The sequence below is a fragment of the Dipodomys spectabilis genome, unplaced genomic scaffold (genome assembly GCF_019054845.1).
Source record: "Dipodomys spectabilis isolate Male_0828 unplaced genomic scaffold, ASM1905484v1 ptg000028l, whole genome shotgun sequence".
In the NCBI taxonomy this organism is placed as follows: Eukaryota; Metazoa; Chordata; class Mammalia; order Rodentia; family Heteromyidae; genus Dipodomys; species Dipodomys spectabilis.
The window spans coordinates 2,493,859-2,638,037 of NW_024870705.1; the positions used below are offsets into that span (position 1 = coordinate 2,493,859).

Here is a 144,179-nt window from a genome sequence, read left to right on the forward strand (position 1 = left end):
TATTAACTCTTCAGAGAAGTGTCTCTTGTGTCTTTAGCCCACTTATTTATCAGGCAGTTTTCTCTCTGAGGATTTGTGAATTTGTTATTGAAGAAATTTAATTTTGTGAGCTCTGTCACCCTTGCATTTTGTATAGTTAGAGTTCAATAGGTTGTCTCCCAAATGGTGGGTTTATTACGCATATTTCTCTTGCTACCTCTGAATATTGCCATGCAAAATCTCCAGTTGAACACAATCCCTTATATTCAGCCCTCCTTTGATTCGTTGTGACTGGATAGTTATGTAGTAAATTTTGACCTGATTATGCAGTTCAATAGGTCATCCCCTAATCCATACTATCCTATTTCATGATACATAAACCTACTTTAAGGCCTTTGTTTCATATAGACTTGGCTCCAACTTATGTTGAAATATAAAGTTCTACTTTAAATTATTCATACATGTATAGCTATTTTTATCTGCACCATATTGAGAAGAGTTTCCCTTTCCTCTATCTGATGCTTTTGGCACCTTTATCAAAATTTAGGTGCCTATGAATCTCTGGGATGATTTCTGTGTCTTTAATGCTATTCCATTGGTCTTTAGGCCTGTTTATGTGCCAATTCTCATTTTATATGTGTATGTATGTATATGTCTGTATACACACATCTGTGTATATATGTGCATATGTTTGCATATATCTGTATTGTATGTGTGTGAGTGAGTTTTTGTGTATTTTGAGGTTTTTCTCTGTGTTTAATAATAGAGTTTCCAGTGGAGTATTTGTATTCTTGCTATGAATTTCCTGTTAAAGGTTGCTTTCTGGTTCGTCTAAATTTCTATGTGACTTTTTTGATTACTTCTTCTCTTCCATTAAATTATGTTTTAGGGATGTTGACCAGTACTGCTTTGAATTTGGAGGTAGTAGCTTTTGAGAATTTCTCAAATTTCTCAATGTCAATATTTCAAATACAGGAGTGTGTAAGGTTTTCTCATGCTATTAAATATGCTTGAATTTCTATTTTCAGATGATTGATGCGTACTTCCCAAAGGTCCTTCACTTCCCTGCTTACGTGAAGTCGTAGGTATTTTTTTGGAGGCTATCACAAAAGTAGATTTTTGTGTGTGCTTTAAGCTTCATTCTTCTCATTTTGGGCATAGTGAAATGATTTATTTGAGTTCATTGTAAACTCTGTTACTTTGCCAAAAGATTAGAACAGCCAAAGGATTGTGATTGTAGTGTATAAGTCTTTCAATAGAGAATCAAATTACCTGCAAAGAAGTAGAGATTCATTTCTTCTTTCTCTATTTGGATCCCATTTTTTTTTCCTTTGATATATATATATATTCATATATAAACAAATAAATATGTATATATAGTGAAAATATCATAGAGAGGGGTTACAATTACATGAGAAAGCTAATGAGTACATTTCTTTTTTTTTTCTGTGATACATTTTTTTTATTTTATTTTAATTTTATTTGTGAACATACTGTACAGAGGAGTTACAGTTACATGGGCAGGATAATGTGTACATTTCTTACCAAGCATTGCAGCCTCCTCCTTTGTTTATGAGTACATTTCTTATCAAGCATTGTTGCGTCCTCCTTTGTTTCCCCTTACCATCCCTATCCTCCCATTCCTCCCACTCCCACTCAAATTTGTGAAGTAACTTTTCGAACATAATGTCTTATACATCTCATTGTTGCAATGGGTTTACCTGTATCTCGATTCGAATAATTTGTGTTTTTCCTTCCTCTCCCCAAATTATACCAGTATTAGTTCAGTTAGGAATTCCTATTGTATACTGAAAAGCTTTAGGAAGCAGGGATTCATTCTCTCATTCCTAATTCTGGACATGTATTTTCCTTTCACCATTAAGTGTAAGGGAACAGTCTGATTATCATAGAGAGTCTTTATTATACCAAGGAATATTTCATAGGTTTCTTTTTTCTCCATAATTGTCATAATAAGATTTAATGGGATCTTATCAAATGCCTTTTGACAGCATGATCCTGTGATTCATGTGCTTCTTCCTACAGATGTACTGGGGTGACTTGCATATGTTGAAGCAACTTCCCCCTCTGGTATGATTCCCCTTTGGTCAGAATTGTGGGTTATTTTTATTAGTTCTTCATGTCAGTTCTATAGAAATTTATTGAGAAAGTTTGCACTCATGTTCAAGCAGGGAATGTTTCTACAGTTCTATTACTGACGAATCCTTATGTGGTTTTTGGTTAAGCAGTATACTGGCATCATAGAGCAAGTTCATTGTGTAAGCTCACTGTCTGCTTCATGGAAGATTTTAAGAAGGACTTCCAGAAATGACCTGTAAATTCTTTTTGTCAACGGCTTTATTTTACTAGCTTTTCACAATATTCTCTTATCCTCTTCTGTATCTTGACTCTGTCATGAGGTTAAATATCTCATCTCTGGTTTGACTCATTTGGGTACATTCTCTCTCTGTGTCCCTCTTCTGTCAGACTCCCTCTGCTTTCAGATTTGCTAAGGGTTTATCAGATTTGTTAATTTTTTTCCACCTAACCTACTGCTGGCTTATTCAGTCCTTGTTATCATTTTAACGATTGTCATTTTTAAGTCCATTTTAATTACAAGCACTTGGGTCCATGTGTTCCCGTGGTGTATTTATTTCCTCTTCCACATCTATTTAGTTTAAACCAGAGAAGTTGAAGCGATAGAAACAAAGATCATTCTACGATTTATTTTGATGACTTGTCAGTAAACTTTATTATGTTTTGCTATTACATATAGTAAGCGAACATTCTACAGAAGAACTGTGGCCTTCCAAATATGCAGTCATTTCTTTTGCCATCACTCTGAATGGTGCTGCAATTGTCCAATTGATACATTAACTAATTGACAGATTTTTCTAAATTCACCATAGAGGAATTTCAAAATTGTTTGGTACTAGAAATACCTGGGATATATGATGTCATATTACAAAACAAGATATTCATATTTCTCCTTTGTAAAGGGTCTAGTTACTTCCATGAAGCATTACAATTTAGAAGGTCTCTGCAAATTGAAATAGAGTTCCATTGTCAACATTTTAACTTCTATGAATTCAAAATACACTCAATGTTTTTGATGAAACTGCTCTGTAATTAACCCAAATATAATGCTTGCAATTTCTCAATCAATCATGGGAAAAAAGAAAGATATAAACAGAATGGTGGCCTCAAACTGACAACTTCTCCTACCTAGGAGTACACATTCCCAATAAGGTTTCAGATTTTATTGGCTACTTTTCAATCGGTAACATTTTTTTCTCTTCTTGATGAAGGAGTAACATATTCTAGTCAAAAAAATTTAGGCTCAAAATTTTAGAAAACTAGAGTTTCATGAAACTATAAAAAGAATGCCATATATTTTTATATACATCAAAATGTGATATTATTTTTCTTTATTATTACATTTTAATATTACTTCAGAATAAGGCACTTCAGACAATAATATGCATTAATAACTCTAAAGAACGTTCACATCATTTCACATGAAAAAATATGATTTAGTATAACAGAGTACTGATCAATACACATTCAAGGATATAACTCCAAGATAAAAATTATAATGAGCAATAAAATGATATGTAGGTATTGAGAGCATACCTCGATGGATGCATAGTTGAAAAAAGGAATATATTCTATATATTAGTTCTTGAAGTAAATTAGGTCTTTATTGGCAAGAAGAATGACATATCTTCCGTGTGAAATATGTTAATAATAATATATGCTTCCTAAATTTCATCCAACTATTGTCATTTATATGTTGCCAGAATTTTTCTTTTTTCCCTTCTATTCCAGCCACAATAGAGAATTTGAGGAATTCAAGTATCATCCAGAGTACTTAAAACTTGAGACCCAATTGTTCTGTGTCACAGTTGGTTGGCAAGTGTCATGAAAAGACCAGTATTCCGATTTTCTGTCTCCACACACACTTTAGGATTCTAAACCATACTACTCAAGCTTATTTTTATTTTTTTGCTGTGATAAATGGTATAACAAAACTGTAAATTTTCCTCCTCTGATTTTATTTTTAGACAAAAAGTGGAAGAGAATAATGGGGTGTTACGTGTACATAGCAATAAATAATCCAAGGAAAGGTGTAATATCTGCTAGGAGAATCGTGGAAAATACAGAAAATTCAAACAAGGCACAAATCTCCTTAACATAGCATAGTTGCCATGAAAATCATTGAATAAAATAATAGTGACCATAACGTACACCTTGTCAGGTTGTTTTATGTTTCAGTTGACTGAAGCACAAGTTGATCTGAGAGTTCTATGGTCATCAAAAGGAAATCGCCAGTCTTTTCCATATCACAATGAAAAAGACAAAACTCAAGGACATAGTCAAAAAGGTTACAATTGGTTGTAAACCAGGCAATGAGGATGTTTTCTCCTTCTTCTGGGAGGATCCTGCTTTAATTTAGTTGATATCAACTAAAATGTATCATTTCCAAATATTATTTCTAAAGGTCATTTGGTTCTTGGTTGTCTCTACCTTAACAAATAATGATATTTTTCTTCTATTTCCACTTTCCCATGTGTGTTTTCATGGCAGTTTCTAAAAATTGCAGGTTTTGTCCTATATGTACAGCAACAACACAATGCTTCTGTTTCTATCAGTTTAGAAAATTGCCTTCTCAAACTCGTATAAATGGAAATGTCATGAATATTCATGTTATAGTTTTGAAAACAAGATGTTCATATGTCTTCTCTTGTGCAATTAAGTCACTTCATTTGCATATTAAGAAGTTTGTAACATTTAAAAGAACGTTCCAACAACAACTTTTGATGGTCAATATTCCCAAATTTTACTTTTCCTTCATTGAAGAATCTGCTTTAAGATATTCTTGTGTGATGAATGCCGGTGTCTCATGCCTGTAATTCTAGCTAAACAGGAGGATGAGATCTGAGGATCCTGGTACAAAATGAACTCGAGCAGGAAAGTCACTGAAGCTTTTATCTCCAATATACCACTCAGAAAAACGGAATTGGTGTAGTGGCTCAAGTGGTAGAGAGATAACCTTGAAGTGAAGAACTGAGGGACAGTTTTCAGGCCCAGACTTCAAGCCCATGACATACAAAAAAAAAAAGAAGTGTTGGGTAAAATTTTGTAGCTGAGTCCTGGTGGTCAATCCTCCAATCCTAGCTACTCAGGAGGATGGTTGGTTAAAGCCACTAAGGAAGGAGAGTCTTATTTCGAATGAAATACCAGATCACAGGAAGCATCACCTTGGTTCAAAACAATACAGTGTTGGACTTGAGTAAAAAGACCTTAGAGATATGAAAGGGCCTTGAGGTCAAGCGCAATGATCTATACAAGCCTATCTGTTATGTATCAGAATGTGCCAGTTGCAAAAAAAGGAAATTTCAAAAAATGACATTATTGCTAATGACTATTACACATCAGTAAACATTTTACAAATAGTTTCACACAATTTGAATATAATTGTGAATTGTTTTCTTCTTTCATTTGTTATCAAGAAAAGTTCCCAAAATATGAGCAATACATTCTAGGCCTGCCAAATTATAAGGACTAACTGCTACTATATAACTTTATTTGACAGCTATATTGAGTACTTCCCTCTCTCTTGCTCTTAGTCATCAGTAGTTTAGAGAAAACCCAGAGGATGGAGTGTTAGCATTACATCAGAACTTCGCATCACTTTGCCTTCACATTATTTCGTTAATTGTTTGAGAACATTTTAAATTAAAAGGTGTTATATCATATAACTCCATGTCACATTCTTTTTTCTTTCTTCCTTTTTTTTTTATTCGGGGGGCTTGAACTCTGGATACTGTCATTGCACTCTTCAGCTCAAAGCAAGTGCTTTATCACTTGAGCCTCAATACCACTTGTGGATTTTTACTGGTTTGTTGGAGATAAGTGTGTCACAAAATGTCCTGTCAGGACTGGCTTTGGACCTTGATCCTTAGATCTCAGCCTCCTTAGTAGCTAGGATTACAAGCATGAGCCACCAGGATCCAGTTCTATGTTACTTTTAAAGTTTTAGGATTTACATACTTTTTAAATATAATTAATTCTACATCATTCTATATCTTTCTTATACCTACATAATGTGACTCTGATTATTTTATAAACATTACACACTTCTTAAGGGAAACAAACTTCTTCTCTGTTTAAACACAGGGGCACATTATGCATGACAGGCCTTTTTCAATTATATTCAAGATTTTTTTATCATATCACTTGACAATTTTTTGTATATTGATATATGTCTTGAATCAATTAATTGTAGTCTCCTCATCATAGAATATAGTCTCCTCATCACACTGTGATTTGCAAGACTGTTTTTGTCAGTTGTGGTCTCAGCATTGTCCTTTAACTTTTCAGGCCAAGACTAGTCCCCTACTACTTCACTCACAGTACCACTTCTACATTTTTCTGCTTATGTGTTGCTGAGCAATCGAAACTAGGGCCTCATGCATGCAAGTCAAGAACTCTATCAATGTGGCACTTTCCAGGCCAAGACAACTGCTATTTTCAGAATTCTGGTATCTATATCAATCCCTATGAATATACATGCCTGTTATTTCTAGATTACAGAATGTATGTTAGAGTCTTTTGCACAGAAAATATATAAATGAGATCTTGTTACCAGTGAATAGTATTCTCCTATTCATGTATCGCTTTTTATTACCAAATAAATCACAAAATCTGATATTCTACAGAAATTTTAAAAGGATATATATGCTCCAAGCACAGGAATGTACCATGACAAGGGAACGAGAACTTTCAAGAAAACGTTTAGGCAAGAATTGACTACTGCCAGAGGTTTGGCAGAATCATTCTATCACAGGTGATCACTGAGTAAAATTATTAAAGTAGTATGAACTCGTAAGTTTGCAGTAGTTACTGCTATTGAAGAAGGACCTACAAAGAGAAAGAACACATGCTGAATATTTTAAGAATGTGATATATCAATTCATTAAACCCAGCAATATGTAAAATTATACAACGTGTTAATATGGTGAAATTCATAAGCTTTAAGAAATATTCCACAGCATGTTAAAACTATTGGCAAGTGACACCTACACATACACACATAAGCTCACACACACACACACACACACACACACACAAACACACACACACACACGACCACCCAAAAATGTTGTCCATATTATTCGTGCCTGGACAAGAGCCTAACACAAAATCAGAAAATGTAAACAGTAATAATTGTTCTGCTCAGCACAAACAAGCTTTCATTTTCGTGACCTGCCCACTTATGGAAATGCATACAAATTTATAGAAAATGATGTACTTCTTGGTTTGTATTGGCCACTGTCTGGAAGGGCAGAATTACTCAATCTGTTTATGTTCTCACATTTTGCAATTTTAATATGCCATGTGATAGTTCTCTCCTTTGTTGATTCCTTGAATCTTCCACAGCCTCTACACCATCCATTATGAATAGAAAATCCTTAGGGTTATCCATAGACTCTGGGCCTAGTCCTTGAATTCATGTCTGGGAAATGAATTCCCTGCCTGAGCTTTGAACTTGGCACCTAGGACTTCAATTTTCTGTCTGGCTTTGAATTTAGTATTAGGACTTGAACTTTCAGCATGGGACTTGAACTCACGGTGTGAACCTTGTACTCAGTGCCTGGGACTTGAATGGTCAACCTTAGCCTTTAACTCAGGACCAGATCCTTGAACTTTTGATCTGGTCCTTGAACTCACGGGCCAAGGTATGATCTCAGCACCTGGGAATTAAGTTGCAGCAAGAGCATTGAACTTGATACTTGGGCCTTAAACTATCAGCCTGGGTCTTGAATTTTGGCCTCGAATTTAAAGTCAATACCCTGACATTTAATTTGGGGCCTGAGCCTTGAAATTGGGACCTCAAATATGAATTTGAGCTTCGGAGTTGAATTAAGGCTTGAGGCTGGTACTAACAGACTGAGCCTTGAATTCACAACCTGGGACTTGAACTGGGGTCCTAGACTTTGTACTCAGTGTTGGGCCTTAATTCACAGGGTTCAATTTTGAAATGGGGCTAGGGATGTTAATACAGCCTGGAACATGAAGTTTGCCTGGAAGTTGTTCTTCAAATTTTGGAGTTGAACTCCAACTTGGGATTGGAACTGGTATGCTGAGTCTTGAACTCACAAACTGGGATTTGAAGTAGTCCCTGGACCTTGACCTTAGTGTCCAGGCCTTGAACTTACAGTGTGTAAGTTGAACATGGAGCCGGGGATATTAAAAAGCTTGGGATATGAACTTGGCCTGGGGTTTGAACTCAGGATTTGGGACTAAACCTCAAGGTTCAAGCTTAAATGCAGAGCCTGCTACTGGAACTCACAGCCTAGGGCTTGAACTCATGGAGTGATATGTGCAATGTTGCCCTGGACCTTGAAATCTGAGCATGGTGTTTGAATTCACAGCCTGGGCTTTGAATTCACAACTCAGGTCCTGAACTGAGTGCCTAGAACATCAAGTTGGAGCCTGGGAATAGAACTTTTATAACGGTCTAAACTTTGGGTCCGGGCCTTGAACTCACAAACTGGGCCTTGCATTCACACCCTGGGCCTTGAACTCACAGCCTGTGACTTAAATTACTGGCCTGGGCCTTCAACTCACAGCCAGGCATTAATCTTATTTCCCAGTTCTTGATCTGGGCCCCTGGACTTTGAACTAGACAAGAAGTGGGTACTGAGATTTCATTTTGGGGTCTAGGCTTTGAACTCATAGTCTGGGCCTTAATCTCATGGTCTAAGCCTTGAACTGAAAGCTTGGGATTTGATATCTGGGCCTGAGCCTTGAATTCAATACCTTGCCCTTCAATTTGTAACAGGGGCAATGAACTGTGTGTTTCAGCCTTGAATTGGGACGTGGAACTTGAACACATACTCTGGGCCTGAAGCACTGGGCATGGGTCTTCAACTCACAGAATAGTCCTTGAACTCACAGCTTGGACCTTAATCCCAAAATGTTGAACTACAGGAAGTAGGGTGGACCTGGATCTTCAACATGGGTACTAGGACTTAAACTCACAGCACCACCCTTAAACTTGCACATGGGCTTTCAAGTCCATGCCTTGGAATTTCATTGCAGCCTGAGCCTTGAACTTGGGGCCTGGGCCTTGAACTTTCATCTTCACACTGGAATTGGGTCATAGGCCTTGAACTCAGGGCCTGGGACATGAATTTGCAGCTTCTATTTTGAAGTCCTGGCCTGGGCTTTGAACTGTCAGACTGAGACTTGAATTTGGGGCCTCAAACTTGACCTCTCAGCATAGGTCTTCAATTCAAGGCTTGGAGCTTGAACTCAGTGCCTAGGAGTTGAACTGGTGGTTTGGGCATTGAATTATCACCCTGAGATTTTAATTCCGGGCTTAGGAATAGAACTGCTGTCTTTGGCATTTAACTCAGAACCTGGGCCCTGAACTCATGACCTGGAATTCAAACAGTCGGCCACGGACGTTCAACTCCAGGGCTGGCCCTTGAAATTAGGAACTGCGACATGAATTCTTAGTCTGGAATTTTACTCATGATCTGCTAGTTGAAATCTGGGATTTGAACTCCTGGGATTTGAACTCATTGCCTGTGACTTGAATTCATGACTTAAGCCTTGAACTCTGTACCTAGGCCTTAAGCTGTGTTCCTGGGACCTGAATTCATAATCTCATCCGAACATATTGGACTTGGGTATTCAACTCCTGGACTGTGCCTAAAACATACAACCTGGGCCTTGAATTCATGGACTGGTACTTGAACGGTGGCCCTGGATCTTGAACTCAGTGGAAGAAGGGGCACTGAGACTTCAAATTGTGGATGGGGCTTTTAGCTGATAAGCTGGACCTTAAACTCATAGGCCCTGGTATCAACTTCTGGGCCGGGAACTCAATGTTTGGGATTTAAATTCAGGGTCTGGGTATTGAACTTGTGTCCTGAGCCTTTAACTTGGGGCTTGGACCTTGAATTCAAACCCTAGAACTTAAACTCAGAAACTGAGCCATTAACTCTCAGCCTGGCATTTTTACGTGGGCCCTGGACCTAGAATTCAGGGCCTATGATGTAAACTCGGTGCTTGGAATTTGATCTCAAAACCCCGGCCTCGAACTGCTGTTTAGGCCTTGAACTGTTTTCCTGGAACTTGAAATAATAGCTGGGCCTGAAACTCTGGGCTTTAAGTCAACGCCTAGGCCTTGAACTCAAAGCATTGGGCCTGAACTCATGGGCTGGTAGTTTAACTGGGGCCCAGGATCTTGTAATAAGAGACTAAGGATTGAAATCATAGTCTGGGCCTTGATCTCAGGGCCTGCAACTTGATGTGTAGATCTGGCATTTTAACTCTGGAGTCCTAAGGTTCTTAGTTTGGGCAGGCTGCTCCTGGCACGGTGTTTGCTTATCCTGGGATCGTTTGTTCTGACAGTGCTGTTTATCCTACTACTGCACTCACAGCATCGGTATTGAGGGCTCTAAGTACAGTGTATGTGTACCCTGAAATGCTTGGGTTTGTTAGTACAAGTAAACCTGCTGACATGTAAGATATTCTGGATGCACATTCATGCCATTTAATCATATGCTCTTTTGCTATGACACACTATTGTCTGTCAAAATCAAAAGAAAAGAAATAACTATAAGTGAATAACAAACTTTCTTTTCTCCAAACCCATAAAATTTCCTCACTACAATGTAAGTTTTACACATGAGGCTCTCATTATAAGTCAATAAATTCAAGGATTTTTCTCAGCTTCATTTAGGGAATGAAGCCCCTCAAAATGAAATACTATAGAACATCATCCTTGAGGAAAATCATGGTTGGTCGTAGACCTCCAGTAGGCATGAAAGTTTGGTTCATACTAGCAAAAAATGCTATTAACACAGTATGTATAACAGAGAAAAGCCTGACACCGGTCATTTAGAAGCCTGTAGGAGGCTAATATCTGAGGATCAGGTTTCATGGCAGCACACCAGGTGCCTCTAGGAGATTCTCATCACTCATTCATCACCTCAGAATTTGAAGTGGAATTGTTGTTCAATTGGTAGATGATTCGCCTTGAGGGGAATAGGTCTGGGCTTGCACCCAAGCCCAGAGTTCAAGCCTAATGGCCATCACCACCAACAAGCAGAGAAACAAATGTAAAGCAATATTATTCAATAATGTCCCAAACTCACGGTATTACCAAAATGTGAATTATTTTCACCAAAAAAAAGACCATTTCAGTTTTATTTACTCTCTATTTGGACTACCTTGCATTTTCTCTTTGAAATTCAGAAAGTAATGTTTAATGGGGAGATAGTATTTCCTTAACTACCTCTGTAGCTAGAACTGAATATGATTCCATGGTAACATGAGTCCTGTTTCCTTATGCTTTATATATCTAAGAGAATCATATTTTTTCTGGCTTCTCAAAACTGGATCATACTAGAGAGGTTGAGAATTAATGAGAAAATCTGTGGCAATATAGGAGTCCATGTTACTGGCTTATTTTTCTCAAAGATTTAATCAACAATACTCTATCATTATATATATGTGAGAAGATTTGTACATGTAATCAGGTTTTTTTTGCCTTGTCCATTTGTAGATGCAAATCTTTGTGTGTATTTGTGTTCGTGTGTGTAGGTGTGTGTTTACAACTTGGAAGGTCACAATTATTCGCTCCTCTATTTCAGCACCTATAAAATGAAGGAGGGCAAATTATTAGAATTTTTGGAAATTAAAATGAGGAGATTTGGCCTGCCTACAATTCTTGATTTTATTCAATCATGATAAACATTAATCATAGTTTTTCCAGGGTATTTTTCTTATATTTCTTCCTTGGTAATGAAGATTGAAACCATGATTTCACCATTGGTTTCAACCTCTTACCCTGGCCTTGATCGCAGCCAAGTATTCCAAATATTGGTGTAAATCTGGCATAGAATTCCCTGTCAAACATATTTGAGAAAATAATCTTAACAAAGAAATGCTAATGGCAATCTTTTCTATATTCATAGCAAAGTCCAATATTTCCATGTTCATAGTGGCAGGTGACATGCATATATTCCTTAAATATTAATTAGTTGTCTGGCCTGATGAACATATTTACCTGACAACACTTCAAAATGTGATTGTTACTTCACAATGAAATTTGTTGTCTATAAAAAATTAATGAAAAAAGTTTTTTGTTTTAACCATAGCACATTGCTTTTAATAGTATGTGAAGGTTTTGGAAGGGTCCTGAGTTCAAGACAAATTACCTTTACATAAGCCTATCTGGTATATATCAGAAGATGCCAGTTGCAAAAAGAGAATTTGGGGGAAAAAAGTCATTATGGCTAGTGGCTATTACACATCAGTAAGCATTTCACAGTTTCAGACAATTTCAAATATGCATGAGAATTCTTTTCTTCTTTCAGCTGTTATCAAAAATTATGGGTAATACATTCTAGGCATGGAAATTTTAAGAACTAACTGACACTTTATATCTCTTTTTGTTTGATTTAATATAAAATAAACACCTATATTGAGGCCTTCCCTCTGTCTTGTTTTTACTCAGTAGTAGTTTGACAAAACCACAGGAAATTTAGGATTATATGAGAACATATCATTTTCCTTTCACAATCCTAAATTTCTCAGAATAGTTTTACACGTACAAGTATATCATATTCCTCGATGTCATAGTCTAAGGCACAGGTTTTACATACTTTTATACATGTTACACAGCATAAAATATTTCCTAACTAAAGACACATTTATTAAAATATATATGTATATATTCTAATTAAAGACATGCTTATTAAGATATATATATGTGTGTGTATATATATATATATATACACATATATATGTATATATATACTTACCAAGCAAGTAATTCATTCCTTGCTTCATAAATTTCATTAATAAGAAAATATTCTGCACTCCAGTCATCTTGTTTCAGGAGCTGAAATGTTACAATCCAGGTATTTTCACGAAGGTCTGGGAATATTTTTAGGAAAGAGAAATATTCTCTACAACAAACAAACCTTCGAAACAAGAGTGATATAAAGCAATTTTACCTAGGTATAAACACTATGATCCTGGTTCACATGAGTTAGAGGTGAAGAAAACAGCAGCAGCACCCTTCTGTGGAAGTATAGCAGAATTCCAGTGAATTTTATGATGAAAATCATAGTACTCAGTAGTGGCATCTTCCCTTCTGTCTTTGGTGCAGAAGGCAGCATTTCACTTGACATAGGCTGATTTGCTGATGAAAGACCTGAGACCATGAAAAGGAAAATGATTATATCAGAACAACAGTAATTAGCACTCCACATAGAGAAGACAGTGGATGTGAACAGTGCAAATAACATGTCTATTTGATGGAAGGGCATCCTGCTATATTTGCTGTGCCTATTTATATTTCACATACAACATTTTCTGGCAATCATGTGGGACATAAACTGGAAAACAAAAAAGTAGGACACAAGTCACAGTAATGAAGGAAAAATCAATTAGGGTTAAAACTGACTAAGGATTCACAATCACCTAATTTGTGAAAAACTACTTAATTAACAATAACAAAATAGTCATTGGCAATTCTGACAAAGGAAATATATTTCAAGTATAAACATGATATGAGAGACAACTCCCCATATAATTTTATAACTAAATATTGGAAAAGGAATGCCATTTTACATTACCTATATTATTTTTTGAATTGAGTTATTTATCCATTCAATTGATATCTTGTCTGGGAATGGGTAATGATTAACTATATGTTCTCCAGTAGGATCAACTTTTCATGCAGTCAATAGAAATTATATTCACATATTCTCTTTTTTGGTGTACACGTTATGTGCATCTGACCTAACAGGAACAAAAATATATGAGTGGATACAAAATCACCAGCTACTTTTATTTTCATATAAAGGTAAATTTAAACAGGGAAATTTATTCAAACTTGTAAGAGTTGTTTAATTTGAGGCAGCACCCCATTTGCTGAATCTGAAATAAAATATCTCTCAATTTCCTAGAGTGAAAATCCCCATAGGCTGTTTGCTTGGGGATCATATATATATTTCATAAAATTTTCCAAAGATAAACATAGGCAACACTATTTAATGTGACTCCATGATAATTCAAATATTTTACCTGCTGCCAAAAATAATTGGCAACTTAAATTTTGATTTTTTAGGGCAGAGGAAAACAATAGTCCAGATAGTTGTGTTGAGAGAACATGAGAAAATATAAAGACCAAATTAATGTTTTCTGTTTTTATCAAAAAAAATTTAAATCATTGATTTGCTTCTTTGTGATGAACTGTGTTAATGTGTATATATTCATTCCTTTCTGTTTTTGGGGGGTGTGAGGTCCAGTAGTGGGGCCTGAACTCTGGCCCCGTGCCCTGTCCCTCAGCTCTTCAGCTCAAGGCTAGTGCTCGACCATTTGAGCCACAGTGACAACTCCAGCTTTTTTCTTTTTGCTTATGTGGTGCTGAGAAATCGAACCCAGAGCCTCAGGCATACAAGGCAAGTGCTCTACCACTGAGCCAACTTCCCAGCCCCCTATAGGCAAACCTTTCTATGTGTCAGTTTCTTCATGTAATTCTCTCATGCATATTTCTGAAGAATTTGTTTGGACATGGTGCAATCTTGTTTCAACTTATGCCTCCTTGGTTGTAAAAACAAAATTTTTGTTACATTAATTTGGAAAAATGAATATTCCTGTTATTTTAATGTGATCAATCCAAAAGTATATATATGCAATTTGGCACCTTGCCATAAAGTTTAAAGTAAATCATTATTTGCATGACTTCTGCCTATACTTCTCACTTCTTATCATGCAATTAGAATAACTATTAATTTCATTAACACATAGAGAGCTTACACATATTGATATTTCCTTTCACCAGAGTTCTGATGATACAGGTAAGTTAAAAACAATTTTTAACAAGAGCCAGTCTTTGAAAACTCCTAGTGTTTCACTGTCCAATTGCAATACTCATATCGACAGATATTAATATATTTATGAAAATAAAACTAATTCTACACCGTTCTATCTCTCTCCCTATTATCACTATGTATGTGACATTAGTACTTTAAACATTTGCATGTTTCACATGTATAAAGATTAAACATAGGGGCATCGTTATGCATGACACATTTGTTGTTATTATGTTAAAGAATTTGAATCATATCACTTCACTTCAAAATTTTTTTAATATTGATATAATTCTTGATGAATTCATCTTAGTATTCTCATTCAAGTACACAGATTGCTTCACACTGGGATGTGCAAGAGCTTAGAAATGAGCAAATGAGTACAGTAGTCACATAAAATCATGAATAAAGTACTTCCAAAGCTAGTAAAGTTGTATTGTATTTCTTCATCACATCCTGATCTTTGAAAGACTGTAATACCTGAGAATACACTCGGTGTTATCAATGTGATATATTTCCAAAAGTTTTATAAAACTCTGTGGAGGCTTGTGTGTTCACCATGATGCTAGTGTTAAAAGTTAGACCTAAAACATTGAACTTATGCAATGACTACTGTGAAAATAATATTGTATGACAAATAAAAACGGGGGAATCCTGTGTAACAGCAATACTCACAAGATAATGTGTTGGATAGGATCTGTACAGTATTAGAGGTTAATGCGAAAGAGAGAGAAAAATGAGAAAGGGGGGTAACAATTTCAAAAAGGATTGGACTCATTACTTGTGTAACTATACCCCAACTTAGGTCACTATGACAATAAAATTTAAATAAGAAAGAAAAAAATCAATGTAAATAATAGAATTGATGGAAAGACTAGTGTTATATATCACATCTTCACACTTTGATACAGATGATCATAACTATATATATATATATCAGTTCTTTGAATTCTAATTTTGCAATTAGCTTCTTTTTGCATATACAAAATAAACAGAGGGGAGGTTCTGGGAAGATGGCTGAGGAGAAGCTGGAGTCTAAGTAAGCTCTCGCATTGAAAGCACTTTTAGAGTTCCAGTGAACAGTCATAAGCCAGAGAATTACACCAAGTGTGCCATCACAGTACAGAGAGTTAGGCCAGAGAGGGGAAACCCAGGCAAGGAGACACTTCTGAGCTCTTGCCAGCAGCCACTGCAGCGGCGGCAGCTGTGGCAGCGGTGGGTGAGCACAGGAGGCATACATGAGCAACAGAGAGTCCGGGAAAAAGGAGCCAGATGCAACAGGCGAGCGGATTCTACTCTACACCAGCAAGAACCAACAAGGATTGGGCATCTTCATCCTGCAGTTCGCAGACCAGAGACGACCCAGGAACCAAGACTCGGTGTGAGTAGAAGCCTGACGTCCTCACTCCTTCTCAGGGAGCAGAGGAGGGAAGGCCACCCATCCCCCCCCCCCCCAGCAACGGAGATATCCATCTTGGATAATGACAAAGCTTGGAGGAGCTGCTAGCTCCAACTCAGGCCTTGGAATAAAAGGAGTCATTTAGCAGGTCACAGGAACTTAACGGTACGTGACCTGCCAGACTCAGCTCCACCCAGGGAAAAGTCACCCAGTTCGGGCGCCAGCCCTATGGGTGGCTTTTTTCACTGGGTAATCAGAGTCAGAGGCTGCCCTCCCTCTAGCAGCCTTGTCAATCAATTGAAAATCAGTAAACAGAAACCCTGAGAATGGCTCTAGGCTGGACTCTGTGAGTTTTTCACAAACTAGCTCCTCGGGAAAAGCTATTGTCTGTTGAAAGGCCTCAACTCTACCCAGAACTTAGCCTTATCACTGCATCCCCCTCATTTGTGATACTCAAAGCAGATCTGCCTCCCAATGAACTAGCCTGGGAGGAGGATCGCCAAATCCTGGGTAAAGCAGAGCATTTTTCTGCCTGTTTGAACAAACTGACTTAAGAAACCAACAAAGCCACAGGACCACAAGCAGACCAGAGACTCCAACAAGAAGCTGGTTATGGACACAAGGGAGAAACAGGATTTTTCCCACTCGTCCCAAAAAAATCAAAGAACTTCTTTTGTTTTCCTTCTTTGTCTTCTTCTTCATTTTTTTTAATTTTTGGTACCTTATATAATTTTTTTTTCTTTTCTTAAACTTTTTTTAATCTTTAATTTTTGCCTTTTTTAAAAAAAAATTGTTTTCCAGAAACTTTTTTTTTCTCTTATAATTTTTATTTTAGGGATACATGAGTGCGTTTTTCTTTTTCTTTGGTTTTCTATCATTTTTTTTTTCATTTTTAATTATCTTTTTGTTTTTTGTTTAGCTCTACTGAACTTCTCATCTTTTTTTTCTTACTTTCTTATCCTTTTCACCTTCTCCTCTCTTTCGTTCTTGTTTACATGACTTAATTCTTGTCCTGCACATCCTCAGATAAACCCATAGTTGACTATTAGACCCTATCTCCCATTGTGTACACACTTAATCCACAAATTTATTACTCAATTCCAAACCTCTAAGACATAAATTCCTTAATAGCAGTACTACCTCTTTATACATATATAATATTTTAAGCATTTTTATTTTTAAGTTTTTCACTTCTCCTTTATATCCCTCCCATTCTCAATAATTTCACATTGTTCAATCAACCAAGAATTCTGTACAGAGCTAAACTCTCCTTCATAACTGAAGGCCAAATAAAAACCTTCCATAGCAAAGAAAAATTGAAACAATACATCTCCACCAAACCAGCCCTACAAAAGATTCTTAAAGATGTCCTACACATAGAAAATCAACAAGACCACAATAAACGCCAAGCAACTGCACCCAAACAGAGAATCCAAGAACCATAGGAAGAACCCAGCTTTTGCAGCCCCCAAGAAGGTGGATAACATGGCAGGAACTCCCAAATACCTCTCAGTCTTTTCTCTTAACATTAACAGATTGAAATCTCCAATTAAGCGACATAGACTGCCTAGTTGGATTAAAAGACAAGACCCTTCTATCTGCTGCCTTCAGGAGTCACATCTTGCCCGTAAAAACAAACATATTTTCAATGTTAAAGGCTGGAACAAAATTTACCAAGCAAACGGCCCCCATAAACAGGCGGGAGTTGCAATCCTAATATCAGATAAAATAGACTTCAAATTAAAATTCATGAGAAGAGATAAAGAAGGTCACTACATACTAATTAAGGGAATCTCTCCTTCAGGAGGATATTACAATTCTCAGTATCTACTCTTCAAACAATGAAGCACCCAAATTTATCCAGAAACACTACTCTCCCTCAAATCCCATATAAATCCAAAAAAATTAATTGTTGGGGATTTTAACACACAACTCTCCCCACTAGATAGATCAACTCGGCAAAAATTCAAGTGAAACCGCAGATCTAAACATCTCTATAGATCAACTAGATTTAACAGATATCTACTGTACATTTCACCCAACAGCATCAGAATACAGGTTTTTCTCAGCAGCACATGGAACATTTTTTTAAAATAGACCACATTTTAGGCCACAAAGGAAACTTGTCTAAATTCAGAAACATTGAAGTTATACCTTGCATTCTCTCTGACCACAAGGGAATAAAATTAGAACTCAACACCAAAAACCACCAAAGAAAGTCCGGTATCAATGGAGGCTGAACCACACACTGCTGAATCACGAGTGGGTCATGGAAGAGATTAGAAAGGAAATTTAAATGTTCATGCTATTCAACAATAATGAACACACAAATTACCAGCTCTTCTGGGAAACAGCAAAGGCAGGACTCAGAGGCAAATTTATAGCTCTGAGCTCCTACATCAACAAATTGGAGAGATCTGAAACCAACAATTTAATGACACATCTAAACCTCCTTGATAAAGAGCAGCAAGATAAACCCCAATCCAGTAGACGGAAAGAAATAATTAAAATTAAATCAAAATAAAATGAATTAGAATCCAAAAAAACTATAGAAAGAATCAACAAAACAGTGAGTTGGTTATTCGAAAAAATTAACAAAATTGACAGACACTTAGCAAATCTTATCAAAAAAAGAAGAGAACACACCAAAAAAAAAAAAAAAAAACCCTCAGAGATGAGAATGGGAAACATCACCATGGAAACAAACAAGATTCAGAATATTATAAGGGAATACTTCTCAAAACTTTATGCTAATAAGTTTGAGAACTTGAAGAAATGGACCTTTTCCTAGCAAATATTGACAGGTCAAAACTAAACCAAGATGAGTTAAACCAGCTTAACAGGCCCATATCAAGCTTTGAAATAGAAACAGCAATAAGAGACCTTCCAGCTAAGAAAAGTCCAGGACCAGATGGTTTTACAGCGGAATTCTACAAGGCCTTCAAAGCAGAGCTCACACCAATACTCAATGAAATTGAAAGAGAAAGTTCACTAGTGAACACATTCTATGAAGCTATCATATCCCTCATCCCAAAACCAGGCAGGGACTCATCAAAGAAAGACAACTATTGACCCATTTCTTTGATGAATATTGATACAAAATTTCTCAACAAAATTTTGGCGAACTGACTTCAACAATTCATCCAAAAAATCATACACCCTGATCAAACAGAATTCATTTCAGAGATGCAAAGCTGTTTCAATATACGCAAATCAATAATTATTATTAATCACATCAACAGGAGCAAGAATAAGAATCACATGGTTATCTCAATAGATGCAGAAAAAGCATTCGACAAGATCCAACACCCCTGTATGATGAATGTTTTGGAAAAATTAGGAATACATGGAACATTCCTCAATATAATAAAGGCTGTATATGATAAACCTACAGCCAGCACTATACATTATTATGAAAAACTAAAGCCATTTCCTCTTAACTCAGTACCAAGACAAGGATATCCACTCTCTCCACTTCTCTTCAATGTAGTATTAGAATGCCTAGCTACAGCAATAAGACAAGATGCAGACATAAAGGGGATCCAAATAGGGAAAGAAGATAAAAACTCTCCCTCTTTGCAGATGACATGATCTTGTATTTAAAGAATCCCATACACTCCACTCCCAAATTACTCAAGCTGATTCAAAACTTGGACAAAGTAGCAGGGTATAAAATTAACCCCCCAAAATCAATGGATTTTCTGTATGCCAACAATGAGAAAAGTGTGGCTGAAATTAGGAAAGCAACTCCATTTGTAATAGCCCCACAAAAAATAAAATACCTAGGAATTAACTTAAACAAAGAAGTAAAGGACCTCTATGATGAAAACTTTAAAATCTTGAAAAAGGAAATTAAAACAGAACTTAGAAAATGGGAAAACCTCCCATGCTCCTGGATTGGAAAGATTAACATCGTGAAAATCTCAATACTTCCCAAGGCTATCTACAAATTCAACGCAATACCTATCAAAATTCCACCCTCATTCTTCAAGGAAATAGAAGAGGCAATCCAAAAATAAATATGGAACAATAAAAGACCCTGAATAGCTCCTCAATGGAAAGAACACTGCTGGAGGAATATCAATACCAAATTTCAAACTCTATTATAAAGCCACAGTAATAAAAACAGTTTGGTATTGGCATAAGAACAGACCCCAGGACCAATGGAATCGAATTGAAAACCCAGAAATGAACCTACAGACCTATAGCAATCTAATCTTTGATAAGGGAGCTAAAAAATAGAATTGAAGAAAGACAGCCTCTTCTGTAAATGGTGCTGCCAAAATTGGTTAACTACTTGTAGAAAACTAAAGCTAGATCCTTATATATCACCCTGCACCAGAATCAACTCCAAATGGATCAAAGACCTTGGAGTCATAGCAGCACTCTCATACCATTACAGGATGCAATAAGAGAAACTCTAGGTCTCCTTGGCTCAGGCCAAAATATTCTGAATAAAGACCCGGAAACACAACAAATCAAAGAAAGGTTGGACAAATGGGATTGCATGAAGTTGCAGAGTTTCTGCATGGCAAAGGACATAGCCAGCAAGATCAATAGAAAGCCCACGGGTTGGGAGAAGATCTTCACTCTCCATACAACAGACAAGGGTCTCATATCTACAATATACTTGGAACTCAAAAAATTAAATCCCCCAACAACAAATCCTCAAAGAAACAACTGCCCAATAAATGAGTGGGCTAAAGACTTAAAGAGAAACTTCTCTGAAGAAGAAAGAAGGATGGTTTTGACATGACATTTTGTACTTCTCATTGTTGCAACAGGTCCACCTGAATCCTTAAACGACTTGTTTGTCCCCATCTCCTCCACATGTTATACTGACATCAAATATAATGAAAGCAGGGGTTACACTGTGGGGGAGGGACGGAGGGGGGGAGGGGGGTATGATGGCGTGGGGGGGGAGGGGGAGGCTGGGAAGGGAGGTGAAGGGTAAACAAAGGAGGAGGCTGCAATGCTTGGTAAGAAATGTATGCATTATCCTGACCATGTAATTGTAACCCCTCTGTACAGTATGTTCTCAAATAAAATTATAAAAAAAAAATAAAAACATAGTTGGTTAAAGTAAAAAAAAAAAAAGAAAGAAAGAAAGAAAGAAGGATGGCCAATAGACACATAAAGAAATGCTCAACCTCCCTAGACATAAAAGAAATGCAAATCAAAACAACATTGAGATACCACCTCACTCCAGTTAGAATGGCAAAAATCAAGAACTCTAACAATAACAGCTGCTGGAGGGGATGTCCACAGAAGGGAACCTTACTTCATTGTTGGTGGGAATGTAAACTTGTTCAACCACTTTGGAAAGCTGTATGGAGGTTCCTCAAAATACTTCACATAGAACTCCCCTATGACCCAGCAATCCCACTTTTGGTCATTTACCCAAATGTTTACAAACAAGACCACACTAAAGCTACCAGCACAACTATGTTTATTGCAGCATTATTTACCATAGCTAAGATCTGGAACCAACCCAGATGCTCCTCAGTAGATGAATGGATCAAGAAAATGTGGTATATATACACAATGGAATTCTATGCCTCCATCAGAAAGAATGACATTGCCCCATTTGTTAGGAAATGGAAAAACTTGGAAAAAATTATATTAAGTGAAGTATGCCAGGCCCAAGGAACATAGGTCCAATGGTTTCCCTTATTTGCAATATCTAATATATGTATGAGTAAAACAGAAAAATTCAGATAATGTGATGTTAGGAAAATGAATCCTTAGATATGTATTTTAATATTTTTTTCCTTTCATGCATTTGTTTCTAAAGCATTTATAAGATTATTTTTTTGTAGCTTTGTATGTCCCTCCCCCACAGTACAACCCCTGTTTTCACTATATTTGATGTCAGTATAACTTGTAGAGGAGATAGGGAAAAGCAAGTCGTTTAAGGATCCAGGTGGACCTGTTGCAACAATGAGAAGTACAAGTTGTCATGTCGAAAACGAGCTTTACAATTTTGGTGTGGGGGGAAAGTGGGAAGTATTGGGTGGTGGGGTGGGGTGGGAGGCTGGGAAGGGATGTGAAGGGTAAGCAAAGGAGGAGGCTGCAATGCTTGATAAGGAATGTACGCATTATCCTGCCCATGTAATTGTAACCCCTCTGCACAGTGTGTTCACAAAAAATTAAAAAAAAAAATGAACAGAGGAAAAACGAATTTTAGGCTAATTAAACAACTGTTATTTTTAGAATTGTTGTATCTATAACAATCTCTATGAATATCCTCATCAGTTATTTCCTGATTACAGAAGTTATGGTAAGGTCTTTACACATATAAAAATATGGTTTTGTTAACAGTGAATAGTATTCTTCCATTTACGTATTATTTTTAGCACCAAATTACCCAATAAAAAATTTGAAGTTGTACAGAAATTTCATATGCATACATATGCTCCACTCCCAGTGCAAACTGATAATGAAACAAGAACTTCCAACGCAAGTTTTAAACATGAATAAACTTCCAGGGTTTTACAGAATTATTCTATTACAGGTGATCACTGAGTAAATGGTGAAAGTTGTATGATCGCTTTATATTGCAGTAATTACTCGTAGTAAAATACGAGCTACAAAGAGAATACATGTCAAATATTTTAATAAGGTGATTTGTGAAAACCTCTATTGAACCGAGCAATATATATATATATATATATATATTTATACTATGTGGTGAAATTCATAAATTTTAGAAAACATTTTACAGCCCAATACAACTATGGGCAATTTCAACTTCCACCCACACACACCACCAAAAAGTTCCTGAGAAGTTCTTCAGTCAATTATGAATCACAATTTTAACAATATATCTCAGTTACTTTCTTTCATTTTATTGTCATTTGAATGAATTACTGCTTACATTAAATATGATAAATTATACCAATTTTGGATGGACATTCCACTCTAATAAAAGTGTATTGTTGTTATTAGTATTATTATGGTTTTTATTTTTTTCTTTTTGTCTTATGCCACTTTTGTTTCCAAACAACATTGTAATCTTCTCAATTCATAACATTTCTTTTGTATTTCAAATCAGAATGTATTCGACAAGAAGTTTTCAGGGGATTAAGTCATTCTGAAAATTAATACAGGTGAAGTTAACATTATATTTGACTTAATTGCTTTTCACTTTAATTCCACCCTTGAGAATATAAAAAATATCATCATTTTTTAACACCGTTTGGTCAACTTAGCATTTAGTAAGTAATACAGTATAATGTCAAACAGTATATTTATATCAAAGTTACTTCCTGCTCATATTTAGGAAATGCTAGTTTTCTTGGGGAACTTAAAAAGAACAAAAATAGCACAATGCATTGATAGTCACATGTGATAAAGCTACTTCACCTTATACAGATAATAGGGCATTTGAAAACCATAATCAATTTGTTTTTGTTTTCTGTTGCTATTTTTTGCCTTGTATTTTTAAAATCATTTCTTCAAAAGATGCTTTACAGAAAAACTACATTCATGTCAGCAATGGTGCATTTCCTTTCGAGCACTATTATTGCTTCTTTCTTTTTTTCTTCCATCTTTTACTTCATCCACCTTCACAACTCTTCCTCCACCCCAAAGCTGCAAAGTTTATTTTCCATATAGTGTCTTGTGAATATCTTTATTCCAATGGGTCAGGGGTTAAAATAACATGGGAAAGTTAATGACTACATTTCTTATCAAAAATAGTTGCCTTCTCCTTTGTTTCCCCCTCCCATCTCGCCCGCTAATCCCCACAGACACCCCCTACACACCACCCCCACCCCCGACAAAAGAAGAAAATAAAGTTCAATTTTGCACAATGGCTTGTACCTCTCATAGATGCAAAAGGTCCTGATGTATCCCTGTTTAAACGATTTGTTATTTCCCTTCCCTCTACAAATTATACTAAATTCAAATGCAGTGAGAAGGGTTATACAGAGGGGAGCAACATTCAAAGCAGCAAATAAATAATCTTATAAATATGTTAGAAACAATTACATGAAAGAAAAGAAATGTTTTAATGCTTATTTGCTGGTTCATTTCACCTAACATCAACTTATCTGAACTTTTCTGTTTGTCTTAAACATATACTAGGGAAACCAAGGGACCTATGTTTCTTTGGGCCTGACTTACTTCACTTAACATACTTTTTCCAAGTCTTTACATTACCTAACAAATGGGGAAACATCATTTTTTCTGATGTAGGCATAGAAAAATGTTTATACACCACATTTTCTTGACCCATTCATCCACTGAGGGGCATCTGGGATGATTCCATATCTTAGCTATGGTATATAATGCTGGGATAAACATAGTTGTGCTGGTAGCTTTAGTAGAGTCTTGTCAGTGATCATTTGGGTAAATGCCCAAAAGTGGGATTGCTGGCTCATAGGGAAGCTCTATGTGGAGTCTTTTGGGAACCTCCATACTACCTTCCAAAGTGGTTGAACAAGTTCAAACTCCCACCAACAATGCAGTAATGTTCCCTTATCTCCACATCCTCTCAAGCATCTATTGTTATTAGAGTTGTTAATTATAGCCATTCTAACTGGGGTGAGGTCTTATCTCAATGTTGTTTTGATTTGCATTTCTTTTATGAGTAGGGAGGTTGAGCATTTCTTCATGTGTCTATTGGCCTTCCTTCTTTCCTCTTCAGAGAAGTTTCTCTTTAAGTCTTGAGACCACTTATTTATTGGATAAGTGTTTCCTTGAAGATTTGTGTTGGGGGATTTAATTTTTTTAGTTCCATATATATTTTACAAATGAGACTCTTGTCCATTGTATGGACAGTGAAGATCTTCTCCCAGTCCGTGTGCTTCCTATTGATCTTGTAAGCTATGTCCTTTGCCATGCAGAAGCTCTGTAATTTCATGCAATCCCATTTGGCATACGTTTCTTTGATTTGCTGTGTTTCTGTTTCACTATTAAGAAATTTTCAGCCTTGGCCGAGGAACCTAGGGTTTCTCCTATTCCATTCTGTAATCCTTTCAGAGTGTCTGTTTGACTGCGAGGTCTTTGATCAATTTGGATTTGATTCTGGTGCAGGGTGATATATAAGGATCTAGCTTTAGATTTCTACAAGTAGTTAACCAATTTTGCCAGCATCATTTAATGAAGAGGCTATCTTTCTTCTATTCTATTTTTTTAGCTCCCTTATCGAAGATGAGATGGCTGTAGGTCTGTAGGTTCATGTCTTTGTTTTCAAGTCTATTTCATTGGTCCTGTGGTCTGTTTTTGTGCCAGTAATTAGCTAATTTGATTAATGTGGCTTTGTGTTAGAGTTTGAAATTTGGTATTGATATTCTTCCAGAATAGTTCTTTATGTTGAGGATCATTTTTGCTATTCAGGGTCTTTTATTGTTCCATATTTATTTTTGGATTGCCTCTTCTATTTCCTTGAAGAATGAGGTTGTAATATTGATAATTATCGCACTGAATTTGTAGATACCGTCGAGAAGTATTGCCATTTTCATGATGGTGATCCTTCCAATGCAGGTGCATGGGAGGTTTTGCCACATTCTAAAATTTATTGATTTCTTTTTCAGGTTTTTAAAGTTTTCATCGTAGAGGTCCTTCATTTCTTTGGCTAAGTTGATTCCTAGGTATTTTATTTTTTGTTGAACCATTATGAATATGGTTTCCAGATTTCAGACACGTTTTCTCATTGTTGGCATACAGACAAGCCATTGATTTTTGAGGGTTAATGTTACATCGTGCCATTTACCAAAGTTTTGAATCAGTTTGAGTAATATGGAAGTGGAGTCCCTGGGATTGTTTAAATAAAAAATCATGTCATCTGCAAAGAGGGAGAGTTTTAGTTCATCTTTTCCTATTTGGAACCCTTTTATGTTCACATATTTTCTTATTGTGGTAGATAGGCATTCTAATACTGGATTGAAGAGAAGTGGAAAGAGAGGACATCCTTGTCTCGTTCCTGAGTTAAGAGGAAATGGCTTTACTTGTTCACTTCAGAGTATAATACTTGCAGCAGTTTTGTCATATACAGCTTTTATTTTATTGAGGAATGTTCCCTGGATTCCTAATTTTTCCAGAACCTTCATCATAAAAGGGTGTTGGATTTTGTCCAATGTTTCTTTTTCTGAATTTATTGAGAAAACCATGTCATTCTTATCCTTGCTCTTGTTGATGTGATGAATATTATTAATTGATTCACATATATTGAACCAGCTTTGCATCCTTGAAATGAATTCTGTTTGATATGGGCCTGTTAAGCTGGTTTAACTCATCTTGGTTTAGTTTTGGCATGTCAATATTTGCTAGGAAAAGGTCTATTTCTGTCAAGTTCTCAAACTTATTAGCATAAAGTTTTGAGAAGTATTCCCTTATAATGTTCTGAATCTTGGTTGTTTCTGTGGTTGGTGATGTTTCCATTCTCATCTCTGAGTTTATTTTCTTGGGTGTGTTCCCTTCTTTTTTTGATAAGATTTGCTAAGTGTCTGTCAATTTTGTTAATTTTTCCAAACAACCAACTCTTGGTTTTGTTGATTCTTTCTGTGTATTTTTTAAAATTCTAGTTCATGTAATTCTGATTGATTTTTAATAATTTCTTTCCGGGTACTGGATTGGGGTTTATTTTGCTGCTCTTTTTCAAGGAGGTTCAGATGTCTCATTGAATTGTTGGTTTCAGATCTCTGCCATTTGTTGATGTAGGAACTCAGAGCAATAAACTTGCCTCTGAATACTGCCTTTGTTGTGTTCCAGAGGAGCTGGTAATTTGTGTGTTCATTTTTATTGAATATCATGAACAGTTGAATTTCTTTCTAATCTCTTCTATGACCCACTCTTGATTCTGCAGTGTGTTTTTCAGCCTCTATATGTTACTAGACTTTCTTTGTTGGCTTTTTCTCTTGTGTTCGAACTGTATTTCCTTTTGGTGTGTGAGAATGCAAGGTATAACTTCAATGTTTCTTAATTTGGACAAGATTGCTTTGTGACCTAAAATGTGGTATATTTTGGAAAATGTTCCATGTGCTGTTGAGAAAAACGTGTATTTGATGCTGGTGGGTGACATATTCTTTAAAAGTCTGTTAAATCTAGTTGATCTATGCAGTTGTTTAGATCTGCGGTATTTCTGTTTAGTTTTTGCAGAATTGATCTAGCTAGTGGCAATAGTGGTGTGTTAAAGTCCCCAACAATTAATGTCTTTGGATCTACATGAGGTTTGAGGGAACATCGTGTTTCTTGTATAAATTTCAGTGTGCCAGTGTTTGGTGAATAGAAATATAGAATTGTAATATCCTCCTTAAGGGCAGATCCCGTAATTAGTATATAACATGCTTCTTAATATCTCCAAACTAATTTTAATTTGAAGTCTATTTTATCTGATATTAGGATTGCAACTCCTGCCTGTTTATGGGGGCGATTTGCTTGATTGATTTTGTTCCTACCTTTCACTTTCAAAATGTGTTTGTATGGGCAAGGTGTGACTCCTGAATGCAGCAGATAGAAGGATCTGGTTTTTAATCCAACTAGACAGTCTATGTGGTTTAATTGGAGAGTTAATTCTGTTTATATTAAGAGATAGAACTGAGAGGTATTTGGAAGTTCCAGCCATTTTATCCATCTTCTTGGGGCTGTGGCAACTGGCTTCTTCCTATGGTTCTTGGATTCTCAGTTTGAGTGTGATTTCTTGGCCTTTATTGTGGTATTGTTGGTTTTCTCTGTGTAGGAGATCTGTATATCTTTTGTAGGATGTTTGCTTGAGATATGTGGTTTCACTTTTTCTTTGCTATGGAAGGTCTTATTTTACCTTTGGTTATGAAGGAGAGGTTAACTGGGTACATTATTCTTGGTTTATAGTTGTTTGTCTTTACAGCATTCTATATACCATTCCAGGCACTTAATTGTCTCTGCTGAGAAATCTGAGTTGATTATAATTGGTTTCCCTTTCTATGTGATTGATCATTTCTCACTGATATCTTTAAGCATCTCTCCTTGGTCTGAATTGATTTTTGTAATGTGACAGTGGGATGTCCTCTTCTGGTCTGGTCTCTTTGGGTTCCAAAAGCTTCTTGTATCTGAATAGGCCTATCTTTTTGCATGTTTGGGAAGTTCTCTACTAGGATCCTTCTAAACAAACTTCCTAGACCATTGACTTGGGTCTCTAGGTGCTCCTCTACAAAAATTATCCTCAGATTATGCCTGCTGATGGTGTCTTCCAAATGTTGAATACATCTATCATATTTCTTGGATTTGTCTTGGATAGCTGTATGTTCTTCCTCTATAATATCTAGATTGTCCTCAATCCCCAAGATTTGATCTTCTGCATGGTCTAACCTACTGCCAAAACTTTATACTTTTTTTTTTAACTTCTTTTCCTTCTAATTGGTCTGCATTAATGGGTTCATATTTTTTTTTTTTGTATCTTTGTTTTAGATCTTGTGTGAACACCTGTAATTCCTTAATTTGGTGTTCTATGTTTATTCTGAAATCACTTAGATGATTGGTTATGGTTTCCTTGGACTCCCATTTCTTCTGTTGGGCTCCATTCAGCATTCCCTTTGTGGTCTCCATGAATTCTTTCGTCTGTCTGTCTATGGATCCCATGACTGCCTCTATTGATCTTTGCCTATTCTCATCCTGCCCTTGCAGATCCTGCATTACTCTTTGATTAGCTTCCTCAAGTTCACCCAATTCCTGTAGTTGTCCTTCACTGTTCTCAGCCTGTTCACGCCATTCCTGACTTTCTCTACGTCTGTTCTCAGGCTGCTCACGTATTTCTGGTCTATCTCTTTGTCTGTTCTCAGACTTCTCACGCAATTCCTTTAGTTCTCTTTGAGTCTTCTAAACCTCCTCACACAATTCCTGTATCAAACTTTGAGAAGCTTACTCATATTCATGATATTCCTGTATTGACCTTTGGTTTGCCTCCTCTCTCTCCCTATCAAGCTCACACTGAGTCCTTTATGGGGTTTCAATCTTTTCATTCACCATGTTTACCATTACTGTTTGTAGAGCTTTTGGGGAATTCTACTCTGGGTTATTTATTATCTTTTCTGTCCCTGGATTATCATGAGTCGGAGTTGAGATACCCTTACATGCCATTTTTCTTATGTTTTTCCAGCTTGTTCAGTCCATTTGGTATGAAACTAACAGTTTTTGCTAGGAAACTATTTTAAGGCAAGTTTCAACCAAAGTCCTGTAGTTACACAGTTAAAGGTCTGCAGATACAATCTAGTTCAACAGATACCAATCTATTCAACACCAGAAAACTATGTATTAATGGGCTAAGAACAACAAAAAAGATTCTAGCAAACCAGAAATTTTTAGGTTTGTGAGAAATCGGAAAAATAGGATTAGAGGGATGTGGAAAGGTAAAAGGAGAGTGAAATTAACCAAGTCCTAATCTCAAAGAGGGAAATGGATTGGACAGAATGATAGAGAGAGAAGAAAAGAGACAAGAAAAAATGGAAAAACAAAAATTTAAATTTAAAAAGTGAAATAAAAATTATCTAATTTTAAAGATGAAATTGAGAGAAGAGCAGAGATTGGATGAGAGTAGGGGAGGGACAGAAAAAGACATTGAATTCTAAAAAAATAAAATAAAACTCTTAAAAAAATGGTACTGGGGTCGGTTCTTGTGCCAGTACCAAGGTCTTTGATTACTATGGCTTTACAGTAGAGTTTGAAATTTGGTATAGATATTCCTCCAGGACTGTTCTTTCTCTTAAGGATCATTTATTGCTATTTGGGGCCTTTTATTGTTCCATATAAATCGCGAAATGAACAGAAAGTCTTATAGCTATCTAATCTTCAATAAGGAAGCTAAAAAATAGAATGGAAGAAAGACAGCCTCTTCAGTAAATGGTGCTGGCAAAATTACTTAACTACTTATTGAAAACTAAAGATAGATTCTTATGCATCATTTTGCATAAGAATCAACTCCAAATGGATTAAAGACCTCGGAGTCAAAGCCGACACTCTGAAAACATTACAGAATGGAATAGGAGAAACCCTAGATTTCCTTGGCACAGGCCAAAATTTTCTTAATCGAGACCCAGAAATACAGCAAATCAAAGAAAGTTGGACAAATGGGATTGCATGAAATTGCAGAGCTTCTGCATGGCAAAAGACATAGCTAGCAAGATCAATAGAAAGCCCACGGATTCGGAGAAGATCTTCACTAGGCATACAACAAACAAGGGTCTCATATCTAAACTATACCTGGAACCCAAAAAATTAAAACCCCCAATAACAAATCTTCAAAGAAACAACTGCCCAATAAATAAGTGATCTAAAGACTTAAAGATAAACTTCTCTGAAGAGGAAAGAAGGATTGCCAATAGACACATGAAAAAATGCTCAGCCACTCTGGCCATAAAAGAAATGCCAATTAAAACAATTAGAATTGCTAAAACCAAGAAATATAAGAACAACAGTGGCTGGAGGAGATGTGGATAGAAGGAAAATTTACTGCATTGTAGCTGGGATTGTAAACTTCTTCAACCACTTTGGAAACCAGTATGGAGTTTCCTCAAAAGACAGATAGAGCTCCCCTATGATGCAGCAATCCCACTTTTGGGTATTTACCCAAATGTTCACAAAGAAGACCACACTAAATCTACCTCCAAAACTATGTTCATTGCAGCTTTTTTTTTTTTTTTACCAGACCTAAGATATGGAATCAACCCAGATGCCCCTCATTATATGACTGATTCAAGAAAATGTGCTATATATACACAATAGAATTCTAATGGCTTCTATGACATTGCTCCATTCGTTAGGAAAGGGAAAGTTTTGGAAAAAACTTCTTTTAGGTCATTTATTTTATTTTTATGTATTAAATTATTTTGGGAAAACCAAGTAAATATTTCAAATGTACCTAAATTAAGAGGGATATATTATATTGGTCTCTTTTTAACCAGGAAGCTATAGATTATATTTGTTTTTTATACTCTAATTAGTGACAATGATCTGCTGTCATTTATTTTCTTCTCCTCCCCTACTTTTGCCCTTTCATATACATGATTTTTATTTAAAATGACATAGTTGAGCTTTCATTTCTAAATTCTTCAATATTATATGAACTTTATCCTTCTGGCTGCCTCCTATATCTTTCTCAAGGTAATATTTTATCACTTCAAATTTATCCTATATTATATTGGATATCTTCTTGTGTAATTCAGTGCAACGTATACGTTAGAATTGTTCAAATGTCTCAATGCTTCTACCACCACATAATCCTATCTTACTTAGAAACCATGTTTTTAGAAGGACTGTGAAATTGGCATCTGTCATTTTTGAATGTTCCTAAGTGATACTTTCAGGTAACCATCTTTAAAACTCATCTGCCTCTCAATGGATGAATCGAGAATATGTGGTATATATATTCACAGTGGAATTCTATGGTTCCATCAGAAAGAATGATATCACACCATTCATAAGGAAATGGAAAGACATGGAAAAATCCTATTGAGTAAAACAAGCAAGACACAAAGAAACAGATGGCATGGTTTTCCTCATTTGTATTAATTAGGAAATGTTTAAGAGAGTCTAGCAGATGAGCAGAATGGCTTCATACCTGTGTATATATCATGTGATAACATGATGCTGAGCAAAATGAACTCCAAAATAGGTTAACCGAGGTTGATCTTTGCAGTTGTTTTTGGTGTAATATGTGATTGTGTGTGTGTGTGTGTGTGTGTTTGTGTGTGTGTGTGTGTGTTTTCCCCCTTTGCTTTATCTTCTGCTGTATTTGATTTTTGTACTCTGTGTATGGTATATACATTGATCTTAATAAGAGAAGGGAAGAACAACAACAAAATCGTGAAAACAGAAAAAAGGGGAAAGCAATGCAATAGCAATATTCAGAAGACAATATGTTGGAAATTTACTGTAGAAATTGTGAGTGTCTTAGGGTGAAGGAAAAGTGTGAAAAATGAGGATGGAGTAACCAATTTAAAAAGTTATGTATTCACAAACTTTCTTACTGTAACCCCTCTGTACATCACCTTGACAATAAAATTAGAGTTAAAAAATTAGGTATATAAAATATAATTTCACTCTATTGGTTTAGTAAATATTATTCTAAGTGTATTACCTATTAAAATTAATACCATTTGCCATCTAATTTGAATTAATCACCCCTTCTTTATCAGAGACTCATCAACTTGAATTGTATCAAACTATACAATATTTTCACAATATTTTCACATTTGACATTATTTTGAAAAAAAATGATTACTTTAGTATTGTCTCATTGTACACCAGAAAACAGTTTAATTCTTTAGAAATTCATCTTTAAAAAGTAGGTAAGTTGTTAAGAGGACAGAATATATGTTTTCTTCAAAATTCCTTTAACTACTAACTACTTAATTTCAAATTCTCCACATTCCATACCAGAAAGATACAAAACATCACCGCTTTGCATTTTATATAATTCTGCAATAGATGCTGTTTCCTATCAGGTGTTACATATTGAGAATTCAATGGAAAAATAGCCAAATTTTGGTAGAGGATAAAACTCTGAAACATGTGTAATAATTCCTCAAGAGTAAGCTCTTGTTCATTAGAATAAGCTATTATTTATCTTTTTTAATTTGAAAATACCATACATAAGAGTTACAATTACATAGGAAAAATAATGTGTACATTTCTTATTGCCTCTTCCTTTGTTTCTCCTTCCAATCCTTTCTCATTAACCCCCATCACCACAACCCTACTTGATCATCCCTCCCCACCAAAGTTGTAAAGTTCGTTTTTGGAAATAACGACTTGTACATTTCATTGTTGCAATAGGTCCACCAGTATCCCTATGTAAAAGAATTGTTTTTTCCTTTCCCCTCCACATATTATGCCAACATCAAATAAAGTGAAAGCAGGGGTTATACAATGGGGGAGGGACATACAATGCAACAAAGAAATCATCTTAAAAACGTGTTAGAGACAATTGGATGAAAGAAAAAAGATTGAATATTTATCTGACCTTTTCTGCTTGACTCAGTTATACACTGGTTATTGCAAATAAAGAAAACCATGAGAACTATCTTTCTTTGGGCCTGGCTCACTTCTCTTAACATAATGTTTTCCAAGTCTTTCCATTTCCTAACAAATGGGATAATGCCATTCTTTCTGATGGAGGCATAGAATTCCTTTGTTTATATATATACCGTATTTTCTTGATCCATTCACCTACTCAGGAGCATCTGGGTTTGTTCCATATCTTATCTATGGGATATAAAGCTACAATAAACATAGTTGTGCTGGGAGCTTTAGTATGGTCTTGTTTGTGATCATTTGGGTAAATGCCCACAAGTGGGATTGCTGAGTCATAGGGGAGCTCTATGTACAGATTTTTGAGGCACCTCCTTAATATTTTTCAAAGTGGTTGAACAATTACACTCCCACCAACAATGCATTATGGTTCCCTTCTGTCCACAACCCCACTAGCAACTGTTGTTATTAGATTTCTTAATTATAGACATTCTTACTGGGGTGAGGTGGTATGTCAATGTTGTTTTGATATGCAGTTCTTTTATGGCTAGGGAGGTTGAATTAACTTAACCAAAGAAGTTAAGGACCTTTATGGTGAAAACTTTAATATCTTGAAAAAGGAAATCAAAACAGAACTTAGAAAATGGGAAAACCCATGTTCCTTGATTGGAAAGATTAACATATTGTGGACCTTGAATTTCTTTTATAGTTAGAGAGGTGAGCATTTCTTCATATGTCTATTGGCCATCCTGCTTTCCTCTTCAGAGAAGTTTCTCTTTAAGTCTTTAGCCTGCATATATATTGGGCAGTTGTTTCTTTGAGGATTCGTTGTTGGGCGATTTAATTTTTTGAGTTACAGGTATATTTTAGATATAAGATCCTGGCCCATTGTATGGCTAGTGAAAGTATAAGTTATTATTTCTATGAAAATCAATCTCAAGCTTTTATGCCATAATGTCACCTTAGCTAATCAATTTCCAACTTGTAAGCTGCACCTTTAAATCCCCTTAATTCACATCATTACTAGCTCATCACTATTGTTAAAAAATACTACACCTCTGCTAATGTGATGACCTTCCAAGTATGGAAAGAATACTGAAATAATTTTGCTGCATCATTTTTCCACTGTGGTACTCTTGAGATGAGAACAATTGCCAAATATTATTTATATTTATAGTTTTAAATATCTTAGATATTCTGGGGACTAAGATCTGAAGATTATGGTTCGAAGCCCACCCAGGAAGGAAGTTTTCTGAGACTCTTATCTCCAATAACTGCTCAGAAAAAGCTAGATCAAAGTGGCACTGCCATTCCAGTGGTAGATCATTAGAATTGAGCAACAAAAAGACTCAAGGAGAGCGTCCAGGCCGAGCTCAACCCTTAGGACTAAACAAAACACAAAAACAAAAATAAAAACAAATCCCATAACTAGCATTTTTCTTATTGTATATAGAGTCACGTAATTAAGGAAATTTCTTCCTGTGTTACATATTGGTAGAAGAACCATGATTTCACACAAATACTCCCTTCATACCATAATATAACAAAGCTGAAATATTGCTCTTTTTCTAAATTTATAAATTAATATCCATGTGTTGGAAACTCTGTCTAGATTCTTCACATTATCAAATCTTACATGAACTATTTAAATTATCTATTAACTAAGTTCTAATTTCTCCTCTAGGCAAACAGCATACCAGAATCATTTTTGAATTTGTAAATTAAATCTGCTACTAAGAAAGAATTTTGTAGTGTCCTATATAATACCCAATTACAAACAAATCCAAAATATTTATTTAAATCTATATTCTAATTTAGAAAAATCCTTGAGACTGGTTTTTGTTTTTTTTTATTTTTTTTATTTTTGTTTTTGTTTTCCCTTGGTCAGTCATTGACCTTGAACTCTGGGCTTGGGCAATGCCCCTCAGCTCTTCAGCTTGAGGCATCACTCTATCACTTGAGCCTCAGGGCTACTTCCAGATTTCTAAGTGGTTTATTGGAGATAAGAGTGTCACAGACTATCCTGCCTGGACAAGCTTTGGACCGAGATCCTCACTTCTCAGCCTCCTAAGTAGCTAGGATTAAAGGCGTAAGTCACAGGTTCCCAGCTCCAAGAGACTGTTATCTCCAATTAATCACAAGACACCTGGAAGTGGCACTGTGGCTCAAATGTAGGACTTTGGCCTTGAGCTACAGAGCTCAATACTGGGGGCCCAGAATTCAGGCCCCAGAACCAACAAAAGGAAAGGAAAGGAAAGGAAAGGAAAGGAAAGGAAAGGAAAGGAAAGGAAAGGAAAGGAAAGGAAATGTGATCTTTGCCACCAACTCATTGCTAGTATAATCCCTGTTTTATCAATATGGCCTGTTTTCTCAATCTGGAATTATACCTTCTCTTTTGTTACAGCTATAAACTACCCTGTGTGTTTGGTGCTGTGCCTGACCAAAAAGATTTCTAAATCTCACTGCGATTAACCTTTTCATTGTAATTAGAAGTGACCAGTCAAAAACCTGGAATCTTTGGATTTCTCGGATTAATCTTCACCTACTATCTAAGCACATTCCTGGCATTAATTGCCATGACCTAATGAACAATACTTTTTTTTTTTCAACACAGTATCCTAATATAGGTAAGCACATGAATTAGGGACTCTTGTCAGGTATCAGTATGGATGGAGCAATTATATATTCCAAGTATGGGTTCTTTATTTTGCATTTACTATTTAAATGACCTTTTTCTGCCAGTCCTAGGGTTTGAATTCAAGGCTTTTTTAAACTTCAAGGCTAGCAATCTACCACTTGAGCCACAGCACCACTTCCAGTGTTTCCTTTTCTGTTTATTTAGTACTGAGGAATTTAACTAAGGGTTCCATGCATGCTAGGCAATCACTGTACCATGAAGCCACATTTCCAGAGTTCTAAATGACTTTCTTAAGAACTTATTACATTTTCATTCCATTACACAGTATCACAATTTTGGCCAGGTGCTGAAAAGAAAGTAGAAAACAATACTAAGTGCAGTCACATCACTAAGAAAGTACAGTTAAGACCTTCAGGACTCATAGAACTGTTGCATATAGCATTATTATGTAAAACAGCATAAACAGTCAGCTCCAACATCCATACCATTCTGCTTCCACTTTCAAGGCCAAGAGGCAAATACCTAAGCCCTTTTTTATTGCTGAAAGTGTTTTCTAGTAAGGAATGCGGGGGAGGTGGAAGGCGATAGTGGAAAAATATGTGTATTAGCTTATGTGTATTTCGCATTTTAAAGAGTACTACTGATTATCTCCCATTTTTATCTAATTGACTATGCTCTCTGCACAAGATATAGATAAATGTAGAAATTTATTCCTTTCGATAGTCACATATAGTTAACAAAATACATTTATATAAAAAGAAAAGATACTATATTACAAAGTATAAAGTTCTTCTCCTAGTATTGAAAAGATTGCTCCAGTTAGCTTTGACATTTTATGAACTCAGTATCACAATACTCTGTAATTCCTGTAACATCCAAGGCATGAAAACATGATTTGAAATTCTAATAGTTTTATAAACAAAGGTACATAATAGCTTCCTTCCTGGAGAGACATGTGATGGAAAGTATTGTTGATTGCATTATAATATTCTTCTTCTTTTTCTTTTTCTCAAGTGTTACATATCCTTGCAAATAACTGTATGACCTACATCAGCTTCCTGTAAGTGAGATTTCCCTCTAATCTGGAATGTCAAGTTAGGTCATGTGACTTATTTCAGCTTGCAAAATTGAAACAGAAGCAAGCGCTGAAAAAATATTTCTAGAGGAAGAGTTTTATTGTCTGTTCCTAACAAATGATTGCTTTCCCGTATCTATAAAAGTAGCATATTTTGTGCCTCAATTGGTATGCTGAGGGGCAACGGCCAGGCTCAAAGTTCAGGCCCAACATAAACAAAAAACAAAAACAAATAAAGGTAGCATATTTACAGAGGGAGTCTTCCTTCAAATTATATTCTGGAAGACTAAAACATGTGATGTAAAGGCAAAACTCAAATGCAGCCTCATATAACACAGCAAAAACTAAGCTAATATTAGAACATAATATTAAGATCTTAGTTTCTTACCATCCTTGTATACCTTCATAAGAATTGACTATAGAACACCAGAATTTAAAAAATTCTAAACAAGAGGTAAACAGATAAAATTTCCTGCTTGCTGCTATTACATTTTTTCTATCAATAAGCATTCTCCATGTGGTCACTTGCATGTGGGGTTATCTTTTCAAAGATGAGTTTAATCACTCTTGAGCATGATATCTTATATCCACAGTCATTATCCAGACATTGTGATTGAGATGTGGAGAAACAAAAGGCCTACATTTCCCCTTCATATTCACCTTCTCCTTTTTCTAATATGAATTTTCATCCTTTCTCCAAAATCTCCTATTAATAAAGGATGAATGAGTCATTCTGGATATTAAGCAAAAGGCATCCATGCAAGAATTTCATTCTTTCAGAAATCGCTTAAATAAATCACAGTGACTCATAGAAGAATAAAAACATGATTTTCTTTCCTTCTCTGGTTTCTACCATAATGTCTGAACATGACTCTAAATATCTAATAAACCATTTGCTTTGGCTAAGCTTTTAAGAGGAATAAATAGGATTTTTTGTTTGCTTTTGAGAGACCTGAAAGAATGTAGCAATAACAATGAGTGTTGAGAGGCTAAATTTTATCAGAATCTAAACATAATGAAAAATAGATGATTTTAAGGTAAATAGAGTGTAGGTACATTTTGAACGTGACATATAAAAAGGCATTTTTTTTAAATTTCCTCTCCATACTAATTCAACTTCAATAAGCAGTTCAAATAATGCAAATAATTATGTTTCTTTCAGAAATAGATTAGGCAAAGAAAGGTAGAAAAAGAGAACAAGTATTGGGTAATGCATTCTTTAAAAATAGCAGTCAAATAAATATAAACAATATTACGAAAAACAGCAGTCAAATGCTCTTGAAAAGAGAAACTTTTTTAACAGAGAGTATAAAAAGTGACAGTGCCAGAATTGTTTCAGGAGCTGCTCTCTGGGATTTAAAGTTTCTAGGAGGTGACAATGTTTTAATCAGTATTATTTTCAGGGAGTAATTTTAATTTTTTTAGTTGGACTTCATTGAAGAAATACGTTGTTCAAATCTAATGAAAGTATAACAGGACATAGTAGAAAGAATTCTACACATTCATTGTGGTAGGCACAAAAATACCTTCCCAAAACTTATATTGTCCCCAAATATGCAATCACTCAAATGTAGATTTGGGTTATTAGTAAAACAATCACTTTCCTTACTCAACGAATGCAATTTGAATAATTATCACATGGAGGAACTATACTCAAATGAGTACTTAAATGTCCCAGATTTAGTTGGAAAGGGCAATGATTGGGGCCTAACAATCAGAAAGGTGTAAAGATGGTACATTTGAAAATAAAGGAAAAGAGAACAACCAGATTGTGAAATAGAAAATAAAGGATAAAACAACAACCATATTGTGAAATTTCTGGAAAGTGGAACAGAAAGTAAATGCCTTGTAAAGTTCGTTTTTTGTCATTACAACTTATACAAGGCATTGTTGCAATCGGTTCACCTGTATCCCTGGTTAAATGATTTGTTTTTGCACTTCCCCTCCACAAATTGTACAAACATCAACTACCACTTTGGTGTCATGGTTAGGACCGAGTGTGGAGATGTAGGGAGATTATGGGAAGAGATGGGAAGGGGAAATCAAGAGGAGGCAACAATGCTTGATAAGAAATCTACTCGTTATCTTGCCTATGTAATTGTAACTCCTCTGTATGGTATTCTCTCAATTAAAAAGAAAAAGAAAAAAAATTAAATGCCTTTTCCCCTAGAATCTCTGAAAATATTTCAGCTCTGTTTGTGGCTAGATTTTAATCTAGTGAGACTTCTTTTAGATATCTGTCCTTTAGAACTGTATGATTATAAATATGGATAATGCAATCCATTAAACTTGAAGAAATTTGTTACAGCAGTCTTGGTTTAGTAACCTAAACTCAACTACACAGGTTTCCAGATGCAACTACAGGGACACCACAATCCTAGTTCCTGAGAATAAGTAAAAATTGCCATCAGTTTTGTACACATATATGATGTACATACTAAGGGCTTTGCATTAATGAAGTCTTGAAATTATAAAGAATATCTAAATAAGCAGCTCCCTATATTTATTTTCTCATTTGGGGATCACTAAGTACCAAAGATTAGGGTAGGAATATGTAAATAAAATCTGTCTCCTGATATTATATGTCATTTTGAGTGACAGTTCCTAAAATAATATTGTAAAAAAGTTTTTCCATTTCCTAACAAATGGGTCAGTGTCATTCTTTCTGATGGAGGCATAGAATTCCATTGTGTATATATACCACATTTTCTTGATCCATTCATCTACTGAGGGGCATCTGGGTTGGTTCCATATCTTAGCTATGGTAAATAATGCTGCAATAAACATAGTTGTGCTGGTAGCTTTAGTGTGGTCTTGTTTGTAAATATTTGATTAAATGTCCAAAAGCGGTTATTCTGGAATTGCATGATGTGAAAAGAGAATAGAACAGAAAAGAGAAATTTTTATAGAGGATGCAGATTGATAAAAATCTATGGATGGATGGCCACATAGTCTCTTACCTGCACCTCAGTCTCAAACATTGTGGTGCTAAAGCAGCTACAGGCAACCTGAAAGAGGATAAAGCTAGGCATGGTAAAATGTATTAAAAGATACAGATTCCCTATAGTTCACAATAATTAGTACTTTCGGTTATTTGTCTCTTTTTTCCATCACTTAAAACCGTAGAAAAATATTCTTAGCTCCAGATCAAAGCACGATATAAAGATCATAGACTACTATTTGCAGATTCCTGGTCAAGAAAATTAACCTCTGAATAAAAGAATCCAAACAAGAAATGACAGGTGTTGTTTCTGAAAGAGGAAAAAGAATATTCAGAGCATTGCATAAAAAGTCATATAATTTGAGCAAATTATCTCTGACATTCATGGGAGCTGGCTGCCAAGAGTTAAAATCTACACTGATTGAGATGTATAAGGTTTTATGAAACATAGCCCTTTCACTATTATACAAGCAATAGAATTTAGAGTTGCTTAAAAAATAGAAGTTCGTTTTGGACATGACAACTTGTACTTCTCATTGTTGCAACAGGTCCACCTGTATCCTTAAACAACTTGTTTTTCCCCATCTCCTCCACAAGTTATGGAGGCTGGGAAGGGATGTGAAGGGTAAACAAAGGAGGAGGCTGCAATGCTTGGTAAGAAATGTACACATTATCCTGCCCATGTAACTGTAACTCCTCTGTACAGTATGTTCACAAATAAAATTAAATTAAAATAAAAAAAAAATAGAAGTATTGCTTGAGCTTTTATAAACATGCTTATATTGCATGGATTGTTGATGATCTGCAAATAAGTCTAACAACTACCATGTATTTCTCACGTGAATGCAAGGATGGGATATATTTTCATTGGACTCTCTTTCCATTTGCTGGGTTTCTTTCAGGATACCTTTTCTGGCCTCGTATTCTTCCAGATTTCTGACAGTGGACTCCATGAATGCTCTATTATTTGTATTTATCCCCATCCCACCTGAACAATTCCTCAATTAATCTTTGATTAGCCTCATCATGCTCATGAATTTTCCTATCACACTCACGCCTTTTCCTATCAGTTTTATACAGAGTCTTTTGCAGGTGTTCAATCTTTTTATTTAGCATTTTTATTAGTTTTTATCAGTGTTGTAGACCATTTGTGGATTATTAACTGCTCTATTGCTTGATTATCGTGAATGGGAGTTTAGATACCTGGAGTTGCCATTTTTCTTGTGTTTCTCCACTTTTTCTTCCGCTTCGGGTATTAAAGCAAAACCAATACCATTCAAGGACACTATTTTATGGCAATCGTCAATCAGAGCTCTCTAGTGGCACAGATTTTTTGAAACAGTCAAAATGAATACATGTATATTCAAGTTCAATAGATACATCTAATTCAACAACAAATAACTAGGGGCTAAGAAAATCAAAGAAGGAGTCAGCAGACCAGAAATTGATAGGTTTAGGGAGAATTGTGTGAAGAAAATAAGATTAGAGGAATGTGGAGATGGAATCAGAGAGAGGGACTATAACCAAGATATATGCAGAGAGAGGCAAAGGATAGAAAGAAAGAAAAGAGATACAGACAAAGGAAAATGAAAAAATAAAAAAATTTAAAAGTGAAACAAAAACTTACATAAATATATTAAACAATAGCAAGAAAGGAAAACATGAGTTCTTACCTTGTTCCTGTAATTGTAACCCCTCTGTATTTTCAAAATTTAAAAAATCTTATTAATAAAAATAAATAATAACCACATTGGAACATGAAAACATTATATAAGTATAAGGAAATAATACTCAAATTAAAGGAGTCACAGCTGGAGGTTTGTGAATTGAGTAATTGATATCTGAATTAAGCATGCATACACAATGAAGGAAATGGTCTTATATAAGATGTGTGTTTACTTGGGAATGAATAGAACAGCAATTATGTAAAGCCAAAAAACAAAAAGTACCAATAGGAAATAAAGTAAAAAGAATTCAAAAGTTCAATAAAAATGATGAAAAATCTTGAAAGCAATTTAATTTTAAAAAATCACATAGATCTTTTTGAGGAGATATTGTGTCTCTAAGAGGTCATACTAGGTTTAGGATGTCACAATGTGCTTCTGATATAACAATGGCAATGTGATGTCACAATGGGTTTTTCATACCATGGTGATGATGCAGTGACAATATCTCTGAGGTCACAATGTATTTGTAGTACCAATAAGTATATGAATTCACATAGGGACTATGATGTCTTAAAATACATGTGTTGTCACAACTGTGATGACGTCCTATGCGGTTTGTGATGTCACCATGTTATGCAATGGTCATGAAATCTGGCCGTGTAATGTCAGTGTGGTCATGACATCTCAGTGGATTTCTGATATCACATAGGTAGTATGTGATAAAAGTTATGAGGAGAGACATGTTTGTGATGTCACAATGTGTTAGTTGTAATATATTTGCACTGTGATACCACAATAGTTGTGATGTCATACTGCATTCTGATATCAAAACATGCCACATTTGAAATAGAATGAAATTACAGAATAGGCATGCCCAATGTGTCTATGGCATCATAATGACACTGTGATGTGAGAATGCAATGATGTCACTGTAGTTTTTTTGATGTCCCAATGAGCTGATTTTGTCATAACAAAAATGTGATGTTATACTGGTGATGATGACACAAATGGGTTGTGATGTTACCATGTCATGACATGACATCTCAATTATCATTAGATCACAAAGTGGATAATGATAAAGATAGGGATTGTGATGTCACAAAGGCAACGTGTTTTTTCAAAGAAGCTAACAATTCATAGTAGGGTTTGCAATGTCACAATGTGATTGTGAAAGCACAATGGCAAAGTGATTTCACAATGTGTTTGAAATGTTACAGTGCTGATGCAATGGAGATATCAAAAAGAAATTGTGATGTGACAATAATTATGGGAACACAATGCGTTTCTGCTATAAACCCACAAATGTGAAATGGAATGAAATCACAGAATATGTATTCACAATGTGCCTATCACATCCCAACAAAAATATGATGTGATAATGCTGTCACAATAGTTCAGTGATATCACAATAACCTGTTGATAGCATACTAACAATTTGATGTTTCTCTGGAGATGATGTCACAAAAGGTTTGTGATGATACCTTTAAAAATGTGATTCTAAGTCTGGTCAAAATTAAGATAAGGATACACAGACCATGAAGTCACAAAGACCATGTGTTTTTTCAAAACTGCTAGGAGGTCAAAATAAGCTTGGTGTGTCACAATTTGATCATGATGTCACAATGTCAGTGTGATTTCACAGTGGGTTTGTGAATGACAGTGAGTTCACATTGGGTTAGTGATGACTCCATGAGTTTGTAATATCACAAGAAATGTTATAACTGAAACATTATAAGGCATAAAACAGATAATCTGATTATGAGCTCACAAAAGTCCTAAGATACAACAGTGATGGCTTCTCAAGGAAGCACCAGATGAACACCAGAGGAGGTCAGAGATAACATGATAGATAAATTCTCTAGGAGGACCCCGATCGCTTCCCAAGGAAGCCCAAATGACCTCTCGACGAGGTCCCAGATGGCATCTCAAGGAAGCCACAAATGACCTCCAGAAAAGGTCCACAAAACAGGCTCTCATGCTTACCAAGACTCTACACTAGAGAATTTCTAAATGAGTCTCACCTTTGTTGGTCCTTGAGAAATAAACACTCAAGGGAGACTTTCAGTTCTGAGGCCTGAGAAACTTACCTAAGAGGGGTTTCCTTGAGTCCAGGCCCACGGCCATCTCACTGGAGCCTCCAAAAATTATAACCTCTAAAGCGCAAAACAGTGCATAGAGGCACATTTAAGAGAATAAACAAATTTATTTACACAAAAAGGGCCTGAGAATACCTGATGGTGTGCTGGATATCCAGAGATAAAAGCACACTTGACCAACAAACCTCTGACCTCCAATGGGCAGTCCCACCCTTTGTTTATTGGTCTGCAAATCACCACCGGCCACACACACAATTCTGATCTCCAAATCTATTTACTTCAAAAGGCAAGCCTTTTTACTTTTCTCTTCCTCCCTCCCTCTCTACTGAATTGTCCTTCCTTCCAAGGTCTTTCCGTTTTTCCTATCTATCACTTCCGTCTTCTCTTTAGGACTTTCCACATTCCACAGGATTGCCCTTCTGGCCCAGTGGCCAGTTGCCATTTTTGCCCTACGGCTTTCCTTCAGTTCCTCTCCTCCCAGGTCTTTCCCCTCCTGCTGTCTCCCTATATCTTTCTTTCCAGGTATTTCCCCACATTTACTCCTATTCAGTTACTCAGAACACATAGCCTGTACCCCTACCCAACACCAACCAGTCTCCTTTCTAAGATATCTCAATGGTCACTTCCCAAAATGCCCACAGCCCAATCACTACTTGATTGCTAAACATGTGGAGCTTGATATCACAGCCCCTCCAGCAGAATGCCCATCTGCCTGTAGCAACATGTCCTGCCCCCACCAGACAGCTAGAGCAAAGTGCCATGATGATTTTCAGTTTCTGCAGAATTTAGATACTCCTTCAGTTATCATGGTGGCCTCGTTATGAACTAGAAGGTATTGAATTTGGATATGTCATTGTGATATTGCAAACTTGTCATAAAAAGTTTATAATATCACTAGTTGTGACTAACCCATTAACACCTCACCAAAACTGACCTCACAAACCCATTTTGAAATCACATTGCCTTTGTGACACCACGACTAAATTGTGACACTTTAAACTTTATATGACCTCTTAGCAATTTTGAAAAAAACATATGCTTTTGTGATATCTTAGTAACTTTATTTACCCATATATTCATTGTGAACTAAGGACATGCCATTGTAATATCACAAAACTTTTGTCACATCATTATCAGTGCCAAATTCCATTGTCATTATGACATCGTCAAATCATTGTGACATCATCAAACTGTAATGAGATCATACCATTATGACATCTAGTTTTCATTGTGATATCATAGACTAATTGTGAATACCTATTCAGTAATTTCATTCTGGTTTAAATGTAATGCATATTGGTTGATATTAGAAACCCATTGTGACCTCATAACCATTGTGACATCAAAATCTCTTTGTGATATTACAAGCCATTGTGATATCACTAACATACTGTGATGTCATAAACCTGTCCTTTCCAAATATTTTTGTAGATATGGTTCCATTATGATATCTTAGGCCTTTGTGAGCTCATAATCTGTTTTCAGCCTCATAATATTCCTGATGTGATATGTGATTTCAGAAGTCCACTCTATCATCATGCCCACTGTGACTCCACACTGTCAGACATCATCACTGTGCCACCTAGTGCATCACACACTTGTTAGGACTTCATCACATTTGTAACAAAACATGTCTTTAGAGACATCAGAGTCCATTTTTGAACCCATATACGAATTGTGAATTAATGAAAATTGAGATTCAGAATGCCACTGTGACATCAGCACATTGTTACATCACAAACCTATTGTAACTTCATCATCATTAGGGCATTGCCAACTCATTGTGACATAAAAACATTATGATAAAATGATATTTTGACAACTTGCCATCATGATATCACTGTCTCTTTGGGATTTCATGAATTATGACCTTATGATCTTTTAGAAAATTCGCCATTGGAACTTCAAGGTACTTCTGTGAACTTGTATCCTCATAGCAATTGAATTTGGACATGTAATTGTGATATTTCAAAGTTATTTGTGACATCACAAACCCATTGTGACATCACATTGCTGTTATGACATCATGATCCCATTGTGATATCCTAAACCTATTATGACCTATTAGCATCTATAAATACACAAATATCCTTTGTGACATCACAGTCTCTTTGCATATCCTTAGTCTAAATGTAAATATTGAAATGAGATTATACATTCCAATGTAAGCTCACCTTTTGTTTGTGAGAGCACCATTTTGATACCATATTTTCATTTTACACCATCAACTCATTGTTACATCACTAAACTAAAATGACATCATACATTAGGAATTCCTATTCTGTGAGTTCATTCCATTTCAAATGTGTCCTGTGTGTTGATTTCATAACCATTGTGAAATTACAAAGCTTTGTGACATCATTTTGCCATTATGATATTACAAACCTGCCCTGTCCTCATAACTTATGTGACATGCTGCCATTGTGATTTCTTATGCCATTTTTGAACTCATGATCTGTTTTAGACCTTGTCATATGTTAAGTATGACATGATAGGAGAAATCCACAGTAACATTATGACCACTATGTTATCACACTATGTTATCACACTGCCAGACATTATGACCATTTTGTCACATTGTGACATCACAAACCTGTTAGGACTTCCTCCCATTTGTGATAACACATGCCTTTGGGATATAACCATCCCTTTTTGAACACATGTACTCATTTAGTGTTCAGAATAATTGACATACACCATGCCATACTGACATCACCAACTCATTGTGATCTCCCAAAATTACTGTGACAGTATCACAATTATGGATCACCAATTGTGTCTTCAAAACATTTCTATGACATAATATTATGACATCACATTTCCATTAGGATATTATTGTCCTAATGTGTTTTCACAATTCTATTTTGACTTCATAACATTTTACAAAATCCGTCTTTGGACTTCAAGCTCTTTCTAATAACTAGTATCCTCATTGTGAAACATTCTAAAATGATATCGGACATGAGATGATCATATTCCAAACTCACGGTGACATCACTCTCACATCGTGGCCTCATTACCACTGTGACATTACAAACCCCTGTGATATCACATTGCCATTGTGATATCACTATCACGTTGTGATATCCCAACCTAGTTTTACCTTTTAGCACGTTCGACACAACTCAGAGCCTTTGTGACATCACAGTCCCTTTGTGTACCATATTTTGATGTGATCCTAGAACAATTTATATCAGACATGCCTTTTAACATCACATACACTTTGGGTCATCACCAGTGTGACACATTGTCATTATGAAACTATCAGCTTACAGTGATATTACCAAACTAACAATAGTGAATTCATAGCATCTTGACATCACATTATCATATTGATACCCATATTTCAGGCTTTACCTCTATGAATCCACTTCTTCAAATTAACCATGTGAGGTAACTTGCATAAACACTCTCTCCATGAGTTCAAGCTTTCCAGCATTCACCTGTTGGGAAATTTCTATGCACATTACGTATGCTTGTAAGGCTGAGGACAAACTGTTTTAGGCATTGGCCTGGGACATTTTACCAGGGTGCCTGATAACCAGATATAAACAGACAGAAGGCTTGAGCCTATAACCATTTTACAGAAATTTAGTGTCCACACTTGCACACTTGATATCACTATTTTTCCTCCTTCTTTCAATCGTAATGATTAGTAGCTGTAGACACTCCACTCTGTTTAGAGTGGTCTCCCGAGCTACCTGATAATATCAGTTGTTTCTCTGAACCTCAGGGATCTCTGTTTTCTTTAACTCCTATTTAGTACTCTGACTTCAATCTGAAACTTGGAATCCTCTTCCCTTTTGTCCTCCTCCTTTTCTTTGAAGCTACTTTTCATGATCCCAATATCCATGTCAAAGTCCTCCTTATCCTGCAAGTGTTCTTCCAGGAGCACACAATTCTTTCCACTCCCCAACTGCTGCTCCTTCTCACAACACCTCTAATTGGTATCCAGCTCCTCCTTTAAGTTTGAAATGGTGCTATTAAGAGGGTTTTTTTCCACCTCAACTATTCCATTGAGACCTGCTACTTCTGCATTCTATTTTTGGTGAGATCTCAAAAGTCTCTTTGGCCTTTTCCTCTATTAGCTTCTATTTCTTTCCCTTAAGTATATTTTGTGACAGACTTTTCAAATGTTTAACTGTTCTGTTTTTCTTCCTAATGCCCTTTCACTTTCCTGAGCATTCCCCATCAGAGCATGGCTGTCATTTATCTCTTTCTGAAGAATAACAAACTCTTTCTGTACTCTGATATTTTGCAGTTTAGTTTTCATGGTCTCTACTTCTATGATATGGCACCTCTAGTCAGCCCCATCAACTGCTCTTTCTATTCTTTCTTTGTTGAATTTCAGATCCCATGCTTCATAGCTTATAATTACTATGCACTTCATCCTAATACATTTTTGCATTATGTGCAGCTCCTTTCTCTGGGCCTTGATTTCCATGTAGAGTGTCAGGATATTCTCCTGTCCTACTTTGTCATCAGCAAGGATGGCAGCATTGCATCCTGTGCCTTCTTCAGCCTCTGATCATTATTCCTAAACTTGGGAAAGCTATATCAATAGAAATGTCTAACCACAATCTGTACAGTCCCTCAATCTTTGCAACACGTTCTTTGACTTATCGACTGGCCTCCTGAGAAAAACTCCACCACACTTTCTTGCCTGGAGAGCTGGTCTGTTTAAAAAGGCATCGTGCTCCTAAATTTGAGCCCATTTGGAAAGAAACTTACTTGGTATTGCTATTAATGCTGCAGGGAATCAGCCTTGGATCCATCATTCTCAAGTGGAAGGTTATCCAGAGAAAGATGCATGATATACAGTTCAGAGAAACTTAAAGAATCCATTAGGGAAAGATTTTCCACTTTAGTGCTAACTTAAGTGTTTTTATGGTTTACTCCTTATTATTTGTTATAATTGAATTTTAAATCTGTTGAGGGCAAGGGAGAGAAGGGAAAGTTTAGGTTTTGTTCCAGAAGGAATCAATGATTTGATTGTACATGAAGACCAGTGATGGATATACTAAACAGTTGGGCCCCAAAGGTCACCACGGCCCAAAAATCAGTGTAGCCTCTTGGCTTGATATGCTGTAATGGACAAGGCTTTCCACCAAATGGGACAGAGCATGCTGCCGGAGGAGATAGTGTGTCAAGCCCGACATGGTGAGCTGTCACGTAGTAACTGGGTAGTGTGCAGTTTGAGATGGTTTGCAAATTGTATGGCCAGAGAGCCATTGATGTGCCAGAGGGGTACAATCTATCTATAGGCTGTGGATTCAGAACAATAGACCAGGAGAGAAAGAGGAGAAAGTCCTGGAAGGAAGATAGTCGTGAGACAGTAGGTTGGGAAAGCCCTGGGGGGAGACGGAGTTGAGAGAGAGTAGGAAGGGAAGCATGACAATTGGCCACTAGGGTAGAGCAGGTCAACCGTGTGGAGTGTGGAGGGGCCTGAAGAGAAGGAAGTGGTGGAAGGGGAAAGGAGAAGAACTTGGAAGATAGGAGTGGTGTGTAGAAAACATGGAAGGAAGGGAAAAGAAAAAAGCCTTGCTCTTTGAAGTTTGGAGCTTTGGAGATTTTAATTTGGGGGGGCTCTTGTTTTGCAGTCCAATTAATAAAGGACAGGACTGTCCATTGTTGGTCTGAGGTGATCGCGCCTGCTCATGTCTCTGGGTATCTAGTCCAGTACAAGGTAGCTGCAGGTCCTTTTCTATTGTAAATAAATTTGTTTGTTATCTTAAATGTGTCTCAAAGGATTGTCTTGATTTTATGGGTCATAATACACAAGTACATATGGAGCTTAAATTCCCAAAGCCTATGAATTTCCTAAAATGTTATAAAGTCATAATGTTTGTGAAAACCCAATGGAACAGAAATATCACAATGTCAATATGATATGTCATGATTATGTAATGTTGTCACAATTATTGGCTGATGTCAGAATGTTGACGATGTCACAAGAATTTTGTGATGTCCCTATGAGTTGTCTAACTGCCAATGATTATATGAGCTCAGAAAGGGTTTGTGAGGTCTCCAAAGGCATGTGTTGGCAAGAATGTGATGAATTCCTAACAAGCTTATGATGGTCAAAATGTGGCAAAGTGGTCATGACCTCTGACAATGTTATGTCACAATTTTCATGATGTCACAGTGTTTTTATAATATCACGTCATAAATATTATGTGCTTGAAAACAGAATATGAGCTCACAAAGGGTCTATTTATCACACTGGCAGTATTTCAAAAGTTATGATGAGGGGACAAGCTTGTGATTTCATACTGGTGATGAGGTCAACTATAGGTTTCTGATGTTGCAATGGAAGTTTTGTTGTCCTTAATCCACAATGAGGATATAAGTAAATAAAGGGACTTTGATGTCACAAAGGAGGCCTTGTGTTTTTTTAATGGTTCTGAGAGGTCATAACAAGATGGGATGTCTCAATATTATAATAATGTCACAACTACAATATGATGTCACAATGATTTTGTAATGTCACAGTGGTTATGACATCAGCAATAGGATAATGATGTGACCACACTTGGAATATTTCAATCACAGGTCTGATTTCAATTGCTACTGTTTTACAATGAGGATCTGCTTTCAAGGAAGGAGTTAGAAGTCCCAAAGCACATCAGTTTTCTAACATGTGATGGGGTTAAAAGAGGTTTGTAAAAACAAAATGGGACAATGATATCACAAAGAAAATATGATGTCCCCATACCATGACATAATGTTTTGATGTCATAAATAGTTGTTGATGCCATAATTGTGATGAGGTCACAGCAGATTTCTGAGCTCACAATGGGATGCTGAAATTAAAATGTCATGGTAGATCTCTATTGTCATTTAGTCTAAATAAATATATAAGTTCAAAAAGGGATTGGGGTATCTCCAAATGCAGGTCTCAACACAAATGCGATAAAGTCCAAAGAGGTTTGTGATGTCACTATGTGACACAATGTTCATGACATCTGGCAGTGTGATGTTACAGCAATCATGTTGTCACAGTGGTTTTCTATGACATGTCACACATGAAATATTAGGAAGTCTAAAACAGATAATGAGCTCACAAATGGCCTAAGATATCCCAAAGTTAACATTTTACCAAAATTATGAGAACAGGAGTTTGTGATGTCACAATGGATTATTGATACCACAATGGTTATGCAGTCACAATGGGTTTCTGATAACAAAACACATATCACATTTGAAATAAAAGGATTTCATATGATACACATCCATATTGGATGTATGATGTAACAATACATATGTAATATCATAATACTATTATGAAATTGTAGTATTGTGAGGCCAAAATGAGCTAATGGTGTCATTCCAGGAATGTGATGTCCAAATAGTGATGATGTAACAAGGGGTTTGTGATATTACCATGGCATATCTGATCTCAATTGTCACTATTTCACAATGAGAATATGGGTAGAAAAAGGGATTGTGATGTCACAATGGAATTGTGTTTATTCCAAGGAACTAAGAAATATTCATATGCTAAGAAGTAATCATGACATGATTTTGTGACATCACATTGTCAGGGTGATATTACTGTCTCATGGGTTTTTCACAAACCTATAATTGTCACAATGTGATCATGATTAAAATATGGCAATGTAACATCATAATGGGTTTGTTATATGAGCGGGATGATTAGGTCAAATTGTGTTTGCGATCAAAAAAAGTGAGATTGAAATAACACAAGTACTTCTTCCATTTTATTTGCTTCTAGTACAGGAGTACAGGAGTTCAAGGAAAGAGCTGGGAATGCCAAAGGCCAGGAATTTTCTAAAATAATATGAGAACATACTCGGTTTGGAAAACACAATGGGCAGTTATATCATAATGGGAATGTGATGTAAAAATATGATGTAATAATGTTTTAATGTCACAATTAGTTGGTGGTGCCACAAGCATGTTGAAATCACAATACATACGTGAAGCCCCAATTGGTTAGTGATGTCACAATGGAATGCCAAAACTCAATTGTCATTAATGCACAAACGTTTACAAAAGGGCTGTGATGTCTCCAAAGTCATGGATTGTAAGCTAAGTTATGAAGTCCTAACTTATTTCATTATATACTTCATTGTAAAGATACTGTCCAAAGAGATTTATTCTATTTATTTATTTATTTATTTTTCTGTGAAAATTGTAATGAGTACCTTTCTTATCAAGCATTGTTGCTTCCTCCTTTGTTTCAACTTCCCATTCCTTCCCACTTCTCTTCCCCACTCCCTGACTCCTCTCTCCTGCCTTTCTTACCCCTTCTCAACCCCCCACCCTCACCCCCACGCCTGGCCAAAGTCGTAAAGTTCATTTTCAAAGTAACATCTTGCACATCTCATTACAATAGTTCCACCTGTATTCCTATTTAAACAGTTTTTTTCTTTCTCCTCCACAAAGTATACCAAGAACAAATACAATGAAAACAGGGGTGATGTCATGGGAGAAGGACATACAAAGTAAAAAAAAAAAAAATCATCTTATAAATGTGTTAGAAACAATCGCAAAAAAAGAAAAAAAAATTGAGTCCCTATCTTGCACTTAATATCACCTAACATCAACTTATTTGACCCGTTTCTGCTTCTCTTAAAAATATACTAGTTATTGCACATAAGAGAAACCATGGGACCTATGTTTCTTGGCCCTGGCTTACTTTACTTTATATAATTTATTCTATGTCTTTATATTTTCTAACAAATGGGGCATTAACATTCTTTCTAGACCCCAAAAAACAATAAACCAAAGATGTTTGAGTTACATGATTAAAGTAATGAGTACATTGTCTATTAAGAATTATAATTATAATATATAATATATACACATATACCTGTATATTATATATATTATATGTGTATAAACGTATGTAGTAAAGATTATATATACAAATATATATATACCTACATATATATAGGTATATACATGTTTGTACCTATATAATAAATATTACATAGTTGTATATGTAATATATTATATATAATTCATACATATGTAATGTAAAATATGGCTTATATAATATATAACTTGTATATATGGATATATACATAATATTTATATATAATATGTATATATACATATATTACATGTTAGATATAATATATAGTTATATATACGGATATATACATATGATATTTAGGTATATATGTTAATATACAGGAATATATACAGATATATTCCCATACAAATTAGGTATATATAGGCAGATACATATACATAGGTATATATTATATAAAAATAGAGATATATTACATATTATATATCAAATATAATATATTATATAAATATGTAAATATATGACATATTTATATTTAATACATATACCTACAAATACATAACATATATATTATATATAATATATATGCTTATATATCATATGTGTATATCCATATATATACCTAAATATTTTATTGCATATTACATATTATATAGTATACATTTATATCTATAGATATGTATATATGTAAATGATAATATGTTTATTATGTATTTTATATAATATATGTTTGATATATTTTATATTATAACATTAATTATAATAATGTAATATATACTACATATTGTATATATAAATATATGTATATGAACCAATATTGCATAAATTATATATACAATTATATAGAAATATATAATATATTTACTGTATATACTTATATAATACATACACAATTTATTCAATATATGAATATATATACATATCTAATATATAAATACTGTATTTAATATGCATCTATATACATAATATACATACATACATATATGTAAATATATGTATATACATGCATATATACATGCATGTTTATACATTTGAAATATTCATTCAATAAAATATATTCTCCCACTCTCTCTATCTATCACATTTTTTTTTATCAGTTCATCTCCTGACGTTTTGGGGGTGAATAATGCTGTGGTAAACATTATTATGCAAATAAAAGTTTTATGGCTTTATTTGTAATAATTTGTGCCAAAGGACAAACATGGGATTGCTGGATGATGCGTGAGCTCTATGCATTGTCCTTTGAGTAGCTTCTATACTCCTTTCAAAGGTGGTTGAACAAGTTAATTCCCCCCCCCACACACACAAAATGAAGTAGGGTATACATTTGACCACATCCATTCCAGGATCTTTTATTAGATTTCTTGATCATAGTCATTTTAACTGAGGTGATGTGGAATCTCACTGTTGTGTTGAATTGCAAGTCTTTTGTGGCTAGAGAAGTTGAACATTTCTTCATGTGTATTTTGGCCAATCTTATTTCCTCTTCAGAGAAGTCTCTCTTGAAGTCTTTTTAAATATGTTTTTTTTTTATTGTAAGAATACTGTATATATCTTAGATCTGGTAAATAATGCTGCAGTAAACATAGTTGTGCTGGAATATTTAGTATTGCCTTGATTGTGATCATTTGGGTAAATGCCCAAAAGTGGGATTGCTGGGTTATAGATGAGTTCTACATGGAGTCTTTTTAGGAACCTCCATAATGTATTCCAAAGTAGATGCTCCTCAGTAGATGAATGGATCAAGAAAATGTTGTATATATATATATATACAATGGAATTCAATGCCTCCATCAGAAAAAATGACATTGCCCCATTTGCTAGGAAATGCAAAGTCTTGGAAAAAATTATACTAAATTAAGTAATCCAGGCCCCCCAAAAAATAGGTCCCATTGTTTCCTATATTTGTAGTACCTAGTATATCTGAAACAAGCAGAAACGTTAAGACAAGTTGATGTTAGGCGAATTGAACCCCAACATAAAGACCTAAATGTTCTTTTTTTCTTTCTGGCTATTGTTTCTAACATATGTTGTAGATATTTCTTTGTTGTTTTGTTGGACCCTTGCAGACGGTATCACCCCTGTATTCACTGTATTTGATGTTAGTGTAATTTGTGGAGGGGAAGGGAAAAACAAATTGTTTAAATTGGAATACACGTGGACCCATTGCAACAACGAGATGTACAAGATATTATGTCGAAAAACGAAATTTTCAGCTTTGTCAGGGGGGTCTGCGGGGTGAATGGGTATTGTGGGAAGAAATGGGAAGGTATAGTAAGGGGAAACAATGCAACAATGCTTAAGTAGAAATGTAATCATGTCATTGCCTATGTAATTGTAACCCCTCTGTATGGTATTTTCACAATAAAAAAGAATACTTTACAGAGGGGTACCAGTTACCTGAGCAAGGTAATGAGTACATTTCCTATCAAGCATTGCCTCTTCCTTTGTTTTTCCCCTACCAGCCCTTCCGCTTCCACAACTACATTCTCCACTGCCCACACACCTATTGTAAAATTACTTTTTCAACAGTGTCTTGTAGATGTCACTGTTACAATGGGCAACCTGTATCCCTATATAAACTTTTTTCTCTTTCTCTCTCCAAATTAGAGAAGTGTATATTCAAGATGCATGGCACCGACATTATATACAGTAAAAACACGGATTATAATATAGGGGAGGAACATACAAAGCAAAAAAAAAAAAACAGAAACAATTTATTTGCTATAAATAGTATATGTCTGGGCAAGCAGAAAAGTCAAACGCTATGTACATATTGACAAGATAAGATGATGTTAAGTGAAATCAACACCAAGGTAACGAAACAAGTAGTTTTTTTATTACTTGCTATTGTTTCCCTGCTAGCCTTTAATCCAATTTTTAGTGGGGCGGCTGTTTCTTTGAGAATTTGTTGGTGTTGGGTTCAATTTTGTGAGTTCTAATTATATTTTAGGTAAGAGATCCTTGTCTGTTGAATGGGTAATGAAGATTTTTTCCCCAATCTCTGGGCTTTCCTTTGATCTTGGTAGCGATGTACTTTCCCCTGAAGAAGTATGCTGTTGCCCGAAATCCCTTTTGTCCAACCTTTTCTTTGAGTTTTTGTGTTTCTGGGTCTTTCTTCAGAAAAATTAGTCCATTGTCAAGGAGCCCTAGAATAACTCCTATTCCTTCCTCTAATGTTTCCATGTGTCTGCTTTCATAGTGAAGTCTTTGATCCACCTGGAGTTGATTCTGGTACAGGGTGATATATAAGAATTTAGGTTTAGTTTTTTTGTTTCCTACATTTGGAAAGCAGCATTTACAGAAGATGCTGCCTTTCATCCATTCTATTGTTTTAGCTCCCTAATATAAGTTTAGGCAGCTACAGGTCTGTGGGTTCATTTCTGGGTCTTAAGTTCAATTCCATTGCACCTCAGCTCTATTCTTGTGCCAGGAAAAAGCTGCTTTGATTACTATAGCTTTGTATTGGAATTTGAAATTTTGTATTGATATTCTCCCAGCACTGTTCTTTCTACTAAAGATTGCTTTTGTTGTTCAATGTTGCATGTAAATTTGGGGGTTGCTTCTTCTTTTTCACTGATGAATGAGGTTGAAATGTTGATAGGCATTGCATTAAATTTGTAGATAGCCCTTGGCAGAATTGTCAAATTATTGGTATTCAAATCTCTCCAGTTTGTTGTTATATCGACTCAGCTATAAACTTACATCTGAGTACAACCTTTGCTGTGTCCCAGAGGAGCTGGTAATTTGTCTGTTCATTTTTGTTAAATATCATGAGCATTTGAATGTCCATTCTAATGTGTTCCATGACCCACTGGTGGTTCAACAAGGTGTTGTTCAGCCTCAATGTGTTACAGGATTTTCTTGGGTGGCTTTTGGTGTTGAATTCTCCTTTTATTCCCTTGCGGTTTGAGAGAATGCAGGGGAAAATTTCAATGTCTCTGAATTGGAACAAATTTCCTTTGTGACATAAATGTGATCTATTTTGGAGAATGTTCCATGAGCTGCTGAGAAGAATATGTATTCAGATGCTGATGGGTGTTTTATTCTGTACATGTCTGTTAAGTCTAGTTGATCTATGCAGTTCTTTATATCTGAGGTATCTCTCTGAGTTTTGCTGTGTTGATGTATCCAGCTAGGATAGTGGTGATTTAAAGTCCCCAACAATTAATGTCTTTCAATCTATATGAGATTTTAGGACAAATAGTGTTCCTTGGATTAATTTGGGTCCTCTGTTTTTTGGTGAACAGATATTTAAAATTGTAATATACTTCTGAGGGAGAGATCCCGTGATGAATATGTAATGATACTCTTTATCTCTTCTTGCTAATTTTAACTTGAAGTCCCTTGTACCTGACATTTGGATTTCAACTCCAACCTGTTTATGGTGGCTGTTCGCTTGCTAGACTTTACTCCATCCTTCCATTTTCACAAGATGTTTGTTTTTGTGGACAAGGTATGTTTCTTGAAGGCAGATTTTTTTATCCAAGTAGACAATCTATGTCGCTTAATTGGATAGATGATTCCATTTAAAACTGAGAATTAGGATTGAGGTGTTTGGTAATTGCTGCCATGGTATCCATCTTGTTTGGGGCTGTGCTCACTGGATTCTTCCTATGATTCTTAGACTGTCTGTTTGGGGCTGCTTCTTGGCTTTTATTGTGCTCTTGCTGGTTTTCTATGTGTAGGGTACATTTACATGTCTTTTATAATCCTATTTGGTGGAGATATATGGTTTCAGTGTTTGTTTTTTTCAGAAAGATTTTTATTTGTCCTGATGTTATGAAGGAGAATTTAGCTGAGTGGTGTATTCTTAGTTGATAGTTGTTTGTCTTTAGGACATACAACATCATTCCAGGCCCTTTTGTTTTTTTCGGAGGGGATCCAGTCGTGGGGCCTGAATTCTGGGCTTGGTGCTGTCCCTCAGCTCTTCAGTTCAAGGCTAGTGCTCTACCACTTGAGCCACAGAGCCCCTTCCAGCATTTTTCTTTTTGATTGTGGTGCTGAGGAATCAAACCCAGGGCCTGAGGCACCTTCCCAGTCCATTCCAGGCCCTTTTACTTTCATTGACTCTGCTGAGAATTCTGAAATTATTCTGATTTTTTTCCTTTATAGTTGCTTAATTTTTCTCCCTGAAAGCTTTAATCAGCCTTTCCTTTCTCTCAATTGATCCTGTGTGGATTACAATGTGACAGTGGGATGCTCTATTCTGATTTGTTCTATCTGGTGTTCTAAAGTCTTCTTGTGTCTGAATGGACCTATCATTTTGCATGTTTGGGAAGTTCTCTGCTAGGATCCTGTTAAATAAATGTCCTAGACATTTCACTTCTCTTAGCCTTCCTCTACAACCATTAGCCTTAAATTAGGTGGTCTCTTCTAACTATTGAATATATCTATCATATTTCTTAGATTTGTACTTTTTTGTATAGTGTCAAGGCTGTCTTCAGTCCCACAGACTGGATCCCCTGCACAGACTAAGATATTCTCAAGGCTTTCTATTGTGTACTTATTTCCATTCCTTCTAATTGGTCAGATTCGATGGCTTCAGATTCTTTGTTGGGGTTTTGTTTTATGTCTTGTATGGACTTCTTTACCTTCTTAATATGGTATGTATTCTAAAATCTCTTCATTGGTTATAAGTTAATTGAACAAACTTTCCTTTCATTGGGCTTCACCCAGCATTTCCTTTGTAGTCTCTAGGGATTGCCCAAGGTTTCTGTTTATGTATTCCAATAATGCATCTATTAATCATTTTTTTCTCATCTTGCTCATGCAATTCATCAATTACTCTTTGATCAGCCTCTCAGGCTCATTAATTCCTGTACTAATCTTTACTTGGCCTCATCATGCTCTTGCATTTCCCTAACACGTTCACAGAGAGTCTTTTGCAGGCTTTCAAACATTTCATTCAACATATGTACCAGTAGTGTTTGTAGAGGATTTTGGGAACTCTCCTCTGGATTATTATATTTATTTCTTATATTATTTTTATTGTGATAATACTGTACGGAAGGTTTACAATTACATAAGCAATTAATGAGTATATTTCTTATCACTCATTATTGCCTCCTCCTTTGTTTCACCTTCCCATATTTTCCTATCCCACCACCACTTCTGCACTAATGTTGTAAAGTTCGTTTTTCGACTTTAGGTCTTGTCCATCTCATTGTTGCAATGGGTCCACCTGTATCACTATTTAAACAATTAGTTTTTCCCTTGCCCTGCACAAATACAATAAAAACAGGGGTTATTCCTTGAGGGGGCATGCAAATCAACAAAAATAATCATAAATATGTTAGAAAAAATATTTGAGTGCTTGTCTTGTAAATTTGTTCAACCCATTTGGAAAGTAGTATTAAAGGATCCTCAGAAGACTCCATATAGACCTCCCCTTGACCTAGCAATCCCATTTTTGGGTATTTACCTGAAGAATCACAAACAAGACCAAGACTATATTAAAGCTACCAGCACAACTATTTTTATTACTGGATTATTTATGATAACTAAGATATGGAACCACCTCAGATGCCCCTTAATAGATGACGGGATCAAGAAAATGTGGTATATAGAAACAATGGAATTCTCTGCCTCCCTCAGAAAGAATGCCATTGCCCCATTTGTTAGGAAATAGAAGAACTTAGAAAAATTATATCAAGTGAAGCAAGCCAGGCTCAAAGAAAAATAGGTTTCATGGTTTTCCTTATTTGCAATAACAAGTATATGTCTGAAACAAGCAGAAACGGTCAGATAAGTTGATGTTAGGCGAAATGAACCCCAAGATAATGACTCACACTCATTGTTAGTGGGATTAGAGATACCTGGCCATACCATTTTCCTCGTCTTTCTCCTCCGTGTTCTGCCAATTTTTGTATGAAGGCAAAACCAATACTGTGCTAGCACACTGTTTTAGGAAATCATCAAACCAAGTTCTGTAGTTGCACAAATTGTTTAACACAGTCAAAATAAGTACATATACAATACATTTCATTACAAACAATCTAGTTCAACAACAAACAACTAGGGATACTTAGTCTAAGAAAATCAAAGAAGAAGTCAGAAGACCAGAAATTATTAAGTTGAGGGAGAATTGTGAGGAGAAAATAAAATTAGAGAAATATGGGGATGGAAAGGGAGAAAGATAACATAATACCTAAATGCTGAGAGAGGTAATGGATAGAGGGAAAGAGAAGGGAGATACGGAAAAAGGAAAAAGGAAACATTTTTAAATGAAACACTTAAAAATGTATAAAGGAATAATACAACTAAGGGAGTCAGTGATGAGTGTTTGTGAATTAAGTAATCAATACATTAATTATTATGTGCACAATTAATAAGATCAAATAATTGAATATAGATATATATATGAAGATGAACAGTTATTAAATATAGCAAAGGAAGCACAAAAGTCCCAAGAGACAAAAGTAAAAACAATTAAAAAAACTAAAATAAGAATGATGAAAAATTATAAAATTATTTTTAAAAAATTCTAAAAACAGACAAAAGTGTTCTTCCATTTTTGTTCAGGCAGGATCTTCTATCTCCCCTGAAACCTTAACCAGTTTATTGGTGCTCTGGTTTGCTTACAGTGTTTGATTTTCCTGTGGCTTCATTGGTTTCTTATATCAGTTTGTTTCAGCAGGCAGAACAATGCTCTTCCTTACTAGAGATTTTATAACACCTTCCCAGATTAATTCAATGGGATGGTGATTTCCTTTGAGTATCACAAAAGAGAGAGATGGCTGTTTCTTCTAGCTTGGAGTTGCTGTGATGGGGCTAGGCTCAGGGTAATGTTGAGGCCTGTCAGAATGTGTATCTTTTCCCTGAGGGGCTAGCTTCTGAGACACTCATATAGCCCAGCCTGGAACCATTGTCAGGATTTATATTTACTGAGTTTCCAGTTTTTTTCTTTTACTCTCAGGCAGCTAGGTCTGTTGACTGAGCTTCATTGTGGAGGGTTAGCCTCTTACCCAGTGAGGAAAGTCAGTCATCAACAGGCAGAGATTCCTCTGCCTTGAAAGTGAAACTTTTCCTTGCCTGGATCTGAGTCTAGCATGTCAAGTTCCTTTGATCAGTTAAATGGCTCATACTGGTTTCTTCAAAGGTCTTAGTATGGGGTGTTCTGCCACGTCTTTGTCAGTTTCAAGGATGGAGTTCTCCTCTTGTGGTTGGGGAGTATCTACTTTCCCACTCTTGCTCTGTGTAAAGAATTAAGCAAGTCTTGCTTGTGTGGTGCTTACACTTTTCCATGAGTTTCCAGGTCATCTATGGTCTGCAAATGTCTGTGGTGAGCAGGATAAAGATGTTTGCTCCTTGTCAGTTTTTGCTGGTGGTGACTATAATCTGATCACACACCACTTCTGGTGACTGTTTTCTGGGCTGTATTTGTTGATGACATGGCAATGGTAGTAGCTGCTGTAGCTACTGCTAAGGACAATTTTGAGAGCTCAAGTCTGTCTCCATAACCAAGCCGCATGTACTTTTCCTGTCTGACCAAGCTCTCTTTACTCTTATGGTACGTCATGTGAGTCTAAAGTCTAGGACTTTGCACTGGTACAATAAAACTGGTTTCTATGAGATGTTGATTAAAACTATTAGGACTGCTAAGCACTTTTAAAAAAACATTGTGAAACAATAGTCTTTAGTATACCCATATATTCATTGTGAATTACAGACAATTGAGATTCAACATGCCATTGTAACATCAAAACCTTTTGTGACACCAACTGTGTCACATTTTCCTTATGATAGCATCAGATTATTGAGATATCACAAAACTTACAATCATATCATACCCTATACCATCACATTGCATTGTGACATCATAGACACATTGTAAATGCCTATTATGCAATATCATCCTATTTCTAATGTGGCATGTGTGTTATCAGAAACCCATTGTGAACTAATCACCATTGTGACATCACATTGCCATAATGATATCAGTAACCCACTGTGCCATCACAAACCTGTCTTCTCCACAAACTTTCTTTGCCATGTGATACTATAAGCTAATAATTTGTTTTCAATTTGTGAGCTAATAATTTGTTTTCAAACTGATAATATTTCAGATATGACATGTTAAAAAAGACATCTTCTGTGATATCAAGGCCACTCTGACATCACACTGCCAGATGTCATGACCATTCTGTCACATAGTGAAATCAGAAACCTTGTAGCACTTGATCACATTTTTCACAATACATACTTTAGAGACATCACAGTTCTGTGAACTCATATATTCATTATGAGTTAGTGAAAATTGTAATCCTGTATACCATTTTGCAAACCATACCTCTTTCTGACATCTCAAACCTACTGAGGTCTCATCACAGTAGGCATCAACAGCTAATGGTGACTTCAAAACATTATTATGACATGATATTTCAACCACATTTTCATTGTGATATCACTGTGCCATAGTGTATTCAGAACACTTTAATTGCTGTAAGGAAAATTACTTCAGAAGCCTCATTTTGAAATATAGTATATTGTAATATTTATAATGGAGTTTACAGGTTGCAGGTAGACAATTGTTACAAAGACCTACAGCAAGCAAATAAAAGTAACACAGCTAGAAAACATGCTGAAGAGAAACAAAAAACAAAAACCATGCCAACAATGGTATGGATAGCTTAATTGGGCTTCAATGATGACCGAAGCTGAACCAGGAGACAGGACACAGGACATGATCAGTGAGACAATTGGCATGACATAATGATGTCTAAGCTGGTTCAGACCTAAGTAGGTCGGTGCAGAGGTCAGATCATCAGGAAATTCCCAGTCCAAGAAAATTCACTAACCTATCAGCCAAGTACCCACACCTGTATCCAGGGATATGGTCATGCACATTACCTTGGAGTTAGGTGATAGGCAGGGGGTTTTATTCCACCAGCATGAAAGCAAGATGCTAGACCCCACAATCAACCATGTGGCCAATAAGGTGATGGCCAGAACTGACCTCCATACTTCATGACCACATAACATTTTAGATATCAAGCTCCTTCCTTGAACATTGTGAACATTGAATTCATTGTGAACTAGTAGCAACTGAAGTCGGACATATCATTGGGATATTAAAAGCTCATTGTGACATCCCAAACCCATTGGGACCTCATCAGCATTGTGATATCTAATTGCAGATGTGACATCATGATCATATTGTGACTTGAAGTTCCTTCTGAGAACTACATGTTGGAGCTTACCAGAATTTACCTGTTGGCAATTTTCTATATGTAGGTTTGTCAGGCAGTGGCCCCAAGGATTTTCAAGATAGTTTTGGCAGTGTCTGGTGGCAAATTACCAGCATGTCAAATAACCAGATACAGACAGAAGGTTCTTGCATGTAATTCTTTTCACAAGATCAGTATCCACATTTACACACTTGTTACCACTCTTTTTTGCTCCATTGTTTAATCTTAACGAGTAGAAGCTCTAGAAACACCACTGATTTTAGAGTGGTCTCCTGAGCTACTGATCAGCTCAGTTGTTTGCCTGCACCTAAATGTTCTCTAGTTTCTTTCACTCCTTTTTATTATTCTGAACCTGTTTGGAGGTTGGAGACTTCCTCCATTTATCCTCCTCCTTTTCACTCTTTAAACCTTGCTTCTATGATCCCAATCTCCTTTTTAAATTCCTCCAGACCTTGCAAGTGTTCTTCCAGGGTCACAGGAAAGTTCCTTTGACTGTTCAACTGCTGCTCTTTAAGCAGCACCTTTGCTTGTTCTTCATCTCCTCCGTTCAATTCTCAGTGGTGCTATTGAGTGGGTTTTTTTCACCTCCATCTGTTTCATTTGGACATGCTACTTCTGCATTACATTTATGGTGAAGATCTTGTCATTGTCTTTGGGTTTTCCTCTAATAGCTCCTCTTTCTTGTTTTACACTTCCTTGTATTTTTATGACAAGTCTTTCAACTGTTTAACTCTTTTTTTTGTGCCTAATGCTGTTTTTCCCGGGTATTCTCCATCAAAATGTGAGTGTCCTTGACTCTTTCTAAAGAGTAACAATCCGTATTTGGACCCATTTATTATTCTGCTTAGTTTTCTTGGCCTCTTCTTCAATGACACAGGAATTTGGGGTCTATTCTTCTAACTGGCCTTTCAGTTCTTCCTCTGGTGCTTTGAATTTGTGCTCACACCCTTCAAAGGTAAAAGCTTAATTCACTCTTGTATTATGTCCACCTCTTTTTACCTGGCCTTGATTTCACATACAGTGTCAGGATCTTCTGCCTGCCTTGCTTGTAGTCAGCAAGGATGGAAGCATTGTTGTCCTTGTCCTCCTTAGCCTATGACCTGTGGGCTCAACCTTTGTATCAGGCACACCTTCTCTGATGTACTTGGATTTCATTTGATTTGCGTTTTTCTCAGGTTCATTTTGTGAATTTTTGTTCTTATTTTTGATTCTCACAATTTTATGATTTATGTCTTCAAATCTTTTCTTCACATCTGATAATTCTTTCTTTTCTCCACTATGCTGTTTAATGCACTTTTAACTTATTTGTGGTTTTTGATTGGCATGTATTTGAGATATAGAATATTTTTTTAGCCTGTGTTTTCAAAGAGAAATGTGTGAAATTTTTCATCACCACTTTTTTTCTTAAGTTCAGTGGGCTGATTTTTAAGTTTACCACAGTTGGATTTCAGACTCCCGAGCTCATTTGCCTTGTTCTCAGGAGAGATAATCACAGTTTCCCAGTGGCAACCTGCCTACTTATCATGTCATTTTTAATCCTTCTCTTCCTTGGAAATTACTTTTTCCCTTTCTGTTTACTTCCAGTAAGCACACAGATCTAGTCCTAGAGGTTCCCTATTGATATTTGCAAATGAATTAAACTGTCTTCACCCTAAGTCTCTTGATTCCTGTCCTCGTGCTGCTATGTGAAACCCCTTCTTAGAGTATTTTTTCTTCCACTGCATAACTGTTATGAAACACCTGTTGGACAACAGCTACCAACGCAGATAATACCTTTTCTCAAATCCTTCTAAATTGTGAAGTTTTTTCCTAATATCTGGTCCAACGGTGTAGTGAAAGCCATATTTCGGGCTCTTCAATTATCCTGGGCCTCAGGATCTATAGGCATATAGTTCCTATAGGCCTCTTGGAGGCTTTCTAGAAAAGCATTAGGGATTCATTGGGGAACTATAATCTCATTCATCTTAATTAAACTAGTTGGCTTCCTACCCGCTGCCCTTACCCTGCTAACAGGCTTATAATATTGCTAAGCACATCCTTAGCTTGATTGCTGTTCTACTCCCATCTTGGTTGAGTCTGGGGAAAACTTGCTCCAATAGGAATGAGTATTCATTGGGGAATGATCTGGTCCAAGGACCACCTTCAAGCCTCTGTGCTGGATTTGCTGTCTTCCCCTAAGTGGAAAATAGCTGTAAAAGTTGCCCTCAGTCATCCCAGGTGAGCTTATGTAACGAGATGAGGCCCTGCGCTTTTTCAAAAAAGTATGGATTTTGCTATTTCCCCTTATACATGACACTAATTGTAAAGGGACCATGTATTAGAAAGTTGGTTTGCCCACCATCTGCCCAATGTGCCTTTTGTGTACCACCTCAGGCTGGTTCAAGAAACTAATTCTGGTATGGAGGGACTGAACATCAGAGATGCTTATGGCACAGATTAGGAGAACGAGTCTTCTTCTTGGGGATCCTGTAACACCAGAAGGAAGATATTTCAGTTACAGGAACTTTAACATATTGTACTCCCATCCTGTAAAAAAAAGGAGTAAGCAGAGGTATATACAGGAAACAGAACTATCAGCACACACAAACAGCCATAAACCCTAAACCCACATGTCCCATATCTCTTAGTGATCCCTCTTTGAGGAGATATGAGATGACCTCTAGAGAAGATCTCATAAGGACTACTGAGGAGATCCTAGATGACCTCTGGAAAAGGTCCCAGATGGCCTTTCGAGGAGACTACAAAAGACCAGTCAAGGAAGTCTCAGATGGCTTTAAAGGACTCTCCAGATGGCCTCTTGAAGTCAACTGGAGATCTCCAGAGGAGGTCCCAGATGGCCTCATGATGAGTTTTCTATTAATGTACTGGGGACATCTGAGATGACCTGTTGAGAAGGCCTAACCTGACCCCTGGAAGAGGTCCCAGATGCTTTCTCACTTAAGTGCCCAGATGAAAAGTGGAGGAATTCCCAAATGGCCTCTTCAGGGACCCCAAATGACCTCCAGAGGAATTCCCAGGTAAACTATAGGAGAGGCACCAAACAGCCTCTCGAAGAAGCGCCAAATTTAAACTGGAGTCAGTCCCAGATGGCCTACCAATAAAACCCCAGACTGGAGGAAGCCCTAGATGAGGACCTCGAGGAGGGCTAAGAGAACCTCCAGATTAGGTCACAGATGGCTTCTGAAGGAAGCCCAGGATGAACACTCAAGAAGGCCCCACATGGCCTCTCAAGGATGGTCATTGGATATTACCCAAAATATCCTTCAGAGGAGGTCCAAATGGCCTCTTGAGAATGCCAAAGATGAGCTCCAGAAGAGGTTTCAAAATAAGGCTGACAAGTTTGCCGAGACTCTCACTCCTACATGGGTCTGAAATAACTCTTGTTTTCTGTTTTTTGGTGTTTTTTGGGGGGGAGGGCTGGTCATGGGGCCTGAACTCTGGGCCTGGGCCCTGTCCCTCAGCTCATCTGCTCAAGGCTAGCACTCTACCACTTGAGCCATAGTGCCACTTCTAGCTTTTTCTGTTTATGTGGTAGAGGCAAGCACTCTACCACTGAGCTACTTTCCTAACCCTGAAATGATTCTTATCCCTGTTGGTCCACAGGAAACAACAACTCTATGGAGGCTTTCAACCCTGAAGTATGAGAAACTCACATACAAGGAGGTTTACCCAAGGGCCAAGGCCCAGTTCCGTCCATATGGATTATATCTATAGGGCCTCCAAAATTTAAGTCCTGTAAAGCATGAAATAATCAATCAAGGTACAATTAAGATAATAAAATTATTTACACTACAAAGGGGCCTGTGTTTATCTTGTCCTGAGCTGGATAATCAAGCCAAGAGCAGCATTGAACACCAAACCTCAGACATCCAATGGGCAGCAATGGCCTTTGTTAATTCATCTGCAAACCACCAATACCAAAATTATGATATCCAAAGCTCCAAACTTCAAAAGACAAGGTTTTTCTTTTCCCTTCCTCACTCCTCTACAGATCTTTCCTTTCTTCCATGTCTTTCGCTATTCCCCTTCCACCAGTTCCTTCTTCTTTTTAGGCCTCTCTACTTTCCACAGGACTGTGCCACATAGATGAATTGCCATCCTTACCCTCCTGCTCTCTCAACTTCCTCTCTTGTCAGGTCTTGCCCTCCTGCTGTCTCACCACTTTCTTCCCTCCAGTTATTTCCCCTCTTTCTCTCTCCTTCGTTTGATATGAACACAGCCTATATAAGGGCTGTACACTTCGAGCACTCCAACAGATCTCTTGCCTAAGTTTTCAATTTTCACTTTTCAAACTGCACAATGTTCAATCCCTTCTTGATATATCTACGTGTGTTACATGACAGCTCAACCCATTCAGAAGCATAAACCACCCTCTCCCATAGGCCAGGCCATAGGGGCAAGATGATGATTAGGTCCCACAAATGATTGGGGCCCAGGTGCTTATTCCAGCATCCTCATTGATAACAAGTACCAATTGAAATTGATATTACAAACTCATTATGACAGCATCAAACAATTGTGACCTCATCATCAATATGACATCACTAATGCATTTAGCCATGATCACGTTGTGACATCACAAACCTATTATGACCTCTTACAATCATTGAAAAAAACACATGGCCTTTGTGACATCACAGTCCCTTTGTGTACCCCTATCCTCATTGTGTACTATGACAATTGAGATCAGACATGCCATTGTATCATCACAAAGCCTTTCTGAGCTCATCACCAGTGTAACATCACATTGCTCATTGTGACATCACCAACCTACCACGTCACCATAGCATTATTACTTCACATTGTCATTGTGATGTCATAGGCAGATTGTGAATGCCTATTCTCTGATTTCATTCTATTTCAAATGTGGACTCTGGGTTGATAGCAGAAACCCTTATGATACAGTACCCAGTGTGACAGCATATAATATTTGGTATATAACTCCCATTGTGTTTTCGAAAAAATAATATAATTTCATTACATTTTTCAAAATCATGGCCTTTGTGACTTCAAGCTCCTTCTGTGAACCCCTATCCTTATTATTAACAGAGCAATTGAAATGAAATATGTATTCAATATTACTAACATAATGAAATCACCTCATTATATCTGTGACAGCACAGTCCAATAGTGACATCACATTGCTGTTGTGAGATCAAAATCAAATTGTGACATCTCAAACTTATGATAGCCTCTGAGCACCTTTGAAAAAACACATCATTTTTGTGATATCACAGTCCCATTTTTTAATCCATATTTTCACTGTGAACTAATGACTACTGCAACGGATATGCCAGTATAATGCCACAAACCATTATGACACCATAATTGTCATTTTGACATCATCACCTTATTTTTATATCACCAAAGTCCAATGGCATTAACTATTACGGCATCATATAGCCAATGTGACATTATAGACACATTGTGAATGCCTATGTTGTGATTTCTTTCTTTCAAATGAGGCATGAGGTTGATATAAGAAACCCATTTTGACTTCATAACCATTGTGACATGACAATCCCTTTGTGACCTCACATTTCCATTGTGATATCATTAATCAATTATGACATCACAAATTGGTCCTGTCCTATTAATTTTTGTGACATGTTGCCATTTCGAGATTTAGATTCTAGGTAAGTTCATAATCTGTTTTTCACATGATAATATTTCAGGAATGTATGGTATCAGATATCCACTCTGATATCATGGCCACCGTGACATCACACAGCTAGATGTCATTGACCACTGTGTTACATTTTTACATCACAAGCCTGTCAACTATAGTGACAACACATACCTTTGGAGACATCACAGTCCTTTAAGAACTCATAATCATTGTAAGTTAATGACAATTGAGATCCACCATGCCATTGTGACATCATCAAACCATAGTGATTGTGATCTCCTCAACACTATGGTATAACCAACTAATTTTGACATCAAACATAATTATGGAAGGGGGGACCAAGATAGTGTCAAAACAGTAGGGAAACACCACAGCTCTCTCTAAATAAAGAGAGAGAGTTCCAAAGTTCAATTTCCCCAAAAGACCCATGACTGAAAAGATGACCACCCAGATAGAAAGAGGTGCAATAAAAAGTAAAGGAAAAAAAATTACAATGGGAAAAACACGAAGACCCTTCCCCAACCATAGATGTCCTTGTAAATCTGGGCCAAACCAGAGCCCAGCCCAGAGCCACCAGAACCAAATTAGGCTATCTGAAGATTGCCCACGAAGAACATAGCCAAAGTGCTGGTGCCAGAATCAGTGATTGTTAAAAGAGGAACGTCATTGGGTACGGGGGGGGGGGAAGGGGGGGAAAGGGGGGGAAGGAGAAGAATTGGGATTGGGGGGGAGGGGGGAAGCTGGGAAGGGATGTGAAGGGTAAACAAAGGAGGAGGCTGCAATGCTTGGTAAGAAATGTACGCATTTTCCTGCCCAAGTAACTGTAACTCCTCTGTACAGTATGTTCACAAATAAAATTAAATTAAATTAAAAAAAAAACTTAAAAAAAAATAAAAAATAAAAAAAAAAGAAAAAAAAAAAAAGAGGAATGTCAGAGCTTGGAAACTTCACAAAGACCTTTCACCAACCCCTCAGCGGGAGAGCATACTTGCATAATCCTACCAAATTCCTCAGGCCTCACAATGGTGGTGGGAAGCCAAGAACTACAGTGGTCCATCAACAGGGGCAAGTGCAGGAGACTCCCAGGTGCCTGTGCTTATATGGACATTGCAAATATAGACAAAAACATCGGGGCTCAGAACATACACAAAGATCCTATTGGACCCCTCACTGGCAAAGTGGTTCGATGCCATCCTGTCAAAACTCCTGGGCCCCCAGTACCACAGTAACCCATAGGAAGCTAATGCAAAAACACCCTTGGTGCTTACCAGGACAGCATAAACAGAGTCAGAGATGGTGTAAAACACAGGCCCTGAGGCACCACCATCACCCAGCCAAGCCCACAATCATCTCAATACAATGCTAAGCCTGGTAGCAACCTGCAATCTACAGTGCACAGAGACAATGATCTGTGGCAGCACCATTCAACAGCTCTCAACCAGTTCTAGCTAAGTACCCCAACAAGAACAGCTTTACCCATTCCAAAAGAGACCAGTGCTGGCAGTAACCTCCAGAGCTTGATCCCTACGACCTGGAGTACAGGTTCCACTAAAACTGGAAGGACCCCATCAGCCTTTGGAGCACACCTAGCCCACCCATAAAGGGAGTTGAAACACTCAAGCTGGGAAGAGCACGAATGGGCTACGGCAGCCAGCAGAAGAAGAAATCCAAACTGTGTTCCCTGCGTGGGAAACCAAGCAGGACAGGTCCCACCTAAGCCGAAAGAGTGTGTCCCAGGATGGTGACAGAAAGACAGGACCATGCAGGGGGATGGGTGACTGAGCTACATAAACGACCTCTCCTGATTGAAGTCAGAGGCTGAGCAAAGGTTTCAGAAGAGGCTGGAAAGAAAGGCACAGCAGCCCTCATGTACCAACCCATGACAGCAAAAGATCTGTATGTGTGCAGGGAGCCCAACACCACAGCCTAATTTGTGTATCCCAGACTGGTTATTGAACAACTCAGGCCACCAGCACCTAATTATAGTCAGGAATGGGCTGGAAAGATGGCTCAGTGGTAAAGTGCATGCCTTGCATGCATGAGGACCTGGTTCAATTCCTCAGCACCATATAAGCAGAAAAAACCAGATGTGGAACTGTGGCTCAAGTGGTAGAGTGCTATCCTTGATCTGAAGATCTGAGCGACAACACCAAGGCCCACAGTTTGGGCCCTACAACCGACCAAAGAAAAGAACCACATGATTATCTCCATTGATGTGAAAAGGCTTTTGATAAAATACAAATTTATTCATGTTAAAGGCTCTGAAGAGAATAGTAGGGGAATTTTCTTAAAACATTGTAAACCATATATGAGAGAGCAATAGCCAATATTATACTTAATGGGGAGATACTACAACAAATTCTACTAAAATTAAGAACAAGGCAAATATGCCCACTCTAACTACTCCTCTTCAATATAGTCCTGGAATGCCTAGACAGAATAATAAGGCAAGAGAAAGACTTTAAATGGATCTGCATTGGGAAGGAAGAAATTAAACTATCATTTTTTGCTGATGAAATGATAATATACATCAATGATCCTAAAAATTCAACCCCAAAAGAGTTTGTAAACCACTCTGGCAAAGTAACAGGATACAAAAATCCACAAAAATCAGTTCTCTGTAACATACACCAGCAACAAATAAGCTGAAAAGAAAATCAAGGTAAAAACACTATTCACACAATGACCTCAAAAAATAAAATATTTTGGAATTAACCTTACCAAAGATGGAAAAGATCTATTTAAACAAAAGTATAAAAACCTAAAGATATCAGGACACCAAAAAATGGTGCCAAAACAATTCTAGGCAAAACATAGGGAGGGTTCTCTATTCTGGACTTCAAACTCTACTATAGAGCCATAATTACAAAGACAATTTGATATTGCATAGAAGAATTAAATGGAATAGATTAGACGACCCAGAAATAAAACCACATCTTACAATCATCTGATATTTGACTACACAAAATGGATAAAAGACCATAACATAAATCCCGATAATCTGAATCTACTGAAGCACAGGCTAAGAGAGACACTTGAATTTATAGGCAAAGACAGGAACTTCTTTAGCGGAGTCCCAGGGTCACAACAAATTGGGGAGAGAGTCAACAAATGGGACTACTTTAAAACAAAATGATTCTGCACAGCTAAAGAAATAGCAACCAAAATAGAAAGAACCAATTGAGAAAAATATTTACCACCAATATATCAGACAAAGGCCTATATCCAGTATATACATTATTCTCTCCCAAACATAATGAACCAATTACTAAATGGCCAAAGGAACTAAAAAGAGACTTCTCAGAAGAGATAAAAATGGCAAAGAAGCACAAGAGGAAATGCTATTCATCCGTGGCTCTAAAGGAAATGCAAATAAAAACAATCCTGAGACATCACCTTATTTCATTCAGCATGGTCTGCATCCTAAGATCAGACAAAAACAAAGGCTGAAGGGAGCCATTGACAAATGCAGAGAAAGGAACTCTATTGCATTGCTTCTGGGAATGGACACTAACACAACTACTTTGGAAAGCAGTCTGGAAGTACCTCAGAAAACTAAACATAGACATTCCCAATGACCCAGCCATACCACTCCTACATATCTATGCTGAACAACAGGAACACGGATACCAGTACACATGCACTTCCATGTTTATTGCAGCACTGCTCATAATAGTCAGGATATGCAAACAACCCAGATGCCCTACTGGATGATCCTAATGGATAAATAGATCCAAAAACAGTGGTACTAATATACAATGGAATATTATGCAGCCATTAGAAAAGACAAAATAATGGCATTTGCAGGGATATGGATGGAACTAGAAAAATAATTTTGAGTGAGGTAAGCCAAAAGAGACACATGGAAAACGATCTCCTTGATATGTGGATATTAAATACAACATGTAAACAGATACAACAAAGTAAACAGGACTTGACAAAGAACTCCCAGTCATCTTGTTTCATTACAAAATAACCCAAAGCTACTGACCACATTTAAGGTATATATGCACACATCTGAGGGAAACTAAGAGGAGGACACAGAATCAGAGATAGATAGAGGAAAACACACCAGAAGGATGCATAAGCTGCATTGGACATTAATGAAAATGAACTAAGCAACTCAAGGACAGTGATGGGAGAGAGGGAATGAGGGAGTTAGAGGGAAAAGCTGACAGTAAGCAAAAGGAAAGAAATGTACATATCATTTGTTTTTGTAAAAATTTATTTATTTATTTATTTATTGTGAACATACTGTACACATGGGTTAAAATTATATGGGTAAGATAATGAGAGCAATTCTTATCAAGCATTTTAGCCTCTTCCTTTGTTACCCTTCATTCACATCCCTTCCCAGCCTCCCTGCTCTCCCCTACCGAACCCTCCCCGCACCCCTGCACCAAAATTTTGAAGTTCGTTTTCGACATAACAATTTGTACTTCTCATTGTTGCAATGGGTCCACCTGTATCCTTAAACGACTTGTTTTTCCCCATCTCCTCCACAAATTATACCGACATCAAATATAATGAAAGCACGGGTTATACTGTGAGGAAGGGACATACAAAGCAACAAAGAAATAATCTTATAAATGCATTAGAAACAAATGCATGAAAGAAAAAAATAACATTTAAATACATGTCTAATCGTTCATTTTCCTAACGTCACATTATCTGACCTATCATGATTGACTCATGCATATACTAGATATTGCAAATAAGGGAAACCATGGGACCTATGTTTCTTTGGGCTTGGTTTACTTCACTTAATATATTTTTTCCAAGCCTTTCCATTTCCTAACAAATGGGGCAATGTCATTCTTTCTGAATGAGGCACATTTTCTTGATCCATTCATCTACTGAGGGGCATCTGGGTTGGTTCCATATCTTAGCTATAGTAAATAATGCTGCAATAAACATAGTTATGCTGGTAGGATTTGTGTGGACTTGTTTGTAAATCTTTGAGTAAATGCCCAAAAGTGGGATTACTGGGTCATGGGGGAGCTTTATATGAAGTCTTTTAAGGAACCTCCATACTGCTTTCCAAAGTGGTTGAACAAGGTTACACTCCCACAAAGAATGCAGTAAGGTTCGCTCTGTCCACATCCCCTCCAGCATCAGTTGTTGTTAGAGTTCTTGATTTTTGCCATTTTAACTGGGGTGAGGTGGTATCTCAGTGTAGTTTTGATTTGCATTTCTTTTATGGCAAGGGATGTTGAGCATTTTTTCTTGTGTCTATTGGCCATCCATCTTTCTTCTTCAGAGAAGTTTCTCTTTAAGTCTATAGCCCACATATTTACTGGGCAGTTGTTTCTTTGAGGATTTTTGTTGGGGGATTTAATTTTTTGAGTTCCAAATACATTTTAGAAATGAGACCTTTGTCCGTTGTATGGCTAGTGAAGATCTTCTCCCAATCTTTGGGCTTTCTATTGATCTTGCTAACTATGTCCTTTGCCATGCAGAATATCTGCAACTTCATGCAATCCCATTTGTCCAATCTTTCTTTGATTTGTTGTGTTTCCGGGTCTCTATTCAGAAAATTTCGGCCTGAGCCAAGGAGACCTAGGGTTTCTCTTATTCCATCCTGTATTGTTTTCAGAGTGTCTGCTTTGACTTTGAGGTCTCTGATCCATTTGGAGTTGATTCTGGTGCAGGGTGATATATAAGGAGCTAGCTTTAGTTTTCTACAAGTAGTTAACCAATTTTGCCAGCACCATTTACTGAAGAGGCTGTCTGTCTTCCATTCTATTGTTTTAGCTCCCTTATCGAAGATTAGATGGCTATAGGTCTGTAGGTTCATTTCTGGGTTTTCAATTCTATTGCATTGGTCCTGAAGTCTGTACTTATCCCAGTACCAAGCTGTTTGGATTCCTATGGCTTTATAGTTGAGTTTGAAATTTGGTATAGATATTCCACCAGCAGTGTTCTTTCCGTTGAAGAGGGTTTTTGCTATTGGGGGCTTTTATTGTTCCATAAGAATTTTTGGATTGCCTCTTCTATTTCCTTGAAGAATGAGGTTGGAATTTTGATAGGTATTGCATTGAATTTGTAGATAGCCTTGGGAAGTATTGCCATTTTCACGAAGCTATTCTTTCCAATCCAGAAGTATGGGAGGTTTTGCCATTTTGTAAGTTCTGTTTTGATTTCCTTTTTCATGACTTCAAAGTTTTCATCATAGATTTCCTTCACTTCTATGGTGAAATTAATTCCTAGGTAATTTATTTGTTGTTGGGCTATTACAAATGGAGTTGCTTTCCTAATTACAGCCACACTTTTTTCATTGTTGCATTACTGAAGAGTCATTGATTTTTTCAGAGCTAATTTTATACCCTGCTACTTTGCCAAAGTTTTGAATCAGCTTGAGTAATTTGGGAGTGGAGTCTATGGGATTCTTTAAATACAAGATCATGTCATCTGCAAAAAGAGAGAGTTTTATTCCTTCTTTCCCTATTTGTGTCCCCTTTCTGTTTACATCTTGTCTTATTGCTGTAGCTAGGCATTCTAATCCTAGATTGAAGACAAGTGGAGAAAGTGGACATCCTTGTGTTGTTCCTAAGAGGAAATGGCTTTAGTTCTTCACCATTAAGGATAACGCTGGCTGTAGGTTTGTCATATATAGCCTTTATTGTATTGAGGAATGTCCCATGGATTCCTAATTTTTCCAAAACCTTCATCATAATGGGGTGTTAGATCTTGTCGAATGCTTTTTCTGCATCTATTGAGATAACCATGTGGTTCTTATCCTTGCTCTTGTTTATGTGATTAATAATATTAATTGATTTGCATATACTGAACCAGCTTTGCATCCCTGAAATGAATCCTGTTTGATCGTGGTGTATGATTTTTTGGATGAATTGTTGAAGTCGATTGGCCAAAATTTTGTTGAGAAGTTTTGCATCAATGTTCATCAAAGAAATGGGTCTATTGTTTTCTTTCTTTGATGAGTCCCTGCCTGGTTTTGGGATGAGAGTTATGCTGGCTTCATAGAATGTGTTCGGTCGTGAACTTTCTCTTCCAATTTCATTGAAAAGTTGGAGGAGTATTGGTTTGAGCTCTGCTTTGAAGGCCTTGAAGATTCCGCTCTAAAACCATCTGGTCCTGACATTTTTTAGCTGAGAGGACGCTTATTGCTGTTTCTCTTTCCATGCTTGATATGGACCTGTGAATATGGTTTAACTTATGTTGGTTTAGTTTTGGCATGTCAATATTTGCTAGTAAAAGGTCCATTTCTGCCATGTTCTGAAACTTATTAGCATAAAGTTTTCAGAAGAATTTCCTTATAATGTTCTGGATCTTGGTTGTTTCTGTGGTGATGTTTCCATTCTCATCTCTGAGTCTATTTATTTCCGTGTGTTCTCTTTTTTTTTTTATAAGATTTGCTAAGAGTCTGTCAATTTTGTTAATTTTTCCAAAGAACCAACTCTTTGTTATGTTGATTCTTTTTATAGTTTTTTGGAATCTAAATCATTTAAATCTGATTTAATTTTAATTATTTCTTTCTCTCTACTGGATTGGGGTTTATCTTGCTGCTCGTTTTCAACAGGTTCAGATGTGTCATTAAATTGTTGGTTTCAGATCTCTACAAATTGTTGATGTAGGAACTAAGAGCTATAAACTTGCCTATGAGTATTGCCATTGCTGTGTCCCAGAGGAGCTGGTCATTTGTGTACTCTTTTTTGTTGAATATCCTGAACATTTGAGTTTCCATTCTCATCTCTTCCATTATCTACTTGTGATTCAGCAGTGTGTTGTTCAGTCTCCATATGTTCCCAGAATTACTTTGGTGGCTTTTGGTGTTGAGTTCTAATTTTATTCCTTTGTGGTCAGAGAGAATGCAAGAGGTATAACTGCAATGTTTCTGAATTTGGACAAGTTTGCTTTGTGGCCTAAAATGTGGTCTACTTTAGAAAATGTTTCATGAGAAACACGTGTATTCTGATCCTGCTGGGTGAAACGTTCAGTAGATGTCTGTTACATCTAGTTGATCTATGCAGCTGTTTAGATCTGCAGTTTCCCTGTTGAATTTTTGCCAATTTGATCTAACTATTGGGAGAGTGGTGTTGAAATCCCCAACAATTAATGTCTTTGAATCTATGTGAGATTTGAGGGAAAGCAGTGTTTCTTGGATAAATTTTGGTGCTCTGTTTTTTGGAGAATAGATATTTAGAATTGTAAAGTCACCCTGTAGGAGAGATCGCTTAATTAGGATTTGGTGACCTTCTGTGTCTCTTCTCATGAATTTTAATTTGAAGTCTATTTTATCTGATATTAGGATTGCAACTCCCGCCAGTTTATGGGGGCCGTTTGCTTAGTAATTTTGTTCCAGCCTTTAATATTGAAAATGTGTTTGTTTTTACGGGCAAGATGTTACTCCTGAAGGCTAGGACAGTCCAACTAGACAGTCTATGTCGCTTAATTGAAGAGTTAAGTCAGTTAATGTTGATAGAGAGGACTGATAGGTATTTGGGAGTTCCCGCCAAGTTATCCACCTTCTTGGGGGCTGCAAAAATTGAGTTCTTCCTATGGTTCTTGGATCCTCAGTTTGTGTGCCGTTTCTTGGCCTTTATTGTGGTCTTGTTGGTTTTCTATATGTAGGACATCTTTAAGAATCTTTTTCAGGGCCGGTGGAGATGTATTGTTTTAATTTTTCTTTGCTATGGAAGTTTTTTATTTGTCCTTCAGTTATGAAGTATAGTTTAGCTGGGTACATTATTCTTGGTTGGTAATTGTTTGTTTTTAGGTCATTCCAGGCTCTTCTCGCTTTGATTGTTTCTACTGAGAAATCTGAGGTGATTCTAATTGGTTTCCTTTCATAAGTGATTAATCTTTTCTCCTTGACAGCTTTAAGGATCTTTTCCTTTTTCTGAGTTAATCCTGTGTGGATTATAAAGTCATGGTGGGATGTCCTATTCTGGTCTGGTCTATTTGGAGTCCTAAAAGCTTCTTGTATCTGAATAGGCCTATCTTTTTGCATGTTTGGGAAGTTCTCTGCTAGGTTCCTGTTAAACAAATTTCCTAGACCATTAACTTCTGTTTCTAGGTGCTCCTCTACACTCATTATCCTTAGATTAGGCCTTCTGATGGAGTCTTCCAAGTGTTGGATAGATCTATCATATTTCTAGCACTTGTCTTGGATAGTTGTATGTTCTCTATCTCTAATATCTAGGTTGTCTTCAATCCCTGAGATTCAATCTTCTGCATGGTCTAACCTGCTGTCAAGTCTTTCTACTTTGTTTTTTATTTCTTTTCCTTCGAATTGGTCAGATTTGATGGCTTCAAATTCTTTGTTGAAGGTTTGTTTTAAATCTTGTATGAACTTCTTTACTTCTTTAATTTGATGTTCAATGTTTATTCTCAAATCACTTAGTTGATTGGTTATGGTTTTCTTGGACTCCCATTCCTTCTGTTGGGTTCCATTCAGCATTCCCTTTGTGGTCTCCCTGACTTCCTTCAGCTCTTTTTTAATGGATTCCATGAATGCCTTTAGTGTCCTTTGTGTATTCTCATCCTGCTCGCTCAATTCCTGCTTTACTTCCTCAGGTTCATGCCATTCCTGTAGTTCTCTGTGAGTGTTCTCAGCCTGCCCAAGCCATTCCTGCCTTTCTCTTTGAGTATTCTCAAGCAGCTCACACAAATCCTGTACCACGTTTTGATTAGCTTCGTCACGTTCATGATATTCCTGTATAAAGTTTGAATTGCCTCCTCTCTCTCCCTATCATGCTCATACAGAGTCCTTTGTATGTTTTCACTCTTTTCATTCATCATGTTTGCCAGCAGTGTTTGCAGAGCTATTTGGGAACTCTCCTCTGGATTATTCATTATTTGTTCTGTCCCCTGATTATCATGAATGGCAGTTGAGATACCCGGACTTGCCATTTTTCTTGTGTTTTTCTGGCTTACTCTGTCCATTTGAGATGAATATAACACATTTTGTGCTAGCACACTAACTTAAGGCAAGCATCAACCAAAGTCTGAATTTGCACAGTCAATATTCTGCAGATACAATCTGGTTCAACAGATATATCTATTCAACATCAAACAACTATATATTAATGGGCTACAAACTACAAAGAAGAATTTTGGTAAACCAGAAATTATTAGGTTTAGGGAGAAATGTGGGTAAAAAATAGGAATAGAGTGATGTGGGAAGGCACAGGGAGAGTTAACTTAGTACTAATCTCAAAGCAGGAAATAGGTTGGATAGGATGAAAGGAGAGAGAGAGCAAAAAAGAAGCAAGAGAAAGGGAAAAAAGGAGACCAGAAAAAAATAGAAAAGTAATAATTAAACATATTATGCAGAAACGAAAACAAAATATGGAGAGAAGAACGTGGATATAGTGAGAGAAGGGGAATAATATAGAGGAGATGTTAAAAACTTAAAAATAAAAATGCTTAAAATATTATAGCGGTATAAAGAGGTAGGACTGCTATTAATTAGTTTAAGTATAAGAGGTTTTGAATTGAGTAATAAATTTGAGGATGAAGTGTGTACAAAATGGGGGATTAGGTGTAATATTCGACTACGGGTTTATCTGAAGATTTGCAGAACAACAATTAAGTCACATAAAGAAGACCAAAAGAGAAGACAAGTTGAAAAGGATAAGGAGGAAAGAAAAAAAGATCAAAAGTTCAGTAGTGCTAGACAATAAACAAAAAAAAAATTGTTTTTTGAAAAAGGAAAAAAAAAAAAAAAGAAAAACGCAAAAACACATATACCCCTAAAATAAAGTTTAAGAGGAAAAAAAAGTTACTAGAAAACAATTTTTTTCAAATAAGGTAAAAATTAAAAATTAAAAAAGTTTTAGAATAAATTTTTTTTATTAAAGGTGCAAGAAAAAGGAAAAAAAGTTTTTGATTTTTTTTTTTTTTTGTTGGGGAGGGATGGGAAAAATCCTGCATCTCCCTTTTGTCCATAACCAGCCTCTTGTCGGAGTCTCTGGTGTGCTTGTGGTGTGTGATTTTTTTGTGGCTTGGTTGGTTTCTTAAGTCAGTTTGTTTGAACAGGCAGAAAAATGCTCTGCTTACCCCAGGATTTTGTGATCCTCTTCCCAGTCTAGTTCAATAGGAGGGAGATATGCTTTGAGAATCACAAAAGAGGGAGATGGCTTTTTCCTCAACTTTGTAGATGCTATGATGAAGCTAGGTTCTGGGTAGAATTGAGGCCTTTCAGCAAACTAGCTTTTCCCGGGGACTAGTTCGTGCAAAACTCACAGAGCTCAGCCTGGAGCTACCCTCAGGGTTTCTGTTTACAGAATTTCAATTGATTGTCAAGGCTGCTAAAGGGAGGGGCAGCCTCTGGCTCTGATAACTCAGTGAAGAAAGTCAGTCACTCCTGAGGCTGGTGCTCTAGCTGGGTCAATTTTGTCTGGGTGGAGCTGAGTCTGGCAGATCAGTTTAGGTTCTTGTGACCTGCTAAATGACTCTAGTTTTCTACCAAGGCCTGAGTTGGATATAGCAGCTCCGCGGAGCTCTGTCAGTATTCAAGATGGAGATCTCTGGTACTGGGGCATGGGAAGGTTGGCCTTCCATCCTCTGCTACTGTGAAGGAGTGAGGACTTCAGGCTTCTCACACCGAGTCTTGGTTCCTGGGTCGTCTCTGGTCTGCAAACTGCAAGGTGAAGATGTCCACTCCTTGAAGATGTCCAGTTCTTCCTGGTTTTGAGTTGAATCTGCTCACCCACCGAATCTGGCTCCTTCTTCCCGAACTCTCTATTTTGCATATATGGCAACTGCGGCCACCGCTGCCACCACAGCTGATGCATCTTCAGCTGCTAGCAAGCCCTCAGATATGTCCCCTTACCTGGATTTTCCCTCTCTGTCCTAACTCTCTGTTCTGTGATGGCACACTTGGTGTGATTCTCGGGTTGAGACTGTTCACTGGAACTCTAAAACTACTTTCTATGGGAGAGCTTGTTTAGCCTCTAGCTTCTCCTCTGCCAACTTCCCGGAACGCATGCAAGGAGTACATTTCTTATCAAGCATAGTTGCCTGCTCCTTTGTTTACCCTGCTCATCCCTTATCATCTCCCCTCTCCCACCCCTATATATTTTCCCCCCTGCCACCCCAGCTCCCGACTAAATTAGTAAAGTTCAATTTATGACATAATGACTTGTAACTATCATTGTTGCAATGGGTCCACCTGTATGGCTATTTGAACGATTTGTCTTTTCTCTTTCCATCCACAAATTACACTAACATCAAATAAAATGAAAGCAGGGGTTATACAGTGAGGGAGGGACATACAAAATAAAAAAAATCATCTTATGAATATGTTAGAAACAATCGCAAGAAAGAAACAATATTTGAATACTTATCTTGGGGTTCATTTCACCTAACATCACCATATCTGATCTTTTCTGTTTGTCTCAGATATATATTAGTTATTGGAAATAAAGGAAACTATCAGACCCATGTATCTTTGGGCCTGGCTTACTTCACTTCACATAATTTTTTCCATCTCTTTCCATTCTTTCCATTTCCTTACAAATAGGGCAATGTCATTCTTTCTGATGGAGCCATAGAATTCCATTGTGTATGTATACCACATTTTCTTGATCGATTCATCTACTGAGGGACATCTGGGTTGGTTCCATATCTTAGCTATGGTAAATAATGCTGCAAAAGACAAGTTGTGCTGGTAGCTTTAGTAAGGTCTTGTTTGTGATATTTTGTTAAATGCCCAAAAGTGGGACTGCTGTGTCATATGTGAAGTCTTTTAAGGAACATCTATACTGCTTTCCAAAGTGGTTGAACAAGTTTACACTCCCACCAACAATGCAGTAAGGTCCATTTCTGTTCACATCCCCTCAAGCATCTATTGTTATTAGAGTTCTTGATTATAGCCATTCTAACTAGGGTGAGGTGTTATCTCAATGTTGTTCTGATATGCATTTATTTTATGGCTAGGGAGGTAGAGCACTTCTACATATGTCTACTGGTCATCCTTCTTTCCTCTTCAGAGAAGTTTCTCTTTAAGTCCTTAGCCGACTTATTTATTGGGCGGTTGTTTCTTTGAGGATTTGTTGTTGTGGGATTTAGATTTTTGAGTTCCAGGTATATTTTAGATATAAGACCCCTATCCGTTGTATGTTTAGTGAAGATCTTCTCCCAATCCACGGGCTTTCTATTGATCTTGCAAGCTATTTCCTTTGCCATACAGAAGCTCATGGAATCCCATTTGTCCAACCTTTTTGATTTTTTGAGTTTCTGAGTCTTTATTAAGAAAATATCGGCCCTTGCAAAGGAGACATAGGATTTCTCCATCCATCCTGTAATGTCTTCAGTGTCTGCTTTCACTCCAAGTTCTTTTCTCCATTGGGAGGTGATTCGGGTGCTGGGTGATATATAAGGATCTAGCTTAGTTTGCTACATGTGATTAACCAATTTTGCCAGCACCATTTACCAGAGAGGCTGTCTTTCTTCCATTCTATTTTTTTAGTTCTCTTATCGAAGATTAGTTGGCTGTAGGGCTGTAGGTTCAGTTCTGGGTTTCAATTCTATTCCATTGATCTTAAGTTCTGTTCTTGTGCCAGTAATAATCTATTTTGATTCCTATGGCTTTGTAGAAGAGTTTGAAATATGGTATTGATATTCCTCCATGTTTTTCGTTATTTGGGGTCTTTTATTGTTCCATATGAAATTTTGGATTGCCTCTTCTATTTCCTTGAAGAATGAGGTTGGAATATTGATAGATATCACATTCAATTTGTGGATAGCCTTAGGAAGTATTACCATTTTCACGATGTTGGTCCTTCCACTGCAGGAGAATGAGAGGTTTTTCCACTTTCTGAGTTGTGTTTTTATTTCTTTTTTCATGTTTATAAAGTTGTCATCAGAGTGGTACTTCATTTCTTTGGTTAAGTTAATTTGTAGGTATTTTATTTTTTGTGTGGATATTATGAATGGAGTTTCCTAATTTCAGCCACGCTGTTCTCATTGTTGGCATACAGAAAAGCCATTGATTTTTGAGGGTTAATTCCACACCCTGGTACTTTGCCAAAGTTTTGAATCATCTTGAGTAATTTGGGAGTAGAGTACGTTGGATTCTTTAAATATAAGATCATGTCATCTGTCAAGTGAGAGAGTTCTACTTCATCTTTCCCTATTTGGAACCTTTTTATGTTTGTTTCTTGTCTTATTGTTGCAGCTAGGCACTCGAATACTAGATTAAAAAGAAGTGGAGAGACTAGACTTCCTTGTCTTTTTCCTGAGTTAAAAGTAAATGGCTTTAGTTTTTCACCATTGAGTATAATACAGGCTGTAGGTATGTCATATACAGCCTTTATTGTATTGAGAAATGATCCCTAAAGTCCTAATTTTTCCAGAATCTTCATCATAAATAAATGTTAGATCTTGTCAGATGCATTTTCTGCATCTATTGAGATTACCATGTGGTTCTTATCTTTACTCTTGTTGATGTGATGAATTATATTAATTGATTTGCATATATTGAACCAGCTTTGCATGCCTGAAATGAATCCTGTTTGTTCGTGGTGTATTTTTTTTTTATTTTGGATGAATTGTAGAAGTCGATTGTGCCAAATTTTGTTGAGAAGTTTTGCATCAATTCTCATCAAAGAAATGGGTGTATACATCTCTTTCTATTATAAATCCCTGCCTGATATTGGGATGACAGTTATGATGGCTTCATAGAATGAGTTCATTAGCGCACTTTCTCTTTCAATTTCCTTGAAGAGTTTGGAGGAGTATTGTTGTGAGCTCTTATTTAAGGCCTGGTAAAATTCTGGTATAAGACCATCTGGTCCTGGGCTTTTCATAGATGAGAGGTCTCTTATTGTTGTTTCAATTTCAATGCTTGATATGGGACTTATCTTTGTTTTGTTTTGTTATGTCGATGTTTGCTAGGAAAAGGTCCATTTCTACCAAGATCTCAAACTTATTAGCATTAAGTTTTGAGAAGTATTCCCTTATATTGTTCTGATTTATGATAGTTTCTGTTCTGATTTTTCTATTCTCATCTCTAAGTTTATTTATTTGGGTATGTTCTCTTCTTTTTCTGATAAGATTTGCTAATGGTCTGTCAACTTTGTTAATTTTTGCGAAGAACCAAATCTCTGTTTTGTTGATTCTGTATTTTTTTTATTCTAATTTATTTAATTCTGATTTTTGTTCTTTATCTGACAGTTTTATCTAGCAAGTACCTGGTGTGGACCAGTGAAGGCTAGACCACTCTGGGTTGCCAATCATGAGGAATTAAAAAAAAATACCCTAAATCCTTCTTCTCTTGGGAAATTTCTGTCTACTGGATTGGGGTTTATCTTGCTGCTCTTTTTCAAAGAGGTTCAGATGTCTCATTAAATTTTTGGTTTCAGATCTCTGCAGTATGTTGATGTAGAAACTCAGACCTATAAACTTGCCTCTGAATACTGCATTGGCTGTGTCCCAGAGGAGCTGGTAAGTTGTGTGTTCATTTTTTTTAATATCGTAAAACTTTGAATTTCTTTTCTAATCTCATCCGTGACCCACTCGTGATTCTATATTGTGTTGTTCAGCTCCAGGTCTTACAGGACTTTCTTTGGTGGCTTTTGTGTTGAGTTTGAATTTTATTCCCTAGTGGCCTCAGAGAATGCATGGTATAACTTCACTTTTCCTGTACTTGGAAAAGTTTGCTTTGTGACTTAAAACGTGGTTTATTTTGGAAAACGTTGCATGTGCTGCTGAGAACAACGTGCATTTCGATGCTGCTGGGTGAAATATTTCGTACATGGTTTTAAATCTTGTTGATCTATACTGTTGTTTAGATCTGTATTTTCTCTGATGAGATTTTGCCGAGTTGATCTACCTAGTAGGAATAGTGGTATGTTAAAGTCCCCAACAATTAATGTCTTTAGATCTATGTGAGATTTGAGGGAAAATAGTGTTTCTTGTATAAATTTTGTTGCTTCACGGTTTTGGGGATGGAGATTTAGAATTATAATATCCTGAGGGAGAGATCTCTTAATTATTATCCAGTGATTTTCTTTATCTCTTCTCACTAATTTTAATTTGAAGTCTATTATATCTGATTTTATGATTGCAACTCCTGCTTGTTTATAGGGATGATAGGCATGGTTGATTTTAATCCAGCTTTTCACTTTCAAAATGTGTTTGTTTTTATGAGCAAGGTGTGACTCCTGAAGACAGGAGAGGAGGATCTTGGTTTTTAATCCAACTAGTCAGTTTATGTAGCTTAATTGGAGAGTTAAATCCGTTCATGTTGAGAGATAGGACTGAGAGGTATTTGGAATGTTCAGCCATTTTATCCACTACCTTGGGACCTATGGCAACTGGATTCTTCCTCTGGTTCTTGAATTCTCAGTTTGGGTGCAGTCTTGGCCTTTAGTATGGTCTTGTTGGTATTCTATGTGGAGGACATTTTTAAGTATCTTTTGTAGGGCTGCTTTGGTTGAGATATATTCTTTCACTTTTTATTTGCTATGGAAGGTTTTTTATTTGACTTTGGGTTATGAAGGAGAGTTTACTGAGTAGAGTATTCTTGGTTGATAATTGTTTGTCTTTAGGGCATGGCATACATAATTCCAGGATCATCTTGCTTTCATTGTCTCTTTTGAGAAATCTAAGGTGATTCTAATTAGTTTCCCTTTATAGGTGATTTAACTTGTCTCTTTGACAGCTTTAAGGATCTTTTCCTTGGTCTAAATTGATTCTGTGCAGAATATACTGTGATGGTGGGATCTACTGTTATGGTCTGATCTATTATGGATTCTAAAAGCTTCTTGTATAGGCTGGGGGACTTTCTACTTGGTGGAGCTGAGCCTGGCAGGTCACGTCAGCTCCCTGCGAACTGCTAACTGACTTTTTGTTTTCTTCCAAGGCCTTAGTTGGAGCTAGCTGCTCGATGGGCCTTTGTCAGTATCAAAGAGATATCCAATAGTGGGGGGGAAGTGTGGCCTTCCCTCCTCTACTCCTTGAGTAGGTGTGAGGATGTCAGGATTCTATTGTGGTTGACAATTGCAAAATCATACATTTCACCTTATTTTCATATATTTTGATATCATTTATTTCCTGTTCTTTTCAGATGATCGGAACTCTGAACATTATTCAAAACCACTTGACCAAAAAAATGCATGAAATGTGAAGAAGAAAGGAAGTCATGGAAGACACTGTATCTTTTTATCTCTTTCAGAGAACGACAAGAAAATTTTAGAAAAATACATTTGTTCATTTTTTCTTTAGTCAAAGAAAAAAGCAATCACTTGTGTACAACTTTGATAAATGCTAAGAAATCTATTAGCTATTTTTGAAGTATGGAAGTGCAGTAAGCACAAGCTACCTAAGGTCATATCAATTTCAACAATTTTATACATGAGTTCAATCACTAATTATTACTTCTTTTCCACATAGTTATCTTTTATTATTCACACAAACCAATGTAATACTTGTGTTTCTTTCTGAAAATAGAATTTGTTTTCAGACAGTATTGCACATGAACACATAATACACTGAATACAGCCCTGATTCTAATTGGATTGGTACATCAAGCATTTTTTTTCTGAAGATCTACCATGTGAAAGAAAGATGGAACAGTGCAGTTAGAGTATAGTATAGATATGTGAATTCAGAAGATGATCAGCAGACATGGTGATATTGAAAACAGGTTGTTTATGATGACGTGCATATATATACAGCAACATTTACCTATTGAATAGTATCAAAAATTGGCTACAATTTCTCAATAAGTTTGCTTTTGTGAAAATACTTACAGAGGGGTTACAATTACACGAGCAAGGTAATAAATACCTTTCTTATCAAGCATCGTTGCCTCTCCCTTTGTTTTTTCCCTACCATCAAAATTTTTACAGAGAGGTTACAATTACACGAGCATGGTAATAAATAACTTTCTTATCAAGCATCGTTGCCTCTCACTTGTTTTTTTCCCTACTATCAATGCCCTCCAATTATTGAAGCAAACTTTGAACATGAATAAAATTCTTTGGAATGATTCAACACTACTACATTAAATCCTGGGAAAGATCATTCTTCTCCTGTTCCTCTGCCTCCTCACCCTCTCTCTCTTTTCCCACCCCACATCCTCTTGCTTTTCTTCCTTTGACTATTCGTCCTTCTCTTCCCCTCCTTCTACTCTTCCTTCTTTCCTTACTTCTTCCCATTCTTCCCTTTCCCTTTCTTGTCTTTTTCTCCCCCTCTTTTCTTTCCCTCCCTCCTCTCTACCTTTCTCGCTTCTGCCCTGTATTTCTCCCTTCCTCTATCCCTTCTTTCCTTCCATCCTCCGTTCCTCCCTTCCATCCTCCGTTCCTCCCTTCCTTCCTTTCTTTTTTCCTTCCTTCCTTCCTTCTTTCCTTTTTTCCTTCCTTCCTCCTTCCTTCCTTCCTTCCTTCCTTCCTTCCTTAATTCCTTCCTTCCTTCTTTCCTTCCTTCTTTTCTTCCTTCCAGTTTTCTCTTCTCCCTTTCTATGCTTCCTTCTTTCTTCCTACTCTCATTTAATCTCAGTCTCCTACCAACCATCCAAAATTATTTCATTCTTTACTTTCACCTTACCCTCCCTGACTAACCCAAGCATGAAGATCTGAAGTTAAACTCCTGGCCTGGGAGTTGAAATTGGGGTTGAGATTGGAACTAATACCCTCATCCTTTAACTCAAAGGCTTGGACTTGCACTCTTAAGCTGGAATTTGAACTCCTATCCTGGGCCAAAACTCTCAGCCTGAGCCTTGAATTCACAATGTGGGCTTTGAACCCAGGCCTGCACTTGAGTTCGTGGCCTTGGAATAGAATTCATGGCCTGTTACTAGAACTAGTGGTTAGGAACTGAACTTGGATCCTAGGCATTTAACTCGTAGCTGGGCATTGAAGTCAGGTGTGAGCCTTAAGCTCACAGCTTAGGACTTGAATTCATGTCCTGACATTAACTTGTCACCTGAGATTGAAAAATAGAGAAATGGGAGCTGAACAAGGATCCTTCCCTGAGCTCATTGCCTGGGAATTGAACTCACAGCTGGGACATTGAAATCGGTTCCTAGGCCTTCAACTCAGCCTGGGTTTTGAACTCCAAGCTGTTCATTGACCTGTCTATGCCATGAATGTTGCCCCAGGAACTTGAACTCATTTCTGGGCCTTGAATTTGTAGCCTGGGCCCTGAGTATGGGACCTAGAAATTAAAATCACAGCGTGTGCCATGAACTAGGAGCCTGGGGCTTGAACTCAGTTCTGGGCCTTGAACAAGTGACCTAAACCTTGAATATGGTTCTGGGGTCTTAAATTTGGAAACTCGACAAAGTTCCTGAGCTCCTCTGTGCTCAATACTGGTGCTCAACTACTGGAGACTCAACTGTTTTTTTGTGTTTGTTCCATGGCTGGAGAAAGATTTTTAGTTTTAGTTTTAGTTTTTGAATCAGAAATGTACCTTTTGCTACAAGAGAAGTCAATCCATCTGGTTCCATATTTCTCACATATGGTTTATTTGCTCCAGCTTTATATGTAAATAGTTCCCTTTATGTGAAAGTGGAGGGGCTGGGCTGGGAGGCAGGGACCGTGAAATGTGTGTGGGGGGGAGGGAATCTACAATTGTATGCTTTCAATAGAAAGGGAGGAGAGGGCATTATCAGGACTTCCAGACTGTTGGGAGATAAGTAGGTGGACAGCGTACAGAGACAGCTGTGCAAAAAAAGAATTAATTGCAGGACCAAAATATGAAGCACACAGGAGTAGAGTTGCATATATGTGCCCACACAGAAAGTCGAGAGAAGTTTCATGAACCAGGCCCCGCTTTGCATAAAGTGTTCTCTAACTTGCCAGCTCCTTTTTCCTTCACATTAGTGTTGAGGGATTGATATAGATCCCAGACTTTTTATATTCACCTCACCTTCCTCATGTCCAAGGGGCCACCTGCCCTGCTGTGAGAAGATTAAAGCTCCCAAAATTACACCACAGGAATTGTTACATTGAAAAATAGCAGCAAGATAACCCCCAATCCAATAGACAGAAGAAATAATAAAATTAAATCAGAAGTAAATGAATTAGAATCCAAAAAACTATAGAAAGAATCAACAAAACAGAGTTGGTTCTTCGAAAAAATTAACAAAGTTGACGGACCCTTAGCAAATCTTATCAGAAAAAGAAGAGAACATACCCAAATAAATAAACTCAGAGATGAGAATGGAAACATCACCACGGAAATAACCAAGATTCAGAACATTATAAGGGAATATTTCTCAAAACTTTATGCTAATAAGTTTCAGAACTTGGCAGAAATGGACCTTTTACTAGCAAATATTGACATGCAAAAACTAAACCAACATAAGTTAAACCATATTAACAGGTCCATATCAAAATAGAAACAGCAATAAGAGACCTCCCAGCTAAGAAAAGTCCAGGACCAGATGGCATTGCAGTGGAATTCCACAAGGCCTTCAAAGCAGAGCATACACCAATACTCCTCCAAATCTTCAATGAAATTGGAAGAGAAAGTTCATTACTGAACACATTCTATGAAGCCATCATAACCTTCATCCCAAAACCAGACAGGGACTTATCAAGGAAAGAGAACTATCGACCCATTTCTTTGATGAACATTGATGCAAAACTTCTCCACAAAATTTTGGCCAATCGACTTCAAGAATTCATCCAAAAAATCATACACCACGATCAAACAGGATTCATTTCAGGGATGCAAAGCTGGTTCCATATACACAAAACAAATAATATTATTCATTCCATCAAGAGGAGCAAGGATAAGAACCACATGATTATCTCAATAGATACAGAAAAAGCATTCGACAAGTTTCAACACCCCTTTATGATGCAAGTTTTGGAAAAATTATGAATCCATGGAACATTCCTCAATACACTAAAGGCTGTATATGACAAATCTATAGCCAGCGTTATCCTTAATGATGAAAAACTAAAGCCATTTCCTCTTAACACAGGAACAAGACAAGGAAGTCCACTCACTTCATTTCTCTTCAATCTAGTATTAGAATGCCATTTTACAGCAATAAGACAAGATGCAAACATAAAGGGGATCCAAATAGGGAAAGAAGAATTAAAACTCTCCCTCTTTGCAGAGGACATGATCTTGTATTCAAAATATCCCAGAGACTCCACTCCCAAATTACTCAAGCTGATTCAAAACTTTGGCAAAGTAGCAGGGTATAAAATTAAGCCCCAAATCAATGGCTTTTCTGTATGCCAACAATGAGAAAAGTGTGGCTGAAATTAGGAAAGCAAACTCCATGTGTAATAGCCCACAAAAAATAAAATACCTAGGAATTAACTTAACCAAAGAAATGAAGTACCTCTATGATGAAAACTTTAAAATCTTGAAAAAAGAAATCAAAACAGTACTTAGAAAATAGGAAAACCTCCCATTCTGGATTGGAAAGTTTAACATCGTGAAAATGACAATACTTCCCAAGGCTATCTACAAATTCAATGCGATACCTATCAAAATTCCAACCTCATTCTTCAAGGAAATAGAAGAGGCAATCCAAAAATTCATATGGAACAATAAAAGACCCCGAATAGCAAAAACGCTCTTCAACGGAGAGAACAGTATTTGAAGAATATCAATACCAAATTTCAAACTCTTCAACAAAGTCATAGTAATCAAAACAGCTTGGTACTGACATGAGAACAGAATTCAGGACAAATGGAATAGAATTGAAAACCCAGAAATGAACCTACAGACCTAGAGCCATCTAATCTTCGATAAGGGAGCTAAAACAATAGAATGGAAGACAGACAGCCTCTTCAGTAAATGGTGCTGGCAAAATTGGTTAACTACTTGTAGAAAACTAAATCTAGATCCTTATATATCACCCTGCACCAGACTCAACTCCAAATGGATCAAAGACCTCGGAGTCAAAGCAGAAACTATGAAAACATTACAGGATGGAATAGGAGAAACCCTAGGTCTCCTTGGCTCAGGCCGAAATTTTCTGAATAGAGACCCGGAAACATAACAAATCAAAGAAAGTTTGGACAAATAGGATTACATGAAGTTGCAGTGCTTCTGCATAGCAAAGGAGATACCTATCAAGATCAATAGAAAGTCCACGGATTGGGAGAAAATCTTCACTGGCCACACAACGGACAAGGGTCTCATAGCTAAAATATACTTGGAATTCAAAAAATTAAATCCCCCAACAACAAATCCTCAAAGAAACAACAGCTCAATAAATAAGTGGGCAAAAGTCTTAAAGAGAAACTTCTCTGAAAAAGAAAGAAGGATGGCCAATAGACACATGAAGAAATGCTCAACCTTCCTAGCCATTAAAAAAATGCAAATCAAAATAACATTGACATACCACCTCACCCCAGTTAGAATGGCAAAAATCAAGAACTCTAACAACAACAGATGCTGGAGGGGATGGGGACAGAAGGGAACCTTCCTGCATCGTTGGTGGGAGTGTAAACTTGTTCAATCACTTTGGGAAGTAGTATGGAGGTTCCTAAAAAGACTCCACATAGAGCTCCCCTATGACCCAGCAATCCTACTTTTGGGCATTTACACAAATGTTTACACACAAGACTGCACTAAAGCTACCAGCACAACTACATTTATTGCAGCTTTATTTACCATAGCTAAGATATGGAACCAACCCAGATGCCCTTCAGTAGATGAATGGATCAAGAAAATGTGGTGTATATACACAATGGAATTCTATGCCTCCATCAGAAAGAATAACATTTCCCCATTTGTTAGGAAATGGAAAGGCTTGGAAAAAATTATATTAAGTGAAGTAAGCCAAACTCAAAGAAACATAGGTACCATTGTTTCTCATATTTGCGATATCTGGTAAATGTAAGAGTCAAGCATAAAAGGTCAGATAATGTGATGTTAGGAAAATAAACCCTTAGATATGTATTTAAATGTGTTTTTTTTCTTTCATGCATTTGTTTCTAACGCATTTATAAGATTATTTCTTTGTTGCTTTGTATGTCTGTCCCCCACATTATAACCCCTGCTTTCACTATATTTGATATCTGTATAATTTGTGGAGGAGATGGGGAAAAACAAGTCGTTTAAGGATACAAGTGGACCCGTTTCAACAATGAGAAGTACAAGATGTCAGGTCGAAAACGAACTTTACAACGTTGGTTCCGGGGTAGAGGGATTGGGTTGGGGGTGAGGGGTGGCTGGGAAGGGATGTGAAGGTTAAACAAAGGAGGAGGCTGCAATGCTTGATAAGAAATGTACTCATTATCTTGCCCATGTAATTGTAACCCCCCTGTACAGTATGTTTACAAAAAATAAAATATAAAAAAAAAATTTGAAAAGATAATCATGGAAATAACACCATTCACACAATGACCTCAAAAAATAAAATATTTTGGAATTAAACTAACCAAAGTTGGAAAGGATCTATTTAAAGAAAAGAATAAAAACATAAAATATCAGGAAACCAGGAAATGGTGCCAAAACAATTCTAGGCAAAAAAAAAAAAAAAGGGAAGGTTCTCTATGCTGGACTTCAAACTCTACTATAGAACCATAATAACAAAGATAATTTGGCATTGCATAAAAGAAAAAAAAATGGAATAGAATAGAAAATCCAGAAATAAAACCACATGCTTACAATCATCTGATATTTGACAACTCAAAATCGATAAAAGACCGTAACATCAATCCCAAAAATCTCAATCTACTGAAGCACAGGCTAAGAGACACAATTGAATTTATAGGCACATGCAAGAGAACCAATTGTGAAAAATATTTACCACCAATATATCAGACAAAAGCCTATATCCAGTATATACATTAATCTCTCCCAAACCTAATGAACCAATTACTAAATGGTCAAAGGAACTAAAAAGAGACTTCTCAGAAGAGATAAAAATGGCAAAGAAGCACATGAGGAAATGCTATTCATCCGTGGCTCTAAAGGAAATGTAAATAAAAACAATCCGGAGATATCACCATATTCCATTAGCATGGTCTGCATCCTAAGGTCAGACAAAAACAAAGGCTGGAGGGAGCCACTGACAAATGCAGAGAAAGGAACTCTAATGCATTGCTGCTAGGAATGGACACTAACACAACCACTTTGGACAGCAGTCTGGAGGTAACTCAGAAAACTAAACATAGACCTTCTCAATGACCCAGCCATACCACTCGTAGGCATCTATGCTGAACAACAGGCACCAGGTTACAAGTTCACATGCACTTCCATGTTTATTGCAGCACTGCTCATAATAGTCATGATACGCAAACAACCCAGGTGCTCTACTGGATGATCCTAATGGATAAATAGATCCAAAAATGGTGTTACCAATATACAATGGAATATTATGCACCCATTAGAAAGGACAAAATAATAGCATTTGCAGGGATATGGATGGAACTAGAAAAATAATTTTGAGTGAGGTAAGCCAAAAGAGACACATGGAAAACGATCTCCTTGATATGTGGATATTAAATACAACATGTAAAGAGATACAATGAAGTAAACAAGACTATACAAACAACGAACTTCCAGTCATCTTGTTTCATTACAAAATAACCCAAAGCTACTGACCACATTTAAGGTATATATGCACACATCTGAGGGAAACTAAAAAGACGACACAGAATCAGAGATAGATAGAGGAAAACCCACCAGAAGGATGCATCAGCTGCATTGGACATTAATGAATATGAACTAAGCAACTCAAAGACAGTGATGGGAGGGAGGGAATGAGGGACCTAGAGGTAAAAGCTGACAGTAAGCAAAAGGAAAGAAATGTACATATCACTTGTTATGGAAGAAATAGCTTTATTGTCTAAGCTGATATAATCCCCAAACTATGGACCACAGTTTGCTTCATGAGTGTTAAAATGTTCTTGAGAATTTAACTATCACTATCTCACAATTCTATGAAAGTTGTGAAATTTAGGTCAATCACAATAAATATTTTTAAAAAATTATATACATGATATGGTGACATTACATGGCCATTGTGATAACACTGTCCCATTGTGTTTTCACAAATGTGACATTATCTCATAATATTTTAGAAAATTCATGGTCTTTGGGAATCCAGTCTCTTCCTGTGAACTTATATCCTCCCTGTAAACTAGTAGCAATAGAACTTGGACATGTTATTGTGATATTGCAAACTTGTACTGACATTACAAACCCATTGTGGCCTCATTACCATTGTGACATCAAAAACCTATTGTGCTATCACCATCACATTGTACCATCCCAATCCTGCTTTGACCTATTAGCCCATTTGACAATACACTTGGCTTTTCTGACATCACAGAAATTTTGTTTACCCATATTATTTTTTTTCTGGTCATGGGGTTTGAACCCTGGGCCTGGGGGCTGTCCTTGAGATCTTCAGCTCAGTGCAAGTACTCTACCATTTGAGCTACAGCACCAATTCCACTTTTTTGATGGCTGATTGGAGATAAGAGACTCACAGACTTTGCTGCCCATACTGGCTTTGAGCCGTGATCCCAGATCTTAACCTCTTAAGTAGCTAGGATTACAGGTATGAACCAATAGTACCCAGCTCCTTCCCATTCCTTATTGTGACCAAACGACACTGCAGATCAGATATGCAATTTTAACATAACAAATTATTTTTAACATCCTCCGAAGTGTGGTATCCCATTGTCCTTATGGCAACATCAACTCATTGTGATATCATAAATCTGCAATGGCATCATAGCATTATGACAACATATTGTCATTGTGAAGTCATAGACACTTTCTGAATGCCTATTCTGTAATTTCATTCTATTTCAATAAGGCATGTAGGTTCATATTAGAAACCAGTTGCAACCTCATAACAATTGTGAAATGACATTGTCATTTTGATATAAACCAACTGTGCTATCACAAACCTGTCCTCTCCTGATAACCTTTGTGATATGCTGCCATTGTGGAATATTAGGCCCTTTGTGAGCTCATAATCTGTTTTTCACCTCACCATATTTCACATATAATATCTGACATAAGAAATACACTGTGATCTCATGTCCACTGTGACATCACCTTTTCAAACACCATGACCATATTTTCACATTGTTACATCAGAAACCTGTTTGGAATCTTCATTCTTGTTATAACTTATGCCTTCAGAGACAAAACAGTCTCTTTGTGAGCTCATCTACTCATTATGGATAATTGAAAATTGAAATCTAAAATGCCATTTTGATATTTTCAATCCATTACGATATTGCAAACTTATTGTGACCCCATCAGCAGAATGGCACCAACAATTACATGTGACATCAAAATATTATTATGATTTGATATAGTGACATCATATTCCCATTATGATATCATTGTTCCATTGTGTTTTCACAAACCTAATATGACCAGAAATCATTTGAGAGAATTCATGGCCATTGGGACTTCAAACTCCTTCTGTGAACTTGTATATTCATTGTGAACTAGTAGCACTTCTCATTGGATATGTCATGTGATATTACAAACACGTGACATCACTAACCAGTTTTGACCTCATCACATCTGTGACATCACAAAACCATTGTGACATCTCATACTGATAATGGTCAATTTAGCCCCTTTGAAGAAAACACATGACCTCTGTGACATCACAGTGCCTTTGTGTACCAATATCCTCATTATGAAGTAAGGGTAGGACGTTTGTGATGTCACAGTGTGTTAGTGATATTACAGTGGCAATATTGGGTCACAAATGCATTGTGATGTAACAATGCTTGTGAGGACACAGCCACATTTGAAATAGAATGAAATGATGAAATACACATTCACAATGTGTCTGTGATGTCACAATGACATGACATTGTGATGTCACACTGGTGTTTATATCACAGAGATTTTGTGATATTGAATGGCATGTCTGATATCAATTGTCACTTGTTCACAATGAGGATATGGGTAAACAAAGGGACTGTAAGCTCAAAAGGGCCATGTTTTTTCACAAGTATTATGAGATCATAATTGCTTTGGAATGTCATGATGTTATGATGATGTCTCAATGGCAATGTGATGACACATTGGATTTTTGATGTCATAGGTGATGAGATCTTGACAGTTTATGATGTCAAGATTATGTAATATTACAATCGCATGTCCAATATCAATTAATATTCATTCATAGTGATTCACAATTTCACAGAAGGACCTTCAAATCCTATAGGCCATGAATTTTTCTAGGTTTCTGAAAACACAGTGGCACAGTGAAATCACAATGTGATGTCAAAGTATCATGTCATACTAATGTTGTGATGTCATAATTTGTTGGTGATGCCATTATGGTGATGAAGTCACAATAGGTTTGTGATGTCACAATGGCATGCCAGATCTCAATTATCATTAACTCAGAATGAGTTATGAGTTCACAATGGGATTGTGATGTCTTCAAAGGCATGTGTTGTCATAAACACAAACGTCCTAACAAGTTTGTGATGTTACCATGTGACACAACGGTCATGACACTGCCAGTCTGATGTCACCATGGTCCTGATGTTCCACTGAATATATATACAGTAAGTCATATTTGAAAAATTATGATTTTGAAAAGAGATTCTGAGCTTACTCAGGGCCTTAGATATCATGAAAGCAGCATGTCACAAACGTACAGGGTAAGTTTATGATGTTGCAGTGTGGTAGCGATGTGAAGTAATGTAACAATGTGATTGTAATGTAATAATGGTTATGAAGTCATAATTTGTTTCTGATATCATATTTAAAATAGAGTGCAATCCCTTAAAAGAATTCACAATGTGTCTATGGTGTCACAATGACAATGTGATATCATAATGCTATGATGATATTTTCATTTTCTGATGTCACAGTGAACTGTGGTACTATAGAAACAATGTGATGTCACACTGCTGCTGATGTCCCAAAGGGTTTTTGATGTTACAATGGTAATGAGTACACATGCTATTCTGATTCAAAACACATGCCAGCTTTTAAATAGAATAGAATCACAAAATATGCACTCACAATGTATCTATGAAGTCATAATTACAATGTTATGCTATAAGGGTATGTTGTCATTGTAGTTTTGTGATGTCACAATGAGCTGATGTCATAACAACAAGGTGATATCACACTGGTGAAATTGGCACAAAAACTGTGATATTCATGTCTAATCTCAGCTGTCAGTTCACAATGATATGGGCACAAAAATAACTGGTATTACAAAGGCCATGTGATATTTCAAAGGTGCTAAGAGTATAAAGTAGGTTTTGAATGTCACAATGTGATCATGATGTGTCAATGGAAATATGATATCACAATGGGTTTGTAATGTCACAGTGGTACAGAAGTCATAATGTGTGTATGATGGTACAAGGAGCTTGCAATAGCAAAGCCATGGGTCCAACTTCAATTGCTAGTACTTCATATTGAGGATAGAGGTTCACAAAAGGAACATGACTCCCCAGTCCCTGAATTATCTAAAATGTTAAGAGGTTGCAACAAGTTTATGAAAACATAAAATAACAGTGATATTACAAGGGCAAAATCATATCCTAATAATGTTTTGATGTCAAAATTAGTTGGTGATACCATACTGGTGATGAGATTACAATAGGGTTGTGATCTGATAATAGATTGGTGATGTTACAGTTGCATGCCAGATTTCAAATATCATTTATTCACAATGTGAGGGTGTGTTCACAAAGGCAGTGCGATGGCTCCAAATGCATGTATTGTCACAGATGTGATGAACTCCTAACAGGCTTGTGATGTCACATGAGTGCAAATTTTCATAATGTCTGGAAGTGTGATGCCAGAGTGATCATGATGTCACAGTGCATTTTTAATATCACATGCTTCATCTGAAATATGAGCTCAGAAGGGACCTAAGATATCAGAATGCATCATATCATAAAATTTATGACACTTTGGATATCACAGTGGGTTAGAAATACCACAATAGCAACGTGACATCTGATATGAACCCACATGGCATATTTGAAATATATTGAAATCACAGGATAGGCCTTTCACAATGTGTCAGTGATGTCACAATAATAATTTGATGTCATAATATTTTGATGCCATTGCAGATTTGTGATGTCACAGTGATCTGATGGTGTCATAATGACAATGTTATGTCACACTGGTGACAAAGTCACAAGGTGTTTGTGATGTTACAATGTCATGTCTGATCTAAATTGTCATTAGTTACAATGAAGATATGGTTTACAAAGGGACTGTGGTGTCACAAAGACCATGCTATTTAAAAATAGGTCTGGGATGTCACAATGTGATCATGATGTCAAAACAGTGATGTGAAGTCTCATTATGTTTGTGCTGTCACAGGGTGATGAGGAAACAATAGGTTAGTGATGGGACGAGTTTGTATTATAATGGTAATGTCCAATTTCAATTGCTATTAATTCACAGTGAGGATAGATGTTCACAGAAAGATCTTAAAAGGTGAGGAATTTTCTTAAGCATTATGAGGTAATCCTAGGTTTGTGAAAACACTATAAAACAGTGCTAACACAATGGCAATGTGATTTCACAGTATCTTGTCATAATAATGTAATGGTGATGATTCCATCATGGTGAGGAGGTTTGTGATGTCCCAATGCATTTGTGATGTCACAATGTGAAACAATGGTCACAATGTCTGGCAGTGATATCACCATGGTCTTGTTATCCCAATGTTTTTCTTGTATCACATGTCATATCTGGAATACTATGAGGTTGAAAACAAGTTATGAGCTCAAAAAGGACCTAAAGTATTACAATGATTATACTTCACAAAATTTATTAGGATATAATGACTTCTACATCTCATTGTTGCAATGCGTCCACCTGTATCCCAATTTAAACAATTTTTTCCCTTCCCCTCCACAAATTTTACCAGCATCATATACAGTAAAAGCAGGGGTTATACCACGGGGGAGGGACATACAAAGCAACAAAGAAATCATCTATATATATGTTAGAAACAATCACACGATAGGAAAAAAAAATTTGACTACTTATCTTGGGGTTCATTTCATCTAACATCAACTTCTCCGAACTTTTCTGCTTGTCTTAGACATATACTAGTTATTGCAAATAAGGGAAACCCTGGGAATTGGTCGGAGTGGGGTGGGGGGACATAAAGGGTAGGATGGGCAATGGGATGGGATGAAAAGTGATAGGAAGAAGAAAAAAGGAGGAGGCAACAATATTTGATAAGAAATGTACTTATCATCTTGCCCATGCAATGTAAACCCACTGTATGATATTTTCACAATAAAAAATAAATAAATTTATAACAGGAGAGGTTTGTGATTATTCATATCTCTATGGCATTGTGATGTTACACAGGAATTGTAATGTCAGAGTGGGCTGATAGTGTCATAACAGAAATGAGATGTCACACTGGAGATTAGATAACAAAAAGTCTGTGATGTTCCAGCGGCATGTCTGACTTCAGTTGTCATTAGGATGAGGATTATGTACAAAAAGTCACTGTGATGCCACATTTGTTTTGTCAGAATGGGTTTCTTATATCAACCCACGTGCAACATATGCAATAGAATGTAATCACAGAATAGGCATTATTGGAAGAAGCTTGGAATTGTGAAATTGACCATGAGATTAAAGGAGGATAAAACAGAAGATGTCTCCAAGCTTAAGACCTGAGGTTCAGGACTTAAAGAAAGTAAAGACCCTGAAGTTCAGGACAAAACCAAACTGATCAACTAGCAGGGGAAACCACTCTAAAAGCAGTGGGGTCTCTAGAGCTGCTAGTCATTAAGATTAAAGGAAGAAGGCAAAACAGTGGTAACAAGTGTGCAAATGGGGAGACTAAACTTGTGAAAAATGGATACAGGCTCCAGACTTCTGTCTGTTTATATCCAGATATTTGGCACTCTGGTAAAATTGCCCTGGACCACTGCCTAAATCTGTGTTTAAAACCAGTGGGGCCTCAGCCTGATAAGCCTATGTAATGTATGTAGAAAGTTGCCAATGGGTAAATACTGGAAAGCTGGAATAGGTGGAGAAGTCTCTTATGCAAGGATCCTCACCTGATGAATTTTGGGAAGTGGACTTCACAGAGTTAAAGCATGGAGAGCAGAGGTATAAGTATCTGTGAGTTTAGTGGACACTTTTTCAGGCTGGCCTGAGGCATTCCACACAAAACCCAAAACCACTCAGGTAACAGCTATAAAATTACTCCATGAAATAAATCCTCAATTTGGTTTACCATTAGCAATGGCCCAGCATTCATGGTCCAATTATTCAATTATTAGATAAGATACTAGGAATAAATTGGAAGTTCCATTGTATTTATTGATCTCAGAGTTCATGGCAGAGACTGGCAATGACTGGCTAAGCCTCCACCCTATTGCTCTCTTTCAAGATAGATACACACTTTATGTTAAAGGATTCACTCATTTCAAAATAATTTATTATAGAACACCCTCTTTGCTTCCTAAACTTGGTAAACTATATTAACAAAAATGTTTATCCACAATCTTATATAGTACCTGAAGGCTTTGCAACATGTTCTTGGAGGTGTCTCTCCTTTGGTAGCTGAGGCCCACTGGCCCCCTGAGAAAAACACCACCAATTCAATTTTGTCTGCACAGCTGGTGTGGGTAAAAAGGCAATATGCTTCTGAACTGGAAACCAAGTGGCAAGGACCTTACTCAGTGGTGCTAACTACACCATTGGCTATTAATGTTGTAGGAAAACAGTTTTGAGTACATCACTCTCAAATGGAAGCAACAGTGGAACAATATCCAGGGAAGCCTGCAAGATGGAATGTTCAGACACACTCAGAGGATCTGTTAAAGATAAGAATTACCAAGAGTTAATTGGTGTTAACTAGTGTCTTTCTATGGTTTCCTCCTTGTTATATGTTAAATTTGCATTTCAAGCCTGTCCAATATAGGGATGAGAAGGGAACGTTTAGCGTTTGGTTAAGAAGGGATAAAGGATATTATTGGATATGAAAATCAGTGGTGAATGTTATAAGAAGCAGAGGCCCAATAATTACCATGACCCCATGGCCCTGGAGAGCGTGGGGCAAGCCACTAAAGGGGGCTGAACATGCTGCTAGAGGGGTTGAGGTATCATGCCCCACATGTGAGCTGTAAAAACATGATTGAGCAGTGGAAAGTTTGGGACATGATGGTTGAAAACTGTTAGTCAGGAGACCCTTTGAAGTGATGAAGAGGTACAATCTATATATAGCCTGCATATTCAAAGCAACAGAAGGGGAAAGAAAGAGTGGAAACACCTAGAAGGAATTGCAGAGACAGCAGAATGGGAAAAAACTTCGAAAGAGAGGAATTTGAGGGAGAACAGGAGGGCAAAGATGGTAACTGGCCACCAGGATAAAACATTATAGATCTGTGAAGAGTGGAGAGGCCTGAAGAGAAGAAGGAAGTGGTGGAAGGGAAAAAGGGAAAAATCTGGAAAGAAGGACAGGTCTGTAAAGAAGGACGGAGGAAGGGAAAAGGACAAAGCCTTGCCTTGGAAGTTCATAAATTGTGGGTTGTTGGTTTGCAGATGAATTAACAAAGGTTGAGGCCACCCATGGCATCTCTGAAGTTTGGTGGTCAGTGCAGCTCTTGGCTCACTCTGGGTATCCAGCCCAGAACAAGTTATTTGAAGGACCCTTTCTAGTAAATAATTTTGTTTATTGTCTTAAATAAGTCTCAATGGATTGTCTTCTGTTCATAGGTCATAAGTATACATGTTTACAGAAGGAGCTAGAAGTCCCAAATGCCATGAATTATCTAAAATGTCATCAGCTCATGATAGGTTTGTGAAAAACCAATGGGACAATGATATCATAATGGCAATGTGATGCCACAATACTATGTCATAATAATGTTTGGTTGTAACAATTAGTTGGTGTTGTCATAAGGGTGCTGAGGTCATAATATTTTTGTGATGTCACAATTTAATGTCAGAGTGGTATGTCAAACCTCCACCTTTAACTCCTCATGAGGATATGAGTTCGGAAAAGGATATTGAGGTCTCCATAGTCATGTGTTGACACATATGTGAAGTCCTAAAAGTTTTGTGATGTCACAATGTGACACAATTGTCATGATATCTTGAGAGTGAGGTCACAATTATAAGTTCACAGTATATTTCCACAGCACATATCAAACCTAAAATATGAGATCTAAACCAGATTATAAGCATCTCACAAATGTTTTGAGGACAGGAATGGTTTTCAATGTCATAGCAGGTTAGTGATATCACAATGGCTATGCGATGTCACAATATCATATCATAATGATCTGGTGTCACAATTAGTTGATAAGGCCATACTGGTGATGAGGTCTCAATAGGTTTGTGATGTCACAATACATTGGAGATATTACAATGGCATGCCAGATATCAATTTTCATTGACTCACAATGAAACGATTGTGTCATTTCATTAGCTTTGTGACATAACATTGCTATTGTGATATCATTTACTCATTGTGACATCAGAATACTGTCCTGTCCTCATAACATTTGTAGCATGCTGCCATTGTGATAACTTAGGGCTTTTTAAAACTCATAACATGTTTTTGGCCCCATAAGATTTCAGATATGTGATATCAGAAATGTCCACTGTAACATCACACTGCAAGACATCATGACCAATGTGTTTTGTTGTGATTACAATTCTTTTAAGACTTCATCACATTTGTGAGAACACATGCCTTTGGATACATCACAGTCCTTATTTGAAGTCATATACTCACAGTGAATTAATATTTGTGGTCTGGCAGACCATTTTGCCATCACCAACCCATCTCGAACCTATTACCTCCTCACCAGAATGGCGTCACCAATTAACTGTGACAGCAAAGCTCTATTATGACCTATTATTTTGACATCACATTGCCATTGTGCTATCACTGTTCCATTGTTTTCTTTTTCACAAACCTATTATGATCTGATAACTTTTTAGAAAATGCACGGCCTTTTGGACTTCAAGCTCCATCTATGAATTCCTATCCTCATTGTGAAGTAGAATCAATTGAAATTGTACATGTAATTGTGGTATTACAAACTCATTGTGAAGTCACAAATCATTTGGGACCTCAACACCACTGTGACATCACTAGCCCATTTTAACATCACATTGCCTTTGTGACATCATGACCACATTGTGACATTTGAAACATTAAATGACCACTTAGCACCTATGAAAAACACATGTCCTTTGTGATGTCACAGTTCCATTTTGTAACCATATCATCCTTGTGAACTAAGGACACAAGATCAGACATGCCATTTTACCATCACATACTGTTTGTGACATCATCATTATGTGATATCACATTGTCATCATGACAGCTCATTACTGTATCACCAAATTACTATAACTTCAGAGCATTATGACATCACATTGCCTTTGTGATGTCACAGACACTTGTCCTGTCCACATAACTTTAGTGACATGCTGCCATTGTGATATCTTAGGCCGTTTAGAGCTCATACTCTGGATATGCGATTGAGATATTACAATCTGGTTTGACAACACTAACACAATGTGACCTCATCACCACTGTGACAACACAAATCCATTTTGATATCACATTGCAATTGCAACTTCACCATCACATTGTCTCGTCCCAAACCTCTAATGGCCTCTCAGCACATGAAAAAACACGAGGTCTTTGTAACATCACATTTTGTATACCTATGTCCTTTTTGTAAAGTAATGACAATTGAGATCAAACATGCCATTGTAACATCAAAAACTCTTTGTGATATCATCATCAATATGACATCACATTGTCATTTTGACATTATCAGTTTATTGTAACATCACAAAACTGCAATGACACAAGAGCATTAATGACATCACATTGTTAATTTGACATCATAGTTCCATTTTGAATGAGCATACTGTGATTTAATTCTATTTCAAATGTTGCCAGTGTGTTGATATCAGAAACACATTGTGTCATAATTACCACTGTAACATCACAATTCATATGTGATATCATATTTCCATTGTGATATAAGTAATCCAGTGTAAAATCTCAAACTATTCTGTTCCTCACAAACTTTTGTGACATACTGCCTTTGAGATATCTTACTCCCTTTGTTAGTTGATAATGTGTTTTTAAACTCATATTTCAGCTATGATTGTGATATCAGAAATATGATCATGATCAAACTGCCAGATGTCATGATAATAGTATCACATTGTGACATCACAAACCTGATAGGACTTAATCAATTTTGTTACAACTCATGCCTTTGGAGAAAAAAAAAACACTCCCATTGAGACCTCTTATACTTCTTATGAGCTATTGACAATTGAGATCTGGCATGCTATTGTGACCTCATCAACTAATCATGATATCAAAACATTATTAATGACATGATGTTGTGGCATCACAATGCCATAGTGATACCATTGTCCCTGTGTTTTCAAAACCTCTTATGACCTCATTATATTTTAAATAATTCATGGCATTTAAGACAAGTTCCTTCTGTGAACTGGTATCATCATTGTGAAGTACAAGCAATTGAAATTGGACTTGTTCTTGTGATATAACAACACATTGTGACAATACAAATCCATTGTGACATTATCACCGTTATTACATCAAAAAGCAATTGAGACATCACATTGCCATTATGACATCATGAAATCATGTGATATCCCAAATCTATTATGACCTCATACAGTCCCTTTTTGTATTCATATCCTCATTGTGAACTAATGAAAATTGAGATCATATCTGCCATTGTATCATCATATGCCATTTCTGATATAGTTTCCAGTGTTGCATCACATTGTTGTCATGACAGCATCAAAGCAGTGTGACATCACAAAACTAAAATAACACAATAGCATTATGACATCACATTGCCATTGTGACTTTGAAGACACAGTCTAAAAGCCTATTTGCTGTTTCATTCTAATTGACATGTGGTATGTGAGTTCATATCAGAAACCCATTGGGATCTAATAACCATAATGACATGAAATACCTTTGACATCATAATTGCCATTGTGATATGACTAACCCCACTCGGCTATCACAAACCAGTCCTATCCTCATAAGTATTGTGACATCCTGCTATTGTGATATCTTAGTCCCTTTGTGAATTCATAATCTCTTTCTGACTTCTTATTTCAGGTATGATATGTGATATAAGAAATCCACTGCAACATCATGATCATTGTGACATCACATTGCCCTAGTGACATCACGATGATAAAATAACATCCAAAACCTATTATACCCTCTTAGCCCTTTTGAAAAAAATGTGGCCTTTCTGACATTACAACCTCTTTTGTACACATACCATCATTGTGAGGTAATGACAACTCAGATTACATATTTCCATTGTAACCTCACAAAACTTTTGTGACATCATCACCAGTGTAACATCCCATTGTCATTAAGCTCATTATGACATCACAAATCTACAATGACCTCAAAGCATTATGAAATCACATTGTCATTGTGACATCATAGAAACATTGTGAGTGCCTATTCTATGATTTCATCCTATTTACATTGTAGCACTTGGATTGATATCAGTAATCCATTGAGACCCTTAACTACTGTGACATTATGAAGGCTTTGTGACATCACACTTACATAGTGATATCATTAACTCACTGTGTCATCAAAAACCACTCCTGACTTGATAACTTTTGTGACATAATGTTACCATGATATCTTGTACCCCTTGTGGGTTCATAATCTGTTTTCAACTTCATAATATTCCACATATGACATGTAAACATTGTGATATAACACAGCCTTTGGAGACATGTCAGTCCCCCTCCCCCCCCAGCTGCTTTGCTGCTTTCAGCCAGCCTAGTGGGAATACCAGAAGCAAAGGAGCAACTGGAGTGGAGGCCACGGGGCTTGTCTGGCCTGGCATGCAGCGCCCCCCCCTCCCGAATTCAGTCTGACAAGACACAAGAGAACTCCCCAGATCACCAGCCATTTGGGTTACATTTCAAGGCCCGAGCTAGATCCAATTTCAATTTCTTGGGTTAATTTATACTCCACTATAAACAAACTCTTGTAAAGTTGAGTACCCACAAGGAAAAAAAAGCTGTGTTTTTCCCCCCATTTGTAATTTCTTTTTCCTGATTGCTTGTGAAGTGAGAGTTTTTAGTAAGAGACCCCCACTCTTGGCTTGGGGATCGGGAGGGTGGTGGGTTGGGGAGGAGCAGGAGAGGAAGGGGAGGTCAGTAACAATGTACTAGGGCTCCTCTCTGTGCTAGGGGTTTTCTCTGTATTGAACCAAAGTTCAACAAAGAGCTTGATGTCCCAAAGGCCATATATTTTCCAAATTGTTATGAGGTCATATTAGGTTTGTGAAAACCCAATGAAACAGTGATATCACAATTGCAGTGTGATGTCACAATATCATGTCAGGATAATATTTATGATATCACATTTACTTAGAGATATCATACTGGTGATGAGGTGACAATAGGTTTGTGATGTCACAATGGCTTGGTGATACAACAATGGCATAGTGGATATCAATTGTCATTAACTCTCTGAATATATTCATTCACAAAGAGGAAAGAAAGACTGGTTTCTAGTGCTCAGAGATTTAAAGCAACTGTTTGATGCAGAAATCACTGCCAGGAGCCTATGGCACTTGACGCCATCTTCATGTTCTCCTTGTCCCTCTCATCTCCTCTTCCTCTCTTCATTACCTTTACACCTTCTGCCTCTTTTTTCCTCCAGTTTGCTCCCTTCTTCTCTCTGTTTAATACCTTGAAAGATGCACTTCTCAACACTCACTTTGAATCCTTTGAGATTATTAGTTAAACTATAGAATGCTAGGTCCTGCATTCAATCAACTGGATCAGCATTGGGGGAACAGCCCAGAAACTTGAACTTTAAACATGCCACCCAAATGACGCTAACATGCATGAGTTTAACAGTCATCCCCCAGAATCTCAGAAGATTGGTATCTCTGATATCTCTTAGGAATTGAGATGGAATTCTATTCTATAGTATCCAAAGCAGGCTGGGCCATCTGTCTGGCTGCACTGGCTGTCAGTGGTGGAAGTCACCTGGCTTCTTTGTTGTCTCCATTTTCTTCTAAGTGGTTTTTGGCGGGAAGATGATGGGAATTACACCCATGTAATAGTATCACCCTCCTGTTTTCATCACCCTCCAGGCTGGAAAAGATGCTGAAGCTCAAAGCAATCATCTTATTTGTACTTTTAATGAGGCATAAAGATTTGTTTAAGCCCAGGCTCCCCACATTTACAATACTCTGTAGGAAAACTGCAATATGTTTCCGTTGAACTCGGGTATTCATCATGTCCTGAACTTGGGAACTGAAACATTGCCCTAGACTGAAATGGGAGTTCTGCCTGTTGTTGTGAGCTCCTATTTATAGCAGGTTCTTGTTGGTTTCTTCCACATCTACGTGTCATCCTTCCTTTACACACTAAGGTGCTTACTGAATACATGGCTGTTATGTTCATTGTTGTTTAGTACTTACAACATGGTTACATGAAAAGCACCCAAAAAACTATTTATCAAATGAGTACTACATGAGAGTACCTATTAGAATTAAGCCTGGTTGTGGATACCCTATAATCCAAGCTCTTTAGGAGGCAAACCCCATGAGGCTCTTAGATGGAGGCCAGTCTGGGCAAAAAGTTAGTGACTCTTCCTCTCCCAACCAACAAAGTGAGCGTGGTGGTGTGCATCTGTAATTCCAAGTATTAGGAGGCATAGATAAAAGGATATTGGACCATAGCCAGCATTTGAGAATAAAAAAGAAAAGAAAAACAAAACAAAACAGGATACTGCATCTAAACCATAAGGGCTGGAGGTGTGGCCTATGTAATAAGGTATTTTTCTTGAGCTTGTGCTCAAGGCCCTGACTTCAAACACCAGTGCTGCCATATAAGATGATGTTAAGTGAAATGAACTCCAAGACATGGACACAAGAGATTTTTCTTTGTTGTGGTTGTTGTTGTTTTTAAATTGTGAAAATACTGTACAGAGGGGTTACAATTACATGGGCAAGATAATGAGTACATTTCTTATCAAGCATTGTAGCCTCCTCCTTTGTTTCCCCTTCCCATCCCTTCCCATCCTCCCCGTTACCCCCCCCCTCCCTGCACCAACGTTGTAAAGTTCATTTTTCAACATAACAAGCTGTACATCTCATTGTTGCAATGGGTCCACCTGTATCCCTATTTAAACGATTTGTTTTTCCCCTTCCCCTCCACAAATTAACGACATCAAATACAGTGAAAGCAGGGGTTATACTGTGGGGGAGGGACATACAAAGCAACAAAGAAATAATCTTATAAATGTGTTAGAAACCATCGCATGAAAGAAAAAAAAAAAAACATTTGAATACATATCTTAAGGTTCATTTCCCTAACATCAAGTTATCTGACCTTTTCTGCTTGACTCAGACATATACTAGATATTGCAAATAAGGGAAACCATGGGACCTATGTTTCTTTGGGCCTGGCTTACTTCACTTAATATAATTTTTTCCAAGTCCTTCCATTTCCTAACAAATGGGGCAATGTCATTCTTTCTGATGGAGGCATAGAATTCCATTGTGTATATATACCACATTTTCTTGATCCATTCATCTACTGAGGGGCATCTGGGTTGGTTCCATGTTGTTGTTGTTTTTAATGTACTATGTGACTGTTTCTTTTGTTATATTCTTCTCCCTATGATATATCCCTTATTATCACTGTATTTGATGTTGGTGCCCTGGTATTGTATACATTTATCTGAGTTAGAGAAGGGAAGGGGAACAACAGAATGGTGAGACAAAGGAGAAGGGGGGAAACAATGCAACAGTGATATACACAAGACAATGTGTTGGAAATGATCTGCACAACTTGTGGGGATTGGAGGGAAGGGAAAGTAGGAGAGGCAGGGCGCCGATGGCTTATGCCTGGAATCTTAGCTACTCAGGAGACTGAGATTCAAGGATTGCAGTTCCAAGCCAGCCTGGACAGGAAAGTCCGTGTGACTCTTATCTCCAATAAACCAACAGAAAACCGGAAGTGGTGCTGTGGCTTAAGTGGTAGTGTGCTCACCTGGAGCTGAAGAGCTGAGGGACAGCGCCCAAACCCAGAGTTCAAGCCCCATGGCCTAATAAAAAAGAAAAGAAAAAAGAAAGTAGGAGAAAAATGAGGAAATGGCTCTTTAATAAATACAATTATGGGTGAATTTTCGATGCTGTTACATATTTAAACCTCTACTTATTTTTTGCTTACATTGAATTTGCTTTTTCATTCCAACAATTAAAAGAAATCAGTTTGTGAGGCATCATCCACAGAGTGGACAAAGGTCAATGAAACTAGGACAGCTTTGCTTTGAAACAACAGGCTCTGCTCATTCATTCTTCTTCAACCCATTACGGTCTCCCGATTGAAGTGTCTTCCCTGACTTCCAACCAGATGGCTTAGAAACCAGGTTCTTCCAGAACAAATCTTACGGAAAAGGAATATTTCATTGTGCAGTCTGAGTGGGATTCAGCCTACCTCTCTGTGTTCTCCTGCTTGAGTGCCCGCCTTTCCTCCACCTCTTCTTCATTTCCCCAGTATATTGGTCTTCTTCCCCTGCCAATCTCCCTCTTCTTGTTTCTCTCTACCCTTATCTCACTCATCCCTGATTCCCCTTCATTCTGTCTCTCCCCTTTCCTTTGGTGCTTACTCCCTACCCCTACTCCTTTGCTCTTTGCCCTTCTCTGCCTCTCTTTTTCTCCCTCAGCATCACTAGGCCTAACATGGAGTCAGAAGCATCTCTAGGACTGTCAGAGAAGTCAAGGGACTAGAAAGCCTTGGGTTAGAGCCACAGGCCCTGGAACTGCCCCTTTCCCTAGTTCAATATATAGAATTCCACTGCTTTTATGGGCACTAACTTATGCTGTCGCATGGTAAAGGCATAAAGCTGCTTTGTCTCTTGCAAGTCAGCATGCAAAGTCCAATCTTACAGAAACACAACAGAAAATAATTCTTTGAGAAGAAAATCTGTGACAATGGGAATTTGCTATTCTCAAATTAGCATTTGGAAAATACTGGTCACACAACCTTATGCCAGCAGAGACCTCAGAGAGCATCTTACCCAGGGCCTCATTTAACAAACAGGGAGCTGAGAGCCAAAGAGGAGGAGCTGGAGTCTGGGAGGAGCTGGGCTCTAGACCCTGTATTACTTTATTACACTTGTGCAACAATCAGATGCATTGTAATCATCCCATTTCCAAGATAAAGGGACAGGAACTTCTACAAGGTCAGATGGCTAGACAATAGCAGATGAGAGATTTGAATCTGGCATTTTCAATGAGTCCAATAACTGTGTTCCTAACCAATAGGCAGATCTATGTCTCTGTGTCTCTGAGTAACCTTTGGTCCTCCTCTTCTCCTCCAGCTGTACACAATGCTAAATGTTTACACTAATTTCAAGAAGGTAAACCGCTCAGTCCCTAATATTCAACAGGTGATATGAAAGGACAAGTCAAAGTCACACCTTGTTAAATTGAGTTCTGGTAGAAAAAGATTCAGAGTAGAGATGCTTAGAGACTTATAGATGGTTCTTTGTAAGGAAAACTATGAACGTAGCATGGTGACAGATCATGATAAGGTAGTTGCATGATTTTAAGTCTTAGGCTTGAAGCAAGTCTCCCAAGGTTCAGCACTAGCTCTATCTCTTCCTAGTTCCATCTCTCTGTACCTCAGTTTCCTTCCTCTGTAAACTAAGAGATAAGTAGTACCCTCTTGATTGGATAAAGGTAAAGGACTAAGATTAATAAACACAGGTTCTCAAGAACAGTGTCTGACACACCACCAGCTCTTTCTTAGAATCTGTTATGTTATTATTCAATAATATCTTTGCTGCATAACAACTTGTAGGACCTAATATAATTCTTCACACATACAAAGGTGTTCAAAATATGTGTTGAGTACATGAAATGCATTAGTAGTATTAAATAGTATTCATCTGGTTTTCATCTTCTGTAAACAGAAAACAAAGAATGATGGATTTCTCCTTTACTCTACCTTCCAGCTGCTCTGTATATACGTCACTGATTGAAACCACTTCTCCTTGGCAAAGTCTGGAGGAGTCTGATGATCAGCTGTTTCCCACTTTCGTTTTCTTTTTTTTTCCTGGAACCAATTTTACCGTGGAATTGACAGCTTACAGATGTGTGGGTTGGATCATGTGTTCATCTTTGAACCAATCACTGTTGCTCAAAGCATGGGACACTCTGTCCTCGCTTTGTACATGTGTCCTCCCTAGTGAGGCAAAGACCTAGAGCTACCCACAGACTTTATAGATGACACCTGAAACACCATTACCAAAGATGAGGAAAGTGGACTAAGCAGACCCAAATAACAAACATCAACTAGGAATAGTTATTGGGTAGCAATGGCTAGCAAATCTACACCACCTCCATTAAGGACAGAGTGGAGATGCAAAGTCTTCTTAGGAAAAGCTTGCTGCTAGGATCCCATCTCAAACCTCACTCCAGCTCTCAGGCAGTTTCAATGCCAGTCAATATAAAATTCATATTGCGGAGTAGTATATCAATGAGTTTAAACAAACATTACACCAAATCATATTTATTTTTCACTACTTGCAATGCACTGATAGTTTATGTTCTTTCCTCTTCAATTTTAATTTAATGTATTCCTTTATATTCCTTTCCACTCCATTCCATTTTATTGCTCTTTTTATTAGTCAAGGCAAAGCTTGCTAGGTGCTGAAACAAAGAACTCCTAAATCCCATTGTCTTTGTGAAACAAAAATGTATTTCTTGTTTATATTTTTGCCTAATGTAGATCAGGAAACTCTGCCTAATGGCTCTCTTCTCTGCCCTGGGAAGGAAGAGAAGAGAGAAGGAAATGGGGAAGAGAGGAGAAAGTAAAGAAGATACTCAGAGAGATTTTATGATTGGGTTTGTAAATGGCTTGCATCCCTTTTGACCTTCGGTCAAAACCAATACAAGAGCCACAGGAAAATATGGTCTGAGACCCCCTGAGGAAGAGGAAATGGGATTGATGAGCATCCAGGCAGTCTATGCTATATTTTATCCTAGTCTGTCAAGAAAAATATGATCGTTCTAACCCATTATGTGCAATTCAACACTCTCCAATGGCTGTAATTCCTTGATATGAATTCCTGGCCTTATCAGCCTGCCTTGCAAAACCTAGGTCACTAGCCTTGTTTTGCTTCAGCTTTGGATTCTCTTCTGTCTGTCATGACACTTGCCTTCTGCATCCCTGGTGAGGAGAATCTGACCACTTCCTCACCTACTCTCCTCCTCATCGTCACTTTGTCTGAGAACTGTAAACTCCTTGAGCCAGTCGAGCAGCCATGGTTGCTGGCTGCTGCCTCATTCTGTCTCTCTCCATCTCTCCCATCTCAACTGTCTATTTTATTACCCCTGCTAGCCTTGGGACCTACGGGGATAGATAAATGAGACTAGGTTATGTGAGGCAGGAGCTAACCACTCCACTTCTGGGCCTTTGCCTGGGCTAGCTCCAGCGTAGGGATAGGTCAAGACTGAGATAATTGAGCCAGTCAGGCATGTAATAAGATAGCTCTTTGTCCCAGCTACTATGGTGAGTTTCTATGGCATCTGATTCCAGAAGCATCTTTATCTCTACTATAGGCTTTGGGATCCATTATCTAAAAAGCATTGGTTCTTAGCATAGTAACGAATCTGTTACCATGACAGGAGCCTTGCCTTTAAAACTAAGTGGGCTAGAAACTAGAATCTTGGACTCCTCTGGTAAAGGGCCTTTGGATTCTGGAAGAATTTCCAGCTTACTCTCATTCATGTTGATAAACAATTTGAGTCAATATTTCACAGTTGCTCAGCATGTAGCAGATATGATTCTGGGCACTTCAAAATATTAATTCATTTTGATCTCACAGAAACCAGAAACTCTATGGATGAGAAAGCCAAGGTCCAGTGAGAGTCAGGATCTGCCCAAGATCTCATCATGAAAAAGAGGACAGCCTGGGTTAAAAGTGAAGTGATATGGCCTTAAGCACTGCCCTCTCCCAAACTGGGTTATACTGCTCTCCTGAGGAGAATTTATTTTGACATATATCATAGTACATTATATCCATGTATGGAAATATCATGATGAAACCCCTTACTCTTGGTCATTTAATATATGCTAACAAAAAAGTAAAAAATAAAAATAAAATACAGTTATAATACTCACTGTACATATGTGAAAATGGAACCAGGTAATTTGAGGGGATGGGTGGGGTTGGCAGGGATGGAGGAGAATGCTGAAAGGGGCGACATTGATTAACATGCATTGTACTCATAAACTGATCTGTTGAATCAAATCCCTTCTGTAAGAATACTGAAAGACAACTCAAATGTTTAAAAAATAGTAACCTTTTTAAATGATGCTTACAGTTTTTGCAATATGTACACATATGCTTCTAACCTTCAGGAAAACCCTGTGATCTAGAGAGAGTCATTTTACCATTGGGGAGGTTGACAGTTGGGGTAATCAGTGAGACTCTTAAGCAGCAGAGTTTCACAGTCACTTTGGTCCAACTTCAAAGGATCAATTATTAAGTTGTTGGGAGTTTACCTAGCCATTTATGAACCATGGTCATTATTAAAAATTAAACTATAGGGCTGGGAAGTTGGCTCAGTGGTAGAGTGCTTGCCTCAGGTGCATGAGGCCCTGGGTTCAATTCCTGAGCACCACATAAGCAGAAAAAGCCAGAAGTGGCACTATGGCTCAAATGGTAGGGCGCTAGCCTTGAGCTGAAGAGCTGAGGGACAGCACCCAAGCTCAGAGTTCAGGCCCCACGACTGTCAAAAAAAGAATTAAACTATATAAATTTGTAAGTGAAATATGCTATAAGTTAAATAAATTAAAAGTTAAATACATTAAAAGTTAAATACATTAAACAACAAAGGTAAGAACTAAACAAACTACATCACTTCCTAGTTCTAATACCATATTCTCCTATTTGACAAGTACCTGAGGCTATCTGTGTCTCTTTTGTATCTGTACAGTGGAAAGAATGAATAGTGAGATTCTTTGGTGGCTTGATATCAGCCACAGTGATGGCAATTGTACTTGGAAAGTCACTCTACTCCATGCATGTCTCATGAGAGCCTGTTGTTTATGTTTCCTGTCACATTCATCTTCCCATGAGTCTGAGCGTCTCTTCTGCATGGATGTCTCAAGCTTAATATGACTTGTTTCCTTGTCTAATTCAGTATTGTATTTCCATGACCTAACGCAATGTCTTTCCTCTCAAATTCCTCATAAAGGCCCCTACTAGTCTCTTGGGTGTCTCTACACACTGGCTTTCTGGACTTCTATTTCCCAGAAGTATACCAAGCCACCCATAGCTGCTCTCCCTTGGCCTAAGCTGGCAGACACTCACTAATACGACGGCCTTCATTCCTGCCCCAGCCATGGTCTCTCTTCCTCGTCCCAATTTCCAAGCTAAGAAGACCCACTTCCCCATTATCGTCCTTCTCATAAGTGGGAGTCAGTGAGGTTGAAACATTTCTTGATTCGGATTGTTCTCCCACAATCTGATCTCACCCAATGGGCAAAAAGGATGGTAAGCTTCTGCATGTGTGTTTTCTGGGTGTCAGTTGTACATCAAAGAATGATCCTTGCCTAGTCTCAATGCATAACACCTCTAACCAGACCATACACTCCTATTCATGCCCAGTGTTCCTACATGGCAGTTCTTATGAATATTGAGTGGGGGCAGGGATGTTAATGAACTGTGTGATACCTAATAAGCACAAAATACAATGTTGATCCTTAATTATCCCCAAAATAATAGACATGAACATTTTAATTAAGAATTCTCTTTTGCTGGTAGTTCAGGCCTGTAATGCTAGCTATTCAGAGGCTGAGATCTGAAGAACACAGCTTAAAGCCAGCCCTGGCAGGAAAGTCCATGAAACTCTTATCTCCAATTAACCAGGGGAAAAAGCTAGAAGTGGAGCTGGGGCTCAAGAAGTAGAATACTAGCCTTGAGCAAAAAAGCTCAGGGGCAGTGCTCAGGCTCTGAGTTCAAGCCCCAGGGTTGGCACATGTGTGTGCACAATGTGTGTGCGCGCACACACACACACACACACACACACACACACACACACACACATACATGAGTTCTCTTTCATTTAGTAGTTTCTTTATTGCCTTCTGGCTGATGGCAATGTATAATATTAGAATAATATGTGTTGTGTTCATCACATGCTATGCATGCTCCTAAAGGCTTAGATAATCTGAATAGATTCCATGCTTACCTGCATTTAACAAATTAGAAACTGAAGCATAGAAAGGTTAATTTACTTGCTCAATGTCATGTAGCTAGTAGGGGAGAAGCTAGGTCTTGCCTAAGTGGTCTGGCTTCATAGTCTGCGTTCTTAATGGCTATGCAGAAGTGATCTTAAATCTAGCTAGTTGTCTCTCAGCTTTCTGTTTCTATCTGGGGTAAGAGCTTACTGCAATTTAGTATCATTATTTCTTTTATGAGTTGTGCTGGCCTCCTTTTGGTTCTCCCACTGAACCTCTTGAGGGCAAGAGTTATGGCTTATTTTCATTTGTTCTGGAAGTCCAATACAAGGTGTGGTACATGGCAAATACTCACATTAGTCTTCCTCACTGTCAATATATAGAAAAAAGGCCCAGAGATCTGACAGAAAACAGTTGAGGATCTTTGTGCCACCTTGTCTCATAGACCTTCTTTCACTTTTTGGCTATTTTAAAGATATATATATATATATATATACATATATATATATATTATTTATTTATTTATATATTATATATTTATATATATAAAATCTTTAAGTAGTTAAACAAAGGAGTTGCAATTCAGCAAAGCAATTTATGAACAGAATGCATCTTGATCAATGTCATCCCTTTCTTTCTCCCCAATCCATTCAGACCTTACCCCATCCCTTCATTTCGTAATTTTGTAGGACATGCATTGAGGATTCTGACTGCATTGTCCACCCCACCCTTGTTTTGGCTATTTTGGGGGACACGGGTCTTACCATATGCCTCGACTGGACTGCAACGTTCCTATTTGTGCTTCCCTGCATTGCTGGGGTTCCAGGCTGGTGCCACAGCATTCAGCCATTGTGCTTATCCAGTGGCTGAGATGACAGATAACATACCACTGTGCACAGCCATTGACTGAGATGAAATCACATGAGTTATTCGTTGCTCTGGCTGGCCTCAAATGGCAAACCTGCCAAGTAGCTGATATTACAGACTTGAGCCATAACACCTGGCTCTCGTTGGCCTTCTTAGCAAGTTACAGGGAGTTAGAGAAAACTGGTGTTTTCCATCTGCCATATTGGAACACTGTTTTGGAGCTTCTCCCCAAAACAGTGTGCATGTCCCAAAGCCTACCCCAAGGGAGACTGGCAAAAGATAAATGGTCATCACTATGCTGGCACAGATGGGCACTGTTTGGGCAGTAAGCCAGCCAGGGGTGGGGAACCTTTTTCTGCCAAGGGCCATTTGGATATTTATAACAGCATTCATGAGCCACACAAAATCATCAATACAGGCAGACAGCCAACAAGAGGCACATGAGTCTAGCCCATTCCTGAAGAGGGTGAAGACTGACAGATGCCAAGGGCAGTGACAGCTTAAGAACGTTAATTTAGAGACTCTTCATTGCACAGGATTCTTCTGACCCAAACTCTAACAAGGAAATAAAAGACTCATCCTATACTGTCTTCCCATTTTAGTCAGGAACAGCTATTACCTAAATCTTAACTACCTTTTTTCTAAGCCTCATTCTCATCTTTTCCTTAAGTTTTAGAGGAAAAAAAATCTTCGGTTTAGCCCAGATGTAAATAGCCAGGGAAAGAAGAGGAGGGCCAATTTCTCTGTTATTTTGTAAATCATTTTTTAAAAAAACCACAATAAGTAAGCGAGATAATACTGTGAATTTAAACAATTCAATTAACCTTAAAGGATTTTCCAAGGTCTGTGTAATTCATAGGAACTATATAATGAAATGTTTATAATGTCACTGAGGGCCTGGCAACAATTGAAGTGCCTTTGACAGATCAAAGAAAAAATAAAAACATTATTCCATTTAGGTGTCAAATTATGGATAAGTTGTATTATTTTCTTTGGAAATGATTAACTCCATGTGGTATTGATGGTAATGAGCCCTTTGCTGGCATAATGAATTAGGCATTCCTCTATTGTTCTGGAGCTTGGCTTCACTTTCTGTGTATATATCAATGGCAATTTTTTTATACCTTCAAATCACACACACGCATATGTGCACGTGTGTGTGTTTGTGTGTGTGTGTTTGCACACACACAAACACACACACACATACACACACACAAATAACACACCCTGCAGGCTGCCAGAAGAGAAAACATGAGCCTCCAAGTTGATTTATTTCAATCACCCCTTGTAACCCTATTTCCTACCTGGGATGTGAAACCACATCAAGGGAACAGATTTTTCCTTCCATGAACTGGGAGGGAAATTGCTACTCTTCAAACCAGGAGCAAAGAAACCTTTGTTGAAAAAGTGTCCATTTTTATCTAACACTTCCTTCTGAGAAGCCTTTGGTTTGAAAGAGTCATTCTTCTAACAAAGACTCACCCATCAGGCATCCTACTCCTGATTAGTTAATCTGTAAAAATGAAAAACAACCTCTAAGTGGCTAATATACTTTAGCAGCAAGAGATAATCACAGCCTCTAATTTCTGAAAAACTTGATTGTATTGAGACTGTGGGATTTTGAAAATGCAGAGACACCAATCGAAAGGAAGCAAAAGATAGACAACTTGGCTAGTGAGATATCTTTATTCAATGCAGTTGTACTGTCTCTCAGGGATTTTTTCCCCCTTATTTGTTTGTTTTGAAGGAAAAGCTGCCTCTAAGTGTGCTAATCTGTCTTTAACATCAGGGCATTTCCTTAGATTACACTAACCCATCTCCTTTGGCATTTAAAAGTGAAATATTTGCTCCAGAAATGAAAAAGATAGGCAATAAAATGTGGCTGTAAACAAGCTTTCATGGCTTTATTTTTCATAGATAAATACACAATAAGTTCAAAGCAAAATTGAATTCCTAAAGCAATACTCTGCTAATCTGTATTCGAGGGTCTCCAGCATATTATCTGTAATTTACAACCAATTTAAATGGCATTAACAGCTTTCCCCTTATGGGAGTTTAAATTTGCATCCTACCATTGAATTAAACAATGATTGCATATTTTCTATAGGAGATGGAATGCTCTTTGATGCTTGTTTTGAATAATGAAGCATCTATTCATGCACAGGGTGCTATGTGCTCCTTTGTCCTCAATGGAATTGAAGCAAAATGTGAGTTAAAGGGATTTCTCTTCTTAGCCAAAGGTTTATTGATTGGTGTCTATTTTCATCTATTCAAAATTAAGAAAACAGTCATCTCTGGCTGCACTGAAAAATTATTTACCCAAAAAAGCCCTGAATGAGGGGAGGTCAAGTTTTGCCTTTTTAATCTTTTCAAAATGGAGCAGGATGTCAGAAAATATTGCAAACTAACCTTTTGGGGAATGATATTATGCAATTCATTTGCAATTCTTTTCTAAGACCAAAACAAAACAATTCCAAGAGAAGACTAGAAAGAATGGAATAACCTATATCCAAAGTAAGAAAGCTTAAATAATCTTCCTCTCTCATACCAAACAAACTACATTGAAGTGGAAAGGGCAGGTTTCTTGTGGGGAAAAAAACACCACAGATTCTGAAGCCTTAGAAAGCAAGGTATGGCAAAGTCAGAAGATTTCTATCAGTCTCCATAATGTTGCCCATACTAGACACCAAGGATCAATTATAGCCATCTTAGCCATTGAGTGAATACAGAAACTCAGAATCAAGTGCTCTGGACAGCCATTGATCTAGCAATTGCTATAAGTTGGCAGTAGAAGTAAAACCTATTTGCCATTTCACTTAACCCACCTATCTTATTCAAAAGACGGTTCTAGAAAGATGAGATAACACTCCAAAGGTCTCCAAGCTGTCTTCTCCAGAGCTAGAACTAGTACTAGTGTTCAAAAGTCCTCTTTCTCTTTGACTTGCATGCTGATATGTCCTCAGAGCAAAGTGTCTAGTGCGTGTTCAATCATTACTTCTTTGGGGGTGAGATTTAAGGGAGAGTGAAAATGTTGAAGTGATAACACAGATCAACATGCATTGTACATATAAACTGCTTTGTTAAAAGGCAAAAATTTAAATATGTAACCTAAAATTAAAGTAAGGGAACAGGTGGGTTGGGAGGGGTGAGTGACATTGTTCAAGATGCACAGTATTCATAAACTGCTTTGGTGAATGCCAACCCCATTGTACAATTACTTGAATGTAATAAAATATTCAAGAATAATCATTGCTTCTGTTAAGTGAATGAATGACCATATGAATGAATAAGAAAGGTATATCATGTTAAACCTTTGCCGTTATAGAAAATAACAGACTCTTAAGAATTACTGCTCTGGTTTGGATATTTTTAGAGTATGTCCCCCAAAGGTGTATTTCTGGAAGTTTGTTTCCCAATATGGTAATATAGAAGTCCTGGGACCTTAAGAGGTGAAACCTAGTGTAAGATCATTAGGTCATGGAGACATCACCTTCAGAAGTCATTAATGTTAGTCACTACAGCACTTGTTATAAAGTAAGGCCACTCTACAATCTTGGCTGCTTCTACAGGAAGTAGATTCTCTTCCCAATTTTCTGCCCATGTTGTAATGCAACCAGGGGGCTCTCACCAGGACATTAGCAACATCCCCTTGGACCTTTACAACAGTAAGTTAAATAAAACTCTTTTCTTTATAAATTGCTCAGCCTCAAGCAGTATATGGTGGTACACAACAATATTCTCAGCATTTAAGAGACTAGGAATTCAAGGCCAAACTGGGCTGCAGAGTAAGACTGCCTCAAAGAAAGGAAAAGGAAGTACTTAATTCCAAGTATGCTATCACAGTAACATCATAAGATGGACTAATACAATTACCATGTGTTGGTTCCTACTGCTGCAACAAAGCAACATAGATTGAATGGTTTCCAAATAGTAGAACAGTCTCAGTGCTGATGGCTGGCACTCTGAGATCCAAGTACCAGCATGGTCAGGTTGCATCGAGATCCCTCCTCTGGGTGACAGACAGCTGACTTTCACTGTGACTTCACATGACAGAAGGGAAGTGAAAGAATCTTTTAAGCTAATGATTTTCAGCAGGAGGGCTCTACCTTCATGACTTAATTATTCCCAAATTCCTCACCTCTTAATACTGGCACATGAGGTTCAACACACGAGCTGCCGAGTAGTCCATTGCACATGATATAGAAAGCAATACTGGAGAAAGGAAGACTAATCATCAATCTTATGTTTACAACGGTCACATCTTTTCTCTCCAGTATTTTAGTGCTTTCTTCTAAAACTTTCCATCTTGTTCATAGTGGTCAATATTGTTTTGCAAAAACCAAAGCACATGTAGATGTTGTCCTTGTGATTAAGGGCTATCGATTGAGACACTCTAGCTAATGAAAATTTATCAAGGGCCCACGCTGAGGCTCAAGCCTGTAATCCTAACTGCTTTGGAGGCAGAGATCAGAAGATTGTGGTTTGAGGTTAGCTGAGGCATACAAGTTTGCAAGATGAGGCTTCATTTCAGCCTGTGGCTGGGGGCAGTAGCAGCAGCCTGTCATCTCCAGCACCACATGGAAACACAAGTAGGAAGATTGTGGCCCAGGGCATTCCCAGTATAAGACTCTACCCTGAAAATGGCCAACACAGAAAGGAGCTGGAGCTATTGCTCAAGTGATAGAATTCCTGCCTTGCAAGCACCAGGCCCTGAATTCAATTTCAATACTAAAGGAAAACTAGGAGGTAACAATGCTCAATAAGAAATGTACTCATTACCTTACTCTTGTAACTGTAACCCCTCTGTACAGTATCTTCACAATAAAAGATATATAAAAAAGAAAAAAAATATTGAGAAGAGGTTTTGTCTCTTTTTTTTTGGCAATGCTGGGATTTGAACTAGGAGCCCCATACTTGCTATGCAGGAGCTCTACCACTCAAGCTATGCCCCCAGCCCCTTTTGGCTTGTAGTTTTTAGTATTTAGATAAGGTCTTGAACTTGTGCCTGAGGCTGGCCTTAGACTGTGATCCTTCTACCTATGCCTCTCATATAACTGGGGTCACAGATAAGCACAGTACATTTAGTTCATTTGTGGGGACGGGGTTCTCAATCACTTTTTGCCCAGTCTTCTCTGGAACTGCAGTCTTCACCATCTCAGCTTCCCAAGTAATTGGACATCTTGTCTTTGATTCACTTTGTCTGCACAGCTCACAGGGCCGCTTCAGAGTCCCAGAGAGCAAGTGAGTGGATGAATACCTGAGAGTAAGGTTTTAAGGCAAGCCAGAGAGAGCTTAAGGACCTCAACTTTCCTGCCTGTCAACTAATGAGGGCTGTGCCTCTCCAAGGGCCCAGAGCTGGAGGGTGGAGGCGATGGGAAGAGCTCCCAGGCAGTTTCAAGTTTTCCACAGTTAATACACGGACCATGCTTAGCAGTTGATCTAGGGAAATATCACTGAGGCTGTCCTCTGCACTGCAGTGACCCAAGTGGCTTCCTTGTTTGCTGTGAGCATATGGAGGAAATTGGACTTTGGAAAGGTGTATCACTAGAGTCATGAGCAACTGAGGTTATACGTCAGTTTTTCAAATTCAATATATGGTGTTTTGAACTTTAAATTTTTCTCTAGTAAGAAAAGAAATAAATACAGGTGATGAAAGAATACTCCCTTCCTTGTCATATTAGAAAAGCTGCCATTGGTAATGACAAATGGGAAGGGGTGGGGAGGGAGGGATGAAGGAAGGGATGAATGGAGGAAGGGAGGGAGAGTAAGAGGGGGGGGAGAGAATAGATTTGCAATCCTGCTCTGTCCAATCTTGTCCTATCTGCAAGTTTATTAAGGTTTGTTCAAGGTCCCTGCATCCTCCATGACAGGATTCTGAGAGGGCAGACATGGGACTATTAAATCCCCTCATCTGCACCTCAGCTCAGCTCTCAGTGGCAGCTGGTGTCTCCACTCTGTATAGAGCGGTACCTGGGTAGCTGGGAGTTCTGGCCAACGTCATGGATAAGGGGAGTCTTACATTCTTAGGCACTATTCTCAATACTGGTTTCCTGCAGCTAAAAAAATTCAGTAGGGGCCATACCTTCAGCTGGACTTAACTAGCTGTGTTTACTGGGACCTAAAAGAATAAATAGAGCCCCCCCCCCCAAAAGGATCAATTTAAGGGCAGAGGTAATGACTTGGTCTTGGAATTCTGGACACACAGAGTAGAAATTTGTTTTCTTTAAGGAAAGCTTCTAGAACTTTTTGATTTAAAATGTTTTCATATAAGAACAAATTTATTTTTATTAATGCTTTTAAAATTGTACAAGTAACAGTGATCACTGTGAAACTTGCAAAATTTAAAGTTAAAAAGAAATTAAAATAATAATGGGGAAACCTCATTTGAGATGTCATTCTTCATGTGTACATATGTATGTTTCTGTGGTTGTATTTTAAATGAAATATTAATGCACTGAGATTTACAACCTGACTTTTCACAAAAATAGTGGTAATTGAACATTTTTTCACATTAATAAATGTGCTTCGCCACTATTATTTAATATGATTTCCTAGTATTCCAAAAGTGTAGAATTGATCAAAACAATTCCTTTTATGGACATATTTCTTAAAAGGTTCTTACCAGTTTATCACTATTATGAATGATACTAATGAACTTTTTGTTTCTATTCATATAGGTTCTTTTGAAATAAATTGCTAGAATTAACATCGATGGATTAATAATAGTATTTGTTAAAGATTTTTATATGCATGGTCAAATTACTTCCACAAGGCAATACAAGCCCAGTGAGAGTGTAGAAGGTGGATATCTTCTCCAAACACAGAGGGGCTTGTCGAAACACCATTTTAAGAGCCCACGATTAACTTCCTCCCTATTGCTTTTGTCTCATTGTCTCTAGCATCCACAGCATCTCTCTGTTCTCTCCCCACTGCTCTGGTACTCTCAGAAAGCCAAGAGAGATGGTAGAGCCCATTAAAGGAACTGGTTTTGGCAACCTCTCAAGGAATTTCAATTTCATGCTGGAAGGAGGCAACACAAAGAGCTGCCCATTCATTCTGTGCGAGACGATATTTACATTACATTTTATAACAGTCATAAATGAAAATGGCATTAATCTGCCAACTTGTTGTTTTTAAAAGAGAAAAAGGGAGGAGGTGGTTGACCTAACAGAAAAAGCCCTGGGTCTCCCAGAGCTTTGCTGTGCATATGATTTTAAATAGCAGGGCAAAGGTGATGAAGCCAGCTCAACATCTCTGTCTCCATGGCAACAGCATCCTGCTCTGAGCCTTTGACACAGCAGCAGAGACCAAAATATACTCCTTGTGCACAATTGCACTGCAAGTTAGGAATTTCTTTTGTATCCGTTGTAAATGCACAATTTAAAAATATGAGCAAGAATAGTGAAAGAGTAAATCATGCACAGCTAGAGGAGAGTCTTTAAAATGACTAAGTGACGAAAATGAACATCCAGAGGATTTGATGAAGTCGGTAGCCTACACTTAGCATGTGTATAGAGACTGAAAATCTCTCTCATTTCTGATAGGAAAAGAAAATCTATGTATACATGTAAGTGCATGCATTAACATTTTTAAATGTCCTTTCCCTAAATTTTTAATATGGGTCAATCTTGCTTTCAGCATATCCACTTAGCTCAGATTATGATTTAATCAATTAAAGCAGCCATCCAATTTACATAGCTAGAAGCGCCTCATATGTTAAAACCAGCAAAACTTCCAAGAAACCGCATTAGCCCTGAGCTCGAAAGGGCATAATTGCCCTCCTTTTCGAGGTCATTTAAAAACCTACAAGTGGTCACTAATGCATACGTGAATTGTACTGGTCTAATTTACTATTTATTTTTAAGAGAACTTTAAAATAAGGAAATGCAGAATTGTGCTTATTCTCATATGTCCCTAATAGAGACATAATTCCTGATGCGTGAACTTTCATTGAGTGTACCACAATTGTCCATTTCACTGGTCCTCAAGCAAGGGTGATTTCGTCCCCATGGTGACACTTTACAGAGTTACAGGGGGAGAGGGTCTACTAGCATCTAATGGGTGAAGGCCAAGGGCTTTGTCAAACATGGCCCAGAGAACAGGGCAGTCTCCACACAAAGAGCCATCCTGCCAGAATGTCAATAGTGCTGAGATTAAAAATTGCTAGTTTGATTGTCCATGTGGCTACTTTTGATTCAGAGGATTCTTTAAGCAGATTAAATGGATACTGGTTCTTTATTTCATATAAAGGTAAAATTCTTCTCAAATTGACCATTAGTACAGTTTTACTGTCGTGTGGTTTTTCTCCTTGTTTTAAGGTCAATTTGTCTTATTTTATTTTTTCTTTTTATTTGCTTATGCCAGTACTGGGGCTTGAACTCAGGGCCTGGGAACTGTCCCTAGAGTTTTTTGCTCAAGGCTGGTAGCTCTTATTACTTGAGCCACAATTCCACTTTTGGGTTTTAGTGGTTAATTAGAAATAAGTATCTCATACAAGACACAAGGTACAACAATTTAAAAAAACAGTGTCAAAGGAGAGGAGGAAAATAAAGCAAAAACAAAAATAACAAAAAAACCCTCTTGTTTCCATTTCTTGGAGTTTATTTCAATAAACATCATTTTTAATGATCATATGAACCTAACTATTGAGCCTTTGTGATCCTCTCCTCAGAATATTCTCCTTTGCTTTCACTGTGTGAATATTTATAGTCTTGTTTAATTTATCATGTCCTAGTGTAATGCTTTTGCCTTTTACCATCCATTGTGTTTACTTTTAGATTTATAGGCACATTCTAATTACTGTACCTTGGGTCTTATATGTAAGTTTATCTGTTTTGGCAAGGGGAAGGGGGAGCTGAGAAATGGTGGGACAAAGAGTTAATAAATTCAGCAGTGATATTCACTAGACACTATGTTTAAAATGAACTATATAACTTGTGGATTAGAGAGGAAGAGGCGATACTGTCCAAAAAGAAACAGACTCATGACCTGACATATGTAACTGTAGCCCTTCTGTACATCACCTTAAAAAAGAAATAATCTCACAGACTTTCCTGCCTGGGCTGGCTTCAAACCTTGATCTTCATGTCTCAGCCTCCCTAGTAGGTGGGATTTTACAGGCATGAGCCACTAGTGCCTGATCTTACTTTATTTTTACATAAAGACTTCTAGAAGTAAAAAGTAATTAATGTAAAATGGCAGTAGGTCACTGAACCATAAGATACAACCTTTCAAAGACAGGTGGCTCAGAGAAATATGAGCTGTTATTTCCCACTAAATGTTTTAGAATAAAAACAATATATATATATTAATATCACTGTATTAAGTGTGCATGGCAGAAGTGACATTAATGACAAACATAGACTATGTAAGAGACGTTCCAGATTGATTATGGGATCTATCAAATGTCACCCATTATACTTACAGAATGTGTATGTTTATTTTATCTGTGTCTAGAGTCTAATTCTACCCTACTATTTTTTCCCACTCAAGGGCACACTGTCTTAACTGTAATTATAAAATATGTCATGGTATTGGGGTCCCAAATCCTTCCACTTGGCTTCTCTCCTTTGGGTACACATTATATGTCTTAGAACACTATTCTTTACATAAATATTAGAAGGAGCACACCCAGATCCAGCTGATGGGAATTGTATTGACTTTACAGTATTTATAGTATTAAATAGTTCTACCTACCTATGATCATACTAATCTTCATAGATTTGGCTTATGGAGGTATCCTTTACTATCTTCCAAAAATTATAATTAATTATATGGGATTCCTGTACCTTATTTTGAAAATCTATTGCATTCTTGTACAAATCTTGCTAGATTTATTCCTATATTCCTATAGTATTATAAGATTTGTACAAGAATGCAATAAGGTATAGGAAGAATATTCTTCTCCTGCTATATGAAAATTCCAATATATAAAATGCAGTTAAGTGGTGCACTGGTAGCTCATGCCTTAAATACTAGCTACTGAGATCTGAGGATCACAGTTCGAAGCCATCCCATACAGAAAAGTCACTGTGAGACTCTTATTTCCAATTAACCACTCAAAAACCAGAAGTGGAACTGTGATTCAAAGTGGTAGAGCAAAATGGCACAGGAACAGCACTAAGGCCCTGAGTTCAAGCCCCCCAACTCACAAGGTATGCAGTTAATTTCTGTGTATTGATTAAAACCCAATATTATAATTATACTCAAGAAAAGACAGATATTTGCTTAACTTTCCAGGAATGCACTTGAAGTACTACATGGAATAAAACTATAACTAAATTATAATCATCACATAATAATTTATATATTTCTATTCTCAGAGCTAATTCAGTCTTCTCTTCAGATCAAAATGTGTATTTAAGACTAGACATTCTTTATTTCTTCATTTCTAATTACCTGCACTTCTGGTTGCTGCCTTTATATTTACATTGGGCTGACTTAAGCCCTCACTAATGTGTATAGCTATTATATAATGGGTTCTTTCAGCAACATTTTCAGAAGAAAATATTTTCATTAGTGCTTCATTTTTTTTAATTTTCCTAGGCTGCTAATGGTTTGAAATTTTTACCATATTCTTTAGCAAGGCTTCCTTATTATGGGATTGTAGGGTTTTTTTGGGTGGGGGGAGTTCTTGTCAGTTGTGGGGCTTGAACTCAGGGCCTGGGCACTGTCCCTTTGCTTTTTTACTTAAGACTAGGGCTCTACCACTTTGGGACACAACTCCACTTCCAGTTTGCTGGTGGTTATTTGGAGATAGGGATCTCATGACTTTCCTTCTTGGCTGTTTGAACCATGATTCTCAGAACTCAGCCCCTTGAGTAGCTAGGATTATAGGCGGGAGCCACCAGCACCTGGCAGGATTACTTGCTTCAGCCTTCTGAGTGGCTGGGATTGCAGGAGTGAGTCACTCGACTCAGAATATTTTGCAAAAATATTATTTTGGTCAATACAAAAGTTTTCTCTTTAACATTATATGTTTGACTTTATGCATTCAGATGAACTCTTTTAGCTTCATCACATTGACATAAAGGCCTTGGCCTCTGTTCCAATACTGAGTTTAGGATAAGACCTTGTCTGACCCTACCCTGAAAGAAGCAGGAAGAAAGCCTATCCAAATGGGCCCAAATGCAACAACACAGAGGAGACATTGACTGTGTCTGGCAACAACTCCATTCCTAGGGAATAATAGGCTAGATGTTTGTGGCTACTTGTTAGCCATCATAATCTCTTTCTACCCTGCCCTGACTTACTCCTGAAGTATGTAGAAATCTGTGGCTCCTTACTCAGGATGAGTTTGTCCAAGTAAAGGGAAAGGTATCCTTGGTCCCATTCTGCAAAGTCTAGGAGAAACCAGAAACATGTACCTTGAGGTTTATTGAATACTTGTGTATTCTCCATGCTGTGGTTCTAGGAATAATATAGAAATATAGCTCTTGAAGCAAGATATGATTACCTACATTGGGTGCCATGTCTACATAGTACAAGAGGGAAACCAGGATTCCCACATCACTATCATAAATATAAGGAAACTTTAAGAATAAGGTAATGCAACAAAATACTAAAGGGCAATGGTTGCAGGTTACCAATAAGATAGCACAATCAGCCAGGAGCCCGTGTCCACACCTGTAATCCTAGCTCCTCAGGAGGCTGAGATCCGAGGAGTCAAAGCCAAGAGACTCTTATTTCCAATTAAGCAGGAAAAAAAAACAGGAGTGGAGGTGTGATAGAATACCAGTCTTGCACAGAAAAGCTAAGCAAGAGCGTGAGTCCCTGAGTTCAAGCCCCATTACTTACACACACACACACACACACACACACACACACACACACACACACACAGACAACACAAGGCCATCAACTTGATAATAATTTCATAGTGGGAAGAAGTCTATACTCAATGAAGAAAGCACTGATCAGGAGCTATTCTTTACATTAAGTACAAGGGGTGACATTTGATATGTCCCATAATCAAGATGGAGTTTCTTTAAAAGAGTCCATGTGTTGTCCAGGTAGTGATGCTGCACATTATGTATCTGTTGCTGTGCTGAATGGCTTGGTAGAGTAAACAGATTTTATTTTCAGGAACACCAACCTGGCTAAGATAACTGTGGGAGTCTGAGAAAGTTCAAACTCTTCTTAGCCTTTACGTTGTCATCTGCAAAATGGAGATGGTTGTGTCAGTCCTGAGCAAAAGGCAGTTTAGCACACAAGAAAAAAAAAAAAATCACAGGTCCTGAGTTCAGACTACTTGGGTTCAAACTACAGGAATGTGAGATGTTGCCTGAATCTCTTTGGACATGTTTGTTTGTTTTATCATCTTGGGAGATAGAATGGTTCTAGTCACTCTGCAGCATATGAGTGGAGGCTTCCAATTGCACTGGTGTAAATTACTAACCCACTATCTGACCCAGTATAGACACTCAACTAATCATTCTGTTTGTCTTCTTTTGTTCCTATGAATGACTTGCTTAGGAGAGTCTGGGTAGAATATTAATGTAACTGGAAGCAGAGCAATAGGAAGTTCCTGAATTATGAAACATAATAAAGGATGTATTAGAGTTGCAAGGGATTAGCTATGATCATAATAACCTACAGATGGCTATTGAGACCCAAATAATAAAGGGGGGGAAACTTGAGCTAAAATTATTAATGCTTACCAAGAAGAAAATATACTTCTTTTTCACCACCCCAGGTACAAATTCTTTTCCTCAAGACCAGGAGGATAAAGCTGTGGTTCTTTTTAATAAAAGGTACAGATTTTCTTGCTCCTTTTCTTAATACAATTCTAATAGCTGAAATTTGTATGAGGAACTTCATGAACTATAATTGTAATTTCAAGAGTCACTATACCAAGAGCTCTTGAAACCACTAATGGGGAGAAATCTGGGTCTTTTTGTACATCCTGCTATTTTCTTTTTGGTCATTAAAATTTCTTGTCGGAATAGCAAACAGTTATTTTGATTTGAGTTGCAATGACCCCACGCCAGAGACTAGAAAACGCACTTCTATATGCAGCCTGGCTAGAAACAGTTAGACAAGAATTTATTTATTTTTTCAAACAAGCTCTTTAAGCTGCCTATGCTGGTCCTGATTAATTCAGGAGAGCAAAGTCTAGGAAAATGCTTTTCATTCCAGTTAAGCTCTTTCTGGCCCTGGCTCTTTTCCTTTCTCAATTCAAGAAGTCTAAAGATATATCCTCTAAAACATCTTAGTCTCTCTTATACAGGGAGGAGCAGTGAGTCCCATAGAAGGAATGCACAATGATTCCTTCTAGATGACTTTTGGCTCAAGGGATTTCTGTCTTTCACCATCCTACAAAGGTGAAGACACATCTGATTTCTGTGCCAGTGGAGACAAACGGGATCTGACAGCCATTAGTAGTGGGAAATTAGAATAATGAGACAACACCACTAAAAGCAAAAGGAAGAAAGAAACAAAAACAAGAAACATGTCTGGGGCAACCTGATTTCCTCTCTCCCTCCCTCACCCAGTTTGAGTGATAATATGTCCTTGGTGCTGAGCAGAGCATGTTAGTTTCATCTCTTCTATTCTCTGTGTTCTGGAAAGGAAGGCAGGACTGGAAAATGATAGTGAGGATAGTAAATTTTTGTTATTTATTGGCAGGACTCTCTATGCCCTTTGCTAAAAGCTCTCATTGGGATAAGCCAGCAGCAAGAAGGAAAGTATTTCTTTAGCATAGTTGTCATTTTTCAGTGAGTGGAATGTAGTTTAAAAAGGTCATAAATGCCTCTATTTTATTCACCCAGTGGTATCATCACAAGTGCCAATATTTCATATTGAAGTTAAAATCAATTAATTCTTTGAAATTTCCTGCTTTTGAATAAGTGGCTACAATGGAGCTGCTTTTCAGGGCTGTATTAATTGTAGTGCTGGTGATCTTTAGGGGGTTCATTTATAAATTAGTATCCTGAGGATCAAAAGTGGTGGCACGTGCCTCCCAAATTATTGAAAGCTGGTTTCATGTCTGGTTGTAAAAATACAAATCGACTCTTTTCACTCTGTGTCGGCTGAGGGAGCAGCTGTTTATGATATAAAAAAAGAAAAAATATCACAGCTGGCTGGTTTACAGCATCTACTATAAATACAGGGTTATTTTATTCATCTGGGGAAAAAACCATGAATTGGATGAAGACAAGTTGGAAGAAAAAGCAGTTTTCATTGGAATAAGCGTCACAAAAATAGGGCCAGGTAGAAGATTTGAGTCTCACACTGCTTTTCTAGCAGAAATCTTTCTCCTTCTCATCACTCTCTACCCCTGTCTACTTGTGGGATTCCCCCAGCCATCATCTTCTCTAATGAATTCATTTTCAGCAATAGATATTGGAGCTTACAAGGGGAAGAACCATTGTTGTATATAGAAAAACTGAGCCAGATTCTATCAGCTCACAATTGTAAACCTAGCTACTTGTGAGTAAGATCAGAAGGATCACATTTAGACATCAGTCCAGGCAAAATGTTCATGCAACTTCTTCTCAACCAATATCTGGGCATAATGATGCACACCTGTCATTCTAGCTAATGGTAGGAGGCTGAGATCAGGAGAATCAAAGTCCCAGGCCAGATTGGTTAGAAAAGTCCCTCAAGTTAGGAAGAACCATGTCAGAATTCCCATACAAAATCAATAGCTGATTCCCATGTCAATAAAGTCACTATAAGATGAGCCATTTCACTATTGAATCTTAGACTATTTGTACATTAGGATAAAGTTTGGTGTCCGACAGTCTGACTGCATTGGCTCTTTTGTAATTTCTTCAGGTGCACACATTTAATGTTTCTTAAATAAAACACAATTTTAATAAAGTCTGACAGTTAAGGATGGCTTTCAGATATATATGTATATATTGTATCTGCTTTATTTCAGAAAAGTAGACAACATTTATGTGAAATCAAACTACATTTGACCTGAGGAAGTTGCTTCATGAATCCTTATACAATGAACTACAACCTAATTTAGTTCATGAACAAAATGAAAACCTAGCTTGAGAATTCGCTTTTGAAACAAATAGTTGGTTCTCAGCCAATCACAAGCAGCCAAGCTTCAGTCAATCACAGGCAACAAACAGTTCAAACCATATTCAAATAAAACAAATACCGAGCTGTGACTGATTCCGCTGTCTTCACACTCCACTTCCGTTTTCCTTATATCACTTCCTTTTCCCTGGTAATAAATATAACCTAAATATGTTGTAGGACAGAGATATCTGAACCATTTTTGATACAGACTGTTGCCAAGTGTTAGAATTACAAATAAAAGCCAATTGAAGTCCCTAAAACTAGATTCATTGTTATTCCATCTTTTAATATTGTGCCCTGCCTTGTTCCATAAAAGGAACAGTTTTAGAAACATTTTGTTTGTTTGTTTGTTTTGGTCTGGTCGTGGGGCCTGAACTCTGGGCCTGGGCGCTGTCCCTCAGCTCTTCAGCTCAAGGCTAGTGCTCTACCACTTGACCCACAGTGCCACTTCCAGCTTTTTTTTTTTTCTGCTTATGTGGTGCTGAGGAATCGAACCCAGGGCTTCATGCATGCAAGGCAAGCGCTCTACCACTGAGCCACCTTCCCAGCCCAAGTTTTAGAAACATTTAAATGTGATAGAAAAAGAAAAATTGAGAGGATCAGATAACTGAATGATAAAGACTAGAGAATCATGAAGCTGGAGACTAAATTCCATCCAGAAATGTATTTCATATGGTCTTTTGCAGTTGTTGAATGGGGCTCTGTATTTCCTAACAATCAGGCCAAGAGATACTGGATATATGTCTGTTTTGTTCCAGGCTTTGTTCCCCAGACTGATGCCTGACACCTACCCAGTGCTTAATAAATATGCATGGAACCAGTGTTGATTGAAAGGAAAAAAAACAAGCCACTATAAAATTTCCAGTACTGGTAAGATTTAAAAAAAAAAAAAAGAACAAATTAAGTCGTGTGCCAGTGGCTCATGCTTGTAATCCTAGTTACTCAGGAGGCTGAGATCTGAGAATCATGGTTCAAATCTAGCCCAGGCAGAAAAGTGCAGGAGACTCTTTAATTAACCACCAAAAAGCTGGAAGTAGAGCTGTGGCTCAAATGGTAGAGCACTAACCTTGAGCAAAAGAGCTCAGGGACAGCATCCAGGGCCTGAGTTCAAGCCCCAGTACCAACACACACATACACACACACACACACACACACACACACACACACACACACACACACTCATGTGCACATGCACACACAATTGCCCAGTAAAAACAATTCCTGGAAATAAAACAAGAAAAAAGTCCCTTGAGCCCTCAAATAGAAAACAGATTATAATGTAATTAATGACATCCTTGACAGTTTTCCTACAATTGGTAAAAGAATACGTTTCCTCCAATGTTTTTTCACAATAATTCTTAATGCAAACAGAAAGTACAAGGTGATAGCATTATTCAAACAAAAGGAATTCAACAAGAGAACAAAATTTGAAATACAAATAAGTCTTAGAAAGTTCTGACTCCAAGCATGTACACATTTCTGGGAGACCCAAAGAGGCTGTAAGGTGTGAAACTCCAGATCAATCATGGTACATCATCTTGAGGTGTTCAATTTACTATACAATGGAGGTGGGAGAAGACAAAGTAAAAACATTGGATCCTAATACCAACCTTATTCTTCAATGTATGCCTAGTAGGCCAGCAGCTTTGTCATCACACCAGGATTTGTCAGAAATACAGAATCTGAGTCTTTCTTCTAGCCTTACAGGATTGGAATCTGCTTTTTAAACAAAATCCTCAGCTATGTCATACTCACAAAAGTTTGGAGAGTGACCATTCAAGTCATTATTCACATATTCAGAGCTATGGGAATCCATTATGGTATAAAACATAAAGCATACCTTTCAAAGATAATAGAAATTTGACAACAACTTCTTCCTGTTGACTGGCAGTTTGCAGCTGTACTTCTGGATGGGTGGGGAAGGTGAGCAAGCCCAGTGTCTTCTTTCTTGAAGGTAAAGATGAGAATGTTGGAGTGGCATCATTCTTTTTTTTTTTTTGAAGGTGAAACCCTCTTTTTGAATTTTTTTTATTGTAAAGATACTGTACAGAGGGGTTACAGTTACATGAGTAAGGTAATGAGTACATTTCTTGAGCATTGTTACCTCCTCCTTTGTTTTTTCCACTATCATCCCTTTCTTCCCCACCCCCCCAACTCCCCTCTCTCCCCCTCAAAGTTGTAAAGTTCATTTTCAACGTAGTGTCTTGTATGTCTCTTTGCTACAATGAGCCAACCTGTATCCTTATTTCAGCATTTTATTATTTCCCTTCCCCTCCCCAAATTAGGAAAATGTATATACAAGATTTGCTGAAAAAAAAACAAATTTAAACACGTCAAGTATTAAAAGACAACCCTGAAGTCTTTATCACAACCTTTGTGAATGTTTTTGTTTACATTGACTATAACACACTCCCTGGCTTCAATCAAGCTCTAATTCAGAAAATTAATGACTAGTGGTCTGACAAACCCACATTAAAGAGACCAAAAAAAAATCTGATTTGTAGCATTTGCCAATTGTGCAAAGGCTTCCACCACAGCTCATGTCTAGCTACTAAGGGTTAAACAACAAGTTCTCAAAATTCCTAAGTACAGAGCAATATCTGGATGTGAGCACCAGCCAGCTCCAATACACCATTGGTTCCAGGCCCTTTCCTACTTTGGCTTCCTATTTCAGATCCATTGCAGCTTGTCAGCCTGCCATGATCTAAGTACAATAACCCAGACAGAGTTAGGCAGGTACCAAGTACAATAGAATTAGCTTTCCCATTATATTGTAATTAATTTAGACCAAGATGACATTTAATACAAGGCAGTCATGCAGACTTTTGGCTCATGAGGAGTTCATAATAAATTAAAGATCCTAAGACTCCCCCACTACCACCACACTAATGTTAACCCAGGCCTTTTTTATACTATTCCACAATTTAATTATAAACAAAAGTACATGCATTGGCGTACCTCCTTATTTAACCCTTCCTTCTAGCTTGCTGAGAACTTCTTAAATTCTAAGTCTTCCGATTGGCTATAGAATCTCTATTCTGCATGTTCTACCAATTTTCTGGGATTTATTACCCATTATTTTTTTTTAAGTAGCATAGACCAAATTAGGTCAAAGGTTCTTACAGTATTGGAGCGCTCCCTCAAATTGATATCCAAGATCAGACATGAATTCATATACCTATCCTGTCATTCAGACTATATTCTTTGCTTCTCATTCACAAAAATATGAGAACACAGAAATACCTTGCTGAGATCCAGATATACTCTGCTTAACACCTCATTTTTATTGGCAACTTTAGTAACACCATCCAAAAGAAGGAAAGGGGATGGGGATTGAGTTCAGTTTTCAAGAAGATTTCTTAATAATAATCACTTTCCAGATCTGTCGGTAGGTACTGTGTTTTCACTTATAACTGGAAACTTTCACCAATGCAGGAAAACTGGGAGAGGCCAGTCCTGAAAAATCAAACTAGGTTACAGGGATGGACATGCTACTGGGGACAATCTCAGTGATGAGAAAAAGTTCCACAGGAACTTGCTAGGTAAAGAATATAATTCCAATCTGGGCGAATCCTAGCTACTCAGGAGGCTGAGATCTGAGGATTGTGTTTCAAAGCCAGCCTGGGCAGGAAAGTCTGTGAGACTCAACTCCAGTAAACCACCCAGAAGTGGTGCTGTGGCTCAAGTGGTAGGATGCCAGCCTTGAGCTGAAGAGCTAAGGGAAAGCTTTCAGGTCCAGCGTTCAAGCCCCACAACTGACAAAAAAAGGAATATAATTCTCTTCAATGCTTTGGCAAAAGTAGTGAGAAGTCTCTTAGGAGATAACAGAAAATAGAATGGACACACAAGTGTAGCTTTAAAGAAGGTTTTGTAGAGTGAGTTAAGGAGAGAGGAAACTGAGGCATCAAGGTTTTCTGTCAGCATCTTGCAAGCATGAGACCAAGAACAGAGAATCTAATAATTCAGTTAGGGATATATAATGCAATGAAAAGCCTAAGTCCCAGACCTGGGACAGAAGATCAGAGCTGGGCTGGTAACCAAGAGAATGTGATAGCAGACCACCAAAGCATTGAACCAGGTCTTTCTTAGGCAGGTTCTTAACTTCTCTGGGCCTCATTTTCCTCATTTGAAAAGAAAGGGGAATTTTAGTACGTATCTCATGAAGTTGTTATAAGGAATCTATAAGTCACAATATGCAAAACACAGAGAACCAGCATCTGCCACATAATAAGTGCCAGGCATATGTGTTCCCCTAGTATAATTTGCCTTTTCCAGTCAGAAAATCTAGACATGCGTCAATCTCCAGGGTCTCTTTTCTTCTCTTCTCTTCTCTTCTTTTCTCTTCTCTTCTCAATCATTTCCCTAGTAACTGCTTGCAGCTTCATTATTCCTCTACACACCATTTCTGGGACTCCAGGTGCAATTTTGCCCAGTCTTAGAGATTTGAACTCGTCTAAAGCAGTGATGAGCTTTTGAAATAGTACTTAATAGCCAGACCCAAAGAAACACAGGGTGCAAGGTTTCTCTCATTTGTAATAACTAGAATATGTCCATGCTATTCTTAGCAGAGGATCACAATAGCTCCATAGCTATTTACCATATAAAATGAAGCTTATCCAAATGAACTCCAAGAAATGGAAACAAGAGGTTTTTATAATGTACTGTTTGTTTATTTCTTTTTTACCCCTTTGGTTTATACCCTGTTGTCACTGTTTTTGATTTCTGTACCCTTTGTCTTGAATGTAAGTGTATCTGATTTGCAGAAGGGAAGGGGAATCACAGAAATGGTGGAACAAGGGGCTAACCAAAGCAGCAGTGATACTCACTAGACACTATTTTTGGAAATGAACTTTACAACTTGTGGGGGAAGGGAGTGAGGAATGGGAGAAAACGAGGGAGGAGTAATATTGTTCAAAAAGAAATGCACTCATTACCTTACTTATGTAACTGTAACTCCTCTGTACATCACTTTTACAATAAACAATAAAATACTGCTTAATGTATCTTCATTTCCTTCTCAACTTGGTTAGGGCCTTTATCAAATCACTGCTGAAGTTTCACACAAGAATATGTTTTGCCTCTTTTTTCTGTTTTAAAATAGTGTGAAGAAAAACTGTAAAAGCAAAGTAAAATCAAGATGTGTAGCAGGGAGTAAATAAGATTTCAGAGAAAAGAAAGAAGAAAAAGAGCAAAAACCTCCAACTTTTAAAGTAGAGGAAAGTATATTAAGGAATAATTATTGCATATTGAGGAATAATTAAAAGATCTGGTTTCCAGTTTTGCTCTCTGCCATTGTAGTTCAACTGTGGCCAAGTGGCTTACTTCTGTGTTCTCTGGCCTTTATTTATCAGGGACAGGTACTGGATAAAATATTTCCCATGCTTACTCCATTCAATATGGCAGTCAGTTGCCACATGCGGCCAGTGAGTGCTTGAAATTCCTAATTGAGATACACTATAAGGGTATAATAAATGCCAAAAAAACCCCTAAAGACCAAAAAGAATGTAAAAGAGCTCATCAATGTTTTTATATGGATGAAACAAGAATATCTTGGGCGCATTCTATTAACATATTATACTGAAATTAGATGCACTTATTTAGATTCACTTCGTTTTCACTTTTTCACTCGTAGAATATTTTTTAATTGCACAGATGCTTGCATTATGCTTCCAGTGAGCACCATCATTTTATAGGCCCATTTTGCTCCAAAAATACATTACTTGGTAATATTCTGATGGTCCTATATTTTCCTGCATCTAAGATGGCACTCATTGTGATGAGCTATAGATGGAAAAAATTACTAGTGCTATTCTTTTTTTTTTTTGAGGTTTCAAATATATTTTATTCCTTCAATATATCACATTTTCATTAAGTATATAGGGTTTTCATTCAGCATCAATTATGAGTTGGTTTTGAAATAATTCAGTATTACAGAAGCTGGCATGATTCCTGATCTCTCCATTCATTTGGGGGTGACTCTGCCAGGTTCCTGTCCCAGGTTCCATTCAATTCCAACCTGTGTTGCTGTATAAGTCCATGTAGCAAGGCAGAAAGTGATTCCACCAGCTAATATAGCATTTGTCATGGAAATCAGGTGCTCTTTTCTGGTGGCTCTATCTTGCCATTATTTGCTGAATGCTTCGAACTTGGAGACGGCTTATAGCGTTTTTGGCCAAGGAAAACATTGTGGACCTGTAGCTAAAACAAAAGCAATGGCGGCTGGGCGTGACCACATGAATTCTCCTTAGGTACCCTTGCAAAGAACCACTAGTGCTATATTCTTGAATGGTTTCCCGCCTTCCCAGGTTAGGAAGGTAAGAATTGCCATTTCTAAAAGTGAATTACTAAAGACAATGTAGTCTAATCACCATTGTGTTTCTATCACCCAGTAATACCAGCTGCTCGTGACTGAAACTCATCACTGGTCCAACTTTTAAATAGAATGGAACAGGCACTTACAACTCAAATCCCCAGTGAGAACCCCTTCAAATTACTTTAAAAATGTCTTCATAGTTTGAGTACTGACTTTCATTCTGGACTTCTTACAGCAGGATGAAAATTTGAAATTCGATTTTGGGAACTTGAAAATATTGCAGTGGGAGAGATAACTCATAGTTCAGTGGCACCTAGGAAAGCCCTTACTCCCCTTCCCTTTCCATGTAATCTTACTGGATAAGTCCATTTACAACCAAGAGCACTGCTTAGATTACTTTGTAAAGAAATACTTGGCAAAACAAATGTGGAACTTAGGTGAAGAAACCAGCAAAATGAAACCAGTTAAAGAACAATGAAAGCAAGAACAAGAACCTGTGATATATGTGAAGCATTGGCATGTGCGTATATGTGTATGTGAGAGAGCAATAGAGAGAGAACAATGAACCTTACTGTAAATAGCACTAAGAACAATTTTAACTAATTAGAAAAATGCTCAAAATAATAAAGATAGGTATAAACCTCAATTTTTGAAAGGGAGGCTAGTCCAGTGTTTATACTTTATAATCTCAATATACTAAAATGAGAAACCCCATATTCAAGTTACAGGCTAGATATCACAGGACCTGAGATTTGGGATTTATTGTTGACATTAAGATTTTGAAATCAAGATGTTTTCCTTCTGGACTTCAAGAAATGATTTTTCCTTAATTTACTCTAAATCCATTGCCAAAAATTGGGGGCCATAAAAAAGTAGGACTATATTACAAAGAAGTAACATATCCAAAAGAAAGAAATGAAAACACACAAGCTTTTCAAACCCCTCACACATTATTCTATGATGAACTTATAAGTTTCATGAAATGACCATTTTGACAAAAATATTATGCATCTAAATGTGTAACAGACATTACATACTATTTTGAAATATTGTCTCCCCTGTAACTATGAATAATGAGTGTGCGGGGAGAAATAATACCATGGCAGCCAGCAATATATAGGTTTGAGTCATAAAACAAAAAAAAAAAAATCAAAACAATTTCTTAGATTTTCCAAATAGAAGGCAGCTGATGTGCATTGGAGTGAAAGTTAAAATTGGGAAGGGAATCAAATAGAAAGCAAAGGGCCTGAAGACAACCTTTTTCTGCTTGAAAACGTTGCTTTGAATTACTTAAGGTCTTACACACAAAAGGAAATAAAACAAAATGCCCTCTTTTAATTGACATAGACTTGGCTAAGCATGTGCTGCTTTCTGGGATGCAGATTCAATAAAGCCTTCCTGAAGAGCAACAATCCTCTAAACATTAGCCACGTAAAATGTCATCCAGGCACCTGAACTTGCAGACTCTTACACACAGGGCCATTTGCTAGAGGTCAGGACACACATATCGGATCAGTGAGTGCCTGGGGTAAAATACATTCTGGGTCCTGTTTACCCTTTGAGAACTGTTTGCCTTTCATTATTTGCATGGATGGTTATCTTTATCATAAACCCATTTTGTTTGCTTTTTAGAATCACTTCATCATCAATGACAAATATTGCAAGGCATTTTATGTGGGTAAGATATTATCCTAGGAGCTGGGGCTATCATGTGAAAGGAGACATGGTCTCAGCACTCAAGGAGTGTATATTGTAGTTGAGGAGTGAATCAAATGAGGATCAAAAAGATAAATTATAATATAAGTGGTGGGAACCAGACTTGCATCTCAGAGGTATTCAAATGTTGCATGGGTATGATCAGCAGGCTGGGTGAGTGGGCTCACAGGAAGTCTATTCACCTGATAATGAACAGCTGCCCTGAGAAATCCCTCCTTAACAGAACTAAAAACAAGCCAGGATACATGGGCTTTTACCAATAACAAAGTGTAAGGGAAATAATATTCTGAGTAAAACACAACAGCTATTCTATCTCTAACTGAGCTTGGATTCTAGGAAGTAAGCAAAAGCTTGAAGTAAATATTTGCTTTCAAAAACCCTACAGAACTCTTAAATGTTCCATAGGATTTTTTTGTTTTTCTTTTTGTTTTTTACATACAGCCCTATTCACCATAGTCAAAGTATGCAATAAGCCCATATGTCCCTCAATGGATGAATGGCTCAAGAAAATATTATCTACACACACACACACACACACACACACACACACACACACACACACACACACACACACACAATGAAATTTTACTCATGCATTAGAAAGAATGATATTACATCATTTGCAAAGGACTGGAAGGACCTGGGGGTGGTGGAATCATGTGAAATGAAGTAAGTCAGGCCCCAAGAGAAAAAGGATGCAAGTTTTTCTCTGATATGTGGAACCTAGAATTAATTTATAAACTATAAGTAAATACTTCAGGGTGGTATCCAAGGATATATGTGTGTCTGTGTGTCTGTGTATCTGTCTGTGTGTCTGTGTGTACTAACTGAAATATGGTAGGCTCAGGGGAGGCTCTACTAAAATATAACAGATGAAGACTGTGGTAGACATGGTAGCCATTACTATTATTCTCCAAATACTTTCTGCTCTCCGTTTCCTGGATATATAAATTGCATTTCTTGGCATCCGTGTGTGCCAGTGATTGCAATAGCTAGCTCTAGCATAAGGACAGATATTGTAGGTGTTACAAAGTTTGAAGCTCTGTACTTCTGCTGTGAATGCCAACCATAAAGGCCCTGCCAAGGAGAAAGCACTGACCAACCAAGGCAATGGTTAGCTTTATGTTCTCTATGTATAATAGGAGTGGAACTAGTGCTCCATTATCCTCACCAATTCCTAAAGAGTGAGTGAAATAAAAAAAAATAAATCCAAAGCATTATATTCAATACATGTACCTCTTAATTCATGGCATGTAGCAAGGACAGATCATGAGATTTTGCATGTTTAGACTATATAATGGCAGGGATGTCAGGTCCTACCATTTCAAGTAAATATAATGGGGAAGCAAATGTTTTCAAAGATCACAGTCAAAACCAAAGAGTAAGGCAGACTCCAGACACATCACATTGCTCCTCCAGTGCCAATCCACTCTCCTGCACTCTAGAATGGTCATAACAGGATGATCTGTGACATCCAGACATGACAAAGTCCAGACCAAGAGAAGCATTTCTCTCTTCATCCTCTTGCCAATTCCCCTGGCAGAACTTCCTCTTCCTATCTCCTTAACCTGGTTGGGGACAGATATGCTTTCTTAAAGTCATTTCTGATACAAAATTACCACAATCTGTTCTGATGATATAGAAAACATATTTTACTAAGTTTAATATACCTCATAATGTGTTCAAAGCTTATACTTTAACAAAATAAACACTACTGGATAAGGAACTTCTTTGATAATATAATGAGGCCTATGGGCTGGGAAGGTGGCTTAGTGGTAGAGCGCTTGCCTTGCATGCATGAGGCCCTGGGTTCATTTCCTCAGCACCACATAATCAGAAAAAGCCAGAAGTGGCACTGTGGCTCAAGTGGTAGAGTGCTCGCCTTGAGCTGAAGAGCTCAGGGGCAGTGCTTAGGCCCAGAGTTCAAGCCCAGGACTGGCAAAAAAAAAAAAAAAAAAAAAAAAAAGATAATATAATGAGGCCTAGAGGCACTGAGTGTTTTAAATGTGTAATGCAAAATATGTAGGCTTGTGAAATATACAATTATTTGAATGTATGATTAGAGTTCTATTTTATTTTAATTCCTTTATTCAGGTTAAGGTTAATTTGGAAATTCAACAAGTATCTGATGTAGTCGTATATATGTTTCCATATTAACATATTAAATAACAAACACTGGTAGCAGACATAATTACTACCATGATTCTAAATTGGTGATGACCATAGAAAATGCCATTAGTGACAAAGTCACAGGTCTTGCTATTGCTATTGTGATTTGTTACCTGCATTTATCATTAATGGCAAAGCTATATTTCAGACAAAACTTAGTGATAGTGAAGAAGTGTTTCTTTTTCATACACAGTCACTTAGATTCTTCCAATAAGACCAATTAAAGGCCTGGGACCTGAGTCTGGAGCAGTTTGAACTATAGGGTCATCAGTTGGAGTGGTCTGGTGCTGGGGAGTTGAACATCATGACCCTCCATAGATGAAGAAACTTTTGGTCCTGAAGATTCACTTATTCACCCAGTAGAGCTTTTCTACAGCCTGGTGAATCTTTTCTTGGGGTAGCCTTTTCTGTCTTAGAACTTGTTCATCAGATGAGTGGTTATTTCCATTTCATTTTATAATACCTGTTCATTCACCTTAGAAATCAATATGTAGAATTCAATGTAATGGTATCAAGAGATAAGGGTTTGGGGAAGTGATTAGGTCATAGGGTAGAGTCTTATGGAAATGTCACTATCAAACAGACCTCAGAGAGCTCCCTCATCTCCTTTACTGTGTAAGAACCCAGTGAGAAGCAGCCATTTCTGAAACAGGTTGGACCTTCCAGCCACCAGAACTGTATAAAGTAAATTCCAGTCATTTATAAACCACTTAGTCTAAGGCACTTTTGTTATAGTAGCCCCAACAATGACAGCATTATCTAATATACATCCTTACAACTCTCTCTCTTTGCTATGTCAGTGTTTCTCACCAAAGCTTTCTGCCAAAGTCAAGAGTTTGCTCTTTCCATTTTTTTCAAACAATACTACATCATGTCTCTGATTTGCAGCTTCCAATTTCAATAAGAATACGGAAGTAAACACCTTGCTATCCTGAACGTCATCTCTTCCCTTCTGCATTATAAAATGTATGTTGACCATCTGCTGAATAATAAGCATGATACTTGGAACCAGGAACAAAGAAATGAACAAGACATGGCCCTGGGGCTGGGAAGGTGGCTCAGTGGTAGAGCGCTTGCCTTGCATGCCTGAGGCCCTGGGTTCGATTCCCCAGCACCACATAAGCAAAAAGAAGAATGCTGGAAGTGGCACTATAGCTCAAGTGGTAGAACGCTAGCCTTGAGCTGAACATCTGAGGGACAGCGCCCAGGCCCAGAGTTCAGGCCCCACGACTGGACCCCCTCCCCCCCCCCAAAAAAAAACATGGCCCTATGCTCAAGCAAAACACTCTAGTGGAGGCAGAAAGTGCCATTTAGTATCTCATCTACTGGGAGAATGCCTATGTACATTGCAATGGAGATAGAGAAGGAGGAGGCAATTCTAACAGGCCAGAGCAGGCAGAAAGGGTTCAAATGAAGTCAGTTCTTAAGCTTCATCTTGAAAGAGGGGGTGAATAGAAAATTGCTAGATGATCAAAGGAGAAAAATGACCTCTTCTCAGCTATACTTTTGCCTGCCACACGCAGAGCCATGAATTCCTTATGGAACTCTCCAGTGAGATTGCCGTAGCCTTAGAAGAAGCCATTGTTCAATTTTACTTTTCTTCAGTTGTGTCTGGAAACATGTGAGCCCAAAAAACAGCCAGATAAGGAAGAGAAACAAAGTGAGAACTAGGCAGGCTGACAAGAATCAGAAACAGCTTGATACAAACAAGGAAAGGAAAGGAAATGAACATTCCCATGTTATAGGAGAGAAAAAGTTTTTTAGGTCGTCACATCATCATGAATAAATGTAGTTTTATATGTCCTTCTACTAGATGATGTGGTTCTCAGCTGTAGCTGGAAAGGGAAGACCACATGAAAAGTTTTGATTTTAAAGTATTTTATTTTTATACTGCTCACGGGGCTTGAAATCGCGGCTTGAGCACTGTCCCTGGGCTTCTTTTGATCAAGAATAGTGCTGTACCATTTGAGCCATTGCTCCACTTCTAGCTTTTATTTTTGGTAGTTTATTGGAGATATGAAGTCTCATGGACTTACCTGTCCGGGCTGGCTTCGAACCACAATCCTCAGATCTCAGCCTCCTAAGTAACTAGGATTATAAGTATGAGCCAACAGTGCTTAGCTGAAGAATTTTTAAACGTCCAATTCCTGGGATATACTCCCTAACAATGAAATAAGTACCTGTAGTGATGGAATTTAGTGGTGGGCTTCTTTGCTTTTAAAGCTTCCTGAAGTGCAGAATTAGGAACAAACTAGTGTCCAATAGGCCAGCTGTCAACAAGCTCTGTCTTAAAGGGATAAAATCAATCTTTCAGGGCTTTGTAGTCCATACAGTCTGTTGTAACCTTTCAATTCTGCCACTATAGCACAAAGCAACTGTAGACAATATATAAATAAACAGCATGGCTGTGTGCCAAAAAACCTTCATTCATGGACAGTGAAATGTGAATTTCATGTCGTTTTTACATGTCACAAGCCATTTATCTTTTTAAAGATTATTTTCTAATAGAAGACTGGGGATAATACTCAAGTGGTAAGAGTACCAAGTAGCAAGTACAAGTCCTGACTTCAAACCCTAGTACCAAAAAAATATATAGATAAATAAATAAAAATGTAAAAATCACCCTTAACTTACTGTCTACATTAGAACAAGAGGTGGGAAGATTTGGCCCACCAGCCATTGTTGATTGTTTCCTCTTGCTATAGGCAAAATCCAAAGAAAGCAAAATGGAAAGCTTCCATTGTTTCCTTGGCAAAATGTCAACTTGAAGATAAAGCACATTCTGGCAGACTGAGCATTTCTATCCTCATTTTGAATTGTCTCTCTCACAATTCAAGTATAATATTCTACACACACAGCTAAAATTATATCTGATTGCTTTTTTTTTTAAAAAAAGAAAACAAGGTAGACAAGTATACAGAAACAGGATTTCAAAATACAAATCTATAACCCTATGTAATATCCACCTTCAAATTACCAATATTGCAAGCTGCTTCACAATTTCATCAAACTGGCAGAAACAATTGGATGGGGTTGGAAAGCGATGACTTGCCAAATGTCGCTGCAGCCAGCCGGGGCTGGAAACAGCCTTGCTGACGAGGCTCCAGCTTGGTGTGTGCGCACACAGCTATAACCAACCTGTTCTCAACCAAGTAATTACCTTCTCCCGGGGAGCAAGAGTGGTATTAAAAAATTGCAGAAAGACAACACACTGTGGCAGGGGTGGGGGAGAAAAAAAAAAACCAAGGCAGAGAAAGAAAGAAGACCAGACAATTGCAAGGAGAAGGAAATTCCTGGAAGAATAGATGAGAAGATGGATATAGAAACAATTACTAAAATTCTATCTGGGGAAAAAATGACCCAAGAGAGAAAAATGGCAAGTAATGGGACTGGCAGGTGAATAAGCTTGGTTCTTAATGGCGTAATAATAGGGATGTTTGGTAACCAATGAGGTTAATGCATGAGTGGCATAAACCAGCAGTAGGTCTTATAGGGAACCTGCTGCACATACTAATTGAAGGATATTTAATACAAGATAATAACAGAAAGATAGGGCAATGGCTGAATCCCCTTCCCTTCATTCACAAAGAATGAGCTGGCAGGATTTAATTTAGCACTGTCATTTAAGAAGAGCAGCAATATTGATTGAAATAAATAAAATCTTCATTTTAATGTGGTAA

The 144,179-nt window shown here is 37.3% G+C and overlaps 1 pseudogene; it reads right to left on the minus strand.

Moving 5' to 3' along the window:
• Positions 1–136,124: 136,124 nt before the first annotated feature.
• LOC122104622 lies at positions 136,125–136,542 on the minus strand (annotated as a pseudogene).
• Positions 136,543–144,179: the final 7,637 nt, after the last annotated feature.